Consider the following 139,346-nt stretch of genomic DNA (forward strand, 5'->3'; position numbering starts at 1 on the left):
ATGTGGGTCTCCAGCAAGAGACAGGACCCAACTAGGCCACTTGCCTGCCACTTGACCTCGCTCATCTGGCTTCCTCATCCACCCCTTCCCTTGTGGGATTCTTGTGAGAGGTAAAGGAGACGATGGGTGCCAAGTCCTGGCACCCGGCGGGTGCTCAATACGTGGCCGTTCCTTTTCTCCCTGCCCCCTCCCTGTATCCTGTCCCTCTCCCTCCTGCCCTCTGGTCCGTTATCTTGGCCTCAGTTGGCCTCAAGTGACATACACAATAAACGAATCTTTTTTCCATGCTTTATCAGTCTTTAGTCAGAAGATAAGAATAATAGCTGAAACTTACAAATGTCTCATCCTTTCTTTAAAAAGGTAAACTAGACAAACAAACAAAATCCCACTAATAGGAAAATCTTCCCCAGGGACTAAAAACCACATTCATCCAATCAAAAGCAGTGCTCTCAAACAGGGGCGGAGGAGGGAGCCTTGCCCCCCAGGGGACGTTTTTGGTTGTCACTACTGGAAGGACGCTGCTAATATCTTGTGGGCACAGGCCAGGGGTGGTGTGAACACCCCGCAGTGCGTGGGACGGCCCTCCGACGACAAAGGGTTGTCTGGCCCCAAATGCCAACAGTGTGGAGGGCGAGACAGGTCGGCTTTCAGCTTTACTTCCTACTTCGGCCAGTGTGGGAGAAAGTCTCTGGATTCTTCTGCACAGTAATTGTAATCACTGTTCTCCCTTCCTTGTCTGCTGACGGGATTGACGCCAAAGGACGAAGCTGCTTGTATTTTCCCTGCAAGTCACTCTGTTTCTTGGTGCCTCGGTTTTTCTGTTTAGTGAAACGGGCATGAAGATTCTGGCTGATTCCTACAGGTTTCTGTGAGACTGAGCAAGTCAATGGTCCCCGACCTTTATGACTCCAGGGATGGGTTTCATGGAAGACAATTTTTCCACGGGTAGGGGGGATGGGTAGGGGGAGGAATGGTTTGGGGATGATTCAAGCGCATTACATTTATTGTGCAATCTAACTCTCTGCTAATGATGATCTGTATTTGCAGCTGCTCCCCGGCGCTAGCATCACCTCCTCAGCTCCACCTCAGATCATCAGGCATTGGATTCTCATAAGGAGCACGCAACCTGGATCCCTCGTGTGTGCAGTTTACAGCAGGGTTCGTGTTCCTCTGAGAAAATGGTGCTGCTGCTGATCTGACAGGAGGCGGAGCTCAGGCGGTGATGCGAGCGATGGGGAGCAGCTATAAATGCAGATGAAGCTTCGCTCACTTGCCCACCACTCACCTGCTGCTGTGCGGCCCAGTTCCTAACAGGCCACGGACCACTATCAGTCCATGGACCAGGGGTTGGGGACCACAGGAAGAAGTGATCATTCTGCTGAAGAATGTCTTTCCATTAGAGGTAGTGCATTTTCATTTTCATTCATTCACTTGTTCATTCATCTGTTCATTCATCTACTCATTCTGTAGACATTTTGGGTGCCTTCTCTGTTGCAGACACTGCCGAGTGCTGATGCTACAGAGATGAGTACAAGATTGTTCCCATCTTTGCATAGTTTAAATCACGAGGGCCAGAAACAAAGGAACATAAAATTGTATCAGTGCAAAAAATACTGGGAGACAGAGCCAGCCGTGGGGGTCAGTCAGCATACTGATCGGGGAGAAGGCATCTGAGATGGACCCTAAAATTCAAGTAGGGGTAAATGTGATGTGGGAACAAGAAGAGGATTGGGAGAGAGGGCTGGAGTCGAGTTTGGGTGAGAGTTTTTCAAACTGTAGGTGGGGATCTTCTTGAGATCAGTGGCAGATTATGATAAAATAGTGGCTGTTTTAAAGAATGGACTGGACAGAATAGACTAGACTAGACTAGATGAGAATGTATCCAGAGTTAAAGGGAAAATGATCGTCTAATAATTGCTTTAGGGATGTGTGTGTGTGTGTGTGTGTGTGTGTGTGTGTGTGTGTGTGTTTGCTGTTTCCTGGTATAAAATGTTCTCATTCCTGTAGATTAAAATTTTAAAAAAGGAAATCCTATAGTCCAGATGAGAGGCTGGAGGCTCTCCATCAGTGGTGTGCTGGTAAGTTTTTAACAACTGATTCTCTAGGAAAAAAATGTATGCAGACATATATATGTGATTTATTATACATTTTACTGATATGAGCGATGTGTAGCACACAATTTATAAATAAGAACATATATAATAGTCTTTATTGCAAACTCCATGAAGCCAATTCATGCTCATGGAATGTTTTTGTTGATTTTTGCTGAATTCTTGCATTTATAGCTAACCTGTGGTTGCATTGCAATCACAATTTGACAGATAAATGTTTGGTTACCGTTCAATTCAGCAAGAGGTGACTCCCGTCATTGACGAAGGAGTGTAGTTCCATGTGTGTTGGTTGGTATTTTTATTTACCCTAATGAGTAAGAGTAGAACAAACCAACAGAGATGTCTGTCAGAACCTCACTCCACCAATGATCCGAGTCACTTCTTTACTGGATTGGATAATAGTTGCCAAATTCCGAAAGAGTATTTTCTCAACTTTTTTGGGCTGTTCACAATGTAATGGCTACAGATGCAACATATTTTTAAATTTAATCTCTTCAGGAACAATTGTGAAAGATTTTGAAAAGAGTAAAAGATTGTCGAATATTCTTTTAATGGATCTCTGGGCCCTCCAGGGATTATCTCATTTTATAAAGGTACGTGCCTTTGTCTATGTTTGTGTTTTGCAGTTCTGCAGAGAAATTAACTTATAGAAAATTGATAGTAATGCAAAGCTTTTGTGTCTGTGGCTATGCAAGTAATTCCTGTTCAGGACTATGCAAACGGATTTTGTCAGGTAGAAAACGCAAATCTCTGTAAGGCAAATCCTCATTTGACCCAGTTGTAACTTCTTACGGGGGTCCTCATTGACTAATGAGTTAGGTAAAATGTTTGACTTGTATTCATTTTATATCTGCATGAGAATCATGATTTTATCTTTTTTTGAAAACTATCTTCTAACAATTAACATGATCTCCATCACTTTCTAAATGTAGATAATCAACAAAACAATAAATCAAGCTTTCATTTGTAGCCCTTGCCAATTTCCGTGGTGTAAACACTTCCACAGTGATGAATTTCAAGCTACCAATGGGAGTGACATTGTTCAACAGAGAGTCGGGGAGAGAGGTGTAGTGGCGCACCACGATGCAATGTCACCACCACACAGACGCAATAAGTATATATAACTTCAAGAGCATAGGTAACAGTAAAATGTAGTGAAATAATTAGGAAGTGATGAGTTTGGGGCATTTATTGGTGTCTTTTTAATATAATTTATTCAATTATAAGCTTATACATTTAATATTTATTGTGTTTAACAATTTCAAAATCCTGAAAATTTAACAGTGGGCTCTCATGAGATCCCTATATATCAAAAAACACCCCCATAGGAACAAAGGGGTTCTTGGTGGTTTTTTGGCAGATTCTTGGGATTCCAAGCAGTGAATTTAAATGAAGGAACTGGATAAAGATCTGTAAACAGAGGTGGGTCAGCGTAACCCTTTGATTTCCACCTGATGAGATCCTAGAGTAGTATCATACCTGCTGACCTGCTGAGGAGGCTTCCAAGGTGACATGGCCAGGTGGATCATGTCCCACTTCTGTGCCCTGAGCTAGTAGGACTCACTCTTCCATGGCTTAGGGGCTGCGGAGTGGAAAGGGAAGCAGAGTCTTGCCCTGGCCTGGGAGTTGGGAGACCTGGGTTCCAGCCTTGTCTTGCTGGAGGCCCCCTTCTGTCTGAGGCTCAGTGTCCTCACAGAGGGTATCTGTCCTATGCAGGAGCAGGCAGGTGGCATACATATGATCAACAGCTGATCCTCAGGTCATGGGGGTAGAGAGCAGGCGCAAACATGGAGGGTGCATGCCCTACCTGCAAGCATTCAAATCCAGACATTTCAAAATTAGTGGGAGCTGCTGCCCAGCCAGACTTGGCCACCAGGCTGCCAGTTTGACCCCTCAGCTAGAGTATTTCTAGGGCCGAGTCTGGGTGGACACACCCTCTGCTTACCCACCATGCTTGAGCCCCACCCACTCCTGAACTCCTGTCCTTCACGTGCACACCCAGGACCATGCTGAGGGGGCCCAGGAAATGTTTGCTACATTGAGTGGGGATGTAGCGATGCCACAAAATACGTCATCCTTGGGAGACTCTCAGTGTTTGGGAGTTCGCAAATTTTCAAAGGGGAAAAAAGTCTTCGTGTTGAATGTTCAATCCTGGAGTCCAGAAGGTTCAAAATTCTTTTTACCCCCTCCAAACAGATTTCTGTGTCTGTGGGAGCCCCCAAATGAAGGAGTTGCCTTAACTTTCGGAGTCATAGGATGGGGAAAACGTGTGTCTTTAAGCCCCAGAGAAGCCTGGATGGCCAGTGCTCCCTTCAGGGACGTGTCTGGGCAGGTGGCAGAGGGGGTGGGATTCAGTCTCTGACCTGAACCCTGGGTGGAATGGCAGGCCGTGTAACCGCACCATTTACATGTGTTGTTAATACTGTCTTCCTGCAAGCCCTCATGGACGAATTTGCAAGTTACATGCATTTAGGTTACAACTGTGCTGTACAAGGCAAACAATTTTCCTCTTACAAAGAGTGACTAATCACCTGTCAGGAGAACTTCTGAGGACTATGATAGTGACATTTTATATTTATGTATGTGAGGAGGCAAAATGTGTGTGTGTGGGACATATACATATATATATATATATATTTTTTTTTTTTCTTCCTTATTAAAGACCCCTCTGTAATCTCAAACGTAACGTGCCATTCTGAATTTGGTCACTCATGCACACATAGCGTTGCCAGGTAAAATACAGGACATCCACTTACATCTGAATTTCAGATAAATAATGAATACTTTTTAGCATAAGAATGTCCCATGCAGTATTTGGGAATACTTATGTTTAGAAAGTACTTACTTTTTGTCTAAATTCAAATTTAACCAGGCATCTTATATTTTTATTTGCTAAATCTGGGAACCATATGTACGCACAAATACACACTTGTGCATGTGTCTCCATGCACACCTCCCACCACGTACATAGACACAAATATGTGCACATGCGATTCGTATGTCCAGTGCCACGAATTATTCAGATGTGCACACAGCCATGCATGCATGCACACATACGCACACGTGCACACACACACTCACACATACACACACACACACACATACACACACACACACACTTCGTCCTCCTCTGCCGCTGAGCACAGTTGTGTCCCAAGGTGCTGAGTTGAGTTTACAGCCACAGGGCCTGCCATTGCTTCCTGAGGCCGGGTTCCTCCCAGGTTTCTTCAGGAACCTGCAGTTGCTGGGCGGTCATTACTCTTTCCTGAGGTTCCCATGGATTTAACGGCTCTGGGCCTGGTTTTGGAGCAGGGGCCCCGGCCAGGCGGGCCTAGGCCTCCCTTCCCTAATGGCGTCTCCATTACCTTCGGGCCTGCGGGCCGGCGGGTTGAAGGGCTTTCTCGGGAGCAGGCCTCTTCCCTCCCGCTCCCAAGCTGCTCATATCCTGATTTACAGCCCCGGGGCAGTGCCTACGGGTCCTGCAGGCTGGATGTTCTGAGATTTTTATTGGCATCTCCATCAAGATGGGGGCCACGGGGGTCCTTCAGGCCTTCCGGAGTCGCTTTATTGGAGCGGCCTTCCAGACGTGGCGGGGCGCAGTGATTTCCAGGGGAATCTGGTTTCTCTGCTGGGCTCACACTCCGCTCCCTCTGTGTTTAGCTTGGCAGCGCCTTGGCCTGGCCTGTTTTGATCCTCACATCGTCTTTGGGCTTTTGTGGCCTGTCGTTGGATGAGGTGGCGCGGGGTAGCCATTTCCCCGCAGCCACAGGGACACAAACAGGGCTTTGTGTCAGGCGGGGCACAGGTGGACTGGAAAGAGTTCAGGCCCCTCCGATGCTCAGGGGAAATGCTCTGGAGTTGGAAGACGTTAAAACAAATGAAAACCACTCCAAATTGTCTACACCTTGGGAACCCAAGCTCACGCATGAGAAGACTAAATGGCTGGGTCTCAATTACTGCCAACTCCTTTGGGATCCAGAATAGGAAAGAGGCAGGCGGGATTAATATTCTGCAAGGGGATTTAAATTTTAAAACCCCAGTGGGGGTTAAGCTCTCAGTCAGCTCTGAGCAACAGATGGCCGGAGTGTCCTGGAATTTAAGGCTGGAAAGGAAATGCTTGGGGAGAAAGGGTCTGTCCCTCCTGTCCCCTCCTGGCCACAGGCTGGCACGTGTGGCTCTTTCTCCATTTGGTTGACCACCAAGCCAAATGAATAACCAGCCTGTTTTTAATAAAAGATTCAAGGTTAATGTTTGGGCTGAATTGTGCCCCACCAAATTCATGTGATGAAGTCCTAATGACCAGAACCTCAGCATGTGACTGTATTTGGAAATAGGGTCTTTAAAGAGGTAACTAAGTTATAAGGAGGTTGTATTAGTGGATACTAGTCCAATAGGACTGGTGTCCTTTTTTTTTTTTGCGACAGAGTCTCGCTTCGTTCCTCGGGCTAGAGTGAGTGCCGTGGCGTCAGCCTAGCTCACAGCAACCTCAAACTCCTGGGCTCAAGCGATCCTCCTGCCTCAGCCTCCCGAGTAGCTGGGACTACAGGCATGCACCACCATGCCCGGCTAATTTTTTATATGCATATTTTTAGTTGTCCAGCTAATTTCTTTCTATTTTTTTAGTAGAGACGGGGTCTCGTTCTTGCTCAGGCTGGTCTCGGACTCCTGAGCTCAAACGATCCGCCCGCCTCGGCCTCCCTGAGTACTAGGATTACAGGCGTGAGCCACCACGCCCGGCCAGGACTGGTGTCCTTATAAGAGGAAATTTGGACACAGATGCACACAGAGGGAGACCACATGAGAACACAGCGAGAAGGCGGCCGTCAGCAAGCCAGGGAGAGAGGCCTCCGGAGAAACCGGCTCTGCCGACACCTTGATCCCGTATTCCCAGCCTCCAGGACTGCGAGGAAATAAGTTCCTGTTCTTGAAGCCCCCCAGCCTGTGGCACTTTGTTATAGCAGCCCTAGCAAACTAACACAGTTAGCAACAAGAAGAAAATTACTAGATAGAACTTTAATTTTATTGGCCTTATAACAGAATGACAATGCTCAGGTTGTTCAGTCCCCCCAGTGATCCAACGGTTCTGCAGTTCATCACAGCCGTCCTTTGCTTTGTCATTTGTCAGCTCATCGTCTAGGCTCCCCACAGAGCTGGCCCTGAGCTGTGGGTGTGAGTAGCCTATTTGGGAGGTGGTCCCAGGAAGCACACGAGGGAACAGGGAAGGGACGACAGTCAGAAAAGGGTGAGTTCACGCATGGGTTACTGTTGCGGGCCTCAGGAGCTGCATTCCATGGGGACCCTCTGAGAGACGATTTGGAGCACCCCCCATAATTGTCCCCCCAAAGGCCGGAAGCCGTGGTATTTTCCCAGCCACTCTGTGCCTCCTTTGGGGAGGGTCCCTCCAGCTGTTGGAGAAGGTCCTCAGGCACAGGACACAGGAGATGGCCTGAAGGGGGCGGGGAATGTCTTCCCTGGGGCAGGAAGCAGACGGGGGCCGCCAAAGGCCTCTGCTCGTAGCTGTACTTGCTCAGTCTCTCACTGATCTCGCTGACCCCAGGGCTGACCAGAGCAAAATCCTGGACCCTCCAGTCACCATGTCCCTCACTGTGGACCTGCTTCTGCTCCTCCTGCACCCACCTTCATGCTTGACCTTCTTGGTTCCACGCTATTAAGGTCAGGAAAAAACCAAAACATTTTTCCTAATCGCACACGCTGCTCAGCACAGCACCCTCTGACACCAGACATGTGGGCAGCTTTCCCCACACACCAAGCAGCTGTCCGGCAGACACCAGCTGGGCGTCCTATCATTCAATTCTGACGCTGTCTACCCGCAGATAGCATCAGATGCCACAGGCTGCGGGCTCAGTCCCCAAGACTGCCCCCGACTTCAGATGCCAATCGCAAGCCCCAGGGTGTGGCCTGAACTTCTGACAGGAGTAAAGGATAATAACAATCTTGGGACCACCCTTGCCCCCAACTCCTATGCAAAACGAAGGCCAAGCCTGGAGGCTGAGTCACACGAGGCCCCCTCCAAACAAACAGCTGCTACTAACAAGACACATCAGCCAGATCTCCACGGAGAGGTAAAAGGCCTCAGGCATCTGCAAGGATTGTCCCCATAGATCGTTCGTAAGGAAATTCTGTGCCGGCCTCCCATGAACAAGGACGTGCAAATTGTAACTTTGGATCTGCAGGCTAAGTCTAGCTCCTGAAAGTAAACTCTGTTCAATTCCACACGAATGATGCCGATTACAAGTTTATCTTCCCAGGTGCAGAGCAGCGACAAGAGGCGATGGATCATTCTTCCACCCACCCAGGGACATCTACGCAATGGGTTCTTCCTTCACTGCCTTTTTCTCTTCTACCTTGCCCCTTGTCTTTCTAAAATGTAGGTTTTCTTGGGTCTCCTGAGAATGTGACCCTTTGCCTCACCTCCCACCCCCTCCTCCTTTTTCCTTCTGTGTTCCCTTTCCCCTTTCAATACTGAAGCTCCCGAATTCCCCTTCAGAAAAAACAGTCACGGATGCCTCTGTGGTTTGTGTTTTTCCCAGGCGCATCCTGAGACGTTGGCTTAGGAAACCCTCATTGACTGAGAGCTTTGCCTCAGTCGCTCATCTTTGGTTGCCACCCGCTATACGTCAGGGTTCCCACCACCTCCTTCTCGGTTTGATTGATTTGCTAGAGCGGCTCACAGAACTCAGGAAAACCTTTTACCTTAGGTTGACTCATTTATTATAAAGGACACAGATGAAGAGCCAGGTGGGAGAGATGCACAGGGGGACGTATGGGGGAAGGGGCACAGAGCTTCCACCCTCCGGGAACCTCCGCATGTCCAGCTGCGGAAGCCCAGCTGAGCCCTGTCTGTCTGGGGTTTTATGGAGGCTTCATTACATGGTTGATTTATCAAGTCATTGGCCTTTGGTGATCAGCTCGACCTCCTGCCTTTGCTCACTCCTGGAGGTTCGGGGGTTAGGCTGAGAATCTTAACTCTCTAATCATGCCTTGGTCTGCGCTGCCAGCCACCAGGCAGCTCGTTGGCACACGCAAGACATTCTTATCACTCCAGAGACTCCAGGGGTTTTGGGAGCTCCCTGCCAGGAGCCAGGGGCAGGAACCAGATATATATTTCTTATTATGTCACAGTGTCATACACACTTAACCCTTAGATCTGTTGGCAGATTATTTCTCCAGCACTCATCCTGTGTTCTCCCCCTGGGACAGGAGTCCTCTCTCACGCCGGGGACTTCTCACTTCTGGAACCCTCCATTTCTTACCAGCTCAGTGTGACCTCTGGTAACTCCCTTGAGGCTGTGACGTCATCCCAGGACCTGCCCCTTCATAGGGTGAAGGTTTTTCTGGCATAAATTATTGCTATTTAAAAAAATCTGACAGCAGTACAGTTTTCTTTACCTTATAAATCACGTGTTATTTGTTCTTAAGCTTTCAAAGGACTTTTTCCTTAAAGTCTGTGGTTTTGATAGACTATGTTTTGATGTTGGTTATTCTTGGTCAATATTCTTAGATACACAGTGTGCTCTTTCAATATGTGGCTTCAATTTTTTTTTCTTTCATAAGAGTGTTCTTAAATTATTGTTTCTAGCATTTTCTACTGCCTTGCTTTGGTTTTATTTTTCAGCGTCTCCCATTTCCCACATATTGAATCTTCTTTGACTGTTTTCAATATTTGTCACACCCTCTCAAATGTTCGCCTCTTTCTTTGATTTTTATTTTGTATTTAAAAAACTTACCTGCGTTTTATCTCCTATTTTTCTTAAGGCATTTTTAGCTGTGTCGTTTGCTGTTGTGTTTCTTCCAGTTTTGTCTTCCTTTCCAAAATGGTTCTTCTTCTGTTTCTAATTCTTGAGTTCATCTGTCTCATTTTTTTTTTGGTTTTTAAAATTCTAATTATGTTTTTCCTTTGTGTCTTGTATCATATCCCAAATGACTGTTAGTTAGCCTTTTCAAAAATACTGTTGACCTCTTGAACAATACAAGTTGGAACTGTAGGAGTCCACTCACACAAGTAATTTTTGAAACCAAACTGAGATCAAAAATATAGTACTCATGGGATGTGAAACCTGAATATACAGAAGGCAGACTTTTCAGATATGTGGGTTCCCCAGGGCCAACTGTGTACTTGGGTAGTCACGGATTTTCGTATACTCGGCATGTCCTGGAACCAATCCCACAAGTATACCAAGGGATGACTCTAGCAGGTTTCAGTTTGATCTATTTTGTGAGCATGTCTTTCTGGTGTACTTTCATTATCCTCAGGTATATTATTTTGCTTCTTATTCTCTTTTTTCTTATAATAAATTGGTATAAGTTTTTCCCTGATAAATTCCTATTGCTCATTTTTATGCTAATTCAGTTTTCTTGAATTTTTTCAAGGAGGTTTTGTTCAGATAACTCTCCTAACTTCAGAGAGCTGCTTCTTCTGCCATTTTCACATAATATTAAAAAATATGGTGCACAGATGTGTGAGTTCCCTGACTCTGTTCATCTCCCCCGCTCTTATCTGGCCTTTCTCTTCCCATAACCTTGAAAGGAATCAGCTTTGATTCCCTTCCAGAGGTTTCTGCTCAGTGTGGGGCACGGTCCTGTGTTCTTTCTAATACACAGCTCGATGGCAGAGCTGTACGGAGCCCTGACTTTGCATCTTCCTGGGAATTTTATAGATTCATTTCTACAGATAAGATACCTGCATGTGGATGACAAAGAATACGTTGAAGGCAACTGCTTCACTGTGCGCGTGACATGTCTCCAGTGAGAAATGAGAAGAAGACAGCTAACCCACAGGACGGGGCACGTTCAGCCTGGCTATGAGGCTGGCCAGAGTTTGACTTGTGATCTGATAGGAAATTGAGGTGTCCAAGTAGTTTCCTTTGGATGAACGTCTGTTCTGAAGTCTAGACATATCAGACTTGAGATGTTTAGGGTTTTTTATTGACATAGGGGTATGCTATGGTCTGAATGTAATGTCCCCCTCAAATTCATAAGTTGAAATCCTTGCCCCCAAGGTGACAGTATTAGGAAGTGGGGCATTTTGGAAGCAGTTAGGTCGTGGGAACAGAGCCTCATGAATGGGATTAGTGCCCTTATAAAAGTGGCCTGAGAGAGATCCCCTGCCCCTTCCACCATGTGAGGTTGGCGTGAGAAGACAGCTGTCTATGAGGAAGTGGTACCTTACCAGGTGTGAGTCTGCCGGCGCCTTGATCGTGGACTTCCCAGCATTCAGAACTGCAAGAAATAGATTTCTACTGTTTATAAGCCAGCCAGCCTATGGGATCTCGTTACAGTAGCCTGAACTGAGACAGTTAATCACAACGAAAGTGCATTGTGATTGTAAAACATTTGCCAAACCGATTACGGACGTTATGATTATGCCTGAGGTTATGACTGAATTCATCTGTTAGGCAAATATTGAGTGAGCTTCTGCTATGGGCCAGGCCTCGTGTGAGGGGCTGGGGATACAGTGGTGAAAAAGAGATAGTCTTTGCTTATAAAAACTCCTGTTGGTCTTCCTCTTCTGTTTACAAAATTGCACATGAGTAAAATATTTACAAGTCTGTGAAGTCACAATATTTGAGAACGATAATAGCAGTGAGAAGTTTAACCTTTTTTGGAAAGTAGAATCCTAACAGGAGGACATTTGCATTTCTCTCTTTTAAAACGCTCTCCCACATACAGAAAAACCACACTGAACAAAATACAGTATCCACGTCTCAGTTTCCACGTCTCAGTTTCTGGTTTTAATTTTCTCCTTTGGGGCCCAAATCAGATTGAGTTTCTAAAGAAGTTTATCAGTAGTAGAAGTGGAGTTGGGATTTTCTACTGCATGGAACTCTCCCGTTTGAAGCCCTGGTCTTGAATGGGTATTATCTTCTGCTTTCAAGCAGATGTTTCTGTGATCTCCACACTGGCCTCTCTCTGAGGCCTGATTTTATCATGAAATGTGATAAATGAGGCCAAAAGATCACCTTTATTGTTCAGCAGAATACTAAACCTTCACAAAAAAAAAACATTTATTGTCTGATAACTTGTTGCCAGGATTTATAGCCGCTGGGGAAGAGGAGAGGGTCATCCAACTGTAGCATCATGGTTTCCATCAAACAGGGAAGCAGAGGGCTCCAAAATAGGATTAGTTTATCGACCTGTGTTCTCTGGGCGGCTGGTCTCGCCAGAGTCGGTGCAATGCACCAAGCGTTTGTTCAGCTCCGTCACCACGCCAGGCACCACACTGCGTCCTACTGAGTCAAGACAGCCCCAGCTTTTGAAAGTAGGCAGAGGGGACGAGGAAACCAGCACTTACTGGCCACTGTCTATGGGCCTGGCATGGTCTGAGACACCTTCACGGGGGGCTGCGGCCAGTCCTCAGAGCAACCCTGGAGGGTCACAGGGAGGGAGTGGGGGTTCGGAGGGGTTCGTCGAGGTCAAACGTAGTGCAAACACGACTGGGGCCCAGGTCTGAGTCTATGGCTTCTACCTTTAAAAATCCCTGGGCAGGAGGACAGAAGCCTCAATCTCATGGCAGATAATCTGTCCCTGGCTGGGAGGATCTGAACAGTCCAGTAGATTTAATATGATTAAAATATGTGTGCATGCACACATGCTCATTTTATATATATATTATATATATATACCCACATACACACACCCACATAGCTACACATATGCACATATCTCCTGACACTAATGTATACATTCTGCTATTTTCCTACTGTGCAATCTTTAGCCTGTAGGACTGTGAACTTGGTCAGAGCAGCACCACCAGCAATTACGACTCGACTCAATTCTTCTACCCATCGTGATATAACCCAAAGAGGCACATCAACATGTGGCCAAGTAATGACTGCATAAAAATTTCTTTGGTCAGGATGCCACTCCTCCAGTGGGTTCAGCTCAGGTGTCACCTCCTCCAAGAAGCCTGCCCTGACCTCCCACTCCCCAGCCCAGAGACACCCAGCACGGAGCTTGCATAGCCCCAGTTCCTTGTCCTCTGACTCCGCTAAGGGCCTTCCACATTCTGTCTTATTAATGCTCGCTCACGATAGGCCTCTGATGCGATGTTCTCCATGTCACCCCCATCGTGTAGATGGGGCTCCGAGGCACACAGAGTGACGTCCCCGGTCCTCAGTCGCACAGCGTGTGAGCGTGGGGCCACGGTGTGATTCCGGCAGTCTGGCTCCGGGCTCTTAGTCACTGCATATACCACCGCTCAAATTGAGTGTATTCAACAAGAGCATAATTACACAGAAGAGATTGGGGGAGATACAAGAAAGGATCGTTACCCTAAGCGTGTCTTGCTCTGTAGCAAAAGGCAGAGAGAGACCCTTCTGCTTTGAAAGCGTCCAGGAGTGGCTCTCAGTTTCCCTCCTTCTGAAAACCTGCTTCTTCCTCTGCCCGCCCAGCCACGGATGTCGGCTCCCCACCCTGCACCTCTCCCGGCTTTTGCTTCATCCTGGCCCCTGCCCTCTCGCCTGGCCCTCCTCCCACAGCGAGCCTGGCTCTGCGTGTGACGGAGGCCAGCAGGCACTGTGTACCCACTTCCCCCCGGCCCTGGGCAGCGTTTGCTGGGGGCTCCCATCCCCCTCTGGCCGTCTCAAGTGTGGCTCTTGTGGGTTCAGGGTCTGAGTCACCCGCATTCCTCCCTCCCCTGGCCTCCTGGCAGGGCCCCTTTTTCCCTTCTGCTTCTACACACCACACCCCACAGCAGCCGGGGGGGCCGGTCAGAGCACAGAGCCGGTCACGTTGTGTCTGCACGATCCCCCCGTGGCTCAGGTCCAGAGTGTGGAATAAAACCCAGACCCCTTCCTGCAACCGACAAGGCCCGGTGCCATCTCCCTCCTGCCCTCTGCAGAGCAAATCCTGGAGTTCCGTCACGTGCCAGGCACTGTGCTGGGCTCTGGGCGCTCAACAGCGAGCAAAACAAAGGCGCTGCCCTCGAGGGGCTTGCGGTCCCATGGGAGGGCAGAGGAACAGCGGGCAGATCCGCAGGTTAAGGGAAGACGCGGGCAGTCAGGAAAACCCAGCAGGTGGGGCTCATCTGCTGTCAGAAAAGGGGGCAGAGGCCCCGGCAGTGGCCTTTCTTCTTCCGCAAGTCTGCTGAGCTCCGGGCTGGGGCCCTGGTGCAGCTGCTCCCCTCTGGGCAGCACCCCAGAGCTCTGTGAGGCTTGCACCCTCCTGTTATTTAGGTCTTGGCTGAATCAACACTTCAGAGGAGCCTTCCCTGTCCCCTGTCACTTTGCAGATGAAAAAACTTCTGGCAGTGCAGCCAGCGTGGAATCAGCCCCAACTGCAGTCCCTGGTGTCCTGTTTCCTCGCCAGGCGTCTTTCTCCAGAGGACGTCAGGGAGCACTGTCCCAGCCTCCGCTCCTGGAGGCCACTTCTCCACTTTGGCCACCTATGCCCCTGCACGCCCGGGGCTACCTTCATCTAGGAGGTCACTGAGCCCCTCCCCGACCACGGCCTCCTGCCCATCTGGACCTCTGTCTCTGGACCCCATTCCCTCCGTTGGCCCCTCCATGGATCTCCTGCCCCCATCCCTAGCCCCTTTGCCGACGCCCCAGTGGCCTTTCCCTCTGGCCCTCTCTGCAGACACACAGCCTGCGTCCCCCCAGCCCTCCACCTGCCTTTCTCCCCTGCCTGCTGCTGAGGGCTGTTGTTGTGTGACTGATGCCACCAAAAACCCGTGGTCTCCGTCCCACCCTGGCCCTCCATGCCTTGGTGTTGGCCGGACTGATCCTGAGCCACTCCCAGCTTCTCATCCTCCCTCAGCGTGTTCGCACCTCCTTTAAGCCACAAGTGCCCCCTTCCCTCCCGGCCTCTCCACTCCCAGGAGAAGACGCGAACCTAATTCGCAGAGAGAAACGCAGGCTCCTGTGTGTGGCCCTCTCACCTGGCCTCTGCACACCTGCAGCCTTTGTCTAGCAGGTGCCACTTGTTCTTCCCTCCCCCCACTCCTGTCCCAGCAGAAAAGGCACCCCTCCTCTAAGTCGGGGCCAACCCCTCCCTCCACGCTCCGAATCTGCCCCTCCTGCCCCCTCAGGTCTCTTCACCGATTCCCGTCCATTCTCCCTAAAGATGAAGGCAGCACCATTGTGTCTTAGTTGCAAAGAACTCAAACCTTACGTCTCTGTGTCACTTAGCTGAGATTCTCAAAAGAGAAAGAGTCCAAACAGCTCTGATAGGTGTTGGGTCCCTTGGCCCCTTGGAGGGTCTGTGGAAGAAGATCCCATATGGAAGCTTCCAGGGCAGCTGAGTCACAAGGCAAAGTTGGGGCTGGCAGGCAAGTAGATCAATGTCTACCAGACTTAACTACAATGCTGTGTGTGCCCAAAGCCTGGCCTGGGGGAATGGGGAGGGTTCTGGGCGGGTTCTGGGCTTAGAACATAGGTTTGGGGCTAACCTGATGGCCAGGCAAGAATTTCTGAGAAGACCCTGCCCTGGAAGCTATTCCAGACACACTCTAGACAAGACCATCCCTGCGCCTGCCCCCAGCACAGAGTCATTCTTTCCTCAAACCTCTCTGGGGCCCTGGCGCTGCTTTCCCCAGCGAGGCCTCACTGTGTTGTCCCGTTTATGTCTGCCAGCCCTCCTGGACTGCAGGACTCTCACTCGTGGATGGCGGAATCTCAGCTCAAACTGGTTAGAGTATAAGAGAGAATTTATTGACTTATGTAACTGGGTAGTGCACGAGTGGAGCCGGCCTGAGGAGCGGGCCTCTCCGTCTCTCTCCCCGATCACACACACCCTCTGCTCCTCTCCTAGTTTTTTATACCTCGGATGAGTCCTGCAAGCAGTAGGGAAAGAAGGGTCACAGATGCAGAGACCTCCAGGTGTATGTCATCTTAGCTTAGCCAGCTTGGAAGTGAACGGTCTTCTTTCTCCAGCCGCCATAGTCGGACCCCAGCCTGGGACTGGCTGGATTGGGTCACCTGCGTTTTTATTGTGACTATGCTCAAAGAGGTGGGAGGCTCTGCTTGTCCAGGCCTGGGTCGTGTGCCCACCTCTTTGGCCAGGGGCTAATGGGCAGCTGTGCTAGAATCACACGCACGGAGGACAGAGCAGTGCAAGGAAGGAAGATCCTATTTCAAGAAGACGTGGGAAGGAATGTTGAATAAATAAAAACAGCAGATGACCTTTGCACCTCCTGTCGGGGGTGTAGGTTGGCGGGACTCCTGGATTGTTCAGAGATGTTTGTTCCCTGCCTCATCTTTCTGTTCTACGTGGACTCTGCGGCTGGTACTTTTTCTGTCTTGTGTGGCAAGTGTTCTGGTACATTGTCCGCCTTCAGGAAAGGTGGCAGAGTGTAAATACATGCAGAAACATAAATCAGACATGGCTGATTGAGTTTCTCCCTTGGGGTCCATACTGCCTCCTTCCTGGCTGGGCTGGGAGGACACACATCTCCCCACCTCTGTATTCCTTTTCCTGAAGGTGGTTGCACTTCAGATCCTATTAGTATTAACTGAGCACCTACTTAGTGTCCAGCACTTCCACATCCATTATCCCCCTCAGTCCCTGCATGACGGCTGAGGAACCCAAGGCTGGGAGAGGTGAACGCCTACCATCTTAGTTTCCCAGGGCTGCGGTGACAAATTATCACAACCTGGGTGGCTTAAAACAACAGAAATTTATTCTTTTAGAGTTCAGGGGGCCGGAAGTCCAAGATCAAGGTGTCGGCTGGGCTGGTTTCTTCTGAGGGCCTTGAGGGAGAACCCGTGCCGGTGCCTCTCGCTAAGCCTCTGGCAGCTGCCACGACCCTTGGCACTCCTTAGCCTGTGGGTGCATCACTCCGACCTCTGCCTCCGTGGCCACGTGGCCGTCTCTTCGTGGTCCTCACAGCCTTGTCCCAGCAGAACACCAGGCATATTGAATTTTGAGGCCCCCTGTATCTGAACTAATTATATCCGCAATGACCCTGTACCCAAATAAGGTCACATTTTGAGTTATGGGGGTTAGAACTTTAACGTGTCTTTCTGGGGGACACAATGTCAACCCCTAACACCTAGGAGACAGTGGAGCCGGGCCTCAGATCCAGGCCTGACTGCGGAGCCCTCGCTGCTTCTGCCCGAAGCTGAGGGTAGCGGCAGCCGGCACTTCCAGGGGCTGTGGCTTGCAGGCAGTGCCGTACGCGCTTGCCATGGTAACGTCGCAACAGCCTACAAGGTAGGCATTGGGCCCATTTTATAGGTGAGGAAATTAAGGCACGGGAGGTTAAATGCTCAAGGTCACACAACTACTTAGAAGTGTGACCAGCCCCATGAATGAATGGATGAGAAAGGACAGAGGCTCACTTTAGTTGGGGACCCAAATGAGGTGTCTATGTTTGCTCACCCTCCAGGTCTACCTGTTCTAGTGGAAATCCAATTCTTAAGCTGATTCCACTTGAGAGAGGGACATCAGAAGACAGCAATGGAGGCCCAGATGAAGGGGACCTGCTGAGTGGGCACATTGCCCTTCTCCCCCCACATACCCGCAGCCAACATGTCCCTCCCACCCTGGCCCAGAAACCAGAGCGCCGAGCTGAGAGACTCTCTGCCTCCAGAAGGCCCAGCCCAGATCCATTCTGATCCACCAAGTGAAAAGGTTTCCGGTGTGTTTATCTGGTTGCCATGGGTCCGCTTTCTGCGTCAGACATTCAGTCTGTCAGAGGTGACAATTGAATAATATTTTTATTTTTAGGCATGGGTCACAGCCTCTTTTCTTTGTACTGCTATTTCGCCCCCGCACTGGAACTCCAGGGCATCGGGCCCCTGATGCCCGGGAAATAAATGGCTTCAGCAGGGAGCTGTGGGCGGTGCTCTATCTGCTGGACGCTGTGTCCTGGAGTGAGACGACCTCGTCCCAGGAGGGGTCCGCCTTGTGTCTTGGCAGAGCATGGGGACTGCAGTTGGTCTCAGCCAAGACCTGGGTGCAGTCGTGCCCGTGTGGCAAGGCTGGCACTGGACCTGCTGCAGGTGGTGGGAGGACGTTGATGGTGACAGGGAGCAGGTGGCCACCCAGGTAGGTTGTCAGGATCTGCAGAGAGGCGTGGGGTGCCCCAAGGTGGGTTTCTGGTATTCACTGGAGGCAGGAATGAGCCCTCGGGGTTCTAGTCAAAATAGGGGTGGGGAGCTATTCAGAAATAGGACCCTCACATTAGGGGCCAGACCCAAGCCAGGCTAGAACAAAGTGGGACCCCAGGCTTACAGCAGGGGCCTTGAGCTGGCATGACTGGCATTTGGGGCTGGATGGTTCTTCGTCACGGGAGACTGTCCCGTGCACCGTAGGACATTTAGCAGCATTCCTCGCCTCCCCCCACTAGATGCCAGTAATGCCCCCTCCCCAGCTGTGACAACTAAAAGTGTCTCCAGACATTGCCAAACGTCCCCAGGACAGGAGGCGAAACTGTCCCCTGTTGAGGCTTAGAGGGATCTGGAGGCTGAACAGGTTTGGGATTTGGGGGACAGGGTCAGGCGTTAGAGAGTAAACAAAGATGCAGTTAGTGGAACAACGGCAGCCTCTCAGCTTGCCCCACACTGGGTAGGACCTTGGGTGGCAAGCAACGAAGTCAGCTGTGGCTAACATTCCTCTACGGCTTGAATGTGTCCCCCGACGTCCATGTGCTGGAAACTTAGCCCTCAATGCAGCAGTGTCGAGAGGCGGGACCTTTAAGAGGTGATTAGGTCATCGAGGGCTCTGCCTGCATGAATAGATTAATGCCGTTGTTGCAGGAATGAGTGAGCTACCATGGCAGTGGGCTCCTCATAAAGGATGCGTTGGTCCCCTTCCCTCTCTCTCACCATGCGACGCCTTCCCCTCCGTGCTATGACGCAGCAAGAAGGCCCTCGGCAGATGCCAGCACCTTGATCTTGGACTTCTCAGCCTCCAGAACCATGAGCCAATACATTTCTGTTCATTAGAAATTACTCAGTCTCGGGTGTTCTGATACAGTAGCGCAAATGGACTAAGACAATTCCCAAAAGGGGACGCACAGAACGGCTGTGGTAGAGGTCGGGGGACATTCCTCAGTAACAAGAGGCTGGCAAGCCTCGCTTAGAAATGGCAGGAACCCAGGCAGCCTCAGTTTCTTCTTCTACACAATGGGGATAATAACCATTCCCGCCTCGGGGTCACGGTGGGGATTAAATGTCACATGTCACTACCTGACATGTGGTGAACACAGTATGAGAATTAGCTGCTATAACTGTTGCTGTCGTGGTGTCAGTCTTGTTACCTTCCCATTCACGAGCTGGCTATCGTCTCTCTTCCTGCCTGCATGTCTTGTCACCCTCTCCCTCCCTCCTGCCCCAGCCGTCCCCTGCAACGGCCGGCCTCTCCAACACTAAGCCGCCTCACATTTCCACCCAGCTGAAGAAACTTCCATGAGATTTGTTTCCAGGTTCTGTTGATGTTGCCTTTGCGGTGTTTGGACGGAGAATGAGGCTGTCGCCTCGAACTAGCAAGTCCCCAGAAATATTTCTCAGAGGAGGCGATGAAGTGTTAAATCTGGAGGGCTTTCCCGAGAAGCGATTGCCACCACCAACCGTTTGAGGGGCGAGAGAACAGCTCGGAGCGGGGGACAGGCTGGAGCCCAGGTTGGAAAAACAGCACCCCAGGGTGGGCGGGACGCAGCCTTCACACACCACGCAGGGACACGTGTGACGCAAGATGGCCGCGTCTTTTCTGCTTGAGCTTGGAAGGAGATCCGGGCGAAGGGGCGCGGGCAGCAGCGAGAACAGTTTCACGTATTCCCTGGAACTCGCAGTTTCGGAAGCGGCGAGGACCAGTCCGTGGCGTGAACCCGAGGAAACGGCGCTGCCATCGTTCCCACCTCGGACGGCGGGAATCGCTCAAAGGCCTTTTAACAGCAAAAAGGTGAGATTTTTAACGTCGGCGCCATCTGCGGAGCGAGAAGGCTGTGGACAGGCAGCTGGCGCTTGTCATCACCTGGAAGCACCACGGTGAGGACAAAATAAAAGGCTTCTCTTCAGGGCACAGGGCGGAGGCGGCCGGGGGCGTGTGCGCTGCAGCAGCTGACCGCAGTCCGGAAGGTTCGGGACTCGTACCCAGGTGTTGTGTTTGTGTTAAGCCGGCTTCATATTGAACCTGGACTGGAGATCGTTATGCAAAGCGCAGTCACTGTGGGCAATTAAACATTTATGCTCTTATTTAACAACAATTTCCATTTTAGCAAAGGAAGCAGACGGCAGTGCTCTGCCACTTCCCACCTCTGCCTGGAGCGGCCCCAGCTTCACGGGAGCCCAGGACAGCGCTTACCGCTGGTCGCCAGGGGCGGCCCCTAGCATGGCAGGCAGAGCGGGGAGCGGTAGCGAGCCACCTTTGACCACAGTGGGCGGCGTTTGGTGACGAACCGAGGGCTTCGTCTTTGACCGTCACCACACCTGGGTTCACGTTCCGACCTCACCTTGAGCTAGCAAACTTAATTCTTCTGAGCCTTACTTTCCTTGTCTGTAAAATGGGCGTGAGGCTCTCTGCCCTGCGGGAATGTGGTGTAGCTGCAATGAGATGAGGAGTGTTGATGGTTCCCAGCCACATGGTGCATGAGATTCAAGGGAGAGATGGTTGAAATGCATGTTCCCAGGCCTCTCCTCAGATTTTCTGATTAAGTAAAATGAAGCTGGGGCGCTGGGCTATTCTTACAAGCATCTAGGTGATTCTCATCCAGGTATATTAATAAGAAACACTGATGTCCAAAAAGAGTTTAGTACCAAGCCCAGCACATAATAAGTCTTCAGTATATATCATTGGTAGTTGTTGTAATTATTATTCTAATTATTATAACAATAACGGCCCATGACAAACTATCCCCAAATCCAGGGGCTTAAGACAATAAGCAATTGTTTATCCCACGAATATGCAGGTCAGTGGTGTAGGCTGGTCTCAGCTGGGTGGTTCTTTTGGTCTTGGCTGGGCTCAGTGGCACGTCCAATGCCAGCTGGCTGTCCACTGGAACATGGGGCAAGAGGGCCACAAGCCTCTCACCCTCAAGCTGGCTAGCCAGGCCTGTCCTCTTGGAGGTGGCAGAGGCATATGTGCTTGCTACCATCCCGTTGGTCAAAACAAGTCACCTGGACAAGTCCAGAACCAAGGCTGGGGGCACCGCCCCACCCAAGAGTGGTAGCACGTACCCTGATAGAACAGATGCCCCGGGAAGGGGATAGAGGGAGGAGTGAAGATTTGGGGCTAATCAAGCCATCACAATTGTCATTTCAGAAAATAACGAAATTACACTTTCTTTGTTTACCAAATTTGCTTCAATGAGCACACATTGCATGTTTAATCAGAAGAAAATTTAGCTATTACCCCTTGGAAACAAATAGTGCTTAGAAAACAAGAGAGGATTATGATGAGGATTAAACTAGATTTGCACGTGTCAGTGCACGAGGAAGCGCATTGCAAGCTGCCTGGAAGCCTGGAAGGATGGCGCCGGGAACCAGGCCCTGGCGGTGTGAAGAGCCCCTTCTCCTCCAGCCTGCAGTCTGCTCCAGGGCTGGCCGAGATGCGCACACATCACCCCGGCGTTAGGATGAGATGTTGACACACCCCTTCCTCTTCCAGAGCCCCGGTGCTCTCATGGCCAGCACGTCTCAGATGGCAAAGCCACAGCCGTGCTGGTTCTCAGGGCTTCTTGTCACCCCCCTCTGCCCAGGCCCTGCCAGTTATGCACACGTGCTGCTCCCCGCTACACTGAGGGCTCCTTGCAAGACAGAGCTGCATCCCCAAAGTACATGATAAGAAGAGTAACAAAAATAAGAGCAACTACTGTTTTTTGAGCACTTACTATGCGCCAGGTGTTGTGTTAACTGCGTTTTATATATTAGCCATTTAACGACGCAGTGACCCTATGAAGGTGTGCGTGTTTCCCATTGCTGCTGTGACAAACTGCCACGTACTTGGTGGCTTAAAATAACACACATTTATTGTCTCACAGTTCTGGAGGTTAGAAGTCCTAAAATGGGGCTAAAATCAAGGTGTCAGCGGCCTGCGTTCCTTCCGGAGGCTCTGGGGGAAAATCCACTCCTGGCCTTTTCCGGCTCCCAGAGGCCGCATGCATCCCTGCGCCTGTGGCTGTCTTTCGGCAATGAGGATAAAGCGCTGGGTGCGTGGGTGGGCGGATGGCAGATGGATGGAAGGATACACACCCAGGAAGTCCTCCCTCTCCCTTGGGTGCTCGTGTCTACGGCTGAGACAACTGTCCCGCCCCGTCCCTAGAGCTGTCATTGTTTTCCATCTTCGTCAGCGCCAAGGTGCTTCCCACTCAGCTTCGTGGGTGAGAGCCTCTTCTCTTCCCAGACCTCCCGCAGAACGAGACTGCTCCGGTTAGGAGAACATAAGCGTGTCGCTGAATCACCATCGACGTCAGTCAAGGAACCTTAAACAAAGAGATTAGTTCTGCTTTTATTTGTTGGGACAGGGGAGCGCCTAACGTATTAACAGCATTGTAATGTGGAACAGATGGGAAAGACCTGGCTTTCGGGTCTCTGCATCTCTCCTTCCTCCAACAGCCAGACCAGGAGACCCTTTAGGACAATTTATGGGCTGGATGGCTGCCAAGGAGCTGCTCACCCAGGGCGTACTGCCGCCTGACAATGCCTGCTGGGTTCTTCATTGAAGAGGATCGAGTTACCATCCCTGAGAACCCTGAAAATGCCACAGCGGATCTAGATGCAATATTGGGGTCAAATCCTCACAAGCCTAATGCGTTTATCATTGTGTTTCCACTGAGTGCCGCTTATATATCACGGAATTTCCACCCACAAAACCAACCACTTGAGAAATCACCAAGGAATAAATTGTGACTTGGTTATGTGCTGTGCAACCTTGGGCAAGTTAGTAAGTCTTTCTGAGCCTGTGTGTTCAGCTGCCAAAAAAAGGGAGACGAGCCAGCTGGAAGAGTTGTTGGGAAGCCTCAGTGAGGTAATGTTTGCAGAAGCCCGGTATGCACATAATGGGTGCTCAAACTAATCTCAGGCCATGTTGTGGGTGGGGTGACAGAGTTCAGAACTACGGGTCTAGTGAGAAACATTTCACATGCACGTGCTGTGTGGATCTGCCTCCCACAGAGAAGTTTGGAATTTTTGATCTGAAAGAGATCTTGGGGTTTAGACTAAAGCTTGCAACACAATGGCCTGTGGGCCGCACCTAGCCTGAAAACACACGTGCACACTCATGTGTGCTTTGCACAGGTATTTTTTAAATATTGCCACTTAAAACAATTTTAACATTAAAATCTAAAATCTTGAATGATTGAGAAACTCAAACTCTAACCCAAAGCTCGAGTGCCACATGACAACAATTGGACAGCGTCCCGAACTTTCCCTCCTTCACAGTATTTCTCATGCTGGGTCTAGCGTGTGTGTTTCCTAGCTGGGTTCTGTAAGCATGGGAACTCATAGCCCCAGACTGAGAGCAAACCCCCCACTTTTACAGGCAAAGAAACTAAGGCCCAAGGAAGGATGACAAATACCCTCTCCCCACCACTGCCATGGGAGATGTCGCCTGGAGATCATGCAGCTCTTTCCTCGATCACAACCTCAGAGTCCTTCTTAACACAGTGCTCTTGGCAGCCACTTAGATAACCAGTCAGGTACCTCAAGGATGCAGGTATTGTTCAGAATCTCCCAACTCTGCTCTATGAACCTGAAGGCCCTGTTCTTCCACCTGCACCTGGTAGTCTTGGGGTTGTAGATTGAAGAGACACAAGCAGCGGGTTTGCTTTGTTGCTATGTTGCAGGTCCTGGTCTCATGAGAGGTCACAGGATGGCAGGATTGGAGGGCTGCAGGGCCATTATCTGGCTGTGGAAATGTAGCTTGTGTGGGATATTGCAGCAACCAAAGACTGTGCATTTTGTGTTTGGCTTTCCTGGGCCTTTGGTCGGGGTCGAATGTGACTTTCAGCAAAATCATGATTGTAAGAAGTTTTGTTAATTAAATGTGATCTCTTTCTTGATAGCCCTGCATTGCCAACCCCTACCCAGCCCCCAAAGCAATGCCAAGATATGGAATTAACATAGGTGTTTAACAACAGATGAATAGATAAAGAAAATGTGGTATATACACACAATGGAATACTATTCAGCCATAAAAAATGAATGAAATTCTGTCATTTATAGTAACATGAATGAAACTGGAGGGACATTATGTTAAGTGAAATAAGCCAGGAACAGAAAGCTAAACAACACATGTTCTCACTCATATGTGGAAGCTAAAAAAAGTCAATCTGTAGAAGTAAAAAGTAGAACAGAGGATACTAGAGACTGGGAAAGGTAGGCAAAGGGATGGATAGGAAGAGATTTGTTAAAGGATACAAAATTATAGCTAAACAGGAGAAATGAGTTCTAGTGTTCACTACCACTGTAGGATGACTATCATTAACATATAGTTTCAAATAGTTAGAAGGAGAATGTTGAACGTTCCCAACACAAAGAAATGATAAATATTTGAGATGATGGATAAGCTAATTACCTTGATCTAATCACTATACATAATATGTATCAAAACATCACTATGTACCCTATAAATATGTGCAATTATTATTTGTTAATTTTAAAAATTATTAAAATGAAAAAAGTAAGCTGATGAAAAGAGAAGTAAATAGATATTTTTCTAGTGTTCAAATATGCAGTGCTTGTCCTAAATACCACTGAATTTGGTATTTGGAAGAGAAGAGCAATCTTATTTAGAACATGCTATTATTTAGTATGGAACTTCTTACTATTTCTTGATTATAAAGTGGTCAGTAAAAACTGCAGACTCAGTTACTTCAATGTTTGATGCTTTTGAAAATCCAGAACTTTTCACCTATTGGGTAAAACATTACTCATAAGATCCTATTCATTTCATTTTAATGAAAATAAAGGTGAAATAAAGTGGAACAAACTGAAAAACTATAAATAAATAAAATTTTTATTTGGAATCATTTCAGAAAAGTTGCAAAAATAGCACAAAGTTCCCATTACCCTTAACCTAGTCTCCCCTGAGGTTAACATCCATGAGACATTTGTTAAAACCAAGAAATTCACACCAGTACAAAAGTGTTAATGAAACAACTTTGGAGTTTCATCGGGTTTTCTGCGAATACCCTTTTACTGTTCCAGGATGCCTTCCAGGACACCACATTCACGGCATTTAGCTTTTCTTTTTTTTTTTTTATTTCTCTTTTTCTTACACCATCACCTCGTTCCAAAGGAAAAGGGCCTCAGTTATTTGCACGTGCTCAAGGACAGGAAACACACACTCACGTTATGAGAGACACACGGTGTCTCAGAACGATTTAGAGCAATTTCCCTTGATGTCCCTTGGTCGAGGAGCCCTCCTGGTAGAAAGTGGCAGAAGAAGGCCACAGTGAAGACCAGGCTGCAGCTGGGCACGGGATCAGGATACACGCCAGCGGGCGATCGCGATGCGAAATCGCAGCCACGGAAGCCCCGAGCGCGGTGGGGTTGCTCCTCTTGCAGCGCAGTGGAGGGAGGCAGGCTGGAGAAAGGCCACTGCAGGGGCTGTGGGAGCCGGGGCTGGCGAGACCACGACAGGAGAGCAGACAAGGCCAAGTAGCCGAATCACATTCTCGCCGAGGGGATTCCGAGAAAGGAGGATGAATCTCTCCAATTCGACATGTCATGGCTGGGTTTGGAAGCCACAGATGAAAACAGAGGTAAGATAATTATTTCCATGGGACGCCGAGTTGGGGAAAAAAAAATTCACATAGTCATAAAAATGAATGAATCACCCAGCCAGGAATACGAGAGAGCTCTGTAAAGATTTAGAAAGCGCGTGTGTTTAATGTTACTCTCACAATAGGTTAGGTTCCCCAAAAGGTGCTAAATTAAAGCGAGGGAGGGTGAGTCTAGTTTTCTCACTGGAACAGTGTTTTAACGCCGAAGTTCCTGACCCCAGGTTTGATGCTCCTGCCGTAGAAATAAACACGTACAGCATGTTTAGTTACCATAAATGATACACGGCATTCCTTGACGCTACACGGATTAAGGCTCCCCCAAATCGGCTAAACAGGGCGACACCATAATCAATTCCATAGAGACCTAGGGGCAGAGGATCCCCGTGGGCAAAGTTCTGTCTTTCTTCACGGAATATACTTGTTTTTTGGACAACTACTTAGCAGGTGAAGTAGACAAGGGTCACAAGAGTTCCTGTGAGGATATTTGGCACTCCTCCAAGACTTTGGACAACAGATCCAAAAATGCTGGCTGGAATCACCTCTTTCAGTTGTAAATTCCTTGCAGCAAGCACTGGTCTTGCTGCATCCTGACAGCGCAAAGTGATTCTGCCGTTTGCACAGCCAGCGGTGTGAGCTGTGGTCCTGGGAACTTTATTTCGTCTTCCTAATGGGGCCAGCCTGGGGAAACAAGGACCAACCCTGCCCTTCAGACAGAAGAGACTTTCCCATCTTTTGCTCTTTCCCTGTGAATGGCTTCACCTGGTCAACAACTCAAGAGATCGATTTGATTAGTGTTTAACTCCAGGGCCTGTGCCGCTGAAGCAGTCCTGAACCTAGAAGTTTCCAGGCATTTCTCACGCACAGTCCTGGACTCCAGAGACTTTATGTTTTCTTCAGCAGCCACGTGAGGAATGAGGGCTTTCGGAGGCAACGCTTCTCACCTAAGCGCCCCTTCTCCCTCTCCTCCCAAAGGCTGAGAAGGGTCTCTTAAGATAACAGGTATGGAAAGAAAACTTAGCAAAACTATTAAAAGCATTATTAAAATAATGGCTGATTTCTAAAAATTCTCATTTGGGAGAATAAATTATACGAGAGGCAAAATCTTTTTATCTGCAATCTTTGTAATGGAAAGTGGTCTGAAGTGTACACTTCTGTGCCTTTATAAGCAGAAGATTCTGGACATAAAGTTTCCTTTTCTGGGCAAACCAAGGCCATTGTTAGACTTTGTTAGTGTGTGGTGAGCGCTGGTTTCACCTGCTGGCTTCTTAGACCCGTCCAGGAAAGCCAGGTGGCGTCTCCTCCTTCTGCACCTGGCAGAGTCCTCCCCTTCTGGTCCACAGCTTCCAGTGCACTGTGGCTGGGAAACCAGGTCCCCAAACCCAGGGACCGTTTGTTAAACAAATGGTCTTAGTTGGGCTTCGAGCCCTGATGTGGGAGTGAAAGGCTGGAGAGGCCTTGGCTCCCTCGCGAGTGTCTGCATCTATTCAGGCACCTGTTTCTCTACTGTACTAATGTACTAATGTACTACTCTCTAATGTACTCTACTCAGAGTACATTTTGAATTTTTGAAATCCACTCGGCCTAAACCTAACCCCCGGATTGCGGCTGAGGAGGTCTGGGGAGATGCTGAGAATGTTTGAAGCTGCCCCCAGGTGACGTCGAGGTTCACATCGGATTCAGTGTTGCTATTGCCTTGAGGTCAACCTCTGCGTAAACGAGGCTGAACTGGAAGTCAGAATTTAAAAATAAGCCAGCCTTAGCCACATGTCATCTTCCTTCTCCTAACCTCTTCGAACACCCCTTTACTTCAGAAAAAGAATTTCCAAACCACACAGTATTTCATAGACTAAAATAGAGATTTTTATTTCCAAACATAAAGCAGATGCATTTTAAAAAATATATAAAACAACAACAAAAATGTCAACCCATCTTTTAGAACACTGCTACTTCCAACTTGCACAAAAATCAGATGGAAACATCAACATAACCATAAAATATAGCACTGAGAAGAAACGAGGGGTCCCTGCGTTCCTCCCTACAAAGCCAGGAAGGCAGGGAAGGCTCTCAGTCAGCTTTGGACTTGATATGAACCAAGATAACACACATATGTTCCAAGACAAGTCATTTGGCTCCAAGACCTCCTTCCCAGAAAGCTTAATTTATTGCAAATGCATGTTTTACAATCACAAATAATATGACAAGAGTGAATATGGTCCCTCTGCACACTGTTTACATAATAGAACATTTAAACTATGAAATTAGTTTGCTTTTGACATCAAAAACCATTTATGCAGCATTTACACATGTGTACGTACACACACACACACACACACACACACACATGTATACATCCGCGCCATTGCTGGTCCACACTGCACAAGCCGCACCATTCCAGCCACATGAACAACTGGTCAGTATCAGGTTACTGTGGCCAGGTCTTCAGGTGTAAAAGATGGGTGAGTTTGCTCACGCAGCCTCGGCCTAGGGTAGAGTGAGAGCGGGATTCGGTTGATGCCTGCAGGGTGGGTGTCTGCGCAGGCGTGGGGCCCTCTGGTTCCTGAGCCCTCCCTGGCTCGGGAGGGAAGACAAATTAAATGAACAAATCAATCAGGGTTGGACGTGTTGGAAGGAGGGGGCTGGTCTTTTGGACTTGAAATGGAAGGAAAAAGTACTCATTCCTCCAAAGCTGGCATCGGAAACTTGCCATTTTTCCTAATACACACACACACACACACACACACACACACACACACACACACACACGAGAGTGAGAGAGATCTACGCCCTCCTGCACAAGAGGTTATTTGCCATCCTGAGAAAAAGAGAGGATGTGGTTTCCAAACCAGCCCGAGGACATTTCCAGATGACAGAGATCTAAGGGGTCCGTCGGCCTCCCCCCAACCCCCTGTACAGAGAACGTCAAGGAGGACAACCAGTTGCTCCCAGAAGAGGCATAAAACGCTGGACCTCAGGGGAAATGTTCTGGGCGGTGTGGTCTCCCTGGGTTCCAGAGACCATGGGCTGGGGTCTCCATTGTCCTAAAGCCCAGGGATGGGAGCAAGGGCTGCCCAGCTGTGCTTCTGCATGGAGACTTGTGTAGCGTACACACACACACACACACACGCGCGCCATACTCAAACACATGCACACACACACACCCCACTCACGGGCACACACAACTTCCCCTGTCCACTAACTCTTCTCCAGAAAAACTTCTGGAAGATGCACGGCCACTGCTTCTTTGTCTCTCCCAGGGGAGGCCCTAGAGCTGCTCGGCAGGCAGTGACCTCACAGAGCAGACTCTGTCCTCTGCCTGCCCCTGCAAGCGGCGGCCTGTCTCTGTTTTTCCAGGGGGACGGCAGACAGATGGTAAGCACCTGCCCCGTCCCCCGGCACTCCATCCTGGTGTTGCCAGCTCTTGATGGCGATGGGAGTCACCCGTGGGAGTGGGCATCGGAAGAAAGTCCTGCAGCCCCTGCTTGGGAATGTCTCCCTCCAACTAGCCAACCAGCTGCCAATGCAGCTGCAGCCTGGGGCCTACAAAGGAAAGAAGAGCAACTGAGGCCAAAGGAGAGCTCCACAGCATGGTGGAAGGCACATCTGGAATTGGAGCCAGCCATCCCTGGGTTCAAGTCCCAAATGTACCACTCACCAACTAGCTGGTTGCTTTTAGGCAGGCTGCTAACCCTCCCTGTGCTCTGGTTCCAGCATCTGAACACAAGATGACTCCATAGCACGGGCTTTTAGACAATGTCAGGGCCATGTTGCAGGCCCTCAGTTTATGTTTCCTTCCCTCCTTTTGTCATCAGAACAGGAATAGGGTCTGCAGGCTTTGTCCCTCATCCCCACAGAGGTGACTGGAATGGATGGGCCTCAGGCCCCCTGGTTGCTGAGCTCAGAAGTAAGCATTCCGGAGAGGAAGCCCAGGATCCTTTGGGGAAATTGAGGCCTCCCCATGCGATTGCTGCCTCCAGTCGGGTTCTATCATGTTACCATGACAACTAAAAGGCAGGTGCTGGGAGATGCTGGGTCCTGCCCACTGTGCTTTAAGACTTGGGGTGCCCTCCTATAAGGTTTGCTTTTAGACCAAGAGCTTGTGTTTTTATTGTCCTTTGAGACACAAATTCCTCCTTGTTCTTACTTTGACAGACAGAAGGCATTTCTTTTGTTTGGACCTAAGGGAGAAATGATGGCTGGTTTTAAGACCTTTGATTCTGGCCCTCTGCTGGAGGGGCCCGTGGAGGCTGGTGGCGATGGGGGCCACCTAAGGGGTGTCCTCCTTTTCTCTTTCGAGACCTCAATTGTCTGCTAAAAATGAGGGGCTGGTCTGGACAGGCTCAGAGATTCTCTATTTCCAGGATTTGTATCCAGGAGCTCCTCGATTTCAAGAAGAAATTATAGCAAATGTGCATTTCCTGGGCTGCATCCAAACACAGGGTGTTGAAGCCTAGCCCTGGGTCCATACAACCAGGACAAAGGGCTGGAGGGGCTGCCTCCGCGCACAAACCTGGGCGAGCAGGGACACTTGGTGTATCTGTCTGTTCCCAAGTCTTGCAAGAAGAACATCTGCAGTACCTTTGGGTGGACTCGAGGGACTCAGGGGCCCCTGTCAGCAATGGGCAGGTGGCAGGCAGTGGTGGAGGGTCATTCTCAACAGTCCAAGGGTGAACGTCTCCAGGTTCTGTTCGTAGAGTGTGAGACCAGGACAGAGAGAGTCAGGATGAACCCTGGTTTTCATTTCTGACTGTGGAAGAGGCATCCAAGTGCCACCCTAATCCACCCTAGCCTTCTTTCTTACTAAACGAGCCCAATTTTTGGGGGGGACATGTCCCCAGACTCCTCGCAGATGTGGGAGAACCATATGACATGGTCCTGGCCAACAAGGTGACAACAGAAGTCACCGTGGACCTTCCGGGAAAGCTCTTTGTAAGGAGGGCAGGCTTGGCTAGCTCATCCCCTTCTCCCTGCCTGGAGCCCAGATGAAAACCTGGAGGGAGGGTGAGCATCTGGGCCATGCGGTGACCGTGACAGAAGGGAAAGTCAGTTGCAACACCTTGGCCCTGACATCCTCGGTTGAGGAGGTGATGCCAGCAACTTCCTCTCTCCAGACTTCTCAGGATGAGAGCAAGGTCAAGCCCCTAGTTCGTTCAAGCCAAAGTTGGTGGGGGAAGGGGGGGTTCTGTTACCTGTGGCTGAATCTAGACATTTCCCTCCAGACAGGTGCCCAGCTTCCCAGGGTAGCTAGTATTTCCAGGGGTGCTGAGGCACCAGGGCCGATTTCCCCTTTTGGTAATGGGTGGGGGGAGGTGGCAGGGAACTGGCCTGGGGTCGCATGGCCCCCCACCAGCAGAGCTCCAGCTCAACCCTGTCCAGCACTGAGCGGTGTGGCCCTGTCACCCGGGACAGACTTCCTGAGCCCACTGGCTGAATAGGAGCTGCTGAGGCTTCAAGTCCTAAGCTGTAAAATGGGCACAGGTTGGAACAGACGGTCTGTAAAAGTCCTCCGCTCGGACAACCCCAAGCCCAGGTGTGTTCCTCCGACAGAGGAGTTAGCATTTTCTCCTCCGCTCTGCCTCCCCTGAAAGTCCTGCCTGGTGGTTCCTCGCGTTACCTGCTTTCTGAGTTCAGCTTGTCTCAGAAGGAGACAAGGATGAAGAAAAGTGAGCTTTCACTGGGAACATCCTAATTTTAACACAAATTACAAAAAAAGAAATACAAAAAGGAGGCCAGAATTGAGTTTTCTGTGGGGCTGGTATCAGGTGCAAGGATGTCAAACAGGTTCTCCTCACCTGACAAATGTGACTAATCGGCAGCAGCTGCAGGAGCGGTTTTGAGGCCCGTGAGTGAGGGCCACTGGCTGGAGGGGGCAGGGGAAACGCTGCGTGATCAATTCTCCACATCTGGCGTGGGTGCAGCAACGGGGACAGCTATCCACACCTCCCTGCAAGGCTGGCCTAGACTGGGGACAATCAGATTGGGGGGAGGGGAGCGGGGGGGCCCCTGATGGATTAGCTGAGGTCCCCTGGGAGAAGGACTCAGGGCAGGACCCCTGTGGGCCAGGGACACAAGGGGCTCCCTCGCAATCACGGTGCTGCCACCACTAAGAGACACTGTGATGAGGCTGCAAAGGAAGCTGCTGGCATCCCGGGACTCAGGGAGCAGGCAGGGACCTCGGCCCAACAACCGTAGGCACAGCCTTCCTCGGGGGTCCCTCGGCGCCCCTGCTCTGAGGAGTAACCGTAGGCGGGAGGGGGAAAGGGCCAGAGATTATCCTAATTCACAGACACACTGATCACTGAAGTGTGAGCACTGCCAACCCAGAAAATCCCCGGTGGGGAAAAGTGGGTTTCTTAATTTGGTATTTCCAACCACAAATTTTTACCATGACTATAGACTAATAATGGTGCTATTAATAGAAACAATAAACCATGTAGTATTGAAAAACGCACATGTCCACAGCCTCGGCCTTGGGCCTCCTGCCAGCCCTCCAGGACGCTCTCCCGCTGTTTTGCTCTGGGAGCCGGCACAGCCCAACTCCTTCCCACCAGCCGGTCTGTTTCCCCCTCCTGCTGCGCCCAGGTCCTGTCCTCACCCTGCCCAGCCACCGGCTCCCCTGACCCACCTCCTCTGCCAGCTGTGGGGCATAGTCACCACAGTAACCTCCAAGAGACAGCCGGACACCCCATGCCTGTCCTGAGCGTTCCCAGTGTCCCCTTTGCGGCCCTTCCAGCTCCTGTGACGGGGGTCTGCTCCCTCTGGGAGGGCAGGCGGGCAAAGTCAAGGGCATCGTCAATTGCACGAACCCTTTCCCTGGTCTGTGAGCTCCTTGAAGGCAGGACTGGCTTTATTCGCCATGGATCTTGCAGTACAAAGTCTGGCACAGAGAAAGGACTCCAAGAATGCTTGTCGCATTGGACTAAAATGAAAAGCAGCACAGGACGCTTCTGCCGACTGCCCAGGGGAGAGAAAGCCGCAGGTCCTGGGGGGTGCACAGATGGCCGGGGGGGCAGGCAGCGCCAGTGGGCTTCTGGTTTTTTCTCTAAAGACCACGGCCGGCAGGCCTTTGACCTCTCCCCGGCCCATTTGCACAGATTCCCATGACATCCCTCTTCCCGCTTCTCTTATCTCCCTCCGGGAATCCGGCACCGGGCAATCCCCCCAGCTGCTCTCTTCCCCCCACTCTCTCTAGTGGGGCTCCCAAACTTCAGGGTTTTGTGTTTTTCCGGAAAGAACACTGTATGTGGGGCAACTTTTAATTTTGTCCAACGAGGGCTCGGAGAACAGAATATAAACCTTGAAAGAAGGCACAGGCGCCCCTCCCCGGCCCTCATTCCCCACGCAAGGTAGGAAGGACACGCTCCCGGAGGAAGAGTCATCGTTCAGTGGAATAAATCCTACATAGAGGAAAAACTCAAGGCGTTTCCCACTTTTTCACCTTGTCTTTGATCAGTGACGATTTTGCCACCGGGCGTTGTCCTCGGATGCAACTTGGGAACGAGGGAGGCCCAGCCTGGCATTCTTGTTCTCCCTCCCCGTCTCTCTGCCCGCTCTCTCTCCCCCCTACCTCTTGCTCAAATTGTGGTAAAATGCACATGAGATTTAGCATCTCAACCCCTTTAAAGCACACAGTTCAGTGTGTTAAGTCTGACGTCACCTCTGGCCACTCCCTGCCTGGCCCGTCCAGCCAGACCAGCGCCACGTGCAGGTCCCCAGCGCTTCTGCGCAGCCTCTCAGCCTCCCGGTCAGGCCGCAGCTCCAGCGCAACAGGAGGAGATGAGATCACCTCCTCTCTCCGTGATGGGGGCACCCTGCGCCCTCCCCCTGCCAGGCTGACACCGCTGCTCCCAGTTTGTGAGCAGCAACCCACCAGGGGCCCTGGTTGGCACAGACCGTCCACCTTCAGGCCTTTATCTGCCCTCCGCCTGTCACTCTCCTTATCCCCTAGGCTGCAGACAGTCCCCAGCGTCCTTCCCCTGGAGCCGCCCAGAGACAAGCACCTTTGGCCCCCTGGTCCCTGCTGGGAACCCTGGCAGCTGCCAAGGCAAACGGGGCCTGAGAGATGGGATCGGGTCATGACACCCAGGACCCACTGCCTCTGCACCCAAGAGGGCAGTGACGTGGCAGGAAACAGAAAACAGACTCCTCTGGGTTTTCAATGCAATTCAACAAACCACAGCGGAAGTTCCTACCTTGTGCTGGGTGCCGGGGCTGCAGTCACATCACTCACGACCGGGGGACCTCACCGTGGGACAGAAGAGGGGCTCATCTCCCAGGTGGGCAGAAAGTCTTGCTCCTCTGAGCAGTGTGAGGATGATGATGACGTTCCTCAGCGCTGAGGGCCACCCTCGGGGAAACCCGTGGAAGGGTCGGCTCTGGCATGTCCCAGCCGAGTGGGGGGCAGAGAGTTCTGAACCCATTCCCCGAGGCTGCAGCCGCTGCCACCTGGAGGACCAGCCTAAAGCCCCTCCTCCCCATGAGGCTTTGGGGTCAAACTTGGGTTCGACTTTCACTTGAGCAAGTGTCTCCATATCTTTTAGCCTCAGCTTTCTCATCTCGAACATGGGGGTAAAGCAATAGCAAACCCCTGGGGGACCACGGAGGGAATTCCATAAAACACGGCGGCAAGGAGCCCACTTTGGGGCCGCATGCCCGTGAGCACCAGACGGAGCATGTTCATGTCTCCGTTATCCGTCTTCCCTCTGCACCCCACTGCGCACCTCTGGGGCTCTCCTGGCTTCCTCTGCTGCCCATACCTGCCGTCGCCCCACTCCCAGCTTCTGTTCATAAACACCCTCTAGATCCTGCCTGTGTCTTGCGCACTCAGAGGACAGACTAAGAGGAGAAGTGCAGGGGCGGGGGCACAGGTAGGGGAGGTGGCCGATGCGTCAGTCTTACCCACTGGCGTTTCTCTCTCCTCCCCCTCCTCTCCCCTTCTCTCCCTCCTCTGTCTCCATCTCTCTCTGTCACTCTCCCTCTCTCTATCTCTCTGTCTCTGTCTTTCTATCTCTCGCTCTCTGTTGCTTTCCCTCTGTCTCTCTCTCTCTCACACACACACACACACACACACACACACACACACACACACACTGGGTTGGGCCATGATAGTCACATTCTTACCACCAACTCTAAGACCTCTCTCACTCTGGGGACAGAGGAACAAGACACACACGCGCGCAGGTTCCGCAGCGGTGCCTTTCTCGAGCGGGGCCTGCAAGCTCTCGGTGGCTGTTGTTGAAGAGGCTGGAAAGTGGACGCGTAAGGATAATTGGCTGCACCTGCTTTGGGCAAAGGAGGCTGCCTTTGAAAGCACCAGTACATGGGCTGTGATATCATCTTATAACTGTGTTTATATGAAAGTAATGAAAATATCAATTCTCTTTTTATAAAAAACAGTTATGCAAACAAGCAGACTTTATGGCATCGTTATCAAAGTTTAAAATATACGTATATATAGACATTCCCACCCGCCATCGCGCACGTGCGGTTTCTCCCTCCCCATGGGCAGCACGTGGCTCGTCCGCACGCACGTTGTCAGCGTTCCTTTTTGCAGTTGCCGACACGGGGGCATTGTGCCACCGTGAGCAGGGCGTGGCCTGAGGGCCGAGGTGACCAGTTGGCTCTGGCCTTGCTGCCTCTTGCTGTGTGGCCATGGGAAATTTACTTCCCCTCTCTGGGCCTCAGCTTTCTCACCTGTGTAGTGGGAGAGTAGACATGGAAACTTTCAAAGTCCCTGCCACAGCTCTGGCTTCCAGGGCTGGACCAATCGATTCAGTGGGCACCTGGGCTTGGCTGCCCAGGCCTGAGGTCTTGGCTGATTCAACCCTTAACTCCAGGAAAGTGCCACCTGCAGAGAATGGGCCTTGCGCGTTTCCAAACACCTGGAGCAAAGTGTGCTGAGTCAGCGCCCAGCGCTCCCCTCGCCGGCACTGGCTTCCCGCCCCGTGAGCGTCCAGCCATTCCTACTTGTCGGGGCCCGGTCCCCGTGGGACAGCTCACCTGGACCTGATGCAAGGGAGGGAGGGGTCCGTGTGTATGAGAGAGCAACATGCTGGGGGTCAGGACCCACGTAGGGCCTCACTTTCCCTCTGTTTATGGGGTCTTTTGGGGTCTGTAACACTTTATGACTCCAAAGTCCCCTGTGAGGCCTGAGGAAATCCCCTTCTGATATCATATCTGCAGTTCAACAGACAAAACCCATTCGTAAAGAGCGGGCACTAAGTATTTTCTAAAAAAGGAAAACTTAGTGTTAATTCAGGGAAAACATGATCCAGTTGTAAAGCACTCAAGAGCCAACCCACACATCCCTCGGGGAGGAAGGGACGTGTTTCCAGCCTCAGAGCCCAACATGGAGTTGCCCCGGCCCTTTCCCGGTGCCACGTGGAACCCAGACCTGGCAGGAGAGAGCCTGGTTGGGGGGCCTGGGCCCTGGTCCCATGTGGGGGTGCGTGTGGGACGTTCTTGGTCCAGTGGACCTGCCTGTCTCCAAAGTGCCTCTGGGAAGGGGTGGGAGAGCCCTTCAGACGGGCTGAGCGCCAAGGCTGATCTCGGTCTCGGACCCCCCGTCCTTGGCCCCTGGCATGGCAAGCGCTTCCCTTCTGCCCTCCAGCCTGAGTTCTAGACGATGAACACTCGGTCCCAGAGCAACAAAAGAAACACATCTCTCCCTGGCACCGTCAGGTGGGCTCTGCGCACAGAGTGTGTCTCACCATTCTGCATGGAAATCTGAAAAATTAAGTCTAGCTCCTTCCCTTTCTCCCTGAACAAAACACAGAGGGCATGATCTAACCACTTCCCGAAGACTCAGCGTCCCGACCGTGGACATTCACCATTGGTCCGTGTGATCAGAGGCTACTGAGCAGCGGGGGCCGGGGGCATCCTGCACTGAATGCCTTCATTCGGCTGTGCTTTTTTAGTTCTGGGTCTGCTCTTCGTAGTTCTTCTTTTCTTTCATTGCTATCACTCTGTCACTTGTCGCTTTTTACTGCCATCACTGTGCCTGCCTCCTCTAATCCACAGCATCTAATCTTTGTGGTTTTAACAACGACACAAGCACATTTGTTCTCATTGTGCGTAAAGCAAGAGTCAACAGGCTCTGAGTGAGGTCTGTGCTGCTCTTCTACACTGGCAGCTCAGAGGCATTTTCATTAACATCTGAGTTTTGGGGTTGGTTTCTGGATAAGAAACTGTCATAAAAGTGACGCGTTATTGTTCTTGCTTTCCAGGGCTGACCGCAGACCAAGTCAACACCACCATAAAATCCCACTGGAGATGCACACTGCTAGAAATTTTCCCAACTACAAACAGACCTCGCATATGAAATGGTACATACTGAGCATTTACATACAGAGCATATAAAATTCTACACATTATTCCCTCGTCACACACGGTACACATTTAGTAAACAGACTGAGACAACACTGTATAAAAAGAGGTTTGTCCTGGGAACACTGACACAGTATTTGGACTGATACAGCTCTGCGGTCTCCGGCCCGCCTCTGTTTCCAGCTTCCCTGGGTGGGCGTCCTCAGGAGCAGCCCCGGGACTGAGGAAGGTTGAGGAAGAAAGTCACCTGTGCGCCCCAGCGGGCTAGGTGGGCGGGGGGCCGTCATGGCGCAGCACGAGCGTGAAGGAGCGGGCGAAGTTGTTGGCCAGGCCGCAGCTGCGGGCCTCCTCCCCGACGGGCAGCAGGAACAGCAGCAGCAGGAACAGCAGCAGCAGCACCTGCAGCGGGAGCGCCACACAGCACACCTTCCGCAAGAGGGAGCCGAGGCCTCGCCACCGAGTCTGCGGAACCAACACAGCACGTGTGAGCGGGCGCAGGGGCCCTGCGGCGGGCAGGGGGCAAGGAGGATGCCAGGAGCGGTGGCAGTGCTGGACTGACTGTGTGACGTCTCGGTTTTCTCACCTGTGAAATGGGGCTAATGTGAATTTTGCCAGAAACAAAGATCTCCGCGGTTTTCTCGAACCATTCAGGGTGTGAAAGGAGGGAAAAAAATATAAAGTTATGGGCTCTGCCAGTTGTTGCATAAATCTGTGCCTGGCGCATCAGAGCGCTGGCTCTGAATCTGGAGGCGGTCGCTCAGCTTCTCTAGACCTCAAATTTCTCATCTGTAAACATGGGCAATAACGGCACCTGCCTGACAGAGCTGTGAAAACCAAGTGAGACAGAGCCTGGCACATAGTAGGTCCTCAAAAGCTGCCGTCATTATTAGCGTTGGTATGCATCCTTCATAGCACCACCGTCCTAACCATCGTCATCACTGCTATCGCCACGTGGTTGCCATCATCACCACCCCCGTGTCGGTTCATTATCGCTTCCTTGTCCTCCTCCTCCTCCTCCTCCTCCTCATCCACTTCCCCTCCCTCTCTCTTTTTCCTTCTTCTTTTTTCTCCTCTTCATCATCATCAATCATCGTTACCATTATCGGTATCACCGAAGGTCAGTCTCACAAGTCCAAATGTCTAATGGACTTCTCTGCTACAATGTCCGTGAAAGTGGCCGAAAAGCATTTCCTAAATTCCGGAGGGGCTGGCCGGATCGCGGCTTCATGGATATCTGCCTGCCAGGGAGCGCGAGGTCAAGAGCTGGTCGTGCAGGAGAGTGAGGCCTCACGGCCACGGTGCAGCATGGCAGGACAGACGCCAGCTCATAGGAACCTGGCAGACGGGGTCCCAATCCAGACTGCCACACACTAGATAGGTGACTTTGGGCAAGTCAATGACCTCCTGGAGCCTCTATTTCCTGCTCTGCCAAATGGGGATAAAACATCTATCCCTGTTTGCTGGGTTGCGGAGAGGACTCACAGCAAACATATTTATACCTTGATTGAAAGGTATACCAGCTCCTACTATTACACTGTTAGCAACTATTTGTAACAAGAGTACCAGCACTATTGGTAACTATTAGTACTATTAGTTAATATTATTATTAGTAGTAGCACTAAAACTACTATTACAGAATATATCTGCTGGCTCCCTGAAGAACCAAAGGTTCACCCTCCAGGGCACCAAAAGCCACAGTCCAGTGATGATGGCCATGGTGATGGTAGGGATGGCAATGATGCTTGATGGTGGTGGTGATAATGGTGATGATGATCACAGTGTTGGTGATGAGAATGGTGGTGATGAAGATGGTGATGGTGGTGGTAGTGATGGAGATGGAGATGGAGATGGTGGTGGTGGTGGTGGTGGTGATGGTGATGGAGATGGAGATGGTGGTGGTGGTGGAGATGGTGGTGGTGGTGGAGATGGTGGTGGTGGTGGTGGAGATGGTGGTGGTGATGGAGATGGTGGTGGTGATGGTGATGGAGGTGGTGGTGGTGATGGAGATGGTGGTGGTGGTGGTGGATGGAGATGGTGGTGGTGATGGAGATGGTGGTGGTGATGGAGATGGAGATGGTGGTGGTGGTGGTGGTGGTGGTGGTGATGGTGATGGAGATGGTGGTGGTGATGGAGATGGTGGTGGTGATGGTGATGGAGATGGTGGTGGTGGTGGAGATGGTGGTGGTGATGGAGATGGTGGTGGTGATGGTGATGGAGATGGTGGTGGTGATGGAGATGGTGGTGGTGGTGGTGGTGATGGTGATGGAGATGGAGATGGTGGTGGTGGTGGAGATGGTGGTGGTGGTGGAGATGGTGGTGGTGATGGAGATGGTGGTGGTGATGGAGATGGTGGTGGTGATGGAGATGGTGATGGTGGTGGTAGTGATGGAGATGGAGATGGTGGTGGTGATGGTGATGGTGGTGGTGATGGTGATGGAGGTGGTGGTGGTGATGGAGATGGTGGTGGTGATGGAGATGGTGATGGTGGTGGTAGTGGTGGTGGTGGAGATGGTGGTGGTGATGGAGATGGTGGTGGTGATGGTGATGGTGGTGGTGGTGGTGATGGAGATGGTGGTGGTGATGGTGATGGAGATGTGGTGGTGGTGGTGGAGATGGTGGTGGTGATGGAGATGGTGGTGGTGATGGTGGTGGAGGTGGTGGTGGTGATGGTGATGGAGATGGTGGTGGTGGTGGAGATGGTGGTGGTGGTGGTGGTGACGGTGGTGGAGATGGAGATGGTGGTGGTGGAGATGGTGGTGGTGGTGGTGGTCGTGGTGGAGATGGTGGAGAGGGAGACGGTGTGGTCGGTGGTGGTGGCCGTGGTGGTGAAGAAACATTGCTAAGTGCAGGTGTTCCTGGGAGGTTCTGACCTGGGCACTCTGCCTCTCTGCCTCTCATATCTGAGTCATCTTATTTACTCTCCTGCCCCAATTATTTCCTCCAGATAACACTTGACCTTCTGCTCCAGCCTGACACGTTTTCACTCACCAAAGGCCTTAGACACTGATTTTATAAAAGCGACTACCCAGGGCCCACACAATGGGTAAGTACTCTTGGCTGCATTTATTTCAGCAGTGACCTCAGGAGCGGCGAGTGATGCAGTGTTTAAGCAGCCGAAGGAGCACGAGTTCACAGAGGAAGTGGCTCCCTCAGCTGCTGGGCTGGGTACAGCCAAACCCTGACCCATCCGATTCATCCAGGGAGAGGGAGAAGCGGGTAGGATGACATGCTGCACGCCCACCCAGCCTGGGTTGACACTACTAAAAACTTGTGATTGACGGCCTCCCAATGGAGGGTCTGTTTACAAGCGTCCTTTTCCTGTTTGCCCGTCCACTCTCAGAGCTAACACTTGGCTTATTCAAGTGAGGGGTTGTGCCTTGGCCGTGAGCCTCTGGGGAAAACATCCCGAAGGTCCAAAGTATGTTTGCATTTACAAGCGTTGACAAGGGGTGGTCTTCTTCAAAGGACTCCTGCCGCCTGCCCAGTGCCCGTGCGCTCAGAGCTCACGTCTTCACTTTGAGGGCCCTGCGTTCTAAAATGCTCTTTAAAATGAAAGGCACATTTTAATACGATTCTCAAATGCTTAGAAAACATGAAAACACGCCCCCACACACAGACGCACAGACGTGAACTACCGTCTAAGAGGCCAACAAAGAAATTGACAAACTCAGCTCTTCCCAGTTCCAAGAGTTTCTCTGTGCCTCAGTTTCCCCACAGAAAGTACCACCTGTCTTCTGCTGGGACAGAACTATCCAAAGAGAGAAGGAGCTTCCTCAGGAAGTGATGAGCTCCCGATCCTTGAGGGTCCGGAAGCAGAGGGCCATGAGCACGTGGCGGGGAGGAGGGAACGGGAGATGCTCTGTAGAGGGACTAAATGCTCAGCAGAGGCTCTGACCCAGAGTCCTTCGAGGTCTCCCACGAGCCTGAGATTCCTGAGTTCTAAGAACTCAGGCAAGGTGAGTTTATCACAGTAACTGGGACTTAATCCTCTACCACTGATGAAACGGGATATGGCGGGAAATTAAAGGTTTGGAGTCCTGGGTCCTAACCCTGGCTCTGCCACTTCCTGGCTGTGTGACCTAGGACAGGTCACTTAGACTCTCTGAGCCTCAGTTCCTTTATCTGTTGGGGGAGAGGGAGAATGACGCCTGCCTACCAAAGTTACAAGGACAAACGAGGCAACGCGTGCTGTGCTAACACGCGTGGCAGGTGCTCAGTCACCGCCTGTCCTTCCTTCTCTCGCTGATGGGAGCTGGGGCAGGTGGGAGCTCCCACGAGCAGCACATAGTCCCCTCCACCAGGGAGTCAGGATCAGGCACCATCGCCACCTTCAGTCCCATCAGAGAGGAAAGCACCGCCCTCCTTAAATGCCATCTCTCTGCTCCTCAACGGCCCTCACGTCCTCTTGCCACAGGGCCTTTGCACAGGCTGTCCCTCCTGTCTGAAATGCTCATTTCCCTCTTTTCTCCAACCCACCTGGCTAGATCCTGCTGATCATTCTACCTTGCCTTGAGTTGCTTGCTCAGGGAGACCTTCCCTGGCCTCTAGACAAAAAACCAAGTCCCCACTACACATCCGCATGGCACCCGACGCCTTTCCTTTGGGTCACTGATGAAGCTCTGGGTTGCCCTTAACTCCTCGGAGGCAGGATCCACATCAGTTTTGTTCCTTGCTGTATCCCCTGCAGTGCTCAGTAGATATCTGCTGATGAAATACTGAATAAAAGGCTCCTTCCCTGCCCATGCCTCTGGCTGTCTGCTCCTCCCACAGCACCAGCGAGATGATCACAGAGACGCCTGCTGCCCCCTGTGAGCTGCTCTCACCGTCCTGACGTTCACCCAGCACGACTGCGCCCCACTTGTTAATGAACTCGCCGAATAGCCCCCAAAGGCCCTGAGCTCTGCTCTTCCCCTCGCCCGTGGGCTTCCTGAGCCCCTTCGACAGCTCTATGAGGTAGGCTTTTCCATGCCCATTTTACAGAGGAAGGAGCTGAGGCTATGGGGAGGCGACCAGCCCAAAGTCACATGGACAGTCTCAACTACCCAGCGTTGCCCCAAAGCCCAGGCTCCTCCCACCATCCTGCGTGCCACTTCCCACGAAAAACAGCAGCTACGACAATGAAAGGCTCTGCTGAGGATGGTCCCCTCCAGCCTGGGGCCCCAGGTGTGGACGTGATGCCACCTCCCCTCTGAGGCCCGGGGTCTTTCCCAGGACGCGGATTCAATAGCGGTTAGTATTTCTTCACCACTGAGTTTTATCGACACAGGTTTGGATAAGTGGGAAACCATCAAACAGAGAGGAAGGCACCGGCAGAGCTGGCTGGAAGAGGCGGACAGTCGTGAGCCCCACCGCTGCCCAGGCCGAGCACGGGAAAAGCACAGCATGGTCACCGGGCTCAGTGAAGACGTAGCAGCTGGTACCGCACTGGGGGGATTTCAGAGACTTGGAGACAGAGAGATGAAGAAACGGAAAGCAAGTGTAGATAACACTTTTCTGGATTTCGACAGTCAAGGACTAGTTTCAGAAACTCATGTCCGGAGTTTTAGCACCAGCTCATTCACAAATCAGCAACAACCGGTTGCTCCTGGGCTCTGTGGATGGACGGAGAGACAGGGCTCTGTGAGGACACTGTGCCTGGTTTGAGGCCTGTCCCTGGCTCTCCCATTTTAAAGGTCAGAGACGGCACAGCTGTGGCAAAGCCCAGGCCTTGGGCTGTGACCAGAGGTGACCTGCTCCCAGATTTGCACAGAGAACAGCAGGGGTACAAAGTCAAGCTATGCGGCCTTTGCCCGCGAAGGGGCCACAGGGTATTTGCGCCACTAAACAGAGTGAAGGCAGTTTTGAGTGTTACAGGGCAGGCACGTGGGTGTCCAGCACAGTGCCTGGCACAAGTGGGGGTTTTTAAACAACCATAGTGTGAGAGAAAGTCATCAGCTAACACGAAAACCCACCAGTGCTTTCTGAGATTTGGGATTACAGTATTTCATCCAATCTAAGATGCTGATTATAGACCGTTATTTTACCAACCACTAAGAAAGGAAAAGCCAGCAACTAAGACGGAGCACACAATTGGGGTGCCCACGCAAACGTGGGGCGCCGTCGTGTGAGGGGAAACGAGGAGCAAACTTACTCACAGAAAGGGGAAGAAGGAAACTCAAGGTCTTATCTGGGCACTGGGTAAAGGGCAGGAAATAAAAACTCTTTCTGAGAATTTAAACCCCAGGCTGGAGCTCCCCAAGGCAGTGGTCTGAGTTTACGCAATCAGTGTGGTCTGCAGGAAACCAACCAAGGCACCACCCACAAGCAGAGATTTTAATTTAGAGAAATCTCAGGTGGGTGGTGGAGGGAAGTAAACCCGAATCCTCACTGGAAGACCTAGATTGTAATAAGACACCCAAATTCCAGAGACGTGAAAATGTGAAAAATTATGAGTCTTAAAACCCACGAAATAGGCTCGAGTAAAGAAAATGCTACTCCCAGGTCGCCCAACATCTGCGTTCGCATCCCAGGAGCCCACGACATGCAACGATGGGAGGCGTCTGCTCCCCGTTCCTGCAAACTGCCATTGCCTTAGTTTACCCAGGAGACAGAAGCACTTGCCGATCTGCTCCCCAACTAAGAGCTTGTCTCGGGTAGGGCGACACCACTGCTGTGGGCCAAGGCAACTCGAAAAGCACTCACATTTCTGCGTCTGAGTGCTACAGGCAAACACACCCGTGGCGCAGAGTCGGCAAGTGCGTGGGCGGCTGCAAATTTAATAAATCTTAATTATTCTGTTTATACAAACAAGCAAGCTGAAGCCATTGACGTAGCTGGAGCTTTCAGTGACTTGGGGCACAGAGAGAGGAAAAAAGTGTGGCGAACCAACTGCTCATAAATAATTAGCTTCGGGCAGGGTTTTTTTTCCTTCCCTTTGGACTAAAAATAATACATGGAATGTTTCTAAGTTGGCAAGATTACAGCCTCGGAAGACAGCACCTATTTTCTACCTGTCAGGCCTGCGTGCGGATGCGCATACGTGCACGCGTACGCGTAGCCATATGCTCACACGTGCGCACCCCAGGCAGCGAAAACCAGCACAAGGACCAAACCTAAGGGAGGATCTCCCCCGGCAGAAGCGCCATTGCCGCCTTTGCTCTCAGAAAGAGAAGAGGAGGCTGCAGAGGTCTCCCAGGTCCTCATTTACGTGGCACTTGGGGACCTACTATGTGCCAGTTGTTACAACAGAAACTTTACCACCATTAGCTCAGCGGACCGTCGTTTTCCTTAGCGGAAGACGGTGGTTAAGTGACTCGCCACAGGTCGCACACACCGATGGTGGAGTCTGGATTGAAATCCAGAGTGTCAAGCAGTGGTTCTCAAAGCGTGGTCCCCAGGCCACCAGTATCACCTGGGATCTTGTTAGAAACACAGATTCCTGGGCCACCCGAGCCCTAGTCAGTCAGAAACTCGGGGGGCGGGGAACAATGCATGTTTTAACAAGCTGTCCTATGAACAAAGACGGTCTCTGTGTGTTGGCCCCTACGGTGCTCACTTCACAGCGGGCTCAGACCTGTTGGCTCAAAAGCCAGCTGAAAGTCAAATTTCTACATATCCAATTATTTTAAACACAGCGCAAGTAAGCAGATTTTTTTAGCCATTTAGGGCGGCGGTCCCCAACATTTTTTGCACCAGGGATCGGTTTCATGGAAGGCAATTTTTCCACGGACGGTGGTGAGGGGGCAGGAGGAGCTTATGCACTCATGCGAGCGGTGGGAGCAGCTGTAAATACAGACGAAGCTTCGCTCACTCACCCACCACTCACCTCCTGCAGTGTGGCCTGGTTCCTAACAGGCCACTGACTGGTACCCATCCACAGCCCAGGGGTCGAGGACCACGGATTTAGAGCCTTTCTGCTTTGTACACGCTACCAAACTGCACCCAACATCTGCTAGCTACAGGTAAGATAAGCCTCGGGGCTGTAGGACCAGCCCTTGGAGCTCCCTGACCCAGAGACTCCCACTGTGCCTGGGCAACATCAGCGGAACGCTCAAGCTCTCTCCAGATTCCCTTCTCTCCACCCAACCAGGATGCAGAGTCTACGCGGGCAGGCCATTACTCTTTTGTTCACTGATGTGTCCCACTGCCTAAAACAGAGCTTGGCCAAGGTCAGCACTCGGTAAATATTGGAGGAAGGAAGGAAGGAGATAAGGATGGATGGAGGGAAGGAGGAAGAGAAGGAGGGAAGGATGGAGGGATGGAGGGAAGGAGGAAGAGAAGGAGGGAAGGATGGAGGGAAGGAAAGAAAGAATGAGGAAAGGAAGGAAGGAGACAGGGAGGGACAGCAAATGCACACAAAGGCTGAGAACACATGGTAACACGTTAATTACAGGCTGCAGGAATCCTGCCTGTGCTAGGAGGGCTGGTGTCAGCCAGCCAAGTGTCACTACTCAGAAACATTTAGTGAGCACTTACTATATGCTAGGCACCATGGCCAGGCACCAGCAGACCCAGGCTTAACTCCAAAATGGACTGTGGCCTGGGGCTGCATAGATGGGTGCTCTCAACCAGTGAGGGGCTTAGAGTGCAGGAGCTAGAGGCCATCTGGATGCCTGGTACTGGGTCCCCCATCTTCTACCAGGAGCCACCAGGCCAGGCTGTGTGGACCACCTGCCTTTCCTGGTGACCTTCCCTATTCCAGGAGGAGCCTGTTTGTTATTTATTCTAAACTGGGGTGGGGGTGGCGGCAGCCAGGACTTAAGCCATCAGAAGCACTTCTACTGTCACATACAATAATTCACATGCTCTTCAAAATTAGGTCACGGAGTAAATAAAGCCAGCATCAATAGTCCCGTTTTATAGATGGGGAAAGTGAGCCCTAAGACACAAAACGACTTGCCCAAGGCCACAAAGCTGGGTTGGCACTGGGCCCAGAGCACAGCCTTGATCTTGCGACTGCCTTGCCCAGTCCACGGGTCACCCACTCCCCTGCAGATGCCAGACATGACACAGCTGGAGACCAGGAAGAAAAGCTGGTATGCAAAGCACCTGGAAAACACAGATCCCAGGGACTGAGAGACCTCAAGGAACTTGAGCTCCCTGGGGCAGAGCGTGCGAGAAGCTTATATCACTGGGGGCCAGTGCTTGGCAGGAAAACAAGAGTGTTCCCTTAGAAGCAGTGGCACGGGGAGCATCAATTTACATTTTGCTTTTCCAGAAACATGAAGACCCGCCAGGCCCCAGGGAAGCCTTCTCCAAGGCACAGTGTGGAAGGTTAAAATGTGGGATTTGCAGCCAGAGGCCAGAGCCACACGGGAGCCACTGCCTTCTCTGAACAAGTCACTTCAACCGTAGCCTTTCTGTGCCCTCACGCCTGCGGTTGAGATGCCAACGGGAGCGTTAAATGAGACGCCCAGTTCCTGGCACACACAGTGGATGGCCGATACGTAGTATCCAGAGTAACAAAAATCACTACTATTGTTATCATCCTTATTATTATCTCTGCTGCTGTTGTGGGTGCTTCAGCTGCAAACACCTGAGAGAGGCTCCGTGGGCTACCTGGCAGCAGCTGCCTGGCAGGACACAAGGCACCACACCCCTCCCTCCTCTGTCCCCTACTGAGCCCCGTGTACAATTTCATCACCAGGGTGGCCACACTCCCCAGTTTGCCTGGGACAGTCCCGGTTTACGCCTGTTGTCACGGCATCATTATCGGCAGCTTCCTTGTTCCCTTCCCGGCGTGTCCTGCTCTGGGATGATGAATTCCACGTCCCTTCCCCACCGTGTGCTTGGCACAGTGGGCTCTGAGCACCCTGCCAACCTCCCCCTGAACCTGGGGCTTCCCGGGAGCAAGGACCCTGGGCCCCGCACAGTGCAGCCCAGAGCCGATGCCCCATAAACGTTCCTCAGACCTCCCGGAACCTTCCAGAGAGCCCGCGAGTCCTGCCCTGGCGTCACGGGCCCACAGCCCTCCAGGCGCCCTGCCCGGGCTGTGTGGAGCAGATGGCAGACACGTACCTTTTGGAATCCAGTCGGCTCCCCTGGAGAACTCTGTGTCTGTTATTGTAGGGAAGGGGAGGAAAGGGGGAAAAAATAAGTTAAGTGAGTGAAACTTAAATCCCAACAGAGCCTGTAATGGAATATTCATTTTGTCAGGGGAGTGTTTCTTTAAAACTTCTGGTCATCTGGACAGCCTGAGCCAGCAGGTGATTCGATTTAATGAGCTTTTTAACGCACTTCAGGCCCAGCTGGGACCCTGTCTGGGAAGGCCTTGGCCATGGCGGCCGGGGCCACGGCCGACCTGGCTTGGCCTGGGCTGACACCTAGTGGCCGTCACGGCTGCATCGGGCCAGGAAAGCCCCGGAGCGCTGGAACTTGGAGCCTGGGGCCTTCAGGGCCATTTCATCCTCCTCCTCCTCCTTGGACTTAGGGACTTAGGACACTTAACCTCTGTGCCTCAGTTTCCTTATCAGTTCACAGGGATTAATAACAGTACCTATTTTATAGGGTTGTTATGAGGACATGCCATTTAATAAAGATAATTGTTATTATTAGTTTAGCTATTATTATTATTATTATTATCTTGTGCAAAGAGACACGAGGGCCCTAAAGGGGAAAGCGCTTGCTCTACTGAATCACAAAGCAAGGTCATGAAGCGGGGCTGGACCCCAGGGCTCCCCACATCACGCCTGCAAGACAAGGGTGTGTTTTAACGCTGGCTCTGCCACCGACTAGCATGTGGCCCTGGGCAAATTTCTCAGCTTCTTGGAGTCTCGGCTTCCCCTCTGGAGACTGGAGTGGAGATACCATTACTCTAGTAAGGGGTAGCTATAAAGATCGAATGGAATAATGCACATAAATCTCTCGGCTTGGTAGGCAGCAAGTGCTCCGTACACATTAACTATGAGGTTACTGCTGTGGTTACTGGGACTCCAGACACACAAGGTGGTTGAATGGCCAAAGGACATCATGCAAGTCAACTGTCTAGGACCCAGAGTCTTCCTCTCCTCTCTCTGAGTCATCATCTGTGCCTGGTTGGTGGGTGCACAGAGCAGAGTGGATGTGGGCTGAGCTCTGTCTCCCCGGGTGAGTCTGGGCCCAGCCGTGGTCCCTTCCCTGAGGCCCGAGACTGGTGCATCCTTGGCACCTACCAGCAGAGAGCTGGAGTCCTTCAGCTTGGACTTGTACAGCATCCACCGGTAGCGCAGATCTTCCAGCTGATCCGAGGTCCCCCTTGCTGGCCCAAGACGAAGGAGGTTCTCAAAGAGATGCTGACCTTCTGGTACCCGAGCCTCCAGCTCCTGGGGGGAAATGACAGTGTCATGGTGTAGCTTCCAAATGTCCCAGACAGCCCCGCTTGGCTGGTAAGGACGGGCCAATCAACTTTGACAGAGAGGCACATGGGGAGGAGGCAGTCAGAACTGGTAAAGTGAGACTTCCATCTGTGCAAATTCAAGCCAAGGCCCAGCAACTGCTCTCTGGAATGTTACAGAACGGCCTCCTGCATGGAAGGGGCAGCTGGATTGCCGACCTCCGGTGGTTGCTTCCAACACTGACATTCTAGCATCGAGTTCTCCAGAGGGCTTGACGTAAGAGTCAGCATCATTAGAAAAGCTATCATTGTTGAACACATCTTTCCGTCGGCATTTTTGAGCCTGGCAGAGTGGTGCTGGAATGGGCAGATCTTTCGTTCAAAATACAGTACAGTGTTCCCGTACGATGGTACCTTTTATTCTCAGGACTCCCGAAACGTTGCGTGATGTGGGTATAGGAACAGGACTCTAAATCCAGGAGCCTAGGTTTAAATCCTGGCTTTGGATCCTGGCTCTGCCCCATCCCACTAGCTGTGCAATATGGGGCAATTTGCTTAGCTTCTCAGAGCCACTAGGATGCGGGCTGTACAAGAGCAAAGGGGTTTAACGTGGGGAAATGAAAGTCTTCTCTGATACGGCTGGAGTTGGGTGGTGGCAGTGGTGGGAAATGAGAGGGGCAAGCCAAGCATGAGAGAGGAGGTGGAGGCAGGAAGGGCCAACTAGATGACTGGGACCAAACCTCTCACTGAGGACAAAATATGAAAAGCATTTTAAAGGCATTAAGGGGTTAATGAAAGAATGAAGCACATCAGACCAAAAACTCAGGAAAGGTTGAGAAGTCGGTGCTGTGTTTAGGCCTGCTTTTGCCCTTACGGTATTTGCAAATTTGGAAGAAATAGCTGTAAAACAGACCTGTGCTTTTGGCAGCCTCACAGGGGTAAGGAGATGAAGGTCAAAGTCTGGGCCCTGCAGAGGTGAAGATTCTCAAAAACCATTTGCCCTTTAGCTGAGACATCTAAAGCCTTTACCCTCAGAATAAAAGGAACCTGGACATTGTGTGGACTTGCAGCCTGGCTCCAAGTCGTCTCAGTGGTCCAGGGAACCTCAAGCCTTGAACTTGGACTCAGTGGTCCCAGAATGATAAAGCTTGCACTTGCCGGGCAGCAGCAAACAAAATCTTCTCTGGAGGAAGAGATTATCCTACATCTCAAATTACTCTTACACATATTTTGTCAAACACAATGTCCAGAACATAAACAAACCAGCTACACACAAGAAACCAAGAACAAGATCAGCCAGAAATAATACACAATAAAAACATTTCTAAAATGCCTTGAGATACTTGAATTATTAGACACATTCCATAAAACAGCTATGTTTACTATGTCCAAAGAATTAAAAGACAAGCTTAATTTCAGCAATGATATGGAAGCTATGAAAAATGATAGAGCAGATTATTAAAAGAACCATATAGAAGTTCTAGAACTGACAAATACAACAACGAAAGTTAAGAACTCAATAGACATGTGTAACAGCAAATGAGACACAGCTAAAGAGAGAATTAGTAAACTGGAAGATGGGTCAGAAAAAACCATCCAGAATGCAACACAAAAAGACAAAAGGATGAAAAGTACACAAGAGAGAATAAGAGACATAATGCACACAGTGAGAAGGAATGACACATTTAAATGACATCACATAAGGAGGGGAGGCAATATTTTAAGAGATAATATTGATGAATTTTCCAGAAAGACCCTAGACCACAGATTCAGGAGTTCAAATGAATCCCAAGCAGGATAAATGAAAAGAAATCCAAACTCTAAGCTATCATAGTAGAAAATCAGAAAAAGAAGGAAAAAGAGAGGTAGGCAAGGCCAAAGTGAGAAAGCCTTGTGTGATAAACTTGGGGGTTTAAAGTCTACATTGAATGGTTTTCATCAGGGGGAAGACAAGGTCATATCTGTGACTCTGAAGGGTCAGTCTGGCTGCGGAATCAGCCATAACCTGGAAGTTGGGCCCAAAGGGAAGAAGGGAGACCAGCTGGGAGGATATTGCCACAAAGTCAAAAACAGTAAGTGCCCAAAGTAAGACAATGGTAGTGAAAAGGACTGAAACAAAAAATGTCCAGGAGGTGGAATCGAGGAGGATCCGGTGACTAATTAGACATGGCAGTGAAGAAGAAAGAAGAGAAATGGTAGCTTGATTGCAAAAATGGCCATGACTTCCCCATCCCCCTTCCCCTGGCCACATGCAAGTTCTTTGCAAAATGACTTTCCAGCACCCCCCATCAAGGGATGGAGCCTATTTTCCCTCCCCTTGAATCTGGGCTGGTTTTGTCCCATGGAATGCAGGGGAATTAAAATGCTATGCCCTTTCCTAGCCTAGGCCTCAAAAGGCCTTGCCTGCTCCCAGCTGCTCAGACCCTGCCTCTGCTATGCGAAGTCCAGGCTGTCCCACAGGGCAGCAAGAGATGTGTAGTCCATGTCATTCTCATCTCCAACAGCCAGAAGCAGAGCTGCCCTGCTGACCTGCCACCGACAGCAGACAGATGATGGAGACCAGCCAAACCCAGAAGCAGCGCCCAGCCGAGCTCAGCCTAACCTGCCAAGCTTCAGAATCACAAGTTAAACAAACAGTTGCTGTTTTAAACCACAAACTATTGGGGTGGTTTGTTACACAGCAATAGCTAACTGATACAGGAGTCAAGCCGTTAGTGGTGATAGTTTGCATGTAGGGAAATACGGAAGTGGGCTGAAGGGAGGGATAAATGCCAGGAAAAGTTCTTTCAAAATCTTTGAACCTAAAGAGTTTAAAAACCATTATTTACAAACAAGGGAGAACAGATCATGAACTATGTCTGTGCTCCTTTTTTCTGAAGAACTCCTGGTGGCAGACATATCTGCAGGTACAACCTCTGCGGGCAAGAGACTTTTCCTTGGGAACAAACCTGCAGCTTCATTTCTCTGGTCCTCAGGTCCCTGGCTGTGGCAGTTCTCATTGCGATGATTCTGACCAGCTTGGAATTTTCCACCTGCAACCACTGCTCAAAGTTCCTCAGGAGCTGGGCGAAGTCTTCATGGCTGGCTTCGTCCTCCTGGAGCAGGTTTGCCTGCAGCAAGGCACGTGGCCAAAGCATTAGAGGTGGAAAAACCCACTGGCCATGTGTCCTGGGGATTCCGCCTGAGGTAGAGGGACAGGGACGAGGACAGGATGCCCAAAAGGTGACGGGGGAGTCTGGGGGAGGAGGGGTGAATCTCTACTCGAAGTGGCCACATTTAGGGGCCAAGAGCATGGCTCACTTTCTGCTTCCTGGTCCCCTGGTAGAAAATACAGTGGTCATCCTTGTACCACGCATGTCCCCCTCTGGGCTCCATGGCCACAGTGATCTGTACAATGTGCAAGTCTGTTTAACTAAGTCTTTGCTAATACACTTTGGTGGCTTCTCACATCTCCCCAGTATGGCCCCAGAACCTCAGGCTCTGCTTTCTCCCACAGTGCTCCTGCCTTCCCTGTTCTCTGAGCAAGCAGATGCCGAGTCCCAGCCCTGCAAGCGGGCGCTCGCTCGCCCTCTGGGTCTGTGCACACACTGTCCCCTCCGCCTGGACACGCCTCCCTCCTGGTCTCTCCTGTGCTCCCACTCCGCCTCGAGGATTCAGCTGACATTTCATGTCGCCACCACTCGCTGCAGGCTCCCCTAACGTCTGGCCCCCCTGCACCAGGCTTTGTGCAAACTCTTATTTAGCTGCCTGTGGATCCCCCTCCCTTGCTCCTGGGCCCAGCAGCATGGGCGGGTCCTGGGAGCTTGTGAGACATGCAGAATCAGTCTCGGGCCTCCCCAGACCTTCTAATTCACAACGTGCATTTTAACATAAGGCCAGGTGCACATCGCAGTCTGAAAAGCTCGGGGCTGGAGTCTAAGTTCTTTGAGGGCAGGAAGTGTCATTCACAGCTGTATCTCAGCTCTGAGCACAGCCCTTGGAACGAACAAACACTCAATATGTGTGTTTGGGATGAGTGAATGGAAGAATGAATGAATAATTCGACACATTGTTTTTGAAGGACAAGCAATAATTGTCTTTTCAACACGGTTCCATTTTTTAAAAGGCAGTAGGAGGAAGTGATGGATGATACAATGTTGTTAGTTCTTTTCACAAAATACAGCCATGGCACAAAAATACACCCATCTTGTACGATTTCAGTTTCCAACCTGGGACACCAGCAGGAAGTTGTCAGCCCTGGCGCCCTCCTCCCTGAAGTGGCTGCTGCTAGTGGTTCAGAGAGGCGAGTACCTGTCTGGCCAAGGGACGTCTACATCCCCCCCAGTGGCCTGGCTCTGCAGTCTGGGATGTCTGAGGCCCTCCGCGCAGTGGCAAATGCTCCCTGGGCCATGGCAGGGGCAGGCTTGAGCGAGGCAGGATGTGCCAGTCCTTAGAGCTGAGCATGTGGCCTGGGCAGGGAGGGACTGTGCTGGGGACCCCCACCCCCACTTGACCTGGGACCTGCCCCTTCTCCTGCAGGCCCACCGGGAAGACTCACCTGACGACGATGCCTGGGAATAGGATCTGTAGGGTTGATGAGAAACCCAGACTTTGGGATGTTGTTAGTGAAAACCATTTTCTTCCCCGAATCCACTTCTGTCCTCTGCAGCTTCCAGTTTCTGATGAGGCTGAGAAGACAAACTCAGCCCCATCAGTGCGGTGATGTGCCGAGGACCCACCAGGCCACGGGAGAATAGAATTGGGGGATCAGGGGTGCCGAGTCAGGGCCCTGCTTCAGGTCTGTCAGAGTTCCCAAAGCATAGTCAAGTCTAGTTTCTGACTTTAAACTCACATTACCCTGCCATCAAGGTGCAGACACCCATTGGTACAGATGGGGAAACTGAGACTGAAGCCAGAATAGGCTGGAGGCGAACTCCCAACCCAGGGACAGTTCCTGGCCTTTCTTGCCCCCGAGAGAATCACCAATTGGGCAAAGCATGGAGATGCCCCAGGCACCCGGCGCCACGCCGGGAACACAGCAGAGCCCCTGCCTTCTGCTCCACGAGCACCCTTGAGCGCTCCCAGGTGGGGAGGGGCGTTGTCCCGGACAGGGCTCGGAGCCGGAGGTGCTCTCACCTCAGCAGCCCTTCCTCCAGCAGCCGCAGGGCCCGCCACGACTCCGTCAGCTCCCTGAGCTCCTGCTGCACCATGGCAGCCCCCTCCGGGGAAGACTTCTCCATCACAAGCCGGCCGTGCGCTTCAATGAGGGGCAGCTGGGCCTCCTTCTCCGGGAAGTCCGCCACCAGCCTCTACAGGACACACAGACACGCAGTGAGGTCTCGGGCTGGGGAAGGTCTCTGCGCGCTGCCACCTCCCGCCCCCCAGCGTGGAAGTGTTGGCCTGTTGAGGCTGCTTTTGGGGGATGCAGGAGAGGAAATCACCACCTTACCTCCACCTCGACCTCTTGGGACTCGACGTCCCAGGGGCCGGTGTCCCCCCGGTGTGACTCCAGCTTCTGCGTGACCGCAGCGATCCACTGCCGCAGCTCCAGCAGCTGGTGGCCGAAGGTGCAGTGCTCCCGCACGCCCTGCTGACACCTGTCCACGAGGTCCTGCAGCACAGCCCGGGGGACCCAGGGTGCCCTGAGTGCTGGCCAGAGAAGAGACCCTGGGCACCGTCCCCACCCTGAAGGACCCCCAGACCTGCCCAGACCTCCAAGGGTCCCCACCCCGCAGCAATGCAAGAGGCTGGTCCTGCCTTCTACACGGCACAAGGAATTCAGTCCCGGAAGATCAACTCTGGTTTAAAATGCTTCTCGAGCCTGTTTTACTTTCATGGAAACTACCAAGTCTAGGTGAGGGTGGGGGAAACCTGAGCTCTTGTCTCTTGTCTGCCACCGATGTAAACTGGCACAACCCCTTGCGGAAACCGCTGGTCAGTATCTACTACAGCTGAACACGATGTACCTCGGGATACAGCCATTCCACTCCTGGGCGTACACCCCATGGAAATGGGAACCTACCCTCACCAAAGGGCACCCACGTGATGTTACTTGTGATAGCCCCAAACTGGAAACGACCCACATGCCCATCAAGAGTACAGTGAATAATACACGGTGGTAGATTCATATGATGAAACGTTTTACAGCAGCAAGAAGGATCAGGCCATAACCACATGCAATATTACAGATGAATTTACTTACACACAAAAGAAAACATTCTGTCTGATCCAATTTAAGTGGAGGATGAAATCAGGCAGACTCTATGCTGTGACAAGCCTGGGGTCAGGGTGACCCTTCAGGGTCGGTAATGGTGGGCTGGGCAGTGCCCCAGGGGCACCCGGGCGCTGGGAGGCTGGTATTATTCTGGGTTTTATCTGGGTGCTGGCAACAAAGATGCATTTAATTTTTTAAACATTTATCAAGCTGTACACTTAGATATTCATTTTCCTGTATATGGTTGTGCTTCAATAAAAAGTTTGTCAAAATAGTCTACCAGTTTTCTCTCCTTTCTGGGCCAACATGTTGCTCAGCTCTCTGAGGCAGGGACCTTGCTCTTCTCTGTCTCCAGGAAGGGTGGGCACTGAGCCCGGGGGGTAGCCATTCTCCGTCCTCCTGGCCACCCAGCCTGGGCCCCTCGTCAGCCCACCCCCACCTAGTCAGACCCCAGGCCACGGTCCCGTCCTGCTGTGTGGCCTGGATGAGGTCTTCATGACTCTCTGGCCACTGCAGGCCCTGCCTCCTGCATCCCACGACACTGGCTGAGATCACTGTGTGCCAGGCCTGTACCAGGGACGTGCCAGGGATGTCCCCGTGCTGGGGACGTTGCTGCATCTGTCCTCAACAGATCTTACAAAGGCCTGAGAACTTATCTAAAACTCCACTTCTCTGAGCTCTGCTGGCCCCTGTGTACCAACATCAGAGCAAGTGCCCTCAAAGGCTCCCCACTGCACAGAGCTGTGATCTCCAGTATGGGATCTCGCCCCCAGGGGGACGCGGAGATCACTTCACGTATTAGGACTTATTAGACTTAAGCACTGAGTACCAGAATAATCAAAGAAGGGCAATTTCTTTTTAAAGAAGCATGTAAACAGTAAATAAAGAAGTACGACAGAATGAGAACATCATCTTGCAACCACCAGCGATGCTCAGTGAATGCTGCTTCTTATAGTGATGAATCTAGCTCATCATTTATTTGCATGTAGGTAAAGCTGACTTTTGCTGCTTCTATGGGTTTCTGGGGGCTCCCGAAGGGTGCAGACAGTGTTTTCTATTTCTCTACTCCCACTGCCTCAACCTTGAGACCATTAGCTACTAATTTATTAACTGGAATTAAACAAATTCAAAGAGTCCTTATCATAGCTTAGATCAGTGGGTCTCTACAGGTGGTGCCTGTTTCCTGGAAACTCGTGGGGGGAGTTTTGGTTGCTGCAGTAATGAGGGGGTGAGGGTGATGCCAGCGGATACAGTGACAGGCCTGGGTGCCGCCATCCCATCCTCGGGAGGACAGTCCAGCAATGCAGAATGCCAATGCACAGACCCCACAGGATGTTCTAATGTCCTACCAACATCCACGGCAGTTAAAAACAAAAACAAAAACAAAAACCCTGTTCATCACAACCGGAGCTTAGACTCTCACTCTAGTTAACACACAAACACGAAGAGGTTTTTGCAATTTTAACAAAAATGCTTGACTTCTCCAGGAATGCAACCATTGTGTAAACCAATGGGAGGCGGGTCTTGGACTAGAGGGGCGTGTTCTGACCTCCTCCTACGTCTTGAGTGTGGCCATCTGGGAGTACCTACGTACTGAAGTACACTATTTTATCATAATTACTTTTATTTCTCTTTTCTATTTCCTGTGTGGGTTACTTACAATATCTATGAATTTCAAAATCGTAAAGAGGCTGTTGGGAATATTTTTTATTAAAATAGGGCATGCGGGATCGGGATGGAGACGCTGCCTGGGACTGGGTTTTCTCGCGGCGTGACTGCCAGAGACCAGCTCTGCTCTCCTCGGGGCTTGTTGCAAAGGCAGAAACAGGACTCCACCTGAATCAGTGTCAGAGCCGGGCCTGCGTCTCCATTCCAGCTTATCCTCCCGCCAATTCTGAAGGTGCCTGGAGTTCCATTCCCACCGCTGGGGGAGACTCAGTCCTGTGCCAATGCCAGGAAGACCTTGGGAAGCCACTAGGGGGCACTGCAGACAAAGCTCTGCGGCCTCCCCGTCTCAAACACGCTGCAGAGTGCTGGGGCCTCCAGGGCGCCGTGAGGATCACAGCAGCCTGCTCTATTTTTTTGCCTCACAGCCCTTATCACAATATGGAATCCTGCGTTCACTTGTTTGCTGATTAATTGTCCATCTCCCCATCTAGAACATAACCCCCTGCAGGGCAGGGGCCTTGGCTGTGTTGCTCATATTACCTCCACCCTCGGGCCTAGAACACTGCTTGGCATACAAGAGGTACTCAATAATAGTCTGTTGCATGAAGGCGGAAGGGAAGGAAAAAAGGGAGAAAGAAAAAAAAAAAAGGTTGGGTGGAATGAAGGAAGGAAAGAGGGAGAAAGCCCCCAGGCGTGTAGGATCCCAGGGGCCTGGTCTCTGCCCCAGCACGAGCCCTTCTGTGGCCCCTCACCTCCAGAGCCCTCTGCAGGGCCTGGTAGTCGGAGGAGAGCTGGTCCATTCTGTGCTGGTGGTTGGGATTCCCTTGGGCGAGAGGCTTCAGAGCCTCCATCTGCGCCCCCAGGTCCAGCCCCTCTTCCTGCAGCCCCTGCGGAGGAGAAAGGAATGGGTGGGCTGATCAGGGTGGGGCTCTGGGGGGAGAGCCTGGGGTGGGGGGAGGCTGCCCCAGGAGGCAGGGCTCCCCCACACCTGCGGCCGCACCATGTGTATGGCTGGTCTGACGGGCCCACTCTCAGGGCTGGAGAGATTTAAAAAATCAGACAAAAATATCCTGGGACACCACGAAAATAAACCCTGCTGCAGACCAGACGGCATCTCAGGGACAAACTAGTCACATCTGGACTTGTCCTTGATGGTTACCTCTTGTTACGAGGAAGCACATCCCGATTTCAGTTGCCCCAAATTCACCATCTTTCACGTCGTCCCAAGAACACTCAATTTATGTGTGAGCCGTGCTTGAGTTTTAAAAAGATAAATGTGTATCATATGCATTTTAAAAACCTGCAAGCCCCTTATTCAGCCAACAATTATCAGGGATCAGCCGGACAGTCCACATGCATGTGTTTTTAAAATTATTCTTAATCCCCAAATTGGTTTTTTTAACTGAAACTCTCTGGACTCACTAGGAATATTTTATAGCAAAGCAGCTTTAAAAACTAATACCAGTGTTAGACTCTGGAACTGAGGAGTAAACAAAAAGCTTTTTGTTTTGTTAGGCTTGAGAATCAGTAATTGGAGGCCAGGAACCATCAGATACATGAGCAAAGATTCTGTTGAGACGAAAGGTCAGATCTCAAGGAAGGGTCTAAATCTCGGGCTCAAGCCAGCTGCTGCTTTGCTGGTTGCTGCTAAAGGAAGGGGGCTGCTCGTAGGTGCAGCTGAGCACCTGGGTAGGGGGGACTCGGGCCCCACGGACCCCTTACCTGCAACCTCGAGAGCTGGGCCTGTTTCCCAGGAAGGTCCCGCTGCGGCCCATTCTCAGCACGGACCCTGACTTGGAGGTCCAAGAGCTTTGTCTGCAGGGGCTCAAAACCAGCTCCAAAGTCCTTGTGCTGAGCGAGCAAGCTCTGCAGAGACACAGACAGGGCAGCACGCACGTTAAAAGCTTTCCTCACGGGCACCTTGCTGTAAGACCGGACCCTTGCAGCCAGGCTGCTCTTGGTCTCAGCCAGCTCATACTCGCTCAGGCACCACCCATGCCAGGAAGCCTTAGCGGAACCTGATGGGGTTGGCTGCCTTTCCTTAGGGTCACCATAGTGTCCTCCCATAACGCTTAGACCACATCCCTCTAGAATGGGGACTGGCAAGCTACATCCCCCCACCCACCAACCAAATCCCACCAGGGGCCTGTTTTTGTGAATAAAGGTTTACTGGGACGCAGCCACGCCCATTCATGTACAGCTGCTTTCACACCACAGTGGCAGAGGTGAGTAGCTGCAGCAGAGACCGCCTGCCCTGCAAACACCAAAACCTTCACCCTCTGGCCCTTTATGAAACACTTCTCAAACCCTTGCTCTAGAACAGCACTTTGGTGCCTCCTGGTAATTGCCTATTTATTTGTCTTCACCACCAGGCTGCAAGCATTTGAGAGCAAAGATCTTGGCTTCCTAGAACCATACCAGGCCCTGCTGATGGTGGCAACAGCACCCGGGAGCTGAGCTCATGGGCTGAGTCCTGGCTTGGCCACCCATAGACCATGAGCCTCTCACTTGACCATCCTGCCTTAGTTTGCTCATGGGTAAAACAGGGAAAGTAAAAGCACCTCCCTCATAGTGTTCTTACTTAGATTAGATAAGAACAAGGATCCAAAGCTGGCTCATAGGCAGTGCCCCACAGATCACAGCTATTATCGTCACCATCGTTGGATGCTCAGCAGACATTTGTTACATAAAACAATAAGCTGCCCACAACGTGCCGTGCCATGCCACGTCTTTGACTTCGTGTAATCATTTAGCGATGTGTCACTGTTAAAGCTAGCTGCCAGCTCTGTGGCGGCGGAAAGTTCACAAGTGCTTTTATCTGCATTTTCTTATTTGACTCTCCCCCGGCTCTCGGCAGAAGACTGGGCCTGCTGCAGTTTGACTGCAGTGCAGAGAGGGGGCTTGGGGCAGGGTTGGGAGGCAGCCAGGTGGCCAGAGAACCAGGTGAAGGGATCACGCAGGCATCCGACCCAGTTTACCCACAAAGAGCCAGAGGCAAGGGGTGGGGCCGAGATCAGAACACAGGGTGCCCGCCTGCCCAGAGGAGCGGCCCCAGACCCGCGGGCAGGCTCCAGTCCTGAGCAGACGCCCGAGATGCTCACCTGCAGTTTGCTTTTCCTCTGCAGAAGGCTGTTATGTAGCAGGTCTCTGTCCCTCACGGAACCTGCCGCCTGCTCCAGGAGAGCTGTGGCTCTCTCCTGGCCGAAGACGCTGACCAGCAGATCTGTCTTCAGCTTCAGCATGGTCAGCTGCTCCTTCAGGCGGGAGCTTTCCGCCAGGGCCGCCTGCGGAGACAAGGCCCCCAGTAACCACAGAGCACAGCCAACCGGCAGCACAAAGCTCGGAACGGGGCCAGCAGCACACCTGTTCTGGCTGCAACTTCTCAGGAAGCTGTGCCTTTGTGCTGGTGTCTGAGGAAGCAGCAAACACAGGTAGAAATACGAGCTGGCAGGAATGCGTTGGGGAGATCCTGAATTTCAAAGCTAACTTTGGTTCCTCTCTCACCCCCACATCCATCTCGACACTTGAGCCTGAGTCTCTGCCTCCTACACGTCTCGGAAACCTGACTCGTCTACACTGCCACTGCCATGGCTGTGACATACCTTCAGCCTCGCCCACCTGCCCCACGCAGCTCCCGACTGCCTGCTGCCTCGCAGGCGGCCCCTCAGAATCGACCCTCCACATTGCAGACAGATCCAGACCTAACCAGCTTGATCCTCTATCAATGAGCTCCCCCCCCATCACCGACAGCAGTAGGACCCCCAGCAGTGTTTTGGACATTCTGAAGGGGGCTGTGGGCCTATGGGAGCACAATGAGAGGGGATCCGGGAAGGCTTCCCAGAGGAGGCAACTCCTCGACAGAGTGCTGACGGTGGTGACGTGTGGGAGTTTGCCCGGCAAAGAAGGGACCTAAGGGGACTCAGAAACCTCATATAATGGCAGCTGGCTCCCACACAGCCTGAACTCTGCACTGCCCAGGCCCCACCTCCTCCAGGAAGACCATCCTGACCACATTCCCAGCCTACGCTCACCCTGCTTTCCCCAAACCCTGCAACTCTTACAGCCTGAGCCAAGCCTGGGCTCTCCAGCTGTCTTAGATAAGCATCTCTTGCTTCTCCAACCAAGGGTCTGGGCTTCTGGAAGCCAGAGGTTTTGTCTTCAGCTGGCAAGAGTCCTTCTGTTTTATACCGGATGATGTTACTGAGAACCCACTCTCAGACTTAAGATGCTTAGGTGGGCGTGGGGCTGGGAGAGGATGAACAAAGATCCCAGGTAAGTAACTTTGATTCAACACAGAGAATGATCATTTTCCTAAGCAAAGTCTGACCTAGTGCTGTGGGAGCTCAAGGCAGCAGTGGACACTTCCAGTTGGGGAAATCAAACCGTGTCTTGGAGGAGGCCGTGTAACCACCACGGCTGCCGCAGCTGTACTGGCGTGACCTACACGTGCAGGCACCTGGCTTGTGGCCAGGCACACAGAGGTCAGGCCTCTCACTGGAGGGGAGTCACCTCCACCCCCTTTTCACCAAGCGCAGACACAATACCATGGGGGTCAAGCATGTAGGCTGGGAAGTTGCAATGGTGCGTTGGGATTATGTAGTGGCTGGGAGGCCTTGGGCACTTCTGAGCCTCAGTTTCCTCTTTTGTAAAATGGGCTCCCTGGCTCCCATCCGCCGTCCGCGAAATGAGGAGGATAATGGTAGAAATGGAAATTAAAATGTGTATACATAGATATCCAGCATATATTAATTACAACAGTGAAAAATGAGAAATGACCTAAATCTCTAATTGTGGATACATTAAATTCTGGCATAGTCCAAACTGGAACGTTACGCAGCCACTGAAATCATCACTTTTATTTGAATGATTTTAAACTATGCTGAGAAAAAGCTCCAATATGTGCAGTGAAAATATAAGAATACACAACTATATAACATGATCCCCGATGCACAGAAATTGTAATTAATTCATTAAATCTTTTATTGGTGACCATATCTCATGGAAATGTCTAGATGGATTTCATCAGATGAAAAAGGTAGATTTGGGATTTTCTGACCTAAAATTGAGGTTTGTCGCACACGTGAAATTCACTTTGGGGAGCCCTGAGGAGTACCTCGAAAACATAGACCATCATGCTTTGGAGCATGGAGGGGAAGAGGCCACTAGACCCTTGGGAAGAAGGGCTACGCCCTGCAGCCTAACAACCATGGAGACAGAAAACAAATTCTTATTCCAACACGAGCCCCAGATGGAAAATCTCAGGGTAGATGCACCGAAACGCAGGCACCGGTCTCTGGTGGAACAGCGTGCGCAGGAGGCACGGGCGCCAGCCGGGTCACTGGTTCTCCCCAGTTATACCACGCAGGGCAAGACAGTGCTGGGGAAAGTGCCCCAACACGTCAGCAGTGGTCCCTGGCTCGGAGGACTACGGAAGCTTTTTGTTTTCTTCTTCCCACGTCTCTACATACTCTAACCCTTTTATAATCAGAATGAAAATTAATATAGAATGGGGGCTCACACCTGACACACTTCTATGTCTCTTCCCACTGTGGTGTCTAAGAACCTGTAGACACAAAAGCCTTTTATGGAACCACAGGCAGTATGTACAGGCCGTGGGAGCCACCATGGTGGCAGGCATTGTGGCAGTCGCTGTCAGCTGCTCGTCGCACAACCGTTCTTTTTCCCACACCAAACAGCCAGGACTTTGTTTGGGCAGCCAGGCGCCCCACTCCAGGGCTATGAATGTAATTGGTCCAAGCCCATCGTGCAATCCCATCATCCTCAGCTGGCGCTTGGCCCAGGGTGGTCACATGACCTCGAGACCAGTGAGACGTAAGGGGCGTGTGCTGGGGCGCTGGGGGGTTTGCCTCCCTGCTCAAAGGCGGAAGTGGCCGTGGAGAGAGCCCTTGCGTGCCGTATGTTGTTCCTGGGGTGCTGTGCGTGTGGAGTGGTGGCAGCCATCCTGGGGCCATGAAGGGAGACCTGGCTTGGAGCTACACAGGGCCTGGGCCTGGTGACACTGCTGAGCTGTCAAGTCAGCCCCAGGCTGCCTGAACATCTCTGTGCTTGAAGCCACCGCTGTCAGGTTTCTGGCCACTTGTAGCCATAGTAAAGGTAACGGCCCGACACGCTGCTCTCTCCAGAACTGGGGTGCTTCCCAGAGGACTGCCCATAGGGGGTCCCTAGGGAAGGGGAGATGCTTGCAGGTGGAGGAGGGTCTGTGTGGGGTCACACCAGGCGGCAGGCTTCACCTTCTACCCAGGAACCGAGGACGACCGTGGTCACTGATAACAGACAAGCACCGACACCTCCTGTGCGCTTAGGACTCACCAGACCCTGTGCGCTCAGCTCCCCGCAGATACGTGGAGGAGCCAGGGACACAGCTTTCCCCGGGAGAGCAGCTGAAGTGCTGTGCCCGGCCGGCGGCCCACCCCAGCCACACCAGCCAGCCCTCCCGGCAGGAGCCCGGTTACCTCGATCTGGGGCAGGAAGGTGTGGAGGGAAGGCAGGTCGGGCAGGCTGGCGGTGACCTCCAGGAGCCGCTGGGCCAGGGTCTTCCACACCTGCAGACTCTGCAGAGGCCGCTGGAAGCGCTGCCACAGCTCTGTCTCCGCGGCGTTGCGCAGCCTGGTGCTCTTGCTCTTCAGGCTGCGGGGACCGTGGAGAGGGGAAACCGAGAGAGGAGAGAGAGCGGGCTCAGGCCAGGATCAAGGCCTCTGTCGGACCCAGGGGCCCAGCGTGTGCTGCTCCCAGGTGGGCTCTCTCCTATCGCGCAGGCTGCTGGGGGCGTGTGCAGCAACGGACTCAGAATATAGATGAAAGGGACTGTGGTTAACATTGATATGAAAAGTGTCTTCCTAAGGACAGACACTGGGGCTCCCTGGGACCTGTAAGTGCTTAGATAAATCAGACACATGACAGTCCTCTGATCTGAAGCAGGTGTAAGGAGGTGGGAGTTAGGAGTCAGACAGATCAGCTGTGTGACCTTAACTGGCTCAATGTCAGTGAGCCTCAGTTTTCTCACCTGTAAAATGGGCACCACAAAGCTCTTCTCATAGTCACTGAGAGTGTTAGATAACAGATGAAGACTTCTTCCAGTAATGGAAGACTAGTTAATTCAGACTGGCCCTCTCATTGAGGACAAAAACAAATAAACAAACAAAAATGCTTGATCAAATTTTTAAAATAAATAAATGACAGAAATGCGAGTCTAACATCCAAAGCTACTACTTTGACCCTGAAGGCATTTGCCAGTCTGGAAGAAACAGCCGCACAGCTGAGCTAGGGCTGGGGCAGCCTCTCGGCGTAAGGACCCACCAGCGGCGGCAGATTCCGATACCTGCGTCTCACGTTGAGCTGGGATCTCAAAGGTCTGTGCCCTCAGGATAAAAGTGCCCTGCAACAAGACTGTCATCGAACTGACTGACAGCCCAGCCAGGGAACCACAGCCCGGAAGGTGAGTTATGGAGACTCCAGACTGGTCCCGCCCGCCCTCTGCCTTCCCACATACCTCTGATACTCCTGGATGGCAGCAACGATGCTGTCGGAGAGCAGCTGCAGGTCGTGGGGGAAGCCGATGACCTCCTTCAGCTGGGCCTGCAGCCAGTCCACCCGGGGCTCCTCGGAGGCCAGCGCCGCCCGCGTCACCTGCAGCACGTGCAACACCCCAGGGGCAGGGTGAGGGTCCTCAGAGGGAGGGGTGTGTGTGCAGAGGGGGGAGCGTGGCCAGTGGGGGTAGGCCAGGCTGGGAGAAAAGTGTCCCCAAGGGCAGGGAGTGGGGGCCGCACCCTTGAGCCCAGCCCTTGCTCCCCTGCCTCCCACCCCGGGTGACCTGGCACCTTTGCTCTCACTGAGCTACACTTTTTTTTTTTTTTTGAGACAGAATCTCACTGTGTTGCCCGGGCTAGAGTGAGTGCCGTGGCGTCAGCCTAGCTCACAGCAACCTCAAACTCCTGGGCTCAAGCGATCCTCCTGCCTCAGCCCCCCGAGCAGCTGGGACTACAACCATGCGTCACCATGCCCGGCTAATTTTTTCTCTATATATATATTTTTAGCTGTCCAGATAATTTCTTTCTATTTTTAGTAGAGACAGGGTCTCACTTTTGCTGGTCTCGAACTCCTGAGCTCAAACAATCCGCCCGCCTCGGCCTCCCAGAGTGCTAGGATTACAGGCGTGAGCCACCGCGCCCGGCCACTGAGCTACACTTTTGCTCTTTATTGCCACCGAACTCCCAGCATTGTGAGCGCCTAATAATACAAATGACTGTCCAGGGAGCAGTGACCCCTAATGCTCAGGGCTCTGGGTGTCCCGTGCACTTGAGCCTTGCAACAATCCTGGGAGGTGACTCTCCACCACGTCCCCGTGTTATTCACAAGGACACTCAGGCTAAGAGTTTTCTGGTGGTTGCAAAGTCCCTAACGGTAGACCTGATGTCAGAGCCGGGCCTTTGCTTGCCTCTAAAGGTGCCCTGTGAACCCCGTTATCATTCTTGGCAGGATGATATTTGCACTGACTATTCCCAAATTGCTTCCCTTCACTGTGTGAAGCAGCCTTTCCCTGCTGTCCTGGGAAGTTCGGAGTTTGACCTTGACCAGCAGGACTGCCGGCCGCTTGCTGGGCTCCTGCTCCGAGGGAGGCAGGGCGGGTAGTGGCGAGTGCCTTGGCTTTGGCACCACACAGAGCTGGCCTAGAAACCCACCTCTACCTCTTCCTAGCTGTGCGACTTTGGCCTGTTCCCTCCCACGGGGCAGAGAAGGGCAGCTGTCCTCCCACTGGACTTTGTGTCTGGGTCTGGAGCCCACCCTGCCCTCCACTGCCCGCTGCTTGGCCCCCAGATCCCCCATCGTGTTTAGTCCTCATCATCTCACACTAAGAGCTTCCCCTTCGGACATAACATTCCCCACCCCTTCCTCTTCCCACTACTGGGCAAGGGAGTGGCTTCGAGGCCCACACCTGGCTGCCCAGTTCTCCTCTGGTCTTATTTACTCACCAACTCACCGTGTGGCCCTGGGGATGGTGGGGGGAAAAAAAAATCTCTCCAGGCCTCAGTTTCCTCATCCAGAAAATGGGGATAAACACCCACCTTGTCTACGACCCCTCAGGGAACTTAGAAACCCTGGGACAGCCAGATTGAGTCTGGCATCTCCCATCACACAGAGGACTCCGAGTGGCAGCACCCCGGGGTGCAGACAGCACCTGGCCTGTTCTGTAGCTTGGCCCATCACTGCTCACCGAGTAGAGCCTCCAGCGGGCCACCAGCTCGTCCTCGGTCCCTGCCTTCGCCGTGGGCTCCGGGCCCTCCTGGGCCAGCCTCCGCAGGCCCTCCTTGAACTCGCCCAGTGCGGCCTCCAGCCGCCGGATCTGCTGCTCACAGGCGCCCCTGGACTCCTGCAGGCCCCGCAGCCGCTGCTCCTCCTCCTCCCTGAGGACGCGCAGCTTCTCCAGAACTGTCCTCATCTCCTCCAGTTCCCCAGTGATCTTCTCCGCGCCCAGAGGGGACGTGTTCTGAATGACCCCCGCAGACTGCTCCTCCAGCCGCCCCAGAGACGCCGCACCCCTGGGGAACTCTCTGGCGATGTCCTGAACAGAGAAGGGCGGGGAAGGGGAGAAACATCCGCTGCATTTCCCAGGCAGACCTGGGAATGCCGTGCCGAACGCTTGTTCCTAGACCCCGGGTTAGAGCCAGAGGGGCCTTGCCAAGCGAGATCCAGAAGCGAGACCTAGGAAGGGGGACTTGCAACACGGGAACTTGTTCCTTCCCCAGGTCTTCCTCACGTCACTGGACTAAGTCAAGGAGAAAGACCCTGCTGGGTGCTTCTCTTTCTGTTACACTTCCTGACATTTGTCAATCTTCCTTTTTAACAAAGAGAGAAGCAGCCTCAGGCTCGGAGCCCTCAGCCGGCAACACTGTGGGTCACGCAGGACCTAATGGCTCCATTTGGTTTCATTGCATTTATTTCTATAACTAAATACAATTATCTATTAATTACCTACTGATCGCAAATGGATGAATGGTGCTGGCTTTTCCATCTATGACGGTGATATACATTTTCTTTCTCAATAAATGATCACCAGTTTTTTAAAAAGCTAGCCAATTTAAATACAAATATTAAAGGAATAGTACAGGTGCTGCATTGTCGTGTAAAAAATTACAAAGTGGTCCTTGAATTACTGACGATAATCTATCCACTCACTTTACAGAGGGACTCAGGCTCGTCAGGCCAAGTGAGAAAGGCCAGAGTAGACCCCGCCCCCCCTGCAGGCTGATGCCACACCAGGCTGCTCCCCCCTTGGCACTACTGACTTTGGGGCTGGATGATTCCTCGTGGTGGGGGGCTGTGCTGAGCACTGCAGGGTGTTTAGCAGCACCCCCGGTCTCCACCTACTGGAGGCCAGTGGTGGCACCCAGTTGTGGCCAATAAAAATGTCTCTGGACATTGCCAAACGCCCCCCATTGCAGACCCCCTGGCCTAGGCTGCCATCCTGGGTCTCCAAATGCCCTGCTGGCTCCGAGATTTCCACACAGGAACCCAGGCCCTAAGTATTTTGTACAAGATTCCACGCTCCTTACAGGGGTCTGTGTGCCGTGGGTGTCTGTATCTCCCGGGCACCCAGCAGTGTCCTATTAAAAAAACTATGGCATGGTTGGCATGTGAGCACCCCCTCAGCAGACACCTCGGATTCCTCCGGTCTATGCGCGGCCGCGGTTACCTGCAGCACGGAGAGGCGGCGTGGGGTGGGCAGCTTGCAGTTCCGCCCGAGGCAGCCGTTCACTTTCTCCACCACGGCCTTCAGCCACAGCTGGAACTCGTCCACACTTGCCTGGTACTGCTCGTGCTCCCGGGCCACCCGCTCCAGCAGGGCCACGCGGTCCTGTGGGAGGGGAGAATCACCAGCCATGAGGGTCTCCAGCCCAGGCTGCCCCTGGCCTTTGAGGCCGGAGAATCAGCAGCCTGCCTGGGTGTGTGTGTGTGAGTGTGGGGGTGTGTGTGAGTGTGTGTGTGTGTGTGTGTTGAGGGTAGATGCAACCAACCCTCAGCCCTTTCGTGGGACACAAAGAGAACCCAGATGCTCTGTTCTACCTTATGAGCAATATGCCAAGAGACTTAGCTTTGGTGACCAAAGCAGGCTGGCACTGGACGCTGCCAACTGTGCAGCCACGTCCTAGGAATGGCCCTCAGGACTGGGGTGCAGTAAGAGCAACAGCAACAACAACATTAACACTACTACTACCTAACACTTATCATTTTGAACACTCGCCAAGTTGCTGGGAACTTGCTCTAAGAACTTCACGTGCGTGATCTCATGAACTCTCCTGACCACCCCGCAGGGTGGCACCATTATTATCCCAGTCTGACAGATGAAGACTAAGACGCAGAGAGATGAAGTGACTTGCCCAAGGTCACCCAGCTGGGCAAGTGCCAGGCTCCATTACACAACACGGTCTACAGGGTATGCGGGTAACTGACAAGCTGCCCCCACTTCCCCACAAATAGGATGACATTCACTGTGTGGGTTGGAACCATCTCTATTTTCAACCAATCCCACTGAAGGTCTAACCACACAGGGGCAAGATGATGTCCTGAGGTTGGCCGACCTTCGGGGAAATGACAGTGCCCCTGCTATAAGGCCCTCTGTGCTCCTAGAGACTCTGTTTTTCAAAACACTCCCTGATCACAGAGCTGTCTCCTTAAACCCCTCCCTGGCTTCCCCTTCCCCCCGGCTCAAGCCCAAGCCCCAAAGCCTGGTGGTCAAGGGCAGGTCCCCATGATGTGGCTCTGTGGTCCAGCAGTCAGAACCCTGGGGTTGGGAGCACACTGCCTGTGGCCTGAACTCCGGCCCCGCCTTGGGTACATAACTATCCCTTCTGTGCCTGAGTCCCCTCACCTGCGTGGTATGGTTAGCAACAACACCTGCCTCATTGGGGTGCAGTGAGATGAGATGAGTCAGAGCTCACCAACCCTAGAACTGCACCTGGTAGCTGGTGAGCACTTAATAAGTACCAGCCGCTGCTGATCACCTCCTGAGCTCCCCGGGCTCTCCTCACACCTCCGGAGGGTACCCATCGGCAATGCTAACCACTAGGCGACCCCTTCTTTCTCTGAAACCTTGCCCACTGCCCCAGGCTGAATTAACGGCCTTCCCTCTGTGTTCCCAAAACGCTGGGATGCATGCAACTCTATCACAGCACTTGTCTATGGTGTTGGCACCTGCTGGGGGAACCAAGATGTCCCTGGGGACAAGGTTGCCCTTTTCATTTCATCTCTCAGGGTCTAGCTCAGGGCAGGCTCTGTGACTGCCTCCTGGATGCAGGAAGAATAAACGTAGTGTCTGCCATGGGAGGGAAGTTTTCAAGGAAAGTCAAGAAAAGGGAAAGAGGTGACTCTCATTTAATAAGCACCTACATGTGCCTGGAGCTTGAAAGCATTACTGTATTTAATACTCACGACAATCACAAAACCCTCCCATTTTGCAAATGTCCAAACTGGAACTGGGACATCGTAGAACTCTTGTGGGCTTTACAGGTGAAATTCAAACGGGAAGTGTCGAACTCCAAGATCACTGCTTGAGCCCAGGGGGTGCCAGACTGTTTCCGTCACGGGCCATGTAGGGAATGTTTCAGCTTTGCCTGCCATACGGTTCCTGTTGCAACTACTCAACAGCTCGTGGGCTACTTATGCTGAAGCCCATAAGCAGCCGTAGATCATGTGTAAAGAATGGCTGCGTTCCAATACAACTTTAATTTGAACACTGAAATTTGGATTTCACATCATTTTCACACGTCAGGAAATATTTGGCTTTTCATTTTTTCCCAACCATTTACAAATGTAAAACACCATTCTGAGCTCACAGGTCACACACACACAGGCTGGATTTGGCGCACGGACCGCAGCTGGCCGATCTCAGACCTTCGCCACGGAGCCAGCTCATGTCCAGGGGTGTCCTGACCATCCGTGAGCTAAGTCAAAAGTTCTCGACTGGGAGGAGCGGACAGGCAAGTGGATTTGCAAAGCTTCCCTACGTACTTGTACATGCCTTCCCCTCCTTTGCGAAGCTCCTCACCCAATCTGGAAATATAATGCATTTAAACCTCGGCAGCCACCCACGGAGAAAATATCCCCATTGTAGAGATGGGGGAGCCCTTCTCCAATGACCTTCAGTGAAGAGCTCAATTCTCTGAAATTGCGGGTGCTGCTTGAACCCGAAAGTGGACCCAGACATGGCGGCAGCCCCCTTCGTGCTTCCTGCCAGCGGCTCTGGAGTCAGCGCTGGGGCCTCCCTGGCAAGCTCCCTCGCTGGGTCCCCTTCCTGAGGGCCCACTCACATCCATCAAAACCCTCCAGAGCGCGTCCCCCGGCCCCAGGAAAGGCTTATTTATGAAACAAAGTGGTTCGGGGATAACAAGCGGAGACTGGCCGATGCAAGCTCTCCTGTGAACGCGCCGGCTGGCGGCTCGAGCGCGAGAGTGGTGAGGCGCTGGCGCCCGGCCAGGGCCAGAGTAAATAAAAGTCTGCATGACAGGGAGCAGGCGCTCGAGAGGACACGTGGGCAGGGCAGGGATCCAGACGAGATCTGTGCCAGGCGTAACAAGTACGGGGCAGCCCGGGCCCAGCGCGCCGAGGATGACGGGCTGACAAATGGGAAGGTGTTCAACCCCCCATTAGAGCAAACAATTAAACCGTCAGAGGCCGGCAGGGCTGTCAGGACTGTCAAAGCACGGCCAATGAACAGGGGCCGCGTGGATTTACGCCTCTGCACGAGCAGCTCTGATTCATGGCCGAGATGCCAGACGGACGCGCCTTCTGTGAGGGCTGCCTGGGGACGCAGGGAGACGGAGGATGCCACTGTTGGCCTTCAGAAAGCAGAACTGGTGGATTAGAAACAAACAAACAAGACTCTCCCAGCAGCCAGCCTGCTCTGTCCATATTTCACTTGCAAATGCGGCGGCTTCAAAGCGTGCTGCTGCTCCCCTCTGGGCTTCACCGGTGCCCTAATCAATAATCTCCTCCAGGGCTCGGTCAAAGGCTACAGTCCAGGGGGGCCCCACGGTGTTTCTGTCCCCATCAACACGACAGGCTTTGCTAAGTAACATGCTGGATGTCAAACGTGGGCTTTTATAGGTGAGACAATAGCCTGTTACCCAGCATGAGGGACAGGTGGGCTCTCACAGGTGAGAGCAGAGGTAGTAATACGTACCATACCTCAGAGACCCTCCCCACCCTGAAGCTAGGCCTGGACCCCTGGGAAGACACCAGGGCTGGTCCTCACAGGGCCCTCGCCCTGTCGCTGGGGTTAGAGGACGGCCTCGAGGGAGCCCTTTTAGCAAGGGGAGGCCTTTGTCAGGTGGACAGAGCGGGGGCCACGAGGCATCGAGGCCACCAAGGATCTTCAGGGGCCCCTGGACACACAGAGTTCCCCACCCTGCTCGGGATGGGGCCAGAGTCCTTCCAAGAGCTGGAAGGCCGGGTGTGCCCAGGAGGTTGATGCCTGGGGCCACGTCCCTCTTGGCAGACGAGGCCCTTGGTGGAGGGAGCCTACATCTCTTGCCAAGGGCGAGGTGGAAGTTCGCCCTCTCAGGAGCGGCTTGGTCTTCTGAAGGTCAAGGCGCCCTGTGGAAATCTGAACGAAGCCATAGCTCCTCGCCCCGTAAAAATGCAGCCCCATTCGACATTTTCAATAAAACCTCAGAGGGGCCGGGGGGCCTTTCCCGCCCCTCCCCACTGACCTCTCAGTCTTCCCCACGGCCAGCCCTGGGAGAGACAAGAAACACCTCCACGGTGTCCCACGACCCTCCCACCTAAGAGCTACAGGGGCTGCCTGTGAGTGACAGCAAAGTTCCCAAACCTCTGGTGTCCAGACAGAGATGATCAAAGGTCCTGGGCTTCAGCCAACAGCTGAAAAAGCCAAACCGAACCCACTCGTCCCTGCAGGATCCAGTCACACTACGGACACCAGCGCCCCATGTCGACGGTGGGCTCGGAACTGACCAGCTCGTCTGGCAGCTCTGAGGGCCTCCACCAGAGGGGCAGCTTCCTCCCCATGCCATCGCGGCCGGCTCTCACAGGACAGAGGCCCCCACGCTCCTGCCCCGGGACCCTGCAGCTGGGCCTCTGCCTTGTGAACCCTGGAAGCGAATGCACCCTCTTCCTGGAGCTGCAAACCTGCCCTCTGCCCTCCCAGCCTGACCCTGATGCGCACAGGTGCAGTGACTCACCTGGGACCTGAGCCCACCTTGGGAGCACCTAGCACTTCTGGTTCTTTCTATTGGGGCACTAGCATCTGACCCTCAGTTTTTTTAACCCAAAAAAGGGGCCAATAACATCTTCTCTATCTGCTTCATAGGTAGGCTTGGGGATCAAATGAGTTCAGAGACATGAAGAGGCTCAGAAAAGGTAGCACCCATGGATAAGAGCTGTGATTTCTATTGTCTTTTGGGTCACGTGAGGGGAGAGCCCCCTGAAATGACAACGAGGCTCTCTGAGGAGATCATTTCTGCATCTGGGCCAGAATTGGCGCCCACCTGGCGCCCCAGCATCTGCCCTCCACACACGTGCACACACACGCACGCACATACATGCACCGACCACTTTGCGTTTCCTCTCCTTTGCACCCTACGCCAGGGGCTCTCTACTGATGGGCACATCACCTGTTTCCCGCACCATCACAGCAAGGTGACAGGTGCCTGTCTTGTCTAGGCCCGAGGGGCAGCCCTGGAGAGAGGAGCGCTGTTAAGCCTGCCTTTGCCCCTTGGGACTTGGCAGGGCCAGATAAGGGCCAACTGGTACATGTGCAAGAGCCAGGCTGGACCCCTGCCGTGCCCATCCATTCGGGTTCCTGTGTAGCTACTCCAGGAACCTCCTGTCGCTCCCCTCTGGGGCCCTGGGGATGGCTCACCTTCAAGCTACAGGGGCAGAGTTCTCATTCATTCAATAACTAGTTCTGAGCACCTGCTGTATGCCAAACACCGTTGTTGCTTCTCTTTATTCTCACTGCTGCTGAAAATAGAGTTGATCCTTTATATTGGAGAACACTTGCCAGTTTTCAAAGAGCTCACGTGCAGCTCACACAGCCTCGTGACCTGGGTACAGGGAGGGTGAGCTGCCTCAATGCCACACAGCTGGGAAGCAGCAGTGCCTGGCCCGGAACCCAGGTCCCTCCCCAAGCTGTCACGGGCCAGAGTCTCGCTCCTGATGGAATCCTTATCTCTGCTCATTATAGAATTTATGTCCTCTAAATTGTCAGCATGAAGAACCCAGGAGGCTTCTAGACCAAGCACTGTGGCAGACTAGATAGCCTGAATGCCCTTCCCCTACAGAGAGCCAGGAATGCTGGATAAGACATAACAAGCATTGTTAAAACAGAGACCCACGTCGCAGCAAGGTGAGGGATGTCCCCGTGGACCAGGAGTGCAGATGCTACGGAACCCAGCCTGTGAGACTCACACGTGTGCCTGAAGTCTCGGTTACTAGAGCTTGGGTTTAATGCTCAAGGCAGAGTAAGAAGTAACATTTGGGCCCAGAGGAAGCAGAGACCACTGTGGAAAGGCAGAACCTCAAGTGGCTGCCCCCCACCCAGCCAACGGTGAACTAGAAAAAAATCTTTCCACAAACATAACATGAGAAGGAAGCTTTACGTGTTTTAGCCTGAGCTTAAAAAAGAAACCGACCAACCAACCAAAAAGAAAAAAAAAGCCCAATCACCTTTCAGAACATGGAGCTGGAGCCTATTGCATGATTTTGGCTTGGGGTTCACATTTAGGGTGCCCACTCGATCAGGAACCCCCAAGTTAATACAGTGGCATGAAAATAGAAACCAGGAAGGTAAATCTCCAGGGGAGCCCAGCCAAGGCTGACACAAAGCCCCCCCGGGGTATGTCCCAGCCAGGGGATTCTGCAGATGAAGCCCTGCTTAGGACGAGCCCACAGCTTTAAGTTACAAAGCCCCCAAGGAAATAATTCGCCATGTCAGGAGACACAACAGACAATAGCATTAGACCCTGGAACTTCAGGGACCAGAACAACCCGGTGGAGACTGTGAGGTAGGTACGCTCGGAATGAGTAAGAATATACGCTGCGTCTGGGGGGATTGCAAAATCTCAGGGGACGACGACATAATTAAAAAGAAAAAGAACGGGTGGACATAGTAAAGGACTAAATAGAATTTCTAAAAAGAAAAATAATAGAACCTAATAACTCAATGAAGTGTCTCAAAATCAAGGCAGGAATGAGGTGAGGGAATGCAAACAAAACCTGGACAGAGGGATGGGGGAGGGCTAGAGAGAGCAGAGAAGGGTGGGCAGGAGGAGGAGGGAAGGGAGGCCGGAGGGAGAGAAAGAGAAGAGAGGAGAGGAGGGAAGCTGTTCAGGTGAGAGCAAATGTCACAGTCAGCCGGTCACCACGCCATATGCGCATGAAGCACTGAGCAAGACTGGATGTCTGGAAGGTGGACAGTGGGTGGGTGGGTAGTTAGGTGATGGTAGATAGTAGACAGTGAGTAGTTAGGCGGTGGAGAGCGGGAGGAGTGAATGGTGGGTGCAGAGGTGGGTGGGCTGACGGGTAGGTGAATGAGTAGATGGACGGGTGGGCAGGCGATTAAGTAGTTGAAGAGATGAACAGGAGATTGGTTAGCTTGGTGGAGAGGCAGATGGATGAGCGAGTCAACAGATGGGTAGGAGGGTGGGTGGATGAATACATGGTCAGGTAGGCAAGCGGATGGGGTGGCAGGGGGTGGATGGTGAGTGGGAGGTTGGTAGTTTAGTGGGGGGAGAGGGGTGAGTAGGTAGACGGACGGGAGGCGGGTGGATGGAGGGTGGGTGGGTGAAGGGTGTTGGGTGGGTGATAGTGAGCAGGTGAGTAAATGGATAGACAGTCAGTGGGCAAACAGGTGGCTGGATGGGCAGATGGGGGGATAAATGGGTGGGTGGGTGGGGATGGAGCCCACCAAGCCTCACCTGGGCTTTGGCCTTCACCGCGTCGTACTCGGCCTTCATCCTCTTCTGGGCGTCTTCGTCCACGCTGGGGTCCCCGATCCTGTTGAACAGGGAGGCGGCCTCCTCCAGCAGCCGGTCCAGGAGCACGGCCTGGCTGTCCACGTTGTGCAGCAGCACCTGGGCGTGGCTCAGCTGCCACTGCTTCTCCTTCAGGCCCAGCTGCAGCTCCACGCGCGGCTCCAGCGTGACCGTCATCTTCTGGAACCAGCGGTAGAACTCGTCGCGGGCCAGCAGGTACTCGCTCCAGTGCAGCCACACCCACTCGATGCGGCTGTGGGCAGAGACCCAGGGCTGTGAGGGGACCCAGCGGCTTCTGGGTGGGAGGCCGTGGCCCTCCCCAATCCCAGGGGGCTGTGGGATGGGGGCACGATGACACCCGCTCTGGACTCAGAGTTGCCTCCCAGATTTGGATAAGACCCTCCTGTGCAGTGAGGCTTAGGCCAGGTACCCCAGATTCCAGACTCGCTCCCAGAACCACCAGCCTTGGGGAGGCAGCTTGGGGAGCCCTTCAGCCCCAGCACCCCGAATTCTGGCCCTGGCTCCCACTATCCATGCACGGACACCCCCAATCATTTCTCTGTGGCGTTGGGACTCTGAACACAGCTGCCCCTGCCCTCAGCACACGCGGGTCCTCTGACAGGCAGGAGACGGCTGCTGGGAACGTGTCCGGTCACCCGCAGAGCACCACTGTGTCTGTGGGCTCGTTATACCCAGTGGGGATGGAAGGCTGGGGGCCTGTGCGTGGGTTCCAGGGGGGTGTGAACTCACTTCATAAACCTGCCTCGTCACCTGCCTCATTTTCCCCATCTGTAGCATGAAGGTGGCTCTATCTCCCCAGCCAACATTAAGCCATTTTGCTTGGAATGTAAGTGCAAGGGTGTGGAAAGCAGGAAGCACTGTGCAAATGTCATTCCCATCTCCACTCACAGTCCTGCTCTGTAAGAGCAGGGAGGCTGGCAGCTCCTGTTTACTGAGGGCCTACTTTGTGCCAAGCACTGTGCCTTGCTCTTGACCTTGGCTATCCCCTTCCATCCTCCTGACGCCCTCCAAGGAGCACTTGATTACCCCCATTGTCCAGAGGAGGCACTTGAAGTTCAGAGAGGTTCAGTAACTTTCCTGAGGCCACACAGGAAGTGATCAGCGAGGCAAAAGTCAATGCCAGGTCTGAGTCTCTGTTCCTCCCCCAACCCCACACAACCACCCCCTGGCTTCCTGGTACAAGTAGGGAATCTGGGTTGCAGTGCCGGCAGGGCAACTGGCCTTCTTTCTCCAGAGCCGCTCTGTCATTCTGCTGCAGGACGTGCTCACAGCCAAGTCTGTTAAGAATTGCTGGGAAAACATGCCGGGCTCTCAGTGTCTATTGCCATCGTTAAGCTTGATTATAATTAGAAAGAGGCAGGCAAGGCTGGCCCAAATCCCAAGAGAACATCCTGTCCCCAGAAATCCCAGGACTGGAGAAATGTCCCTTGGGCAGAGGTCCCCAGCCCTGGCCACCCTACCTGTGACAGTGAGTCATGTAGGTGACCGTTTCCTCCCACTGGGCCTTGATGTCCTTCAGCCGGGCCAGGATCTCGGGCCTCTGGTCCCTGGGGCAGCATGCCAGCAGGGCTTCAGCCGCCCGCAGCGCCAGGGCCACCTTCACACGCCCCTCGGGCTCCAGCTGGCATATTTGCTGTTGTGGACACAAAAGCCAGTTTCCAGGGTGAGGCAAATGCAGACAGAGCCAGGACCCGGAGGCCAGAGGAGCCGGGGTTCACATGGCGGGCCCTGCACCCGCACAGCTTCTACTGGGGCCCTGGGCAACCTGCTAGGGGCTCCGAGGGTGGCGGGCGGGAGCCGCAGAGGTTGGCGGAGAACCGCCCTGTGCCCCCTGATGAAACCAAGTTCTTTCCCTGCCCCACTGAGCCCGTTTCCAGCTGTGCGAACTCAGATGAGGTTCATCTCTCCTCGAACTTGGTTTTCTTATCCGTGAGGTGGAGGTATTGATCGCATCTACCTTTCCGAAGTTTTGTCAGGATTAATGAGAAAATGCATGTAAGGCGCATGTCACAGCACATCTGAGCATCTGCCTCTCAGGTGGGCTGCAGGGAGCCGGCTCGACGCAGGGCCCCAGCTGAGGCTCCGGAATCATCTCTGCTGTCGCAGTCTGCGCCAAGGCCTTGCTGCTGGGCGGCTCCCCGCAGAGACCAAGCACAGTGGAAACGCCAAGGCAGGCCCATTCCTGGGAGGCGCCGGCTGAGTGACTTTAACTCAAGGACAGCCTGCAGCCTTGCAAACTCTCAGAGTCCACGGCAGTGTGAGACGCAGCCTCCTGCCCCCACCCCCCTCCCTGCTCTCCTGGCCTTGGGGCCAGGCCTGCACCCCTCTCACCCGGCTCTCCCAGCCTCTCCCAGCTCCCTCCCTCCCCATCTTCTCTCGGGGCGCTCCCCTAATAAATGCGTGCACGTTGAATCTCATCTTGCCATCCGCTTCCCGGAGGACGGAGACTAACACAGGGTACCCTGCACATCCTCAGTGTCAGCGCTAGCCGTCGGCACGATTCTCGGTTGTTAGCCCAGTTCACTGGCAGCCACGGCTTGGTCTCTGTAGTCAAATATGCCTGGACACCAATTCCAGCGCCACTCCTACCACCTGTGTGACCTTTGTCAGGGGACGTCAATCCTCCAGGCCTATGAAATGGGGGAAGACCACGGTTGTGCTGCCAGTTGCAGTGAGCGTTAGGCGATGCGGGGGGAGCCCTTAGCACGCTGCCTGGCCCACGCCACGTTCTCAGTCACTAATTGTTCCCTATTAGTATTATCTTTTCTTTTTAGAGAGAGGGTCTCACTCAGTCTGTTTCCCACGCTGGAGTGCAGTGGTGTGATCATAGCTCACTGCAACCTCCAACTCCTGGGCTCAAGCGATCCTCCTGCCTCAGCCTCCTGAGTAGCTGGGACTACAGGCACGTGCCACCATGCCCGGCTAAATTTTTAAAAAAATTTTTGTAGAAATGGGGTCTCATTATGTTGCACAGGCTGGTCTCAAACTCCTGGCCTCAAGCTATCCTCCCTCCTCAGCCTCCCAAAGCGCTGGGATTACAGGCATGAGCCACTGCACCTGGGCATTGGCATCTTTTACTTGCCTTTGGGTCGTATTTCCTGACAGCACACGTTTGCCTAAAGCTCAAGCCCAGATCCCCAGCTGTCTCCCTGGGGGCTGGTGGTCAGTTTCCTGAGACCGTTGTCCCCGTGACCTGGTTGTCTCTGACCCTATTCAGTGGATGGGGTGGACGAAGGGCTCCTGACATCTCAAATGCTGCCCCACTGACAGCTGTGCCACCCCAGGCAGGTCACTCAACTACTCTGGGTCTTCCTTTCCCATTCTGAGACGGTGATAACAATCTGTTTTGTTACCTCACAGGGTTATAATAATAATTTTTAAAAGACTATTAATTAAAACATGGATATAAGTTAGTGTACTTTGTAAACGGTTAAGCAGTTGGGCACTGGTCCCAATCCTTTTTGTCACTTCGTATGCTAACGGTTAATGACGATGATGATGATGATGATGATGATGATGATGGTGATGGTGATGATGATGATGGTCCCCCACAGAGGGACTTGCCGTCCTACATGTGTTATCAAAAACAAGATTAAACAAGCTCCCCCCACAGCTTGCCTTTGTGTGCACATGAGGGCGTGGGGCGCAGGTAGAGTGGAGAGACGAGAGCGTCCCCAAGACAAAGACAGTTTATTTGTCCGAGTAGAGGATGTGGCAGGGTCCCCGAGGGTGGTGGCTGCAGCGAGCGCCCAGACAGGGACCTCCGAGTCCCTCTTGGCAGTAAGCAGCGACGTGAAAGACAGAAGTAGCTAGCATGGGCTAAAGATCCGAGGGCCACTGCGGAACGTTCTGGACTGAGTATGATTGCTCACCCGGGACATTTCATACCACCTGGGAGCAGGGTCCCCCAACGTGGCTGAGGATGGATTTCTCACCATCCAGAGAGAGGTTTAATTTGATGAAAAAGAGTAAGACGTTACTTCAGACTCCCAGGGCTGTGAAGGAGACTTCGTACTCCCCGAGACTGCCGATGGGCATCGTGGTAACTCCAGTTTTACAGACGAGGCCGCCAGGGACCCACAGAAGCCACGAGCACTGCAGAAAGAGTCTCTGCAGCAGTCAGAGGCCTCCCCTACACCTGCTGCCCAATTTCAGCTTGGGGGGAGTCCCGCTCTAGAAACCAAGGGTGCCAACGACTTCGGGGAAGAAGAGAAATTCAATCTCTCTTTGCCGCACCCAGGAGGAGCCAGCCAGGCCCGGAAAGTCCCGACAGTCCCGAGCTTGGCATCCTGATTGCACGATCTGCCCCAGGCCTGTGGATCCTGGCCCTCCTTGTCCTCGTATTGGAGACACAGGCTGGACTGAGGGACAGGAGGGGTGGACGTGGAGACCCTGAGGCCCCCTGCCCTTTCAAGCGAGCGAGTTTGATGCCTCCCTGCTGAACGGAGAGCTCTTCCCGAAACGCCGTCCAGTGAGACGTCTGTTGTGGGGCTGAAGCCAGGAGAGGCCAGAGGCCGTGGCTGAGCTGCCAGAGCTGAATTTTGAGAAGTAGATTCCACCCTCCTTCGCTGCCGTGATGACTCCGCTCTTTGGCTGGCGCCCAAGGTTCTTTATAGCCCGTCGCCAGCAAGGATGTGGTCCAGGAGTGCTTGGCAAAGGCTGCTCTGCCCCTGGGCAGGAGTACTAGAACTACGGCCACAAAATTACTCCGATTTGAAGCAGCCAATGAGGGCAGCGGTAACGTGGGGACCAGAGGGAGGGAAAATCTCAGGGAGGAGAACCAGGAGACCGGGAGAGTGGAGGAATGGGGTTTACTAGGGTTTTCCCTGAACACAGCCAAGACCAGCTAACCAGCAGCTGAGCAGTTGCTGGGCCCTGGGGTCCTGGATGGACAGGACATAGCCCGGCGCTTCCAGGCTGGGGGAGGGAGGGCTGCAGACAAGAGCACAGACGACGGCAAAAAGAGCCATAAGAGACCACAAAGCACCATGGGAGCTCAAGGAGGGATAAGGGAAATCCAAGAAGGCTTCATGGAGGAGGTAGCCTCAGCAAGCAAGCCTTAGAGATAGTGCGACAGTTAGAGAAGGGGGTTTGTGCAAAGGTAGGGAAGCAAGATGTATTTAGGAATGGGTGCATTTGGCTTTTGCAAGCTAAGCCCCTGGAAACGCTAGGGTGCCCCTGACCAGGACGGGGCCTGGGGGCCTGTGAGGAAGCTGCCTGGCTGCGGCCAGGACCCAGGTGCAAGGCTGGGAACCAGAGAGCGAAGAGAACAAGATGCAAGACCAGCTCCTGGGGGCTCGGGCTGGCAGGGACAGCACACGTGGTATGTATCCCGGCCTCTAAAACCACAGGGAACAACCGCCCCTGTGTGCCCAGCTCTGCCACAATACCCTGCACTGTGCCAAGTACGGACATAGATTATTTGCCTTAATCTTCCCTCCTTCCTGCAAGGCAGTGACTGTCCCTTTTCCCAGGAGCAAGCTGAAGTTTAGGGAGCTCTGGAAATCTCTCCTGAGTTGCCACAGCCACGGCAGTATCGGAGCCCAGGCTTCCTGGCCCCAGCACCCAAGCCCTCAACCTCTGAGCCCTGTGCATCCTGCCTCAGGAGGTGCAGTCCCTCCAGTCGCCCAGTACAGAAGGCTTCCACTCCGCGGGGAGTCTCGAGTCTCCTGCAACCCCTTGGCAACACAGGGGCGAGGGGGCCCTTCCCCACTTTACAGATGGGAAAATGAGGTTCCAGGAGGGCATGGGACCCATCCCCGGCCACACAGCTACTAAGGGACAGAACGAGATTGGAACCCGTGTCCCTGTCACTGTAGCACTGGAGACGTGACATGCTTAATTGAATTGGTGAAGGACTCACAAGGGAACCCAGGGGAAGTTCCGTGGGTGGGTGGGGAAGGCCCCAGCTGCTCACTTTCCCAGATGGCAAGAGAGAAATGTTTTCTTTCTTATTGTGAAGTTGGTTTTGAAATGTCAAAGCACACAGAAAATGCAGCGTGTCTGAGCCCCGTGGGCGGAAACAGTGGCAGAGAGCCCAGGATGTGACTCCTCTCTGCCTGGACCCACCTAGGGCTCACCTGATGGAAGTTCTCTCTCTGCCTTGGCCCGTCCACTCTGGCCTAGCTGACGGCCCTTCCTAAGAGCTGCCCTTGCCTTCGCCTAAGCCAGACCCACCACCAGGAGGTAAAGAGCTGCCACAAAGGTACAAAGGTCCAAGTGCTAAGCGCCCTGAGACAGTGGGTACACGTGCGGGGCTGCGATGCTCAGACAGAAAAGGTCATGTGTCGGGGTTGAGACAGGGGAAAGGTTGGTCAGGAGAGACTCAGGGATGAGGGAGTGTTTCATTTCTCGTGCACACCCAGACCCAAACAAAACAGCGTTCCAAGTAGAGGCAACACTGGGACAAAGGCTCGATGATAGGAAATCAAGGGGCTTTTCTGCCAACAGGAGAGTGTGAGCTTGGGAGATGTGACAGTGGGGGCAGCTGAGGCTGGAAAACAGGGTCATGTAGATAGTGGAGGAGTTTTGATGCCAGGTGAAGTTTGGTTTTCTTTGGTGGGCAATAGGGAGCCATGGAAGGTTTTAGAGGAGGAGAATAGAATCACGAGACCCATGTTAAGGACATTCCTTATATGCTTGTGTGGCTACCCTGGTTATTTGCATACCTGTCTCCCCCTAGGCCGTGAACCTTCAAGAGCAGGGTGTGCCTCACCCACGTCCATAGCCCCGGGTGCAGCTGGATGGCAGAAAGAAGGGGTGGTCTGCTCTTTGTGATCTGTCAGGGAGGCTTCCCCCCAGATGGTGAAGTGAGCAGACAAGGGAGCTAGAACGTGAGTGAGAAAGCCCCCCAGGCAGAGGGAGTGGTACGTGCAGACTCAGTTTCCCCAATTGAAAAACGCAGATAATGGCTCCTGCCTCCTGATGTTCTGGTGACGCTTAAACCAAACATGGACTCTGAAAAGGTGATGTAAATGCTTAATTTTTACTGTCCACTTCCAAAAAAAGCATGAAATATTTGTAACAAAATGTACAAAATCAGTAAGACAACATGCAAAAAAGGAAGCACACAGGGAACCAGGTGTGGGGTCACCACCGCTCCCAGCCTGGCTGGGTGAGGGTTTGCCGCAGGAGAAGGTAGGTCCTCCTCTAAGAGCAACCATTGTTGGGTGATAAGGTAGAATTATGGGATAGTTAAATGGATGTGGCCCCAGAAGTGTGTAAGTCAACTGCTCCATTTACGGATGGGAAAATGAGGCCCAGAGAGGGACAGGGACTTGGTCAAAGTCACACAGCACTCTAGCATCAGCATGGAGATTACAACTCAGGTCTCTGACTCTTAGTTCAGGGTTCTTCCCCTTGTCCTCAGCAGCCCACTTTCAGACCAGGGCACCACGATGCCCGGCCAGGCACTGGGTACCAGCCCTTTAGTGCTACTTGGACTGAGAAACTGCCTTGCGCCAGGTGGGTGGGTAAAGTGAGACCCTGGCTCTGAAGCAGCTCAGGGAGTCACTCCTGTCACTGGGCAGAGCCCCCTCCTTACCCGGCTGAAGACACACCTGGGCTAACCCAGACCAGGCAGGGACCCCAGCCACACGGAAGCAGGGAAGGAGCCGGCTGGGGATGGGGGACCCACCTGGCTGCATGGGTGCCCCTGCCGGGACGGGAGATCAGAGGGCATGCTCTTAGTCCCTCACCAAGAGTGTGGCCCACGGACCAGCAACTATGGCATCACCTGGAACTCTTCAGAAACGCAGGCTCTGGGCCCCACCTCCACCCACCTGATTAGACTCTCCATTTAAACAAAACCGCCAGGAGATCCGTACACACATCAAAGTTTGAGAAGCACCGTCTAGCCCAGCCCAGCAGGAAACCCAAGGTCCCAGGGGGAGGGGCACAGATGGCCCAGGCCACAGGGACCCAGGGCCACGCCTCTACGTACCTCTGTCTCCCGGAGCCTGGCCTCTAGGGCCGCGCGGGGCCCCTGGGTGTTGTCATTGACCTGCAGCCGCTCCTGCACGGCCTTCATCCACGCCTGGGCGTCCTCCACGCTCCTGTCGAAGCCCTCCTGGGGCTGCTGAGTCATGGCGCCTGCAGGGGCTGGGGAAGGACCACAGGGGATCAGCAGGGGCTTTGGGAGGCCCCCACGAAGGCTGGTGGGTGGGGACAGGCCCACGCCCCACCACCAACACCCTCCCTGTGCTCCTAATTGAGTGATACAGCCAGCGTGTTTGTCACACAGCCAACGCACTAGAGATGGCAGGAAGGAGAACAGGTCCGGCCTCTTGCTGCCACTGGCCAGGAGAGAGGCTCAGGGTGCCGCCGGGCTGGCAAAGCGTCTTTCTCTTTAGCCCCTCAGCTTCCCTGCTCCCTCTTCCTCCAGCCTGGGGCTCCTGGGCAAATCTCTTCTGTCTGTTCAGGCTGAAGGCCCGGACCTCAGAAGTACAGTCTGAGATGCCTGGACTCATGATGAAAACTGACTTGAATAGATCAGAGAGGTCTCGACCTAAGGAACATAGTTTTAGGCATCGGCCAAGCTGACGCCAGCCCTGAGCTCCACCTGAGGTCAATGACCCTCTCAGGCTGGGATGGCCATGTTAGCAGCGTGTTGTCCCTCCTTCTCCACCGCCCTGGGTCCACGGCAGCTGCTGCCCATCAGCTGGCTTAGTGCTAGCTCTGCAACCCTCTTGCTGCTTCTGCCTTAGGGGATGCCCGCCTGCTGGCATAGGTCACCCGTCAAGCCAACTCCCTTTGCTCGACTGCCCACCCCGCAGCTCACCCTGGGCTGTGGCTGCAAAGTCTCAGGTTTTCTCCTGTGACTTTCTCAAAGCCCAGGCAAAACCCTTCCGTATTCCAGTTCTAGTTGTCTGCTTGTAGTAACTACAGCCTGCTTTGGATTAAAGTTACTGATACGCGTGTTTTATGGGAAAGGATTGCATCCAGCTTATCCTCCAGCCTCCCACGATGCCTTGCACAGAGTAAGCCCAATGTTGTTGAACTAGCCCAGAATGGGTACAAGTTTAATGCACCAAAAAGCTCACCACACCATCATATAAAATCGCAAAACAAAACAAAACTAGAAACAACCTAAGTGCACAGTAACAGGGGGTTAGTTCGTTAAAATACGGTATACTTGCACTTTTGAATATTATGCAACCAACGCTTAACATGAATTTACAAAGGGGAATTTTTAAGATATAAGGATAATACAAAAAAATGAGCCAAAATTATATATTGAGTAGTCACAATTCTATAGCTAATAAAAGCAAAATGAAACATTAACAACCACAAAAAACAACACTCAGAAAAAGGCTGGGAAGTCTTGTCATCAGAGGGTTCGTGTGACTGGGCCAGAGCCAGGGCGTGTGGGCAGAGTGTCCCTGGCCACTCCCAGGCCTGGCCCTGAAGCACATCCCATGCAGCCCTGTGGTCCCTCTCTCCTTGGCGTGGGCAGGGGCACGGTGACCTTGGAGTCCACTTGGTTAAGGACGATCATCTGTGGTTGATGGGATCACCACTGGAAGGTTTTTTTCCTTATTTTTTCTCTTAGCCATTTTGTGAATTTTCTAGAAAGGTCAATTACGACTTCACAATGAAAAATATAAATAAAACCTTTCCTTGACATTGGCTACATTGTTTATTGGTTCTTTCTTCTCAGTCATCAGTTGGCTATTCAACAAGCACCCGCTGGGAACCAGGACGCACCCCCATGGGGCCGAGGGTCAGGTCGGGAGTCGGCCAGGGGAAGGGCTGCTGACCCAGCGGGCTGTGCTCTGCGACTGGGCCCGAGATTCTCCCTGTGTGTTGTTTTCCTTCCAGAGTTGTTTTGATTTTTTCTAACAACTTAATATGTCCCTTGCAGCCACTCCCTGTTTTTGAAAAGCACATTAGAATGTGAGGCGTTTAAATTGGTTCGCTGTGGCTCTAATTTCTTGTCTAGTGTGTGGCTTGGCTGGCTTCCAAAAGCTCAGCTTTTATTTTTATAAAGCAAGGAATGGGAGGGACAGAAACGAGTCTCCCTGCGTTTCAGATGACAGGACAGTGGGGCCCCATGGCTCTAACCACCAAAACGCAGCGAGGCTTTGGACAGCCCCTCTCATCGAACATGCCCGTGGCCCGTGAGGCACGGGGGTCTGACGAACCCCAGGTGCGTTGTCACATGGAACACAAGGGCCAGCAGGACGAACGGGCTGTGGGGGCCTCAGACTGATCAGCCCCATGGGCTGGGCGAGGTTGCAGGTACAGTTCAGGAGGCCCGGGCCTCCTCTTGGCCTATCCTGCCAAAACACTTGGCTTTAATTCAATGACACAAACAGGAACCAAGCTCCGAGCCATGGCACCAACCAACAGGCAGCAGGCACTGTCCCTGCCCTAGAGAAGCTCTCTGCCCGACAGAGAGGCTGCGCATAGAACACAGTGTGGCTGCAAGTGGACGAACCACAAGGGGGGTTGGCAGGAGGGGCGTGGGGAGAGGGCTAAACTTTGCCGTGAACCTCTTCTCAGAGTAAGGGCTTTAAATGCCAAGAATAAAGTGCAATGAATTGCAAAGGAAACAATCATGATAAAACCTAGTTACCAAATACTAAAAATCAAATTCATGGGATACACACACACACACACACACACACACACACACACACACACACTTCTTTATTAACACATTAAATCACAAGACCTAACAATGGGCTGAGCACAAACAACATGTCAAGATACCAGCAACTACCACAATGAAGCCAAAAACAAACATGTGACAAAGTTCCAGGTGCTGCCAATGCCAGAGGGGGTTGGTTTTGCCTTGTGTGTAATTCAAGGACATGCTGTCAGTTAGAGGTGAGTAGGACGGCGTTAGTTTCCCATCCAAGTTCACGGGCCCCTGAATTCTCTCCGCAGGCCCCTGTCAGTCCCTGGGCCCCAGGTGAGAGTCCTGCTCTAGGCCTCCCGAGGCAAGTCACCAGCCCTTCGTTAATGTCAATGGAGGGACGAGTGAGCAGATGAAGTGACCCGCAGTGCTGGGTTGGAAGAGGGGTGGGGACTTCCTAAATGCCTAGTTACGGCCAAGGTGGGGACAGCAAGAGAAGGTCCTGGACTTGGAGTCTGAACATTTTCCCTGAGCAAATGCCTTTGCCTCTCTGGGCCTCAGTATCCCCGTCTGCACACTGTGGATGCTGAACAGGGAGTCTCTGAGGGACCCCCAAGATTGTGGGCTGAGAGGGTCCCTATTACCGAGACCCCTGGGAGCCAGGTCAAGCCCGGCCAGAGCTGGGCCTGGGGACCAGCCCCTGCCCTCAGACTGTCAGCCTGGTCTGGGCCCCAGCTCCTTTCTCTGCCCGTGGGACCCCCTCAGCCAGCGCTGAGCACCGCTCCCCACATCGCTGCGCCCTCGCCGGGGGCGGTGAGCCAGCTCCCTCGGCTGTAGCTACTCGCAGCCGCCAGTCACTCCCTGAACCACTTCCAAGGGGGATGGTCAGGGGACATGTTACATCAGCAAGGGGGCAGGGGGCACACTGTTCCTGTACAGGGCCAGGCAGCAAACCTTTTTAGCCTTTGTGGGCCACAAATAGTCCCTGTTGCACAGTCTTCCTTGTTTCTACAACCCTTTAAAAACGCAAGAGCCATTGTCAGCTCACTGGCTGAACAAAAGCAGACCACAAGCCGGCCTTGGCCTACAGGCTGTTGTGTGCCAACCCCTGTCTTGGATGGTCCCAGGCTGCAACCAGCAACTGCAGAAAGCCCAGCTGCCAGCCAAGCTAGATGGCCAAGTGACCCCACAGGCATGTGTCCAGGACAGGGCTGGCCTCGAGGTCAGAAAGACCTAGAATTGATCCCGGTGGTCCAAGCCCAAAGACTCACTAGCTGTGTGACATCTGGCCAGTCACTTAACCTCTCTGGGTATCCACCTCCTCATCTGGAAAGCGGGAATAATATCTGGATTAATGATTAATGAAAATGCCACCTATCCAGATCGTGGGGTACATGCCATGCTTGAAGCGGTTCCCTTTTTCCTAAATGCATGTGTCAGGCGCAGGCTTTCCCTCCCTAGGGACCTGCATCCAGACCGTGGCTCTCCCCATCCCAAGGTTGGCGTAGGGAGGGACAGGGGTCACAGGCTGTTAGACCAAGGAGTTTGTGCATACAAGTGCTACGGAGGGCCAGGTGCTGAGGATCCAGAGATAAACCAGGTGTGGCTCTGGCCCCGGGGGGCTCCCCGCCCAGTCAGGGGTGCAGATCAGGCAGCTACAGCACAGGCCAGTGTGAGCTGTGTGAGAGGGGACGAGAGGGCCACGGGGCCAGAAAGAAGGCTGGCTGGCTGGCAGGTGCTGCCTGCCGAGGGCACGGGAGTGGCTCCCAGTACACTGGGAGAGGGATTGACGGACGTGGGAAGCTGAGGCTGGAGCATGGGCACGGGGGTAGTCAATGGAGGAAGCTGGAGTGGGGGGGCAAGGGCCAGGTCAGAGAATCTTAGGAGCCACGTCCAGGATGCTGGACTTGACCCTGAGGGCAATGGGGAGCCAGCAAGTATTGGGGGGGAGGGTGACACGACTCCAGGCAGACCACCCTGGCCAGGGAGGGCAGAAGAGGGAAGCACTTGAACAGAGGTGGGCTGAGGCTGAAGGGTCAGCGCAGAGACGGCAGCTGCGTGTGGCCCAGGACAAGGGGAGGCTACAGGAGAGAACTTTCATCTCTAGATTGGTTAAATGGAGACAGTATATATATTTTAAGAGATGGGGTCTCGCTCTGCTGCTCAGCTGGAGTGCAGTCGTGCGATCTTAGCTCACCGTGACCTCGAACTCCTGTGCTAAGGAGGTCCTCCCGCCTCAGCCTTCTGAGTAGCTGGGACGGCAGCTGCACACCACCAGGCCCAGCTAAATTTTTGTTGGGTGTTTTATTTTATTTTTTTTTAAGAGACAGGGGTCTTGCTCTGTTGCTCAGACTGGTCTTGAACTCCTGGCCTCAAGCAATCCCACAATGCTGGGATTAGAGGCATGAGCCACCGTGCCCATTCTGGAGATAGTATTAAAAAAAAAAAGTATGCATTTTCCGAGCATTTTCAAACAAGGCAAGAAGCCAACATGCTCAGGGTAAACAATAAGCTGCTTCTGTTTCCAAGCCACTTCTGGGGCCATCCCTGGGTGTGGCCGCAGGAGAGCAGGGCTCTGGGCTCGGCTCTGAGCAGGCCCCGCTGAGTCAGCGAGGGGCCTGGCCCAGGGGACGCTGACCATTTCCGGTTCAGGCTGGCGCTGGTCTGCGGAGGAGATAGTTTGAAAGAAAACAGCCTTGGGTTCCAGCACCCCTGTGGTTATCACAAATGACAGCCGAAAGAGAAGTGATTTTTTTTTTTTGTCTTGATGATGGAAAACCTGGGCTGGGGCAGAAGACGGAGCAGTCCGGAGACCAGACGCGTGCTCAGAAGACGGAACCTGGGTCCAAAGCCACTGGTCTGGGAGACCAACCAGTCCCGGGGGGAGAGCCCTGTGGGCACAGCTGGAGGCACGGCCTCCCCAGGAGGGGAGAGTGCGGGTGCCCTTTAGGAGAAGCTTCTAGAACCTGAGCTCCAGGCCTGGGCCGTCTCCTCAGAAAGGGAGACCTTAAATAGAATCACAAGGAAAGTGCAGGGCGAAACGAGGAAGCTGAAGTGTCATGGAGAAATGTGTGGTTGACTGAGGGTGCTGGAGAAGGTGGTGTAGACTGAAGAAACAGACAAGATCAGCGAGGGAAGAGGAGGGTGCTAATGTTTATGGAAGAATGAGATGCCTACACTGTCAGGAATTTGTCCAAAACCGCCCCCTTTAGTCCTCCTGGCAGCTGGGTGTGACAGGCAGCCCACCTCGGGGGCAGCAGAGGCAGAAGGGGGCTCCGCTCGGGCTGAGCCCTGCGCCGGTAGCCGGGAGCTGGCCAAGCTCCCCCTCCCCGACGGCACAGCAGCGCGGCTTCCTCCCAGAATGCCACGGGGCCGCAGGGGTCAGGCGCGCGGAGCCCCTGCCGCGGATCTGTTGGACTCCAAAGCCCGTGCTTGTCTCCCTAGACCACATGGCCTCCAAAATAAAGTCCCCCACTTCACCTACCATCCGGACATCCGACAAAACTACTCCTGGGAGGATTGCGGGTCTGTACTGGGCAGGGTCGAACCGGGCAGAGGAAACCCACTCTAAGTCCAGCTACGGACCAGAAGGCACGTAACGAGGGGTGAAGGGGCAGCACAGAGCCAGAGGGATCCCAGAGTTCATCCACTAGGCTGGAGAGACAAAGGGGGAGGTAATGTCACCAGACCCAGGTTGGGGGACACTAAGCAGCAGGAACTGGAGCCCCAGCGGAGACACAATGGCTGCAGAAGACCCTACCCAGGGTGGAGAGGCTGTCAGAGGAACTCCTGGCCTTTCTCTTGCCTCTGCTCTGTGTACTTACCTCTGGCCCCGCCAGAAGCCAGCACAGGGGAGCCTGGGCCATGCAGCCTGCAGGGCTCAGCCCTCCTGTGACCCAGGGCAGAGCAGGAGTCAGGGAAGAATAGACGTGAGGCCCCCAGGCTGGAGCCGCACAGGCTGTGCACTGAAGACTGTGACTGTCCCTCTGGACACCAGCTCCCTTTGCCCTGATTCCAGGCCCAAGAGCAACTGGCCAAACTGCAGTTTGGTCTCTGGGGACCAGCCTTGCAGGAAGGACAGGCTACTGGCACGGACAAGAATGCCTGGTGCTGACTGCCTGCTGGGTGGGCGTCATGGATTGCCAGCTGGGGCTCAGAGCCCTGCCTCCTGGGGTGAGTTGGCTTAGACCCCTGCCCTGTCCCTTCCCTATCCTGAGTCCTGCACAGCTCGGGCTGCTGGGTGGTGTCCCTTCTTGGCTCAGCAGTGCCACAAGTGAGGGGCAGACACCCTATAAGGCCCAGGTTAGGACAGCCTCCTGCCTCAATCCCTCCAACATCCCGACAGCAATTTTAAAATGCCCTGGGAATTTGCAAACATGGAAATACTTCTTGCCATTCGATGATCTAGGGGCACCTCTGAGAATCCTGCTCAGGACCTAACCAAATCCCGCAAGGGAACACCCCTCAGACATGACACGAAACTCCTTCCAAGCAAGGAAGGGGACACAGTCAGGCTCACAGAGCGACTGTCACGTGGCTGGCATCATTCGTCCCATTTCACGAAGATGGAAACTGAGACTCAGAGAAGCAAAGAGCCTGCCCAAAAGCCATCGATCGGGGATCAACAATAGTGACAGTGATAGGCAGCTTTATGTGGTGTTCTGTGTGTGTCTGACTCCGTGATAAAAGACTTATGGCTATTAACTCATTTATCCCACAGAGACCTGGTGAGACGCTTACTATTATCCCTACCTTACAGCTGAGAAAACTCAGGTTAACTGATACTAAGATTGCTGCCCAGAGTCACAGGAATGCTAAGTAGCGTGGGGAGGACTTGAACCCAGGATGGTCTGAGTCCAAGGCCTTCGGGCTTAACCACCCCCGCCCCACGGTGCTACAGAGTTCCGTGGCCCTGCCTGCACCTCCCAGCCACTCAGTGCGGCGGGCCGGGCAGCCAGCCCTCTGTGGGCGTCATTGCCAAGCACCCAGGTTCCAGGAAAGCAACTCCAGGGTGTAAATCTGGGCCTCAGCTCAGAGCTCAGGACGACAAGCTGAGGCCTCAGCCACCAGGCAGCCTCAGTCACACCGTGCCTGGTCACTCCCTCCCTGTGCCAGCCCAACTGCTGGCATAGACATTTGGTTCTGGAACCCAGAAGGTTTTGGGATTAAGACCCCAGTGAACCCCTGCTCCCGTGGCAGCCCTGCACGCGATGACATCCTGGTTCTCCTGCTCGGTTGACGTGGCCAGGGCTGCCCACCCACCACAAACCGGCCAGAGTCCCGGCAGGGGCGTGCTCCGCTCGCTGTGGCTCACGCACTGCCCCGTGACTCATTCCTGCCCTGCCACACACAGTTCCCGCCCTCATCCTCTCTCTCCCAGTGCTCTCTTACACTCGGATGGGATTTCAGGAACTGAGCTGCAGCTGGTTTTAATCGCAAAGCTTGTTCCAGTGGATTCTGGAACACTCTTCTGTTTACTTATCACCAGTGATGTTGCAGGGAGGCCATTGTCCAGGGCACGGAGAGGATGGACCCCGGCGATTCTCTTACGTGGCATCAGCAGAAGGTGATTCTGAGAAGAAAGTGTGTGCAAAGGAAGGACGGGAGATCCCAGCGAGCACAAGGCGGCCATCGGACCAGGCACCGCTCATCTTATTTAATCTGACAGCGACCCTCCGAGGTGGCTGATTCTGAGTTAGGAACAATTACGGGGTTTTTATCCCCCTTAGAGGTAAGCAAACAGAGCCTTGGACGGCACCGACGCCACACAGGCTGCAGGGCCACTCTGCCCCATGCACTGGCGATGAGAGGTTATACAGGAAACTCCACCTTGCAAGGAGGTTGTGAGGTCCACTTTACAATGACAGCCACAAAGAGGACCCGCCAACGACTGCTTTCGAGACACGTGCTCCGAAAGCCATTTTAAGTCAGCCCCACCATCGCAGATAAATGGTATTTGGCAGTAAAAGCCGGCTGCTCTCTGGCCCAGCTCCTTCCCCAGATACGCTTCCTCCTTTTGGAGGACAGAGTGAGCGGCTCCTGCCTCCTCCCCAAATTGCAGTGTATTCACTTCACGTGGCTTCCCTGGAGCTATACCCACTGGCGGCTTCTATTTAATCAACTGACCTGAGGGCATTCGCCTGAGGGCAGAAAACACTCCTCAGAGGCCCTGAGGGACCTGAGGGCCTTGGCTGCCCCCCACGCAGGCAGGGCACCCTAAACCACATGGACACCAGTGCTCCAGCCTCTCCTCCTGAGGCCACCTCTGCCCCACAGACCCTGGACCTCCCAGGAACACTGGGACGCCTGGTGTTGTCTCCTCTGCACTCATCAGGCGCCTCCTCCCCTCCCCTTTGGTGCCCGCTTGCCTACACCCCTCCCTCTAGGCTACCCGGCATCCCTGGAGGCCCAGCCCACAGAGCGCCTCTTCCAAGAAGCCTTTCTGGAATGCGATGCATCCTGTCCTGTGCAGATGTCAATCTCAGCCTAGTTCCCACTGGACTAGAAATCCCTGTCCCCTCCTCTCCCCTGCTCCCCACCGAGCTCGGTGCCTGCTCTGGGTGAACATGAATGAACGGGACTTCTCACATCTCACCCTGGAGGGCCAGCAGAGTCTCGTTTGGGACAAGGGGGCAGGGGCCAGGTGGGTGAGAATGGAAGCCTGCATTCAAGGGGTACGCTGTCCCCCCCACCATCGCCTATTTCAGCTCCAGCCGCACAGTGCAGGGCAGAAGGGAGCGAGTGTTGGGCACCCTCTGGAAGCCTGAGGGGGCAGCCCTTCCCCAACCCCATGCAGGGGCAGTGAAAACACCACCCGCACCCCCAAGTGCCTGCAGATGAAACCTGCAAGGCCCTGGTCCCAGAGGAGAGTTCTCCACGTGGCCTGGGGAAGGCTGATCCCAGGTGCCGCGCCAGCCCCCAGGCCTGGGGCTCCAGGGTCTGCTGAGAAGATCTGGCCAGGTGAGGTGTGGCTGAAGGGATGTCCGGCCCCTTGTCTCTGCACCTGCCTTCACCTTCCCCAGTGACCCACCCCAGCATCCTTGACAGCACTGTGGGCGCTGACAGATGGCCCCCATGCCGTCCCCTACCGCCCTCTCTCCAACATCTCACTGGCCCTGGGAGTCAGAGGTGGGAGCCGACACAGGCCTCCCCCTTCCCCGGTGCCTCCTGCCTTCTCCCCGCCACACAGGGAACATCCCCAAGCCCGCCGGACCTGCCTGGCCAGCTGGCCCTACCTGCCTGGGCATCTGCCACCTGGAAGCAGCCGCCTCCTCTTGGCCCGTCTGTGCTGCAGCCCTAGAGAGCAGGTCACCCACAATGACCATGCACACCTCGCCACGGTCCTCCTCGGCCCTCAAGCCCTAATGACACACGGACGGACCCTTTTAGAAGAAAGGTATTGATGCACAATAATCTCAGACCCCACGCCTATCAACTCGGACTTCAGAAATGACAGCTTTCTACTAGGTGAAAATGTCTCTCAATTGAAAAGCGCTATGCCAAAATATAAGATTTAAACTTTTTTGTTTACTTTTATTACACAAAGATTTTAAAACTTCCCATAGAAGTCGTGTCCTCCAGAGAAGTCTTCCTCAGACCCCAAATTAAGAAACCCTTGCCTGGGGGATGAAGTCAGAACTTTTCAGGGACCGTGAAGAAGCGGGCTCCTGCCTAACCCCACAGCCCTAACTCACCAGGGTGGCCCTGCAGGCCGGCTGCACCGCGCTGCTGCTGCCGATGTTTCTGGAAGCTTGGAGTCTGGATGCCACATTCCCAGGGAAGTCTGCCTGGGAAGTCCTTCCCCTACCCTGCCCCACCCCTCCCTCCACCCCTCCTCCTAGAAGACTCTTCCCTGTTCTCAGGACTCAGCTCCCAGCCGTTCAGGGCCACGCCTTGTCAGCCTCCACTCTCCCTCCTTTGGGGCCCCACAGCGCGTGCTGCCATTGATGGCACGTTTACTAAGCATTTTACATGGATTTCCCCATGTTCTCCTCCCAACAAGCCTAGGAGGTAGGTACTGTTGTTGCTCCCATTTCTCGAGGAGAAAACTGAGGCTCATGGTGGCACGGCAAGGTTGGTGACAGGGCGAGAATGGGAAGCAGCAGTCCCGTCGCGCTGTTGGTATTTTACTGTTCACATTTGTGGGTACAGACCACGGGAGCTCCCTGAAGGAGAGCAAGGTCAGATTCATCTTATTGATTGATTGGCTGGAAATTGGGGCTGCCATTACTTTATTTTTAACAGCTTTATTGGGAGGTATAATTGATAAACAAGAAACATCACATATTTAAACTTCATAATTTGATAAGTTTTGACATATACTCCTGTAAAACCTTCACCCCAATCAATATAATGAACATACTTATTACCCCCCAAAGTTCCCTGACCCTCTTTGTACACTCTCCCCGCTGTGCCACGGACCTGCTTACCGTCACTACAGATTAGCTTGCGTTTCCTAGAGTTTGTACGTAAATGGAATGGAATGACACAGGACACGGGGTTGACCCTTGAACAACACAGGTTGCAACTACACGGGTCCACTTACACGTGGATTTTCTACTGCCTCTGCCACCCCAAGACAGCAAGACCAACCCTTCCTCTTCCTCCTCAGTCTACTCAACATGAAGATGATGAAGATCAAGACTTTTATGATGATCCACTTCCACTTAATGAATAGTAAATGTATTTTCTCTTCCTTATGATTTTAATAACATTTTCATTTCTGTAGCTTATTTTATTATAAGAATACAGTATATAATACATGTAACAAAATATGTGTTAACTATTTATGTTATCAGTAAGGCTTATGGTCAACAGTAGGCTATTAGTAGTTAAGTTTTTGGGGAGTCAAAAGTTATATGCAAATTTTCAACTGTGTAGGGCCTGGTTCTCTGAACCCCGGTGTTGTTCAATGGTCAACTGTACTCTTTTTGGGGGCAGGGAGTCCAGCTTCTCTCACTTAGCAGAGTTACTAAGATTCATCCATGTTACTGCCTGTATCAACAGTTCATTCCTTTTTATTGCCGAGTAATATTCCACAGTATTCCTATGCCACACATTGTTTATTCGTTCACCCACTGATGGACAGTTTCTGGCTATTACAAATGCAGCTGCTGTGAACACTTTGGTGTGCACATAAGCTTTCATTTCTCTTACATAAATACCTAGGAGTGGAACGGCTGGATCATATGGTAGGTATATATTTGCATTTTTAAGAAACTGCCAAATTATTTTCCAAAGTGGCTGGACCATACATGCCCACCAGCCACGTGTGAGTTCCAATTCCTGCACATCCTCACTAAACTTTGTATGGTCAGCCTTTTAAATCTTAGTCCTTCTAATTGGTATGTAATGGAATCTCACCGTGGTTCTAATTTGCAGTTTAAAGTGGCGAATCATCTTACTTATTTCTGCATTTGTCATCTAGGACACCCTAACTGAGCTTCCAGGCTCTGTGTAAAGCACTTCCCAGGCATCTCTCCTTGAGGTTCCTTAGTGTGCCCAGCACCAGGCCTGTTGGCCGAAGGCTAAGGGAGTGAGCAGCCGAGTGACCAGGAGACACACAGCCAACAGGGACCTGCTCCAATCCCCAGGGCGCTGCCAGCCAACTCCCTGAAGTCAGGCAGCTCTCAGGACAAAACCGGGCACCATGAACCAACAGCCAAGAGTGTGTGAAATCAGAAAAAGAAATGCAGTCACCCCTGGTGCATGAGGCTCTCTGAGCTCCCAAAGAGCATTTCCATGGGGCTTTTATTCCATCCTCCTGCATATCCCAGACAGGTCCCTGGCATCAAGGTTGAAAGTCAACAACTTTTCGATTATGGGGACCTGGTTTTAGTCCAGCTCCTCTGAACTCTGAGCCTGTTGTTTTCATTCGAACAGAAACTGCCCCTGGGCACGGCCCTTGCCTGTTTTGATCACAATACCTGGGACAGACACTGACACACGAAGTGCTCACAGGTATTTGTGAATGGAGAGAGAGAGATCTGGAAACACAGATAAGAATCCTTGCCCCTGTAGATCTTAGTAGATACTCAAAAAGTGTTCAGTTTTTCTTTTTCTTTTTTTAATTATGAGAAAGAAATGTAGAACCAGGACGAACACCTCTCTGCCCTTCCCAGGCCTTGACGTGCACGTGCTGCTGTTCAGGGGAACCGAGAAAGACAGGAGCCAGCAACAGTGGACATCAGCACAGATTCTGTCAACCCCCAAAGGCGAGGCTTCCTTCAGGCCCCAAGCGGGGTTGGAACAGGCCCTGGAATAGCATGAGGAGACACAGGTTCTGCTGTGGGCTCTGCCACCAACTAGCTCCCAAACCCCAGTGTCCTTGTTGGTAAAATGGGAGCAATAGTTGCCGCTGACTTCCACCCCCTCTGAGATGAGTGAGCTTTAAGGTGGAAGGTTGTTGCGAAGGGAAGGGGCACATTCCATTCACCTCGAAACTTTTTCTAACAGAGTCACTGTTGGTAAGAGAAACATATGCTGCTGAGAAGCCCTGCCCTATCCAAATGTAAAGGACTATAATTATCATCTTTTGTTCTTGCAACATAAAGGCTAATTGTACCATGTTACCACGTTACAACATGTAACAGCCATGGGCTATAATAACCAATCATGGAGTGGGCACAGCATGCTGGGGTCATGCTACATTGTTACAAGCTACAATTCCAGCCCATAACAACGGAAGACCTTATTAAGAGCTACCCCTGTGCCAGGTCATTTTCCAAAGCACTTTATAATGTTTTAGAAACAAATATCCTACCAGGTAGATGCTATTAGTATCCCTATATCACAGATAAGGAAACAAGGCACAGAGATGTTAAACAACTTTTCCAAAAGCATGCAGAGCTGCGACTGAAACTCAAATAATCTAGCTCCAGGGACTTCCCCCTCGGCCACTAAACTGTACTCATAAACAAGTTTTAGGACGCACCTGGTCACCATGTTGTGGCTGGTTGGAGAGCCAAAGGTGTGAGCAAAGTAATTGCTGCTGGGTGGCAGGTGAAAGAGCTGCAAAGGCTTCTCTACAATGGCCTTACTCTGCAGCTCAAGCTGATGCTCTGCAGATATGGCCCAGAGCAAGTGTGCGCCACTCGGGCCAGGCCTGGGGCCCTACCTGCAAAGCCACGTGTTGCCATCCACCTCCTCGCAGCTGCAGCTCGTGGTACACAGTGCCAGCCAGCGTGCCCCACTCAGCTCCGGATCATTGGCCGGTATGTCTGTCTCCCCATTAGAAGGCCGCCCTCAAGGGCAGAGGCTGCGTCTCATCCACTCTGTGTGCTCAGGCCCGGGACACGGCTGGCACAGAGGAGGAGGGCAGAGCTGCTTACAAAGCGAATGTGCACGGCACCAACAAGCAAAGGCAGGGCCAGCTTTCACGGAGCCAGGCGCGGGTAGGAAGTTGCTGGAAAGGCCCTGGTTTGAGACTGGTTCTGGACCTTGGGCTGTGGGTTGGCCCCATGGGATGACAGGACACAACAAGGAGCCCATGAGAGGTTCTGTGGAAACCTGAGTCTCAACATGTCACAATCAGGTCAGTTCTCAGGAATCCTCTTATCTGGCTGTGCCGTGTTACAGATGGAGACCGAGGCTTAGCGGAGGAAACAGACCCGCCCCGATCTCGCAGGGCTCGTCGGCAGAGTTATGGCCAGGATCCACCTTGGTATAAAAACATCTTGTGCCTCTGAGCTTTCGTTTCTTCAAAATGACCCACAGAGAAAGAAACAACCAGCCCTCATGTTTACAGACAATTAATTTTTAACAAGGGAGCTGAGACGGCTCATTGGGAAAAGGACAATCTTTTCAACAAACGATGCTGAGACAGCTGGAGAAATACATGTGAACAAATAAAGTTGGGCCCTTACCTCATACCATACACAAAAATTAACTCAAAGTACATCAAAGACCTGAACGTAAGAGCCAAAACTATAAAACTCTTAAGAAAAAAACACAGGCATAAATTTTCCGGACCTTGAATCAGGCAACAGTTTCTTAGATGTGACATCAAAAGCACAAACAACAAAAGAAAAGAAAGATAAACTAGACATCACCAAAACTAAAATCTTGTGTGTTTCAGAGGCAAAAGAAAAAAAAAGTGACACTATCAAGAAAGTGAAAAGATAGTCCACAGAATGGGAGAAAATTTTTTACAAAGTATGTATCTGTTAAAGGACTTATATCTAGAATATTCAAAAAACTCTTAAGATTCAATAATAAAAAGACAACTAACCCAATTATAAAATAGGCAAAGGATCTGAACAGACATTTCTTCGAAGAAGATGTACATAATAAATGGCCAATAAACACATTGAAAAGCACAGAAAAGATGTTCAATGTCATTAGCCATCAGCGAAGTGCAAATTAAAACCAAAATGAGGTAGCACTTCATACCCATTAGAATGGCTATAATCAAAAAAACAGGTAATAGAGTGACTTTTATTCTTTTGAGTAGATGCCCAGTAAGACACCTGCACTCGAATGTTCATAGCAGCACAATTCACAATTGCAAAGACGTGGAAATAACTCAAGTGCCCATCAATGCATGAGTGGATTAATAAAATGTAGTATATGTACCCATGGAGTACTATTCAGCTTTAAGAAACAATGGTGATATAGCACCTCTTGTATTCTCCTGGATAGAGCTGGAACCCATTCTACTAAGTGAAGTATCCCAAGAATGGAAAAATAAGCACCACATGTATTCACCAGCAAATTGGTTTCACTGATTAACGCCTAAGTGCACATATAAGAATAACATTTATTGGATGTCAGGCAGATGGGAGGGGGGAGGAGGGGATGGGTATATGCATACATAATGAGTGCGATGTGCACCAACTGGGGGATGGACACGCTTGAAGCTCTGACTTGGGGGGGGAGGGGGGATAAGGGCAACATACATAACCTAAACATCTGTGCCCCCATAATATGCTGAAAAAAAAAACAGATAATAACAAGTGTTGGTGAAGATGTACAGCAACTGGAACCCTCATATGCTGCTGGCGGGAATATGAAATGGTGCAGCCACTTTGCAAAACTGCCTGGCAGTTCCTCGAATGATTAAACATAGAGTTACCATGTGATCCAGCAATTCCACTCTTAACATTATATACTCCAGGGAAATGAAAACATAGGTCCACACAAAAACTCGTGCATAAGTGTTCACGATAGCCAAAAAAAGCAGAAGTAACCCAAGTGTCTATCAACTAATGAATAAATAAACAAAATGCGGTCCATCCATACAATGGAATATTATTCAGCAATAAAAAGGAATTAAAGCTAGGCATGGTGGTGTGTGCCTGTAGTCCCAGCTACTCAGGGGCCTGCGGCAGGAGGATGGCTGGAGCCCAGGAGTTCAAGGCTGCAGTGAGCTATGATCCTGCCACTGTACTCCAGCCCCGGTGATAGAGCAAGTAGATTAGTGGTTGCTTAGGGATAGGGAGGTGGGAGGGGTGGGGATTGACTGCTAAAGAGGCAGGGTTCTTTCTGGGGTAATAAAAATGTTCTTTCTGGGGTAATGCTTGTACAACTCTGTGAATACGCTAAAAGGCACTGAATTGTATACTTCAAATGCATGAATTGTATGTTATGTGAATTATATCTCAATATAGCTGTTTAAAAAAACCAGAATCCCCAAACTAGGAGGGATTCAAACTGACCTAGTCTAACCACCTATCTCTGCTTGAATTTCCTTAAAAATACACCTACCAAGGGACTGCAAACTAGTACAACCTCTATGGAAAGTAGGATGGTGTCAAAGAAGGCAAAAAACTAAAAGTAGACCTACCGTTTGATCCAACAATCCCACTACTGGGTATTTACCCAAAGGAAAAAAACACAGTCTATGAAAAAGACATTTGCACTCAAATGTTATAGCAGCACAATTCACAATCACGAAGATGTGGAAACAGCCCTAGTGCCCATCAATACATGAATGGATCAATAAAATGTGGTATATGCATACCATGGAGTATTGCTCATTAAAAAAATGGTGAACTAATACCTTTTATAACAACCTGGGTGGAAATGAAGACCACTCAGTTAAGTGAAATATCCCAAGAATGGAAGAACAAAAACCATACGTACTCACTACTAAATTGAAACTTATAGATGAACACTCGTGCACACATGGCAGTAAAATTCCATGGAAATCAAGCAGGTGAGGGGGGAGGCGGGGATGGGTAACTTACACCTAATGGGTACAGTGCACACTATCTGGGGGATGGGCACTCTTATAACTCTGACTCAAACTGTACTAAACTAAAGCACTTCATGTGACCAAAACATTTGTACTCCTGTAATATTCTGAAATAATTTAAAAAAATACAGCCATCAAAAGGCTCCCAAGACTCTTGCACACCTTTAGGGACAGGTGACTCACTACCTCCTTCAGGCAGTCTATTGTGTTGTCGCATAGCTCAGGCACGAAGGACATTCTTTCTTCCAGGTTGGTAGAACTCATACCTTATCAATGGTGTGTCAATGCAAAGGGCGCTAGGGGACTGCTTGAGATCGTTTCCGAAGTGGAGAACGGCGCCTTCCATGTCCTGACACGTGTTAGGGTCCCGCTCATATGCTGTCCCTCCCCAGCACCTGCTCTTTAGGACAGCTTTGAAGCTTGGTATCACCATCCCCATTTCCAAGAAAACTGAGACTCAGAGAGGTGAAACAACTTGACTTTAAAAATCTCAGAATTGGTCACTGTTATTGCCCAGGAGGCAGAGCTTGGATGCGAACCTGGGTCTACCGAACCCCAGAGCTGCAGCTGACCCAGCCGCGTTAGCCTGGCAGCTTCCAAGAGCCTGACACCATTCCACATCCAAACTGGCCCTACAGACATATTACAAATGACATGAAATTTTCAAATCAAACAGTGGAACAAACAGAAAGCAAACTTTCCCTCCCAAAAGAGATGCCACAGCCTGATGGGACGGGCAAAGTTCTGGCTGGGAGCGGGAGGTGTGGTCTTCAGCGGCGGCGTTGCCTTGGGAAGCCCTGGGCAGTCTTGCAGGAAAGGAAAGCAAAGCGAAGCCTTCAGAAGCGTTCAAATAGCTTCAGCTTCTCAACCCAAGGCACATAACTGGTGTTTGAAGTTCCTGTAAGGAACAAACGCTCCCCTGTGAGAAGCTACTCAATTCAATTCAATGGCATTTGCTGGATTAATAAGAACAATAAAAATTTTTACTGGAGAGACAGTGTTTACTATTTACTCCCATTTTACAGATGAGGACACAGAGGTTGGGAGAAGGTTCATGGCCTGCCCAGGGTCCCAGAGCTGGTAGTCGGGAGCCAAGGAGTCAAATCTAAGACCCTCTGACTCCCACATCCAGATATGCCTGGCGCCATGGCACAGCTGACCGCAGGCTCTCCAGACACGAACTCTAAATGGGAGTACTATGGCATTAAACCAGGGGCACAGCAGACGCTCTCGGAGCCCAGAGAAGGAAGCAATGATTCTGAGTGAGATTCTGGGGACTCACAGAGACGCGAACACCCTGGCTGAGATGGGAAGGGACAGATGAGAAGTGGGAAAGGGAAGACTGGAAGATGGACTGGCATGGGTAAAAAGTGGGCAAGTAGAAAGGGCAGGGCCAAGTTCGGGCTGCAGGGTGGGCTTGGGAACCGTTAGCACAGGGAGAGGGAAGGGAGCAGCGTGGAGAGCAGGCTGCACGGGCTTCCTAAGGGTTGTGTCGGTTTCACTCTGTGGGTGACAGGGAGCCAGTGTGGGTTTGCAAGCAAGGGAGTGGCACAGCCTAGTCAGTGACAGGACCCACAAGCGGTCATGGCAGCGTCTGCTCAGCTGTCTGGAGGTCACGTTGGACTGAGCAGGGGCCTTGCAGCATGGCACCGCAGGTCACGTGCTAGGAAATGCCTTGTGAAGTGCCACCGGACTCTAAGGCATCCTTTTCATTGTAAAGCTGCTCTTCAAAAAACAAAAAACGGCCAACGGTTCGTGTAGAAGGATCACTGATTAAACTCGCAGACATCCAGTGAGCTCCGGGGAGCAGCCTCCATTCCACCCGAGGGGGTCTGCCCAAAGTCTGTCCTCACTGTCTCTCTCCCAACAAAACGCCCAGCTGGGCACACCTTGGCCAACGCCGTTTGACAGGTAAGGGGTCTCCTGGCTGCTGCTACCCTGTCCTCCACCCTAGCTCATCTGCAAACCTACGATTGCCCTGCATGGTGTCAAGGTCATCATGGGTCTTGATCTTTGGATGCCAAAGAAGGCTCCTGTGGGTTGGGAAAAATGTCACCAAATACCAAGACAAGAGTCCCCATGTGTGAGGCTACCTGTGGCTTGCCAGGCACCGGGCAGATGCCATGAAGGCCCCATCAACTGCCCAGGCAGGGGTGACCGTGCCATCTCAGAGATGGGGAAACTGAGGCTCAGAGAGGCCAGCTCTTCCACCCACAGCAGACAGCGAGGAAGGGGGCAAGGCCAGGCCTGCCTGTCTCCAGCGCCCATGCCATGCTGCAAGATGGTCAGCAAAATGAGGAAGTGAGTCAGGAAGGCAAAGAGGGAGGGTTTCTTTTTGAGTCAGAACAGGATTTCCCATAACACAGCTGACCAACTGCAGAGACAGACAGGGTGGGGGACGAACCCCAGGGCCTGGGGCTGGTGAGGTGCCCACCCAGGCCAGCCCCTCCACGCTGAGTGTGTTGAAATGGGGACAAGCCCAAGAGGCATGCAAGGCTTGGGGTCACTGCTGAGGGGCCTGCTGAGGCCTCCCCAGGAAGTCTCTCGAGAGTATGGATTGAAATGAACCAGGCAGAGCAGCCTGACGGACACCGGCCCCAGCTGTGGGGGCCCCGGCCCCAGGTTCCCGGAACCGATGGCTGCCCCAAACCCAGCTCTATCCCACTGCTGCAGGCCCAGCTGGTGAAGATGAAGTTGTGCCCTCAAAGGACCCGAGGGAACAGGCAGAGAGTTGTGCTGGGCCCATCTCGTCTTCCAACCGAGAGCCACACCCGGCCCAACTTCTCTCCCTTCCAAAGCTTGGGAGACGCTTTACTCATTTTATGACAAATCTCATCTCACCACCTACTCCACACCAGACACCGCGGTCGGTGCTGAAGGTCACAGAGATGAACCAAACCGACAAGATCCTGCCGCCCCGACAAAGCTCATGCTCTTGGGTGACCTGACAGCTCAGTGTCCCTTTGTTCTCTGGACAGGGGGTGCACTCAACATCCGTGGACTTCCTGTCCTGCCCCCATCCCGAGTCTACACCATGAGACCTTCTGGAATCCACCGGTTCACAAACATCCAAAACGTCTCTATGGACCAGGGATTTTAACCTGCCTCCTCTGGCGACATGTTGGGATCCTGGGTGGGCCTCAAAGGCTCCGTGCACCCCTGAAATCGTAAGCAGCACTTTGTGCCTATGCTTGTTCTCCTGGTGGGAACATCTGCAATTCTCATGTGCTTCCCGAAGGCCCTGACTCAGGGAAGACTGAGAACAGGCCTGCCACAACCAATCTACGACTGAATCTGGCTTCTCCAGCTACTAGCTGTGTGACACAGGCAAGCTTATTAACCTCTCTGTTCCTCAGTATCATCCTTTGTAAAATGAGGATGACAATGGTACCCACGAGCATGCGCAGAGCCTGGGTCCGGGGCACAGTAGGTCCACAATACAAAGAAGTCGCTTCTCTGCCCACCCATGCTGGATCTGCCCAACCCTGGGTCTACGGCAGCACCAGGAACAAGGCCAACCAGAAAGCCCAGCATGCTTTACTTTCCAGCTAAGAAAAAATACCCTCCGTAGTTTTTAGGTTTGGTTTACAAAACGACAAAGAACTACTTGAACCTTGCTTTTAGTTTAATAAATGGCACCCCAGCCCGAGGAGTGGCAGGGCTCGTTCCAAACGGGAGTTCTCAGAGGATGCTTCCATTCGTTTCCCAGGAAATCCCCCAGTTCAACAGGAGGCAGGGCGACCAGAGTCCTCTCTTGGCAGAAAGGAGCATCTAAAGGCTTGGGGAAGGGCCTTTCTGACTTAACCCCTCCAGCGCCTCACAGCCCCCACCTGAGACAGTCCAAGGTGCTTAGTGAGAGAGAGGAAATCCTTCTCCAGCCATTTCTGCAGCCTCAACCTCCCCCGTTCCTACTTCCACTGCTTGCAGCAAGAGCTACATGGGACTCCCTATACACATCACGGGTTTCTCCCCTCAGTCTTTGCTGGTCCCTCTGCACTTATCTGCCTGGCTACATTCACCCATCAACTCTGGCAACACTGCCTCCAGGAAGCTTTCCAGGATTCTTCAGGGAGTAGATGACTGAGAACTAACATTGCTAAGTACCTACCAGGTGTCAGGCGTGTGTTAGGTGTTTGTACACATCCACTCATTGAGTCCTCCCACCCATCGTTAATTAGAAATGCTTAGCTTCTTTTTATAAAGAAGTTGAAGTTAGGCTCAGAGTGGTTAAGTGACCTGCCCAAGGTCACACAGCAAATAAGCCTTCTTCTCCCCAGTAGTCCCTCAGCAAAGCCCAAGAGGCGTTAAAGCATCCCCATTCTGCTGGGGCTGTAAGGTGATGTCCATGAATTACCCCAGGACTCTGTGCTCTGTATCGCTAACTCCTGCCATATATCTGAGACCTTCAGAGCACCCCTGACAACTCCTCCCTGGAGCCTTCACCTCCCTGGAGTCCAAGGTCGATTGTTAATAGGCTGCACAGATCATAATTAGCACATGCCTACTCCTGCCAGGGCTTCAAGACGCCAGGTTTACGACGTGTCTGTGTGAAGCCAAGGGCACCCAGCCCAGGGACTGGCTTTGTTCCGCTGCTCTCTGTGGGTCCCAATGTGAAGGGGTTACCCGCAGGGCTGAGTGACTACCTGTAGACTCAGAGGTGCTCTCCTGAACCCCCTAGACCTCAGCAACAGCGGCTGCCCACACCCAGGCAGCAGGGAGAAGCTGCCCTTGGGGACTCGGCTTTGGCCCTGCAGACTTGGCGGGAGGAGGCTGCCTTCCTCCCTCCCAGAGCGGGCCAGTGTCTGGGGCTGAGCTCCCCGTCAGACCAGAGGGACAATACCCCACTGTTGTGTGCTGCGCTTGAGCCAGCACCCCTCGGCCTCATTATTCCCCTTGGTCCTCTCCCTGACAACCCGCTGCTTGGCGGCTGGCCACTTTAATGCCTTTCCCATTGGAGGCACGTGGGTCCTCCAAACAGCCCCTTAGCAGAGCCCACTGTCCCGGCCTGCTGCTGTGGGGCTCCAAGGCCACCCACCCAGCTGGAGGAGGGAGGGTCAGTGTATGAGCCCCATTCTTTGTACTCCCAGTTGGGGGCGGGCGGGGGGGGAGGTAAACAGGGGCAGGGTGGGTGCTGACACACACTGGCTTCCCACACCAGGCGCAAAACCCCATCTGACTTTCTAAAACATTTTCTCCCTCCTCTCAGACAATGCTGGCTTTAATGGATTTCCTTAAAGGGACGGATGGCCCATATGCTTTGCATGAAAGGCAAATGCCACTGTCCCCAAGTGGACTACACCAAACAGTAGGACTGTCCCCACCCGGGAGACGACGCATTCTTTCTGCCTGCACAGAATGGGCGCCACGTGCGCAGGGCCTGAGTGATTTCCCCTCCGAGGAGCCGGCGCCTCCACCCGCAGTCTGCAAGCAATTGGCAGGGCCTCCGGTGACTCACCTTCTCCTCGTGTTTTCTTCCGAGCACACACAACCTTCTGATACACTGCTGTTTACTTATTTTCTGGCTTGTTGAACCTAGATGATTTTAGATCCTTCTAGAATGTAAGTCCTACCAGAGCAAAGGCTTTGCCAGTCTTTACTCCCAAACCACCGCCTAGGACAGTGCCTGGCACACAAGAGGCCCTCCAAGGAGTTGCTGAGTGAGCGAATGAGTGACGCCCTGCGCCATGCGTTCAGCTCCATTCATTCTTTGAAGACACCTTACAGCAGAGGAGACACCCACCTTGAGGAGCTCACAGTGCACGGGGAGAAAGATGCAAAAACAGCCCAGCCCAGTGGGGGGCTGAGTGAGGGTCTGTTCACAGGGGACGCAGCAGGGACGGTGGGAGAAACTGCTGGCGGGCGGGGGCAAGGGAGCAGCCACCGGGCAGGGGCCTCTGGAGCTGCAAGGACAGTGGGGGAGGCGCCCAGGGCAGGGACAGGCACGTGGGAGGGAACAAGGCGTGCAGAGCGGAAAAGCATGAGTCAGCATCTGAGTAATTTGTCACCAGCAAGGAAGACATGAAGGTGGAGACCCCTCCAGCCTCACCATTCATCCAGTGGCATTTACTGAACACTCTGTGGCCTGGGGCAGGCAGGGGTTGGCCCTGATGACAAGGAATGTTTCTGCCTTTGCAGACTTGTGGGGGACACGCAGGCACACAGGGGCTCTGGGAGCACTGGGGAGGAGCAGTTGAGTCTGAGGGAGCACTGAGGCTCAGGCAGAAGAGACGACCCCCCTCGCACCGTCCACTCAACTCCACGGTCAAAGTGACATAGCTCTGACCTAGCATGACCAATTTGTCCTGGTTTGCTGGACACTTTCCAGGTTTTAGCCCTGAAAGTCCTGAGCGTCTGGAAACCTCTAAGTCTTGGGCAAGCCAGGGACAGTTGGTCATACCTACTTCCCCCTTCGTGTCCACTCTCAAGACCACCCCCCACCTCTCAGCCACCCACCGGGCTGGACCCAGGTACAGACAGGCCAGCAGGCTGATGTCTGTGTGTGTCCTCCTCCTCTTACTAACAGTCTGCAGCGGAGGGCCAGGGGTACAGAAACCAGGCTCGGCCCGTCCTCCCTGGCTGGCTCCCAGCCACAGCCGCCAGGGACTCTCTGATCCAGTCACTGCATCCCTCGCCTAAGCTTTATCTCCTGGGCCTCCGCCATCCAAGGACAGGCTTCCTACCCAGCCTTCCCTTGTGCCTTGAGCGAGGCCAGTTGCAGGAGCCAACGCACACACACGTACTGAACTGAAGCAACAAGCAACTGTTACAACACCAACTCCATTTTACAGAAGGAAAAACGAAGACATAAAACTGGGCAGGAACTCACCTCCAGTATTTGTTTTGCAAGACTCCGAGGATTCCATTATTCAAAAGCAGCTCTTCCAAACCTCAACTTCCAGAACTTTCTAGAGCCTTTTCCACTAGCCCTACAGAGACTCGGAAACCACAGTAGTTCTCTCTCAAGGGGACGCAGAAAAATGTAGTCTTCCCCAGATGCCCGTTCTAGGATGGGGCTTCTAAACTAGAGCTCCGCGAAGAGCAGCAAGTTTCCTCCAAAGACATTCACAGGAAACGCTCAGACTGGTGCCACCCCAAGCTGCTGGAGGTCTGTGAGGTCCCCCAAAGGATACTAGTCTCCCAGGACTTTGAGGAACAGCACAGAGAAGTTACAAGAGCCCTGGCTCTCACCGGAAAAGTGCTAATGATTAAATGATTAGATGAATCCCATTAGCAAGCGCCTGGATAAAGTAGCTTAATCTCCCCTCGGGTCCCCTGCAAGGGCACTGCATGGAAAGAGGCGGGTCTTAGGAATCACAGGTTTCTAGTTCTACCATTTACTATTAGCTTGTGACCTTGGACAAGCGCCTTAACTTCTCTGGGCCTCCCCTGTGAAGCGCCTCCTCTGCAGCGCAGGGTTGTTGGAGATGGAATAAAGACCACTGCCCACCTTGATACATCCCTCCTGAACCCTTTACAGGGGTGAGAGAACATAGCAAACCTTCATTAAGGGCATGCTATGTGCCAGGCACTTTGCTAAGTCTTATGGGGATTATTGTGCTAATGCAGTAGGTCCTACTATTCCTGCCTCTCTATAGATGAAAGAACTGAGGATCAGAGAGGCTAAGCCATCGACCTGAGGTCACACAGCCAATATAGGACAACTTCCTCTGCTGTTAACCACTAGATTATTAATATTTGCCAAATGAGTGAACACATTAACACTAGGTTCTATTTTTAACTAGCAGACACGAGATTGAGACCTGTTTCAGAACGACATTTTTAAGAACTGAAATTATTCGAAGAGTGACATGCTCAGATCTGTAATGCCCACTCTCCACTGCGGAGGGGGATTCTAAACAGGGATTGCAGACCCCGGCCCACTGCCTGATTCTACATCGCTCTCAAACCAAGAATGTTTTTCACATTTTTAAATAGTTGGGGGGAAAAAACTCAAAATAATAATAACGTTTCATGACACATGAAAATTATATGGAATTCAAATCCTGGAAGTGTCTATAAAGTAAGTTTTATTGGAACACAACCAACAACCATTCACGTCCACAGTGTCTGTGGCTGCTTTCAGGTATATGACAGAAAGCTAAATAAATTTACATATTTACTCTCCGGCCCATTACGGAAAAAGTTTGCCAATTTCTGTTCTAGAAGATGCAAAGGCCGGTGCTATTTATCAGCCCAAGGGCAGCACCGCCCCTGCGCCTGCCTGTCAGCACAGCATTCCTCCAGTTCTGGGAGCCTAGAAGATTCTCTCCTGCTCCGTTCAGCAAACAGTGATACAATTTGCTGATAACCCAGCTTTGCTCATAGGCAAAGCTTTCCAAATGCTGACGGTTGTGTCTCCACCAGGGTTTTCCCTCTGGAATTTCCCTTACGACGTGCGGGGGCCTTTGCCAGTAAGCTGCAGTCACCCCACACTGCCAGGGTGGTTGTGCTGAAACCCCTCTCCACCCTTCCAAGCCAACACCTGAACCGTTGCTGGATCCTGAGGTTGGGGGTCCACCCTGCAGGGCCTGGGATGTGAATCACTCCGTCGGTTAAAGGACAGTAGGAGCCGCACACCATCGCCCTCCAAAGAAAGGCTCACGGGCCCACTGTCCCGTGGTAACAGGCGGGAAGAGCTGGCCGGGACCAGGCAGGGTCTACACATCACATTCTGCTCCTGTCTCCCCTCTAGAGAATTTAAGACCTGGCGCTGGGGGCCCTTCTTGATTAGCAAAGTCTAGGCCGGGGAGCCAGCGGTGCTGGGTCCTGTCCTGGGGCTTCGGGCTCCTCACTGCCCTCCATGGCCTGGTTTGCCCGGGTACTCATGGGGATGCCAGGCCCCTGGGGACACCGAGGTCCTGCACGTTGCATGCACTGAGTCTATGCGGCAATGTCGCCTCTAGGAAAATAGCCCTGAGAGCTGGACAGGTGGCTTCTCAGGCTGTCCCTGTGGTCAGAGTAAGGTAGAGCAAGAAGGCAAGTGCATTGGAAGGGAAAGAATCCAGCTGCCCTGTCCCCAGGGGCTTGCTGAGGACGGCCAGGCGGGGACACCCTTTTGCTATGCACACGGCCGGTTCCAGACTGCTAACGGGCTCTACCAGTCCAGGTGGCCGGTGCCAACAGCCCGACGTTAGCGGGTGATCTCGTTAGGCAGCGCTCGGGCCTGTCAGAATGCTAGGCCCGGGAGGGTCTTAGAGTGATCTAGTTCCGTATTTTCACATGCTTTGGCTATTTTGTGCATCGCAGTCACGATTTCGGCCACATCTGCAGACACATCTGCACTATTATTTTTTCTAATCAATTTTCTTTAATTTGACCCATTTAAACTTAAATTTATTTTAAAAGAACACTTTGTATCTTTGCCTTAATTAGAAAAGCAGGGCCAGGATCAGTTGCCATATATAGAACATGGTAAGAAATAGAATAAACATAAACAATGTGTAACTCTGTCTGGATACTGTTGCTCCAGGACAGGCATCTGCTGGCTGCCGCTTGTTAGAGAGAGGGTAGGCAAGGGTTTGAGACTGTTAAAAACAGATTGGTATCCACTGGAATGCTGTCCTAGACAAAATCCAGGGATCCTCACCAATCCCCATGCATCAGAATCACCCGGGGAGCTTTTAAAATACAGACAAGCAGCCCCACTTCCAGAGGTTTCTAACTCATCTGGTCTAGGGTGGAGCCCAGGTGATGAAGAGGACATCATATGATTAGAAGGATTAAAAGAAAAAAATGATGGATAGGGAGTGATTGTCATTCTGTGCCCTAGGATGTGCCACCAAATTTATCCTGCTAGTTACTAGTAGCCCCTGGTCTGGGCTCTCAGAGGTCTGATCTGGTTTAAGCCCCTGCACTGTAGGGAGGAGGACCCTGAGGCTCAGGGCTGGGAATAAGACAAGAGGACCTAGTGTGGTGACATTGACTTTTTTCCTAAAGTTAATTCTATGAAAGAAAAAAGTCACATTGGCCATTTGGGGATGGTTGGTACCCCGGGCAGGCAACGAGTGGTCAAGGTATATGGTCAGCACCCTGTATACACTCTAAGGGGCACGGGCTTGGCTCGGCCAACTCCAGCCATCATGCTGCCCTGGACCGTCCAGGGCATGGGCGTCCGCCAGCAACACCTGAGCCAAGGACTGACTCACCAGCAGCTGTGCCCCATTCAGCTCACTGCGAGTGCTGGGGGAAGAGGCGGACAGAAGTGCAAGCTCCCTTCCAAGTGACCTACATAATGGCAAAGTTACCTCCCCAGCCAGGGAGCACCCAAGGAAAAGGGGGAGTGCTCAGAGAGGCCGGAAAGGGAATCATGGGAACGAGCATGACCAAGCACCTACCACGTGCTGGGAATTCCACATCCGTTTTCTCATCTGACCCTCACCTCGACTCCACAGGGAAGGCATGGCCCCATTTCACAGGTGAGTCAGGCCCATGGAAGTTACGTGACTTGCCAAGATCACACTGCAGGTGACAGAACCAGGACCCCAGCCCAGATCTGTGTAATTCCATCTCGGGCCCAGGAGCAGAGAGAAACTCCACCAACAGAGAAAGTCTAACTTGTCTTTTGCATAGGAAGATAGCTGGTATCAGTGACACTTTGCTCTGTTGGATAAACTAATAATATCATGACCCCATATCTGCAAGGGGTAGTTTGCAATTCACAACAGATGCTCATACGCACCCAGCAAAGTGAGGGGTGTAGCACCTGTTCCCCACTTTACAGGGAAGGAAGGTGAGGCCCAGAAGGACTGTGCCCTTGGGTGGAATTAAAGGGTCCTTCCTGGCCCCCCTCCCAGCCCCCTGAGCTCCTTCTCACCGAGTCACTGTCCCCTAGGACAGGACTGGGTTTAACACACCCATCTCATGCACCACGCTCCTCCCACAGGGCATGGACTTGTCTCTGGCATTTTCCCACCCGGTGTCCGTCTCCACCAGGGTCAGTAAGTTGAAGGAATGCCGTTGCCCAAGGCACGTAGGTTACAGGGCAGAAGCGCCCAGGTCCCAGCCACAAACACGTGCCTTTGGCTCCCAAACCAAAGTCAGCTCCAGCTAAGAGCTGCATGACGAACCGCATGGCTTCTTGTAGGGGACCAAAATAGGAACCTATGGGGCCATCCTCTCACCTCCAAGGAGCACATTAACAAGCAAGCACCGAGCCATGGAGCGCCTGGCTTGGAGCCCGGCCCCCGAGCATTCGGGTAGCTTTACCCAGAGCAAAGTGGGATAAGAGATTCCACAAGATGGAATTTAAAAAAAAAAAAATCATTTCTTAAAATTATTTCCGAGCAAAGTTGAGTTTGAAATCAGCAAACGGATAAAATGGACAAATTATATCAGGCAGCTCCCTGGCCGCCTAGTGCAGGGTAAACGGCAGAGTTTAACCTGGCAACCCCACCGGCTCACACCCAGCCTACGACTTCTGTGGTCACTAAGTTCCCAGCAGCTAGTGCACAAGTCACAGATGGGGTTCCCTGGGAGAAAAGGGTGTGGTCAGAGGAGTCGGGGTGGGGTGCTCCGGGGGAGGCCCTGGCTCTGGAAAACCTCTGGCATTCCTGGACCCACGTGACTCTGGTCACACTGAAAGGATGTCCTTTGAGGAATGGCCTGGCAATGGGAGAGTCACTGGGGTTTGCGGAGAAGGAACCAGAGGCCTGGTTAGGAGGCCGAGTGCCGGGCCCGACTCACCAGCGCCAGCCCCCTGCACTCCCAGCAGGAAAGGGCCTGCGGCAGCCCGGTGGCGACCTGCCTGAGCACCGGGATCCAGTGACCTGAGTTCAATTCCCAACCCCACTGCTAACAGAGGTGGCCGAGGACAGGTTACTTAACCGCTCCGTCAGATGGAGACGATGTTGGAGCCTCCCTCACTGAGTGGTTGCGAGGATAACGGGAAGAGGCAGAGAGCACTGAGGCATCCAGTGAGTGCCGGGTAGATACACGCTGTTATGATAGACCGCGTGTGGAATCCCAGACGGCACCCCGTCCACGCCCTCAGCACACGCTCCCTCATTCAGTGAATGCGCACAGGACTGAGCAGCTACGATGGCTGGGCTCGGCACAGACAGCAATCCTGCCCTTACGGGGTTTATGTTCTAGTTAAAGAGATGGACGATAAACTCAACTGCAAATAAATAACTCAGATAATCTCAGGTAGCAATGAAACAGGTGACAGGACAGAGCGCAGTGGCAGGGGGGGACATGCTGCTGTGTGGGCAGGACGGTCCTCTGAGGCTGACTGTGAGCTGAGGCCCATCGCGCAGAGGGAGGGCCCCGGGGAGGCTCTTTCCGGGCAGAGGGAAGAGCGAGAAGGCAGGCCTGAGGGAGAGGAAGCTTGGCGTACTCAGGATCCTGAGAGGACCCAGGTGTGAGTCCTGGGGAGGTCAGGAGACACTTTTAAGGTTCCAGGGCTGGCCCCCAAGAGAGCCCAGGATAACCACGTGTCCTCCAAGAAAACGGTCCCCTGAAGGGGGCCACGAAGGGAGATGATGCACACGGCACCTTTGCTCCCCAGCCTCGGGTCACGACTCTGGAGCTCACGTTTTTCCTGTGTCCTAGGTATGCTGGGATCTGCTCTACATGATCCATTTAAAGGAGTTGAGAGCGTCAGCTTCCCTAAAATTTGTAAGATCTTATTTTAAAGTGTAAAGCCTTTTACTAAATAATAACAATAACCCCCTCTTCCTGGGCTGGGAGTGGGACGTCAGGATGAAAAACCCTGCACCCCTCCTTCTAGGAGGTCACCGCCTAGTCAGACTCAAAAACTGTTGATTCGTATCAATGGCAAAGTTCCTATTTTGGTCCCCTACAAGAAGCCATGGGGTTTGTCATGCAGCTCTTAGCTGGAGCTGACTTTGGTCTGGGAGCCAAAGGCACATATTTGTGGCTGGGACCTGGGCACTTCTGCCCTGTAACCTACGTGCCTTGGGCAACGACATTCCTTGCTGGGAGGAGTGTGGTGCATGAGATGGGTGCGTTAAACACAGACCTGTCCTAGGGGACAGTGACTCGGTGAGAAGGAGCTCAGGGGGCTGGGAGCGGGGCCAGGAAGGACCCTTTAATCCTGCAGTGGGAACAGGAAAACAGAAGTCACCAATCCCATCTGAGGCGGCTGAGGAAGGCTTCCAGGAGGAGTGACATCTGGCCAGGTGTTGGCGGGGAGGCGCAGGGAGAAGGGCAACTGGGCAGAGGGAACAGCTGGAGTGCAAGTGTCCGGGTGAGAAAGATCGAGCGGGGTGGGGGCGTCACGGGACTGGGAGGTGGCCCAGGTTGTAGAAAGCTGGGCAGGCCTCAGACTTGCGACTTCATCCTCAGAGCAAGAAGGGTTAGCAGGGAGTCACGAGCTTCAGTGACCTGGCCCTCCTGGGGTGGATAGGCAGATTGCAGCGGCCAGACTCAGGTCCCCAAACACCTACTGGGAGGCTGTGGTCCTTGGATGAGAAAACATCTGGACTCGAAGGCACCTTAGAGACATCCTAATCTCAACCTCCCACTTTAGAGAGCAGGAAGCCGAGACCAGCCCAGGTGAAAGTCAAAGGCAGGTTCCTCCCATCGTTAAGGAAAAAGGCTACCCCAGTGAGTCAGCCGGCGTATTATTTCAACAAATGTCACTTGGGAGGGGCAGAGCCCTTTTCAGATCTCAAATAAAACTCTTGGCTTAAATTAGAGTCCAACCAGCCCCGGTGGCCCACCCTGTTCCATCCATGCCTTGGTGATGACCGCGTGTGCCTAACCCTGAAAACCAGCCTTCCATTTCCATCACGCAACCACCCTGGATACCAGTGAAACAGACTTTTAGGAAAAGTGGCTGGAGGGGAAGAGCACCTGCCTGGGAGTCCGGAGATACTGTCTCGACCCCTAGGCACCTGCAAGACTTGGGCCAGTCCTCTGCGTGTGGTGACGCAGTTTCCTCGTATGTAAAATTATAGGCTCAGAAGAGATCATCTCTTCAGCTCCACTGGTTCCATGAAGCTGTCACTTCTGAATACTTCTCGAACACCCACACACAATCTCCCTGGGCACAGACATCAGGGTTTGTTTCCTAGTCTCTGAAAGCTGCCTTACCTGTGCAAAGTTCTCTCTCGTTAGTCCTCGCTAAGCCCTGTCCTGCAGGGAGGTATCCCCAATCCCTTGACCAGATGGGAAACAGATGGATTCACGGTATAGCGACTGGCCCTACAACACAGAGTGAGGCTGGGACCTGGGCTTAGGTCTCCACTGCCCAGGTGAGCACCCATGCTGGGACACAGAGGCTGAGCATCAGGAAAGCCACCGCCCAAAGCCAGTAGTCCTGGGATGCCTGTCCTTTTGAGCCCTGGTGGCTGTGACAGACACCTCTGCAGAGGGAAGGCCAGCACACCTTTGATGATGGCAGAGAGAAGGTGACCAAGAGAAAAGTGTGTACCCAAAGCACCAAAACTGGGATGGATTTCCCCAACTCTCAGCACACCACCGCCCATGCAGCAGAGGGAGCAAGCTCCCTGGTGAGGGTGGAAGCAAGGCGGAGCTAGAGCCATCAGCCTTCGCATCCTCTGTGATCTGACAGCCGGGAGAACACCACCCAATTATCCTCAACAAGTATTTCCCCACAGCCCACCCAGGCTGGGCTGGGCTGCCCAGAGTTTTAACTTCTAAGGAGTAAAGAACGTGTTCAAAACGCAGCACATGAAAAACAAGTGTCTCATCTTTTCAGCTCTGCCTCTGGGTGAAACTCCTGCTCCATCCCTTGCCCACTGTGTGACTTCAGGCAAGGCATTTAACCTCTCTGAACTTGTTTCCCCAACTGAAAAATGAGAATAACCATACCTGTGGCGATAAATTGTTTTGAGGATCAAATGTGCCCTGCAAAAAGCAGGCTGAGTCAGAGTGGTTCTCTCCTAAGAGGACTTCTTGTAGGAAAGAAGATTGTAAGCACTGCTTCTTATATTTCCTTCGACAATGTCTCTGTTCATATCAGTTCTGCAAGTGTGCGGTCATATTGCACATTGTAGTTCTTCTCTGACTTTTTAGAGTTAAAATGATCAAATCATGTTAACGTACCACTCGTGTGTCTCCCTGCCTGCCCTGAGGAGGTGGCTTGTGGCCCAGGAGTCACACTGGTGTGTCGGGTGGTGTCCTCATGAGAGTCATACAGGTGTGGCAGCCCAGAGTCAACTGTCCACCTACGTTTGTGCCCAATGTTGACCTGGGCCAGGACACTTTCCTCGGTTGTAAAAACAAGCAGATTGGCCCAGGGGACCTGAGGTTCCTCCCAGCTCAGAGATGTCAGGATTTTATGATTCAGAAGCGTAAATCATTAGGCTAGGACTTTAGAAAGCCCTGTTGATAATCTGAGATCACAGAGTGTTAATGCCACCTTCTTGCTGTATAACTTGGGAAGAGGGAAATTATGTTTCCTAAATAAAGTGAAGTCATGTGTCATACACAGGATTTGTGTTTTATTTTTTAAATCCAACCAGATTAACATTTAAATCCGAAGAGGCTGCTCTTCTAAGAAAGCATTTGAAAATGTTCCATATTATCTCTTAATTTCATTTGTGCCATGTGAGATTTGAGATATATATATATACATAATGGAATATATATATGTGTCTTCTATTTGCAAATGATGAAGCATAAAAATATTTAGAAATAACACCTACGAGCCCACCACTGGCCTGAAGAAACAGAACATAATGGATCCCACTGAGATTACAGCAGGATCACTGCTTCCCCCTAAAGATAATCACCTTGATTTTGCATTATAATTCCCTTGCCTTTTTCTTTTTTAAACCTGCTTAAATTTGTGAACTAGAACCTATGCATAGAGGCATGTGTGAAGCATGCATGGACCCAACAACTGACTGCAAAGTGACCTCCTTTGTGACCACGGCCCACCTTCCCTGACTCCCCTGGTCCTCTTGCTCTCCCCACCCATGGTGACATTTGACTTTTATTTAAGGTAATCGCCTTCTTGCCTTTTGTCGTCATTTCACATCTTGGGCACGTATCACCGAACAACTCATTGTTAGTGTGCTTGTGTTTTGAGCTTTGTAACGCCCTCGGCAGCTCTCTGCCGAGACTCTGAAAGCGTCTCGCAGATGCTGGGATTCCCTGCCCCGCACCTGCGGCCTGAAGGTCCAGCAGGAGGATGAGTAATAACAACAATACGCTGTCACTCCTGTTTACGATGTGGTGTGCCCCACCACTAGGGGTGCTGAACATGGTCCCCAGTGACCTCACTGATCCTCTCAGCCACCCTGAAAGGGGGTATTTCACTGGTTTAGAGAGGACAAAATTGAGGCTTCAGCTCCCAGGACCTGTCTCCCCGTCTGCTTCCTGACTGCTCAGGCCCCAGGAGCATCACCACTAAGTCCTCAAGCAAAGATGCCTTTGCTTCCTCCAGGGTGCCTCTCTTGGTAGTCTAGTTGGGCTGCTTTTAGATGCTACAGGAAAAAAAAAAATGTTTAGAATCCATTTTTTTTTTCCCAGCAAGTGCCAATGACTTAATGAAGACAGGAATCCGGCCTGGTCAGTGCTGTTTTTTCAATGATTAACAAATAACATTGTCATTGGATCGTCTAAAGCTGTGTTGTGTAATGAAGATCATTAAGCCAAAAGCCCTGAGTTCAAATCCGGACTCCACTACATCTGGCCACCGGATGTCAGTCTCATCTGTAAATGGGCCAGCAATGGCAGCCTGGGCTACTGTCAGGATCACAGGCGGTCAGAGAAGGGAGACCCACAGACACATCTGAGTTCCTCCGTAGGCTCCTCTCTAACCTCTCTCCCTCCCGGGGCTGAGGACCAGCTTTCAGTGCTGGAAGGATCACCCACCATTTGACGGACATAGGGAAATCGAGAAAGAGAAGCGGCAGAGTGACGGAAACCCAGGTACCCCAACCAGGCCCCTTCACCTCAACATGTGACAACTGCTCGCATACCCTGTGTCTGGCACCATACAAAATGCTGTTCATAGAATAGCTCATTTAATGCTCATGACACCCCTACAACGCAAAGGCTGTGGTTTTCCCCTTTTCACGGGAAGGACATTGAAGCTCTGAAAGGTAAAGTGACTTTCCCAAGATCACACAGCTAGGAAAGGGCCAAGGTCATCCGACTTGGCCACCCCCACTCCTACCCTCTGGGCTCCCAGGGGCCCCACGGTGCTCTGGAGGTTATGCGGGACCTGCCCAGTCTGGCCTCCCAGGCAGCCAACCAGGACCCCCAGCGCCCCTGCCCCAGGAGTCTGCATCCGAGGCAAAGGGGCCTCGCCCAGGCAGGGCCAGGTCCACTGCGGAGAACAAGCAAATCTCTCAGGCTGGAGGGTGGTTCCCATGGAGACAGAAAGAGCTCAAACTCACCCTGAAGGGCACCTGTGGGGGGCCAGATGCCAGCCTGCACCCTAGGTGGAAACCTCGGCCTGGCTCCCGCCACTCCCCTCTGTGCCACCAGCAAATCCTCAGCCTCCGCCCCCCAGCAAGACGTGAGTTCCAGAAATAAGACTTCCCAGCCCACTCCCCGCTCAGCCGCCCCCAGAGGGGCCTCTCTGGCTGAAAACAACGCCCGGGGCCAGCAGGCTTGGCACAGCTGTGGCTGTCAGCCGGCCGAGTGTTGTCCTGCCTGAGGAATGTGCAGACCCACACGTGTTAGAGCATCCCGCTGGGGCACAGTGACAGGAAACTGAGCAAAACAGCTCGTTGGCACGGGACACCCCTGCTACCTCCCACCTCCTGACCCCTGTGAGCTGTTGGCTGCCGGGCAGTATAGGAGGCAAGGCTCGGCCCCTCAGGAGACCCAGGCTGTGCGGCTCTGGGCAAATCACTCCCCCACTCTGGGCCTGTTTCCACTTCTCTTGGAGGATGAAGGAGGCTGTCCCGCCAAACTCAGAAGAGCAGTGATTTTGTAACATGCTCCCATCATCTCCTCCTGCCCTCACTCATGGGGGGTGGAGCACGACCCCGAAACACATCAGGCTACGCCAAGAGCAGCTCTTGGCTGTAGAAAGCCCCTCCCTAACGCTAGGAGGAAGCGACCCCTTCAGAGATGAAAGAGACCAGGGGCCTGGGAGAGGGCCTAGAGCAGACCTGGGTCAGAGCTTCATGGCCAAAAGGGTAGAACAAAAATATTCCTTGTCACACCACCCGGATGGAGTCCCCTGGCTTCCAGGTTTGAAGCAGAGGGCAGCGGCGCTCTGTGGGACACTGCACCTGGGTTGACCAATGAGCCACGTCCACGGGTCTGCTGCCTGGGGTCAAGACCTCAAACGAAGCCAACATTCATCTGAGGCTTCCCCAGGCCTTGCAAGCGATCTTTGGCCTCACTACCCCTTCCTTTAGAGATGTGGGAATGAGGCTCAGAGAGGCTCAGCCGCCTGCCCAACGCTGCACAGCCCGAAGGTGTCTGAAGGAAACGTAGACGGCGGTGGACTTCCCCTCCTTACCGCCTGCGCCGCTCTCTCGGGCACCAGTGAGCGTGAGAGCGCGTGGTCTGCAGGAGGGGGTATTCCAGCTCCCGTTCCGGCCGAGGCCAGGCACACGCGTGGTGACAGGTCCCCTCGCCCCTAGGGGAGGCAAAGGGAAGACCGGAGGAGGCGCCCGGCCCCGCTGGGACGCGCTGCCCAGAGCTTTTAGGGCTTTTTCTTGCGGGCCGAGCCTCCAGGGTTCGAGAGGAAAGGCTCGGGATCTCGGAGCCAGCAGGGAACGGTTGGATTCAAACTAAAAATACCCGCCCGCCCGCAGCTGTCACGCCGGGGCCCCCGCCCTCGCGCCGGCTCGCCCCCCGGGTCCCCTTGACTTGCGGCGCCCGATCCCAGGGGATGTGTCCGCCGTGGGCCGGGGGCTGAGGCCCCGACCCTCCCGGCCCCAGCCCGGCCTGCCAGCCCCGCGCCACTTACCCGGCCCGGAGCGTGGAGGAGCGCGCGCCGCGGGCGGCTGGGGCCGAGCCTCCCTCCCTGCTCTCTGCGTCCCGGGCGGCTCCGGGGCGGGGCGGGGCGGGGCGGGGCCCGGACACCCGAGCGCCCCCGCCCCCGCTGGGACCTGCCGCGGGGGCCGCCCGCCCGGGGGCCCCGCCACCCGGCTGGGCGGGAGAGGGACGCGCCGGCTGCGCGCGCGCTCGGCGGAGGCCCGCGGGGACCTGGACGGAGGAAGAGCCTCACCGCCCCTGTCGCAGACCCGGCCGGCGTGGGGGGCTGTCCGCGCTGCCCTGGAGAGCCGCCCGGGCCCCCGCCTCCGCCCGGGCTCATGCTAGGGGATCGCGCAGAGCGGCCTGTCCCTGGGATGTCGGATGTGGAGAGGGAGTTCTGCGCGTCCAGACTTGGGGAAGGGGACTGGCACGTCTTACCCTCGCAGAGCCAACAGAGGCAGGGGCGCACCGCCAGGAGGCGCGAAATCCAAGAAGGAAGTGACCCCAATCGGCCAGGCTGATGGGGCGGCGGGGACTTCGTCAGTTCCCTCCCACCCCACAGTCTCGGGGCCACAAGGAATGTGAATCCCACCCCTAATGTGAACCTCCCACAAACCCGAGGCCCAAGAATGTGCCTCTCCTGCCCCCAACCACAGCTCAGCAGACACCTCTTCTCATCTGTTCACCAACCCCTGCTCCAGCGACTCCCTTTAACTTTGAATCAGAAGGTCCAAATCTTACCTGCCTCTGTGCCTTTGCACTTGCAGTTGGCCTGGGGTTTGCTCCACAGCCTCCTGCCAAACTCCTCCTACTGTGTGATGGCTGGAAGCCTGGAACCTCTGCCGTCTCATCCTCCGCCCCTCTCCCAGGCCGGCAGTCACTGGCATCCAGCCAAGCTTTGAACTGTCTTTGGCCCCAGCCCTTATCTTTTTCAAAATAATTACATATTTGCATGATTGGATCTGCCTCCTCTGGATCCGGATGAGAGCCGCTAATGAGGATACAACTTGTAAAACTAGGTGCCATGTGAACTTCTGTCTTCACAATTTAGGTGTGGCTAAGCCCATTTTACAGATGAGGAGACAGAAGCTCCAGGACTTTAATAACCAGCCCAAATCCAAGGCTTTGGGGAGGGTGTTTTCCTCTTTTGTTTCTTAGCAGGGCTGGTAGATGTTTGTTGAATAATTCAGTGTAAAAGTCAGTGTCCTAAGAGATTAAATTGTACAGGACCAGATAGTAAAGGGGTATATGTGTCTTTTCTGAATCGAGGAAGAGATAGAAGAATTAGCCCAAACCCAGGATTAACACTGAAGCAGACCTACCTTGAATTAGAGCGCCAGAGTGTCAGCCCTGGCTCCTTAATTATATCCCATTCATTAAGCCATAATTATTCATAGCGTTGTTGGAGATGCACACAAAGGGCCTCTCCTAGCCTTGAACTTGACTGGTTCCAGGTGCCTGGTTCCAGGTGACTGGTTCCAGGTGTGCTATTAAGCCTCTCATTATCACCATGACTCCATCGGAGGTGCTGCCGCTGCCGCAGGCAGTGGGGTTACAACAGCCAAACTGAAGGTGCAGATGGTGATTAACTATTATTATAATACTTCATTTGGATAATACGTTTTGCTTTTCAGAATGCTTTCAAATGTATCTCCTCATTTAATCTCTGCAAAGATCCTCTAGGTAGTTAGGAAACGTTTAATGAGTTTTGTCTTCTGAGGGAAACCAAGGCACAAAGAGGTCAGGTGATTTGCACAAGGACAGAGTTGGCCCCCCCAGGCTGCTGGAAGGGTGGAGCAACAGGCTGTGAAAAGTCAGTGTCCTGCATGGTGAGAAGTTAAGATTTCAAGCCCTGGTGCCAAAGTGCCCCAATTTACATCTTTCGGCTGATTACTCATCCTCGGTTTCTCTTCTGTTATACGGATCTAGTAAGAGGAGTCTGTCTCGCGTGGTTTCGTGGCTGGCATTGTGAGCACCCAAATTTTGCGAGCTGTTATATTTTGGTTGTGGATCTAGTATGGTCACTCTAGTTTCTGGCACACAGCTGTTCAGTCTTTCATCAAACACTTCCTGAACTATGTGTTAACCATGTGCTGGTCTCTCTGGAAATAATGAGAAGAATGAGGCATAGACGCCTACCCTCAAGAAGGTCACGGTGCAATGATTCTCTGTCGGTGACTGGGTAGTGTGGTGCTCAGAGATGCAGCACGGAGCCACGGAGGGACCCAAAGTCCAGGTGCCGCTTTGCAACTTACTTAAGTGAGTGAACTTCACAAGTTATGTAACCTCTTACAACACTGGTTTTCGCACCTGTTAGATGGGGATAGCAATATTTCATATGCAAAAATACATGTGATAAAAATATCTTATAAACTGCAAAATACCATGCAGGTGTTAGTTGTATTATTATTATTGTTATTATCTTTGGCTCATAGGGCTTGCTGCTTTTCAGAATACTCAACCATTACTTTTCGTAAGCCTGACATAAACATCTCATCAAAAACAGGACCCTGTTTTTTATTCAATGACAGTCTTTTTCCTCTCCAAACTAGTCCATACGGAAGGAAAAATTGTTGCGTCAGCAATGCAGGAGAATGGGGGAGTTTGCAACTAGGGAGGCTACAAAAACTTCAATTCATCTTCGGCATCACCTGCTGCTACAGAAAGGAGTAGAAATAAAAGCCTATCTGGAAAAAAAAATCTGGCAAAGGATGGGGAAGAGCCCCTCTGTCATCTCTGGAATTGAGCACAGGAAACCCCGCCCTGAGGCCTCCTCTTCAGAAGCAGCCCTGAGAGGGAACCACAAGAAGAGTACTAAAATTATGCCGTTCGGAAATTCTGACTCACTTGGCAGTGGGGGCTGTTCGTGCAACGTACAAAACGTCTTCCAAAAAGCAAAGTTTTTACTGCTATTTCCCCATGTCTCTTCCCTGCAGCCAGCATCTCCACCAGCACTCGTGGGGAAGCAGGGGCTAATTTAATAAGCCTGAGGAAATTATGTGGGTCTGTTTCACATTTGCAGTTGGTTAGGCAGCTTCAGCAACAATCTGTACCATTCTCATTTTGTAAGCGTGCTTTGTTTGTGTGTTCAGAAATATTGCAACAAAAGCTGCAATGGCTTTTCTGCCTAATACAGCCCCTGTATTAGTATTATATGAATGGGTAGACTGAGGCAAGAGGGTGCACAGGAGAGGTACTACCCAGGGTCCCAGGACAGTAATTGGTGCTCTGGAAATTTATGTTTCCATCTCTCTGTCTCTAGCCTGGTTTCCCACTTAGTGGTGAATTGAATAAGTGCTGCTGGCTTAACATAGATGAGAAGCTTACACTGGGGTGCCCATTTCTGGGGTACCTCTCAGAGAAGTCCTGATCTGAGCGTGGAGAGCTGGTTTTCAACTCAGCTCTGCTCTCAGCTGTTTCTTCTTCTTTGTTTTCTGTTTGCCAGTTCTGTTAGTCTGTTCTTCCCCACTCGGGTCCTACCATGTGCTTCGAGGGTGAGTGGATGCCCCACCCTGGTGTGTGAACTTCTCCGGGTAGGTTGCCTTCCCCTTGGGCAGCTGCTACCCAGGGACTGAGCAGGGGCCACCCTCCTGGGTGCCAATGAGTCATCTCAGCACCAAGCAAGGAAACCGGAGTAATTCAGGATATTCCTCTAGGTACATTTCATTGTGCTGTTTTTATAAAACACAATTATAACGTGTAGGAAGCACAGGAGTGATTCTATGGCAACAGGGGCCTAGCCCTTGTTAAGGCTGCTAGCAAGCTGTGGAACTTCGGGTCACTTCTGAGTTTCTGAATCTGTGAAATGAGAGAATCGGAAAAGATCTTCTCTAAGTTATTCCCCCAACTTAAAAAATTATTGTGTTAGAGAATAATGTCATTTAGCATGACTAAACACTGCTACCATTATACTCCAAGGAATAAGTACTCATATAAACAAAAATGTTAATGTACAATTGATAAATTTTATTCCTAAAAAATAAAATCTTTCCAGAAGAGACTTGCCATGTTTCTCCCAGCAGTGGGCAAAACAATCTACTCTTTCTGCTTCTATTGAGACAACTATAAGTGGGTTTTTTTAAATTAAGTGCTTTATTTTGAGATAATTGTGAATTCACACATAGTTGTAAGAAATTATACAGAGAGCTCCTCTATACCCTTTACCCACTTCCCCCTAATGGCAGCATCTTGCAAAACAGTGGGACAATGTTGCGACCGGGATACTGACACTGACACCGACACCTCAGGACACAAAACATTTCCACCAGAAGGGCCCCACAGGTTGTTCTTCCCGCCTGTCCCCATCCCCTCCTTAGTCTCGGTCACCCACTCATCTGTTTTCATTTCTATAATTTCATCATCTCAAGAATGTTCCATTTATATTACATAATTCCATTTCTATAATGGAATCAGACACAATGTAACCCTTTTGGACTGGCTTTTTTCCTCAACGTAGTTCTCTGGAGATCAGTCCGGGTTGTTGCCTGTTACCTAGAGTTTGAGAGTCTTTTTATTGCTGCGTAGTGTCCCACGGTATGGACGTACCACGGTTTGTTTAACCACCCCTTGTTGAAGGGCACCTGGCTTTTTTCTAGTTTTGGGGTATTATGAATAAGCTGCTACAAACATTTTGTACAGGTGTTTGTATCAACCTAACTCTTTGCATCTTAAGTTTCAACTGCTATAGTAGCCACATACACTCCCTCCCCACCAGACTTTTCCTCCTTATTCCTAGTGATGAACACACTCCAAGGATGTTTAAGTGGCCTAATTTCCCAGTAATTTCTCAGGATCGGGTCTCAAGGTGTGAAAATCCAACGAAAGAAAATTACATGGTTCCTGCCATCCAGAAATTTACAGTCTACTGGAAGCAACATTAAGACACAGGAAACACTGACATCATAAAATAACACTGCATGTCATCAAATGCTAGACCGCACAGTACAGAACTGACTCAGAGGAATCTGGAGACGGGAGAGAGGTGTGAAGGCCCGACGTCTGGGGGAAGCTCCTCTGGATAAGGTGGGTTGTGAGATGCATCTTGAATGATGGAGAGTAATAATGATATTTAACATTTATTAAGGGCTACGTGCCAAGCACAGTCCTACGCCTTTACCTATATTACTCATTTAATCCTCATCACCACCCTTCAGGATAGCTACTATTGTCATCCCGTTTTACAAATGAGGAAACAGAGAGGTGATAACTTGCCCATCGTCACACAGCTATCACGTGACTCACCAAGGGTACGAACCCAGGCATCCGACCCCAGCGCCCACACTTTTACTCACTACGAATCTGTCTGTCTGACTGAGAACAATAGCGGAGGACATTTTTCTGGTCATGATTAAATTCCAATGTGTTTCTAGCTTATATTTTCACACAGAGCTATGCTGAGCCCAAAGTGTTAATAATGAGTTCCTTCTGGGTCAAGGTTATTGATGAGAAGTTCAAATAGTTTGCAAAGAAACAAGCACCAGCTTTTAGTAACAGGTGAGAAGTCTGTGTGTGACTTATTTGCTGCCAGAGGAAGAGCACCAGCCTGCGTGTGTGTGTGTGTGTGTGTGTGTGTGTGTGTGTGTGTGTTTATGTGAGTGAGAGAGAGAGAGACACAGAAAGGCTGAACCCTCCAGTTACGTGGATTACCTGCACATGCAGCAAGAAAAACATCAGCGTCCTCAGCTTTATACCATAACACACACAGGCCGGCTGAGCCTATTTCAGATCATGAATGTGGTTTCATTTCAGATAATGAATGTGGTTTCATATTCTCTGAATTGCTACATTCCAGGAAAGCCATGTCCATGCTCAGCTACTCCTTGGTTGCTAGACACATGAGATGAGCGATTATTCTTAACTCACAGCACTCACGGCTGCATGCCCTTCAAGCTCCACCATTTTGGTTTAAACAACAGCGTACTATAAACCTGGCCCGTTTGCTTGTTTTTGTTTTGAATTCTAGATGCAGCCTTGATCCTGCCAGGGTTTCCAGCTGTGGCGTGGGCTGGCAGAGGGAAACGCTCACTAGATCGAGGTCTCCTGACTTGGCGTCTCTCTGCGATGCATTCCCCAGCCATGAGCGGAGATGAGCCGCGTCACCTCCTCACATCTATAAAATGGGGCCAGTTCTGGTTCTGTTTTCTGTAAGAGGTGTCACGAGGCTCACATAGAGTAACGACGATGAAAATGTGCTGCAAACCTGAGGTTCTGCGCAAATGTGTACTACTAGGGTAAATTACATCCTCCACTTGCTGTGCTTTTGAACAAAACTTCATGACAGAAATCAAATCGTGAATGGGCTGTAAGTAGGGAAGACTTTTCCACTGAGGAAAACAAATCTTTCTTCTTTCTGCTCCCTGGAGACACGTTTTTGAAATTTGCTGAAGTGTTCTCTCCTTGCTTTCCACAGGCATGGCTGTTCTGAACACGTGGTAATATCAGAAGCGCCCCGAGATAGGCAGAGTGCCCAGGACGCCAGGAGAGGCTCCAAGCTCAGTCCTGGCAGACGCACAGAGGTGTGGCCTTGGCACCCTAGTTCGGGCAGTGGAACCCATGCAGGACACTTGCGCCATCCCCACCCATGGCCATATGAGCAGATGGTGCTCTGCTCTTTGGGGACACCCACACTTGGGGCCCAGCTTATCCCTTTACCTGAGTAACAGGGGCTCTTCAATTCAAATAGGTTCATGTGTCTGCATAAAACCTGTTCTTTTGGTGACAATTCTTGACAGGCCACGATACTTCCCTAACAGAGAAAGTTGACTTTCACTGTGGTAGCCACAAAACCTTCGAATCTTGCTGCAAACAACTGGCACCGAACACATGCAGAACAGATGCTTTCCAAACAGACTGACGCAAGCCCTCACAACTGCAATAGCCGCAGCAGGGGCTTAAGATTTTAAAGAACTTTAATCCTAAATTTGATCTTTGATGTTGTAGACTTGGTATGCTGAGAGCAATGGCTGGCGCCGCTAACTTCGCCTCCTGGTTAATTGAAAAGCCATATTCGGCAGACAGGAGCAACTCCCCTGAGTAGGCAGGAGAGAAGGTGGGAGTGGTCGATGCCATGGGACCAGCAGCTTCAGCAACCAAGGCTGTTTCGTCAGCCAAATGGAAACGCTTGCTTGTGTCATGATGACTACGGGCAAATTGACTGGCCCCCACCTGCTCACTTCACAAACTGCAGAGATGGCCTAACACAAAGGCTCGCACACAGACAAGAATAATAGCCAGAAGACACTTGGCAAATGCACGGACACAACTCTGTCATGCTGAAGAGCCCCTGAGAGGTTCCGCGAAGCGCCCAAGGTCAGGAAACACAGATCGCCTCGGCCCACACCGTGTTTGCCTCCACTGCCAAGTCCAGGAGACCCTGGCCCTCACCTGGCCGCTCTCTGGCTTCTGACACTGCCGATCACTCCCTCCCTGCTGAAGCTCTTGCTCCCGTTTCTCCCTATGGCCTGTCCTCCCCAGCCACATGCCTTCCCCAGGGTGTGGGGGGGCGTTTCTTCTCTGCCCTCTTCTTTTTCTTGCCCTCCCTGCCCAAATCTCTTTTATCGATAGATCCAGAGCCGTAGAGGCAATAATCTGGATAATCCCCCGCTTTGTTTCAGATATCACCTGGTGATTTAGATGATTCCCAGGTTTCTGTAAACTCAGAATGTCTGAAAGTAATTCATGACTTCACCTTTGCAACCCTCCTTCCTCCTCCCCCCGTGGTCCCTGCATCAGCAGGCAGTAGCCCCCAGCCCCTCCCCACGCAGCCAGCACCAGATGCTGCCAATCCTACCTTCAAGGTATCCAACTCGGCTTGTGTGGCAGCCCTTCCCTGGCACCACCCAGAGACCGGGAATGGTTAAATCTTACAACTCTCTCCCAACTGGCCTCCCTCTGTTAGCTCAGCACCTCCAATCCGTCCTCAACACTCTTGCCAGCGTGACAGCTCAAATACTCTGCAGTTCACTCTCCTTCTGGACCTCTCGCCCAAACGACAAGATCCTAAGGCCCCTCCACCTGACCTCACCCTAGCTATGTCCCCGTCTCTGCATTTCTCAAGAGATGACTTGGCATTCCTCCAGGGAGCACATGGGCCTCTGTGCCTTTCCCCTGGCTGTTTCCTCTTCTCAGAATGTCCCTCCCTTTTCTGTGGAAGCTCTTTACCCTTCGTTCAAGACCCAGTCAAGTGTCCACCCACCATCCTGCTTAGCACGGAGCTTGTCACTGCTCCAGGGCCGAATGTTCCTTCACCTCCTACAGCACCTGTGGTTAATATTGAGTTTCACACAATTTGGGATTTGCTGAGATACTGTCTGTGCTGTTCACCACGTGTTCTTTATTCAAGAATTATGTATTGAGCACATACTAAGTGCCAGGGATGGCGCTAAGGCACCAGTTACAAAAATGAATTCTGCCGAACTAGAAGCTGATGGTCTAGTGTGTGTGTGTGTGTGTGTGTGTGTGTGTGTGTGTGTGTGTGTGTGTGTGTGTGGCGGGGCATAATAAATAAAAGTATGATACATACACTCCCTGAAGGGCTTTTGGTCCCCGACAGCCGTAACGTAGGGCTGGGCAGCGAGGCCAGTGAAGGGGCTGTATTCTTTGATGCCTTGAAGGGCATGTCCTGGATTGAATCGCGCATCAGCACTGGCAGAACCGCTTTGCGGATGGCCCTTTCTGATCTAATACCAGCTGAGCTCTCTCAAGCCCATTCGGTTTACAGTTAGAAATCCTCGGTTTTATGCCATATCATTCAATCCCTCACCACCTAATTAAATTTAGTAAGCATTTCTAAGGTGTTTACCACGGACAAATACGAGATATGTAAGAGTCAGAATAAAACTGTTTATCTGGCATGATGGAGGAAGAAAGCATTCCTTTGAAGTTTATTTTTTAACATAAACCTAACCTTAAACTCTGTGTGTATAATTTTTGCTGGGAAGCTAAATAAACTGTATGTTTCCTTGACTTCTTACCCCGAGTATGTGGAAATAATTTTTTTCGAGGTTACTTGGAAACATTACACAAGGCTCTACCGCACAGGGAATAATCCCTTGTGAAGGTTGTGTGCCCCTTCTTGTATCAAATGTTCTCAGAATTCTGCTTTAAAAAAAAAATTCCAGAATGTCTGCTGCTTATTTTTTAATCTCCTGTTGACCTATCAGTCATTTCTTCTTCCTTCTTTTAGTGTTAGCCTTTTAAATTTACTGCTTCTAATTCGTTGTAGCTATATTAGAAAACTAAGCAAGTCAGCCCTTCCCTAAAATAATAGGCCTTGCGTGAGAACCGAGGGACCCCTCCTAGAAGTGGGCAAACTGATTAAGTCCCAGGCACTGTGTGTAATTACGGGGCGGGCGGCCCTTCCTGGCTCCTGGCTGCCCCAGCTTCCCAAGCAAAACAGCCTAGTGCCCCCTGCCTGCCTTGCCGGGTAGGACAGAGACGCTTTATAAAATGCCCCAAGTTTCTCGACAGAATGATTTTGAAAGATGTATTCTTTTTACTTTCTGAAAAAAAAAAAAAGCGTGTGTTTTAACTCTTCTTACTATTATTCCCAACGAAAGATGTGGTATTTTTGAACACAAGCAAAAATTTCTTCAAGTAAGAGGATAGTATTGGCCCTATACCCAGACAGCCAACAGTATGTGTGAATGATCACAGGGAAGAGATGAACCAAAGGGAATATCACATCAGCTGGACCGACGTGTCCTGTTAGGGCCGCACTGATAAAGCTACATGAAAATGTCAGATCACCGTACATCTGGAGCGGGAAGAAGGTACGCTAATTATGGCGGCTTCTCAAGACTTTTCTTTTTTTAATCACAGGCTTGTTCTCTGAACTTTAAGACTTTTAATACAAAATTCTTTCGGTTACCCAATTTTGCAAGTAAGCCTGTTTCAAAAAAAATTCCCTTTTTCTGTTTTTTTTCTTAAACAGAATATAATTGGTTTATGATATGTCTTTGATTAAAACTCTTTGAAACTCTGGACCACTGAAATTTGATACTAATAATATCTCACTAGGCTACACTTTCAAAAAATATAAAGTTTAGAATTAACAAATAGAATTTTTCTGGCCATCAAAACAGAAAAAATATTATTCAAAATCCTCCATTTTTTTACTGCAAAGAATGTCTCATCCCATTTCTAAGCTGAGCCATCCCTTCCTCACCATGAAACTGGGGCGAATTTCTCTCTCTTTGCTAGATGAATTGTTGAAGAAGGCTGGAGCTTGGATTCTCACAAGAGCAAGACTTAATTTTGAAGGCATGAAATGATTAAGGCTCAAAGGTTGAAGCACAAAGTGAAATTCTGACTCACAGTAAAGAGTATTTATGGCCTTGGCAATACATCTTAGTAATTACTCAAATGAAAACAGTTAAACTTCCTAAATGTTCTTCTGGCTGCAAACTCAGTGACTATCAGAGGCAGATATAAACTTCCGCTAACAGATAAATCTTCCTAACAGGTCTGACACACAACAGCACTGGCTCCTTGCTTTTTATACTCTGTGGTCTTGGGATCTTTTCAGAAGTCTTTAGAATGTAATTAATAATTTGAGTTACAGAAACTATCTGCTGGTAAAAATAGACACACATAAAACAAAACATTAAAATTCATTAAACAGTCAGCTGAGGAAAAGTCAACAATTCTTTCATCACCTTTAATCAAAAGGCTTAACAAGTTTTATGATTACCACTTCGTTCTTAACACCACTTTACAGGAGATTCAGGCTCTTTTCCTAGGAATTAAATAAGGCTCACAATAGAACAAAGGCCAGCAGATGTGACTTTGAAGGCATATAGCCAAGGAGCTCAGTCCTCAATGAGAAAGCAGCATGGGGACGAGAGGACACAACTGTCAGAAGTGAAAGCTATGGCTTAGGGTTTTTAAAATAGGATCTTTGGGTTGAAATCGTTGTCACTGTGATTTTATAAAGCATAAAAATCATCTCTGCATTCACTGTATACACATGCAGAGCTACCAAAGATAGCCGAGATACTTAATTTTCCGTAGGAATTGCTGGCGATGCTATGGTTCAGCAGGAAAACAAAAACTGCACGTGAAGGCAACAAAACTTACAGAGGTACACAAAGTGCTAATGTCTGTCAACAGATGTTATAAATATGAAAGAGAACATAATTTGGAGACCAAAATATCTGATAACTGCTATCCTGGGGTTAATGTAAGGTTCAAATGAACTCATGTATATATAACAGACAAAGGTGGTTTAAAGAATAAAAAAGTACAAGATAATTGCAAGACTATCATTTTGGGGTAAATATAGAGGAGCAGAGGGATAGAGTGCAAATAGACCCCTTGTAACTCTGTAGCCCTCATATAAAGAAATCTTGAAATACGTATAACCTTCAGCAGACAGCACAAATAGTTTTCAAAAATCCATGAGGGGGAAAATAGGAGGTGTGGAAAAATCCGAGGAAAGTCAAAAAGAACTCCTGAGTATTTAGTGATGTTTAGGACTGGAACTCAGGACAGAATCAGGTTCTGTTCCACCATCTGGGCTTTTCATAAATCATCACCTATCTCCCATGGTCTGTTCTAGACTGAACTAACCTCATCTACTGCACACCGTTTCTCTTCACTCACCCAGTACTCTGAGTGCAGGCAAGGAGAGCAGGGCCTGCCTTCCTGCCTCCAGCCTGCCTCCAGCATGTGGGCACCAGCGATTAGCAGAGCTGAGGCCACTCCCATGGCCAGGGAAGTATTAATAAACCAGCTGCCTTGCCAGATAGCGGTAGTCAAAATCCAAAAGGCATTTCTGTCTCTGCATTAGGGATTCAAAAAACTCTCTTGGTGGGCTGGGTTTTGCTTTGCTTTCTCGCACATTATATTATTTTTGGTGTCACCAGGGAATCCAATTGATTCCAGGGCTGCAGTGAAGATCTAAAATTACTGAATAATAGCTAAGAGCACCAGAGAAAGGTTTCAGGTTCCAGCTGAAATCGACGGAACTCTGAGTCCCGGACACTATTTTAGCTCAGGAATGTTTGGTGGCTCGGCCCCTTGTCCACCCAAGCAGCCGCTTTTCTCTTAATATGACACGTGCAGAATACTCTGGCCAGCCCCGACGGAGACACTTCTCTATCACATGCTCTTGTACACAGAAATACACTCTCACTTTCTAAGACCTGGGCACTGCTGAACAAACAAGAACGCAGCGCTGAGGATGAATGGAAAGGGATGGAAACACTGACATGCTGAACGTTCAGGTCAAGCGTTAGCTCAGGCTCAATAATCCCACGCTAGTTCTTCACGTGAGGCTGACAAAGGAAGAACCAATCGATCCCAGATTTGTGAGAATTTTCACTCTGGATTCAATGGTGAATCTGCTTTGGGACAATTTGGTAGGAAAGAGCTTTACCAAATATAGTGACGCCTTATCTATAAATAAGCCCAGGGAAGAAAAAACATTTTTAGGATGCCTGAGTCAGCACATTTACGTGGCATGATTAGTTTGGAATTTAATTGCATTTTGTGACCAAAATCCCAGGATTCTCATAAGTTTCTGTGTACTTCCCATCCCCACCTCCCCATTAATATCCACAGGCAGAGATCACAAACTGACATAGACTATTTGCTTGTGTTCAAAATACTCTAAAATATTTGAGCATAGGTGCAGATTAAAGACAACTGTTTATTTAAGAAGTATATTTTGTCATGTTTTCATTACAGGTTTTCTAAAGAGAAATCTCAAAACTAAAATGCCAAATTATATACAAAAGTTTGATGCTTTGGAAGAAATATTTTAAATACTGTTTTCTTTGCTTCTTAAAATCGTGGATGCTTGGTGCTAATACTCCAAGAGTGGCATTAAACCAAAGGCAGGAAAAAAATCTGCTTAACATATACAATAGACATTTCACTGTATTTTGGGTTGGGTTTTACTAAAAATTTAAATGTATTGTTTCAATTTCTTCACTTTAGATACATGATTTGCTTCCCTGTTCCTGTTCATGCTATCAAAGACGTCCCCTCTCAGCTCCTTCAACGAGCACCAACATGCTTTCTCCTATCCTTAGCATCTCATATACTGTATGTTATATCCTACATAACACAGCAACTCCACTATAATTTTGAAAACCACAGGCTTTATACTCTTCCTGCTCACAGATTACCCTTAATCTTTAATGACAGTTATATTTTCAATTTAATACACACGTAACAACTAAAAAAGACAACTGTGCTTCTGAAGCCAGTATTATACTCTAGGTAAGGGGTGTGACACTCCCCATTACTGTTCTATGTCCCAGGTCCTCAGAATATAAGCTTGCAAATTCTTCTCCCTATTCCAGGCAACACAAAGGCAGATTTAGACGGTTTAGAGTGGGCAATGTGAAAGCTGCCAGAATCAAAATGGAGTCACTTGTATTAAAAGAAAAGTGACAAACAGACCTGGGGAAGGCCATGAAGAGGTCTCCCATGCATAAATGCCTAATAACAAAATCGATCACAAAAGACTCTACAAAAACTGCAAACTTGCACAAAGGCCATCACAACCTTACACAAAAAATATGCCTGCAAGGACATCTGCCCAGCAACTGCCTTTCCAACCTTGGACTGCTGTCACCCTCATTACTGATCCTTGTAGCCAAGGATAATTACCTCAAGACTATTATGTAATCATCCTCATTTTTCCTTCAAAAACCTGTCTTCCTTTACCTCCCTGAATACAAACATAGTTTACTATGGCACACATTCTCCCACTGCAATGCCCTTTTCCTGTATAAATATCATTTTCTTTTGGGGAGCCTGTTTGTTATTAAGGTTGACAGCAAAAAACAACTTAGGTTTTCAGGGACAAATCACCAATATTTACTTAAAGACAAACAAAAAATGTACTACGATATAAGCACGAACAAAATGTGATTTTGGAAAGAATTTAATATATGCTCTCTTGTTAAGTGCACCAGATGCTGGACTTCTGAAACAAGTTATGCTTCAACATAACAGCATTTTCTATATATTTCTGTTCATGATGCTTGTTCCTCTGATTTAGGAATCAATGAATCTGAAAAACAAAAAGATTCTTTAAGCACCTAATCCATTTTCTGTCCCACATTAGAAAATCAACAAGCAACAATAACAATGGGGGGGGGGAAAAAAAGAAAACAAAGAAAAACTCCGGGGAACGGCCCGAAGTTAAAATCAAAAGTTAACCCCCCCCAAGTTCAAGCCAAAACAATAACTGAAACAACCAATCAACGAAAATTGATTTTAAATGCGAGCACTCTCAAAGGATAAATGCTGGTCACCTCCAGCAACGTTTAAAAAAATACTCAAGGTCTCTAAAAGTGATTTGTAGCAGTACTTAGTGTCCAACAGAAACCACTCCATCTGCTAAACAATATCTCGACTGCCAAGCTTCTCTTACTGTTGGTGAATAGATAATGACATGGCACAGTCATTATCACCGTGGCAACAGTACCTAGGAACTATCAGAGGAAAATTGCACATGGAACCGCTGGCGCTTGAGCAGGCATGCCTCAGCTTCCTCTGGGGTATGCTTTTTCTGCAAGTCTGGTGTGCTCCAGGGTAGCACCAACCCTGTGCGGCTCCAAGACTACAGATTACACAGCAATTCCACTGAGTCCTGCTCTCCTCGATTCATTCCTTCCACCAACATGACCACCTACCACGTTCCAAGCACTGTCCTAGGCACTGAGGATACAGCAGTGAATAACGTCGAGTGCCTGGGAGAGACGTCAACAAACAAGCGAGTAAATACAACATATGTCAAACAATGACAACTACAATGGAGAACAGAGCAAGCAACTGGCCTAAGGAAGCTTTCTTTCTCTCCTCTGTACTGCCACACGGGTTTGTATCTGCTTCTCATTTCTCACGCTGATTCCAAGCTTTGGGCATCAGGTCTCCCAGAAGATTCTGCGCCGGTACAGCGCCTCGCAACCAGCACCTGCTTCGGAAACGTTTGTCACTTCTTGGTTCCCCATTCAACAAATCTTTCCTGAGCCTTGGCCCAAGGGCTTCCGTGGGCTGGGAGGCCAATGAGGCTCGAAACCCAGAAGAAATCACACAGGCACGAGCGCTTTACAAGACTTTAAAAGAGAAGTTGTTCTAGAGAGAGAATCCCGCGCCAGAGGCCGGAGCCCCAGGGCCAGGCCAGAGCCTCAGCTCCCACGTGGACGGAGGGGCCGAGGGAGGGTTCAGGAAGCGAGACCACAGTCCCGGCGCCGGAAGCCCCAGGCAGGCCCCAGCTCCCCCCTACGACGGACCACACTCGGCCGCGGCCCTCCGGGGGCACCGGAGACGCTCACCTAGGCTGGCAGAGGGGGACGCCGGCTTGCCCTAGTCCCACCACCTCCCGGAATGCTGGCACCACGCGCCAGCCAACCGGGTTGCCATGGCAATGCAACAGCCGCCGACACCGGAACCGGAACCTTCATCTGGAAGTGACCCCTTCCCGGCGTTCCGCGAAACGGGCGAGAGCCCGCCCAGCGCCTTTTTCAGGCGTCCCGGAGTATCCCAGCTGGCCCCGTCGGCTCTCGAGAGGAAAGTCGTCTTCCCCCTGGTTTTGCCTCTCGTTGCCCTGCGAGCGTGACCCTGATGGACATCCACTTTGTCCAATCAACTGACAAAACAGTTGCCCACAGCCAATTGTAAGGCGATAGGATGCAGCTCAGGCATAAGGACCACCTCCCACCTACTGGGCGGGACGAGCAACATCATTGGTAGAATTGAGTAATTGCGGGCCAGTTTTGTCCAATCACGGAGAGCAGTTCGGGGCCGGTCCAATCAGGGATTCCGGGGGCGGGGCGGGCCGCCCGGGCTGGGGAGGGAGTCGAGTTGCAAGCCGAGGTCTGAGTCGATCGAGGGCTCCGGCGAGCGTTCGGGAATGAGCGGGTCCCTCGGCCGAGCGGCGGCGGCTTTGCTCCGCTGGGGGCGCGGCGCGGGCGGCGCCGGCGGCCTGCGGAGTCCGGGCGTGCGGACGGCGGGTTCGGGCGCTCGCGGCAGCGGTTCGGCGGAGCAGCTGGACGCGCTGGTCAAGAAGGACAAGGTGGTGGTTTTCCTCAAGGGGACGCCGGAGCAGCCCCAATGCGGCTTCAGCAACGCCGTGGTGCAGATCCTGCGGCTGCACGGCGTCCGCGACTACACGGCCTACAACGTACTGGACGACCCCGAGCTCCGACAAGGTCAGGCCTGCCGGCGGGGTTGGAGGTGGCGGGCGGAGGCCGCTGTGCCTGCCAGGGGTCCACCGCCCCCGGGACCGGGAGGGTCGCTGCGCGAGCCTGAGGGGTTTCTCCGCACGGGGCCAATGGTCAGGGGTTCGGCCGCGCCGGGTTGGGGGTTGGGGCTCTATCGATCAGGGTCTGTCTGGGGGTTCCAACGGGATCGGGCCGGGGAGCGGTATTCTGGATCAGAGTCTGGGGTGAAAATCTCAGTCGGGGGTGACTTGAATTAAGTCTTGAGGGTCTGAGGCTTGGTACTGTTGCCGGCTTGGGCAGCGGGGAAAGTTCTAGGGTTCACTGGTCCTTACTTTGAGCTGAAATAGGCGTTTCAGGGTGATTTGTCTTGGGCTGGGTCCGAGGAATGTGATCATCAACCCCCCTCCTCGCTCTGCAGGGCTGGGAAGTGGGGCAAAGAGGGAACTCATAGTAAGTACCTACTGTAAGGTAGGCACTTTTGGGGACACTTTGAGGAGATTGGAAGCCATTGGCCTGTTTCGTGGATAGGCACTGATGCTGTGGACGTTGGGAAGAGGGCGGAGGTTGCCTTTATCTGAGGCTAGTGTGGTCAGAGGCTGGCCTCTGTTGGTTCAAGGCACAGGCTGTCAGGTACCACCCTTTGTATTGCTACAAGAAAAGGGTTGGTGCTACGGTTGATTGGTCTTAGGATCTAGTGCTCTGGGGGGAAAGGCATGACATTTGCTTTTAGGTGCTCAAACCCAGGGGTGACTGTGTGGGGGCTAGGACTTGGAGAGACTTGTGGGCAGAAGCAGCAGCAATGACTCCTGGGCCCCAGGCTAACTCCCTACCTCAATCTTGGAGCCCAGGGGTCAGGGGCCAGGTGCTGCAGAGGGCCTGTGGCTTTTCACTGGCCCCAGGCAAGGAGGGAAGACCCTGACAGCTAATTATCATCATTTCCAGATCTGGATACCTTACATGCATTCTGCTATTTTTATCTGAGTGGGGGAAGAAGAAGAGGCCAGGCACAGGGGCCTGCTCCTTGGCAAGGGTTGGTCAGGGTTGGCAGAGAACTGGGAAGGTTATACCTTGTCCTTTTGGCTTAGGGTACCCCTGCATTCAAGGTAGAGCCTTTAAATGACTGAGTCCCCCGCATGTCCCTAGCCTAGTACTCTTGTTTAGTCACAGTGTGCTAAAAAGAGGTGCCAGGTTCTATGTAGGAATGGACTATTATTCTACATTTGAGATTACTAATCATAGTCATTTCTTACATTGATGAGACAAGCTGGTGTTGTGGAAAAGCTTTGGGTTGGAATCCTCTTCTTTGGCCTACACAAGCCACTTAACTGCATTTTCCTTTTCCATAAAATGAGGATAATGAGATCCAACTTAGCACAATTTTTGTGAGGAAGAAGGTAAAAATGATAGAAAGTGCTTATCGTCTTACCTGGTACAGAAAGCACCCAGATAAATGGTAGCTATTTTATTACTAGCACTTTATGGCTTTCAAATGTGTTTTTTCCCAGGTTATCTAATCCTTAAAAGTTCTTGGTAATAGCTGATCCTATATTTGCTGTAGGTGATAGTTTCAGTGGGTGGAACCTAGGAGGCCTGGGAGGTGGAGTAGTAGAGAAGGCAGGTTAACATTACCACGTATATGTAATATTACCGTGTATTATTCTCATGACCCTTTTGTCTTCCTAGAATTCCACCAGTTGCTAAGCTCTGGGTTTTATCATGTATGGGGGATCTGTAGTCTTCCTTCAGAGGCAGCTTCTCCGCCTAAAAGATAAGAGTAACTGTTCTGTGGTCTTTTAACTGGGACCTTGCAACACATCCCCCTACGTTGCCAATATGGCGTTAGTAAAAAGTTGTGCTGTTATCTTTCTTCTTATAAAGTTTTGAGGGTCTTTGGTTTGGGAATTTATGTTCTCCTCTTTAGTATAACCAGAGCTGGGATATATTGGAATATAGCTAATAAACTGAAAATAGGAGCAGAAGTAAGATTGTGTGCTGATCGCATTTATGTCTCTGTCTTCCAGCTTATACTTCTGGCTTCTGAACTTATGTTCTTAATACAGTGAGACCTATGTTCTTAATACAGGGCAGGGTGGAATAAGCATGTTTCCACATGGGGATTAGTTTAGCTAGGGTACTAAGACTCCTCATCTCTTTGCCCTCTGCACCTTTGAGTTTACCAAGAGAGACTCACAGCCTTTCTGATGCTGCTTTTGTCAGCCAAAGATGTGTCTGTGTACCCTGCCCAGACCCAAGGTCACTGCTAGTAACAGGATCAGAGCTCCTGCAAAGTTGGCCTTTCCTTTTTTCTGGTTCCAGAGAGGGCTGAGCTTTACAAGGGCCCAAGCCTGAGGAAGTTTTGGGAACTGTTTACTAGTTCTAGGCCCTGGGTTCCAAGGAGTGTGATACAGAGAGGTCTTGAAACTGTGACCCAAGGAACAAAGGTGACTGAGGCAGCACTGGGCTCTGGCCTTATTATTCTCCTTTTTATCTGGTGCACACACAGAAAACACACACAAAGAGATTGGGCTCCAATAGCCTGACATCACGGTTTCCTAACCCCGGTCTTAACAAAGAATATCTTTTATATTTAGTTATAAATACAATTGTATAACATGCTCATAGAAGAAACTTGGAAAACACTAGAAAGTATTAAGAAAATGAAAATCACCTGTAATTCCACATAAACCATTATTAACCTTTGAATCTAGTTCCTAATATTTTTTAAAACACGTAATGAGATCATGCTTGTCTATACGTGGTATTTTGCCCTCCTGAGAGCAAGGGACGGGTCTTACACAACAGCCCGTGGTGCCGTGTGTACTCTTGTGCAAAGCAAGCTTTCAATGTATGTTTTAATGAATAAATAAATGCTTCTTTTACTCATCATCATATTGCAAAATCTCTTCCCTGATCTTAAAAAACATTGTAAACACTTGTAAATTTCTGCTGATTTAGATCACCATTGTATTTCTTGCACCTGGAATAGTGTCTGATTGAATGGGGACTCAAATATTTATTGAATAAATAATTATGCTATTGTTGAATGTTTATTAAGCATTTGAAAATATGCTCAACCGTTCCAGTATCAGGAAATCAGTTGGATAACAAATTGTGTGCTGTCGGCACTCAGTTAAGTTCATGGTGAACAGAACCCAAGACCCAGCTTCACTCCTAGGTGTACAGTCTAGAGAGGGGGAGCTGCAGAGGAGAGTAAGGGAGTAGGGGCTGGAGAGTAAGCACATCAGACTTTGTGGGCTGCATGGTCTTTGTTGTATCAACTCTGCTGTTAGAGCCTGAAATCAATTATGGGCAATACATACATGAATGAACGTGGCTAAGTTCCAGTAAAACTTTATTTACAGAAACAGAAAATAGACTGAATTTGGCCTGAAGCCCATAGTTTTTCATCCTGTGGTCCAGAGAGACTGACTCCTGCATATGTGTGTTATTTTATATTTATATAAAGTCTATATTTATATATATAAATAACGGTGTTCATTTCAGCATTGCTTGCAATAATGAGAAACTGACAAAGGGGATCTTGGTCTATTATTAATAGTAGCAAACTGAATAAACTATAGTTTAGTCATATGATAGAAAACTAAATTGTGTTTAAAATGAACTAGGTCTAACATATTTAACATGGCTAAATCTCAAAAATACAATGTTTAGTCAAAAAACAGTTTGCAAAAAGGTAATTATGGCATAATGGCATTTGTGTATATATGTCTAAAAGATGCAAAACAGTCCCACATGCTGCAGACACGTGTGCAGTGCAAGCGCAGCTCATGGTCAGGAGAGACCGATGGCAGCTGCAGGGTGGATACTACCTCGAGTGAGGGACTCAGGTAGCATGTGGATTTTTGTACTTCTAGAAACCTGGATGCAAATGCCGGTTCCACCACATGCTAACAGTGTGACTTTGGGTAAGTCATTTAACCTCTCTGAGCCTCTGTTTCTCATCTGTAAAGCAGGGATAAATATACCTACCTTGTGGGATTTTTGTAAAGATTAAACAAGATTAATTGTATAAAACACTTAAGAGTAGGAAGCTCAGTAATCCTTAGGTCTGTAAATGGTATTTTTGTTCCAGCACGGCATACTCAATTGGTGTTTTTCCTGCATTCTTTCCCTGTGCTTTCTCTGTTACATATTTTTCTGAATAAAGCATTCCTGTGAAGGGTGGGCAGTAGATGACGCTTACATGGAGAGAATGTTCACATTGCACCTGGCGCTACGCTAGGAGCTTAATTCATTTCGCCAATTACATCTGCTTTCATTTTTATAACAAATCTGTGAGGCATAGAAGTGTTATTCCCATTTTATAGATGAAAAAACTGAGGGTAAGAGATTAACAGGTTTATCTGAGGCTACTTTTATGGGCTAGCAGGTCAGGTCTGCTGACCCATATGCCTGCACCTTGCCCACTCTGCCACTGTGCTTTGCTTTTCCTCTAGTGAGGGTCTGCAGGTTTCCATGCTGTCAGCTCAGATGATCTCACACAGTCCTAAAGCCATTCTCCAGGGAAGATGAAGAAAATATGACTCCCGGAGGCGATGTGACTTGCCCAAGGTCACAGAGCCTAGTAAGGAAGAGACAGAGTTGGAATTAATCTGCATCAAACTGCAAAGCTCCTATAATGAAATTCTTCCAGGGAAAAAGGGAAACTATGATTATGGTGCTCTTAGTGTCCAAACCAGGAGCGAAGTCCAGTGCTCTGAAATGTGAAGGATTTTGAAAAGTCCCTTCTGAAAGTTCTGGAAGTGAATTTTCAAGTACATTTTTTCTATTCTTGCTGGCTTGATACTTTGGATTATTAATTTGTTTTTTTTTTTTTTGTGGAGCAATAGATGTGTATGGACTAATTTCATAAGACACCCTCCTAATTCCCAATTCCTAGTGTTTCTGTTTTCACAGTCAACATTTTCTGTCCCAAATTGAATCACTGTCTGTCACATATGAAATATGATTATCAGTAAAATCCATGTTGGGGTATGATTTTCTAATTTTCAAGAGTTGCTCTCTAATTCTGAGTTATTTCAGGTGATATTTGTAAGAACTATCCCTGCATATTGCAGTTTTTAAAAACTAAAGTATAAGAGAAATTAACCACTGGATTCATTTTAATATTCAACTTATGAACAGTGGTCTTTTATTATTAGAAGTTTCTCAGCTGGGTGTGGGGACTCACACCTGTAATCCCAGTACTTCTGAGGTGGAGGATCA

General features: G+C 51.6%; 2 protein-coding genes, 1 long non-coding RNA gene and 1 pseudogene across 3 annotated transcripts in view; 1 reads left to right on the plus strand and 3 right to left on the minus strand.

The window, feature by feature from the left end:
• Nucleotides 1-29,421: 29,421 nt before the first annotated feature.
• On the minus strand, nt 29,422-34,471 carry LOC105814953 (annotated as a pseudogene).
• Nucleotides 34,472-37,163: 2,692 nt separating this feature from the next.
• SYNE3 (spectrin repeat containing, nuclear envelope family member 3) lies at nt 37,164-117,956 on the minus strand. Its single transcript, XM_012650114.1, has 18 exons — nt 117,935-117,956; nt 82,239-82,396; nt 75,757-75,929; nt 74,219-74,528; nt 66,979-67,140; nt 65,500-65,847; nt 63,778-63,914; nt 62,741-62,915; nt 59,369-59,551; nt 57,990-58,133; nt 57,020-57,154; nt 53,835-53,996; nt 53,522-53,694; nt 52,944-53,073; nt 51,355-51,516; nt 48,246-48,395; nt 47,113-47,151; nt 37,164-37,578 (listed from the first exon to the last, which is right to left on the minus strand). Exons 2-18 carry the CDS (start codon nt 82,380-82,382, stop codon nt 37,381-37,383), a joined length of 2,925 nt encoding a protein of 974 aa, XP_012505568.1. The 5' UTR covers nt 82,383-82,396; nt 117,935-117,956; the 3' UTR covers nt 37,164-37,380.
• Nucleotides 117,957-131,829: 13,873 nt separating this feature from the next.
• On the minus strand, nt 131,830-133,477 carry LOC105814962. The gene is made up of 3 exons (XR_001137717.1): nt 133,233-133,477; nt 132,591-132,871; nt 131,830-131,965 (listed from the first exon to the last, which is right to left on the minus strand). It is a non-coding gene; the product is annotated as an uncharacterized LOC105814962 (long non-coding RNA).
• Nucleotides 133,478-133,774: 297 nt separating this feature from the next.
• GLRX5 (glutaredoxin 5) overlaps nt 133,775-139,346 on the plus strand; it is a 9,183-nt gene continuing 3,611 nt past the window's right edge. Inside the window, exon 1 of the mRNA XM_012650085.1 lies at nt 133,775-134,108. Within this exon, the coding sequence (XP_012505539.1) occupies nt 133,811-134,108 (298 nt within the window). The 5' untranslated portion in view covers nt 133,775-133,810. The remainder of the gene's footprint in view (nt 134,109-139,346) is intronic.

The sequence above is a fragment of the Propithecus coquereli genome, unplaced genomic scaffold (genome assembly GCF_000956105.1).
Source record: "Propithecus coquereli isolate 6110/MARCELLA unplaced genomic scaffold, Pcoq_1.0 Scaffold310, whole genome shotgun sequence".
Lineage (NCBI taxonomy): Eukaryota > Metazoa > Chordata > Mammalia > Primates > Indriidae > Propithecus > Propithecus coquereli.

Bases quoted from the DNA above. Each gene is read 5' to 3' on its own strand.
- SYNE3 (XM_012650114.1), bottom strand. From the start codon at position 82,382: ATGACTCAGCAGCCCCAGGAGGGCTTCGACAGGAGCGTGGAGGACGCC. The intron at 58,134-59,368 runs GTGAGCATCTCG...GTGTCTCTGCAG, and splicing joins AGAGGAAAAGCAAACTGCAG to AGCTTGCTCGCTCAGCACAA. The intron at 53,695-53,834 runs GTAAGGTGGTGA...TGTGTCCTGTAG, and splicing joins CCCAAGAGGTCGAGGTGGAG to AGGCTGGTGGCGGACTTCCC.